Source organism: Malaclemys terrapin, chromosome 17 (genome assembly GCF_027887155.1).
Source record: "Malaclemys terrapin pileata isolate rMalTer1 chromosome 17, rMalTer1.hap1, whole genome shotgun sequence".
Lineage (NCBI taxonomy): Eukaryota > Metazoa > Chordata > Testudines > Emydidae > Malaclemys > Malaclemys terrapin.
The window spans coordinates 20040251-20162146 of record NC_071521.1 but is presented as its reverse complement, the minus strand read 5'-3'; the positions used below and the strand labels follow the sequence as shown (position 1 = coordinate 20162146).

Below are 121896 nucleotides of genomic sequence, written 5' to 3'. Positions count from 1 at the left end.
GTCCAGCTCCTAGACGGGGGGGACCCACCTGGCTCCGCGCGCTGCCCCCGCCCCGAGCACCGGGTTTAATCCCCACCCTTCTGGCCATGGAGGACTTGATGGAACTGTAAGTGGAGCCCAGCAGCACGGCTCAGTAGGCTGGAAGGGTCACTGTTGTGGCCAACGGGTTGTGGACACGCTAGGCATGTGCATCCACACAGGCTGTATTCGTCTGTCTGGGAGCTAGATGGACTGAGAGAATCCCAGAACTAGTGTGTGTCCAGCAGCTGGAATAAAGAATCCCCTTTATATTCATTATGGCCTGTCTTCTCTCTATTCCCAGCGACCCCCCTAAGGACCATGGGAGATGATTGTTGCAAACGCTGTCTGAACTCAAGATTCTAAGGCATTCACCAACCCAAACTGACAAGTCTGTGTTTTACCTTTGGCACCTGGTGGTCCTGCCTTTCTGGGAATGCCCTGCATGCCTATTTTGCCCTAAAAATTAGCAAAACTGAGGTATGTAAGAAATCAGCAGGGCTGCTTTCCAGCAAAATTGTGAGCTGCACCGCCGGAGAGCATGGAAGAGCTGCCACCGAGGGTACAGAGCTGGTGTGGAAGCCCTGAACTCCCACTTATCTCCTGGGATCCACTGGCTCCTAGGGGATCCGTGGGGCTCAGTGATTGGAGAGAAATCTGCAGGATTAAAACCCTCTGGAGTTTTTGTCCCCTTTAGCCCCCTCCCATGGGTCCTCTCACAGGAGGAGGGGATTGGGAGCTAAGTACAGGCTTTAAAATTTGGCCCAGTGTTTATTTGTACATGCACAGAGGTATTATAGCAGAATACATCAATAGTTCCAACGAGAGAGAGACACACACACACAGATTCAGTCCCCCAATCTCACATTCCCCTTCAGTGAAAAAAATCTTTGTTCCCCCACTAAAGAGATCTGAATCTGTAGCATCCGTTCCGCTTTGGTCTCCTCCAGCACCTCCCTCTGGTAAACCAACAAGAGGCAAGGGCAGCTCCTGGCCAGGCTCTCCTGGGACTTCCTGTCACAGTGATTAGGATTCAGAGTGGTAGCCGTGTTAGTCTGTATCAGCAAAAAGAACAGGAGTACGTGTGGCACCTTAGAGACTAACACATTTATTTGGGCATAAGCTTTCATTGGCTAAAACCCACTTCATGAGATGCATGCAGTGGAAAATACAGTAGGAAGATTATATATATATATATATAGAGAGAGAGAGAGAGAGAGAGAGAGAGAGAGCTCATGAAAAAATGGGGGTTGCTGTACCAACTCTAACGAGACTAATCAATTAGAAACTCCCTGAAAAAGCACAGGAACCAATCTGCACATTCACACCCCTAGAACCTCAACCAGGGATATTCTATCTGCTACCCTAGATCCATAAACCCGGTAATCCTTGATGCCCCAGCATCTCAGGCATTGGCACCCTGATAGCAGGATTGTCTGGCTATGTAGACTCTCTCCTCAGGCCCTACACTACCAGCAGTCCTAGGTATCTTCAAGACACCACTGACTTCCTGAGGAAACTACAACCCATTGGTGATCTTCCAGAAAACACCATCCTAGCCACTATGGATGTAGAAACCCTCTACACCAACATTCAACACAAAGATGGACTACAAGCTGTCAGGAACAGTATCCCCGATTAATATCACGGCAAACCTGGTGCCTGAACTTTGTGACTTTGTCCTCACCCACAACTATTTCACATTTGGGGACAATGTGTACCTTCAAGTCAGTGGCACTGCTATGGGTACCCGCATGGCCCCACGGTATGCCAACATTTTTATGGCTGACTTAGAACAACGCTTCCTCAGCTCTCGTCCCCTAACGCCCCTACTCTGCTTGCGCTACGTTGATGACATCTTCATCATCTGGACCCATGGGAAGGAGGCCCTTGAGGAATTCCACCAGGATTTCAACAATTTCCACCCTACCATCAACCTCAGGCTGGACCAGTCCACACAAGAAATCCACTTCCTGGACACTACTGTGCTAATAAGCGATGGTCACATAAACACCACCCTATACCGGAAACCTACTGACCGCTATACTTACCTACATGCCTCCAGCTTTCATCCAGGACACATCACACGATCCATAGTCTACAGCAGGGGTCGGCAACCTACAGCATACGTGCCAAACACGGCATGCGAGCCAATTTTGAGTGGCACGCAGCTCCCTGCCACGGTCCCGGCCCCCAGCCCCCTGACCACTGCTCTCCTCTGCGGGGGCAGGAGGCAGAAGCTTGGTCCTGCAGCAGCCAAGCTTCCCCCATCCCCCACTTCTTCCCCCAGCGTGGTGCTTTCCTGCCCCTCCCCCTCTCCGTCCCTACCCCGATCAGCTGATGGCAGCATGCACACAGCTCCATAGAGGAGGCAGAGAGAGGTAGGGAAGGAGTCTGCGGGAAGGGGGTGGAACAGGGCATATCCCTTCCAGCCCCCTGCCTTGAGCTGCTCAGGGCAGGGGGCTGGGAGCACCCCCACAAGCCGGGCACCCCAGCCTTCTGCCCTGCACCCCCCCACCCTTCTCCCCTGAACCCCCAACCCCAACACACACCCAGCCTTCTACCCTGCACCCCCTCTGCCCTGAACCCCTCCACACCCCAACACACACCCAGCCTTCTGCCCTGCACCCCCACAGCCCCATCCGTCTGCCCTGAACCCCCCACACTCAGCGTTCTGCCCTGCACCCCCATACCCACAACCCTCTGCCCTGAACCCCCCAACCCCAACACACACCCAGCCTTCTGCCCTGCAGCCCCGCAGCCCCATCTCTCTGCCCTGAACCACCCCCACACCCAGCCCTCTGCCTTGAACCCTGCACACCCAACACACCCCCAGGCTTCTGCCCTGCACCCCCCCCCACACCCCAGCCCTCTGCCCTGAACTCCCCACACCCCAACACACACCCAGCCTTCTGCCCTGCACCCCCCAGCCTTCTGCCCTGATCTCTGAACCCCCCCCACACACCCCAGCCTTCTGCCCTGACCCCTGAAACACCCCCTGACCCCTGAAACACCCCCCCCCAGGTCTGGGGTCCTGGCCGCAGGCCCTGATCAGCCCGCTGCCGGCCTAGGTGAACAGAACCCCAGGCTGGCAGTGAGCTGAGCAGGCTGGCGGCATAAGATCAGCATTTTAATTTAATTTTAAATGACACTTCTTAAACATTTTGAAAACCTTGTTTACTTTACATACAATAGTTTAGTTATATAATATAGACTTATAGAAAGAGACCTTCTAAAAAAGTTAAAATGTATTACCGGCACCCGAAACCTTAAATTAGAGTGAATAAATGAAGACTCGGCACAGCACTTCTGAAAGGTTGCCGACCCCTGATCTACAGCGCAGCTCTAAGATACAACCGCATTTGCTCCAATCCCTCAGACAGAGACAAACACCTACAAGATCTCTATCAAGTGTTCTTAAAACTACAATACCCACCTGCTGAAGTGAAGAAACACATTGACCGAGCCAGAAGAGTACCCAGAAGTCACCTGCTACAGAACAGGCCCAACAAAGAAAGTAACAGAACGTAGGGTTACCATATCTATTAAATAAAAAAAAAGAGGACCCTCCACTAGCCATGGCCCCGCCCATTTCCCCACCCCACCCCCGCCCCTTCCCCGCCCTAACTCCGCCCCCTCCTCCCTCCCACTCCCAGCCACGTGAAAAGGGCTGCCCGAGCGCTACCGGCTTCACAGTTTGCCGGGCAGCCCCCAGACCCTGCGCCCCCGGCCGGTGCTTGCCCAGCGCAGCTGGAGCCCGGGAGGGGAAGCGCCCAGCCGGGGGCGCAGGGTCTGGAGGCTGCCCGGCAAACCGTGAAGCCGGTAGCACTTGGGCTTCAGGCAGCCCCCTTGCCTCCGGGCCCTGCGCCCCTGGCCGGGCACTTCCCCTCCCGGGCTCCGGCGGCGCAGGGTCCGGAGGCATGGGGGCTGCCCGAAGCCGGTAGCACTCGGGCAGCCCGGCTCTATTTAAGAGGCAGGAAGGAGCCATCAGGAAAAAAGGGAAGGGCAGGGGGAAGGAATGGAGACAGAGCTGAGCTGTCCAGTAACGCTGGGTGCCCAGACGTATGTGGAATCTCACAGCTGGGTTAGGGATTTCGCTGCCAGCTGACTCTCTTACCCAGCGAGGGTCTGATGAGCTGTTAACACATGAATATTGTTGTTCCCTCCCAGAACTCAGAGAGCCAGCTGCCAAAACCTTTCTAGGAATTCCAGTCATGCAAAAAAACCCACCCACTCATCCGCCTCTCTGGAATTGGAAACCTGCAGTGCAGAGACAGGTCACATTTTTGTTTTAGCTTTGTAGCAAGGCAGTTAACTGAATATTATGGGATGGAGCCATGCTCCACTCCTGCCCCTTTAGTTAGTGGGAGTTTCCCTGTATTGTTACTTAGCTGAACAAAGCACCACATTCCCAGCCTGCTGTGCTGTAAGTAGTGTTGTGTTCTTGTGCATGGAATGGTCCCTTTCCACAATGGTTTAGATGGAAAAACTCCTCCCGGGGTAAGTTTTCAGTGTGAGACCTCTGAGGAGGGGAGAAGAAAAACCCTGGAGGTTTTTATCCCTGCACTTTCAGGGGGCGGGGGGGAGGAGGAGAAATCAGGCAACATCCACAAGCCACCAGCAAGGGAAAGATCTGTCAGCGGTGCCTCGGCCTCCTGGGAAGAACAAGATTGGGGAAGAACCTACAACGGGGGTAGGCAACCTATGGCACGCGTGCCGAAGGCGGCATGTGAGCTGATTTTCAGTGGCACTCACACTGCCCGGGTCCTGGCCACCGGTCCGGGGGCTCTGTGTTTTAATTTAATTTTAAATGAAGCTTCTTAAACATTTTATAAACCTTATTTACGTTACATACAACAATAGTTTCATTACATATTATAGACATCTAGAAAGAGACCTTCTAAAACGTTAAAATGTATGACTGGCACGCAAAACCTTATGTTAGAGTGAATAAATGAAGACTCGGCACACCACTTCTGAAAGGTTGCCGACCCCTGACCTACAACATGTCACTAGAAGCAGGCAGGCCTGCAGAATGCCAGATACCCTGAGTCGATACTGAATGTCACAGATACCCACCCACGTTCCTAATGTCCGCAGCAGTGAACTCCATCTCAGTTCCATTTAAACGGAGAGTCTCATCTATAAACTGGCTGTAAAAGTAGCAATGTGGCGTTCCCACAACCATTGTCTCAGGGACTCCAGATTACAGCGGGGCAGGAAATGATTTTCTGATCCCATGAATATTTGAGAGTTTTGGACATTTTTCCCTTTTGCATCAGGATGAAACTGAAGCCACGAATGCTTTTTACAGCTGGATGGGGAGGGATAGCTCAGTGGTTTGAGCATTGGCCTTCTAAATCCAAGGTTGTGAGTTCAATCCTTGAGGGGGCCATTTAGGGATCTGGAGCAAAATAATCTGTCAGGGACAATACTTGGTCCTGCTGTGAAGGCAGGCGACTGGACTCAATGACCTTTCCAGGTCCCTTCCAGTTCTATGAAGCTGAAGCCACAAACGCTTTCAGTTTTGACAAATTGGCGTTTTCTGATGAAAACCTGCTTGTCGAAAAATTCCCAACCAGCTCTGCTCCAGCTCAGATTGCAAGTAAAATCAGGAGCTGCCAGCCCTGCCCCCTCAGTCTGGGATGTGAGGGGTTCTTTGCTGCTCACCCATCATCAGCAATAATAAAGATTTTGAAGGCTCAATTCTCCCTTCGTTTGGAGAGGAGCAACAGGGCAGAATGTGGCACTGGAGTTGGACCTTGCTTAGAAGTTTTGCTGATGATGCATGAGAAAAGAGCAGTTTGCATTTCCCTCTCCCATAGCCACCTTGACTCTGAACTGCTCACAGTGCTCGCAATGGGTAATGATGATTATTTTGGTCAATAAACCCATCAGATCTGACTGCGAATGCACAAAGGGAGGACGTGGGCTGGAAAAGAAGAGCTGATTTTGAGAGTCACTCTTCAGAGCGCAACCTACGTAAGAACTAGCTTCAAGCTATGGAGTTGCTTGTATTTTACTTTCCTGCCGGAGCTGTAAGTTCTGTATATAAATGTTTTATCTCAGTGCCTGGCTGGAAAGCATTCAAACCCGATGCTCATTTAGCACTGGTGCGGCTCATATCGAGACTGCAGAAACGGCACTAATGTGGGCCCATATTTGGAGTCTGTGGCTCCATGAAAAGCTCCCATGCAAATTATTGCTGCCAAGGGCAAGAATCATGAGTGAGCCATGGGTTGGAGGGGAGTGTGTGTGTATGCTAAACGGGGCAGAGCATGCCCTGCCACCCCAAGCCCTGTCCCAGAAGGCCCTTCCTGTAGGGTTGCCAACTTTCTATTGGCACAAACCCAAACAGCCGCTGTCTAGCACCGCCCCCCACTTACTACATTACCCCTCCTTTGGTGGCTCGCTCTCCCTCACCCTCACTCACTTCACTGGGCTGGGGTTTGGGGTGCAGGAGAGGGTGAGGGCTCTAAATGGGGGTGTGAGCTCCAGGGTGGGGCCAGAAATGAGGGGTTTAGGGTGTGGGAGGGGGCTCTGGGCTGGGGTAGGGAGTTGGGGTGTGGGAGGGGGCGAGGGCTCCAGCTGGGGGTGCAGGCTCTGGGGCGGGGCTGGGGATGAGGGGTTTGGGGTGCAGGAGGGGGTTCCGGGTTTGGGGGGGCTCAGGGCTGGGGCAGGGAGTTGGAACTCAGGGTTGGGGTACGGGCTTACCTCAGGCGGGGTTATGGTGCAGCGGGGCTAAGGCGGCTACTTTCTACCTGTCCTGGGGCACCGCGCTGCGCCCTGGAAGCAGCCAGCAGGTCCGGCTCCTACGTGGCAGGCCGGGGGGGCAGTTGGCTCCACAGCGCGTGCTGCTCTCGCCCGCAGGCCAATGGGAGTGCAGAGCTGGTGCTCAGGGCGGGGGCAGCGCGTGGAGTCTCATGGGCCCCCCACCTAGGAGCCGGACCTGCTTCCGGGGCACAGCGCGGTGCCCCAGGACAGGTAGGGACTCGCCTGCCTCAGCTCCACAGCACCGCCAACCGGACTTTTTACAGCCCAGTCGGCGGTGCTGACCAGAGCCGCCAGGGCCCCTTTCTGACTGGTCACCCTGCCTCCCTGCCCCACTGAACACAAGCCAAATGAAAATTGACCTGTGTATTTTCTGTAGCGTATGTTGTATCAGTAAAAGTCCTAGCAGTGTGAGAACTCGATACCACCATCAGATGCTAAGGGTCAAATGCTGCTCATAGTTACACTGCTGTAAACGTGGGCTAATTCCACTGACTTCCACAGAGTAATTCCAGCTTTACACCAGTGTAAATGCCAGCAGAGATTGCCTCTGTACCTCCTCTGAGCAACAGGGAGAGACTGCGTGCGATGGTGTGAATTTAATTTGGACAAATTAGAAGGGCTCTATGGTCTAGATTTGTGTCTTGAAGGAACTCTAAGGGCATGTTTGTCGGGCTGTGTTTGCCTGAAGAATTGTTACTTTGCATTTCTTTCATTGTAATTGGAGCTGATAAACAAAAGAAACTAGATTAAACAAGACAAGACACTGCCCCTTTGCCAGCGGCCTGGGGCCCATCCGCTCTGTGCATGTACCAGCTGCAGCTGATGAGGGTGCAGATACTCTCTATCTAGCTGGGCTGTCATTAAGGATTAGTGGGCTCAGAAGGAGCAGGTGTAACAAGGAGACCTGGGGAAACCTGCAAAGCCAGAGAGGCCGAGGAGAGAGGCTGAAAAGGTATCCAGTCTACAAGAGATGGTGAGCTCTTTTTCTGGTTCAGGAAGACTAACCTGGCCAGATTCAGAGACTTTGATTGGGAGACCTGAACTAGGATCCTCATGAACAGTTTGTAGTAATTGCTCCTTCCCCGAAATCTTATTAAAGGAGCCATGCTTACTTTGATGGGTTTGTTTTGGCTTCTACTGACTTAGATCCTTTATAGGGAATATTTTAATGCCCCAATTGGGGCAAAGTAAGGTGGGGCTGACCTGCAGAGCTGGTGTGCACATACCCTTTTATAACATGCTAGGAGAGAGATATTTAGGCCACCCCCCCAACTTGAATGTATAAAGCCAGGCGCCCTAAAGTGTATTTGGACTGCAAAAGAGAAATGGACAGGATTTCGCAAGTGCTCAGTGCACACAATGCCCTTTCATTGCAGCAGGAGTTGTAGGCGCTCAGGACCTCTGAAAATCAGGTTGCACGGCCTTAACATGTGCAGCTAGAAAAAGAACCAAGTCAGGAAAAAACTTCCCCTAGGATTCCTAGCTCCCCACATGGGAACTGTAGAGCAGAGGAGTTAAATTGACCTTAAATGGGTTAGAAATAGAGTTCTCTGTTTACTTTTTACACTATAATTAGGCTGGGCAGAATTCAATTTTTATTTTCTTATAATTTTGACATGTATTTATTTGGTGTTTGTTTTAAGCATTGTTTTTATCAATTTAAATGTTCAGTTGTAGGAGATTTTGGGGAGGGTTAGACAATAATTATTTAATGACCAGGGATGTTGAGATTCAAAAAGTTAAAGCTTTATAAAGGCTAAAACACAAACTGTCAAAACATACACAGTAAATATCCTTAAAGCAAACTGGTAAGTTCTCAAGCAGCACTTTTCCTGTCTGTACATTTTGATGCTGATTGACCGGAATATTGGTCAGTTTGTGTGTGTACATTGAAATTGATATTTGCGGATATTTACTGATAAAAATCTAATCCGGTTCCAACCCTAATTATAACTGTTAGGTCAGATTCATTCCCAAATAATGAAATGTCTGTTGTCAAAATGTTACGTCTGCTATTATTCCAGATGTTGCAGCATTTGTTACTCCATACCAGTCCTGTACTGAATTCGTAGTGGCATATGTACACGTCACAGTCATCTGCTGAAGCACAAGCTGGAGGCACCAGACACAGAACACAAGACTGCTGTCTGCACAAGTACTTGAGATAAGGGAAAATGGGCTTACTCGTTAGCAGTGGAAAAGCTTTTATCTTCTGTAGGCCTTGAGCCACTAGGGGGCAGCGGTACACGTGCACATTAGCCAGTTTCTTGCAGCACAGTTAGATTAATTCTGTCTCTTAAAACTGAAATTATTACAGAAATAGAGCACTCAATATTGCGGGCAAGCAAATTCCGCGCAGGTTTATTGTGTATACTACGTAGTAATGATTCAAAAAGGAAACAAATTCCAGCTTATGCAAAATGGGCTGTTGGGTCTCCGTGCAGTTCCTAGTGGACGGGTATATTGCAAAACAACCACCAGAATTGGCACTCTTCAGGCCAGTCTTAACAGCCAGGGAAAGGACTGATGCATGTAGCTTTGTAACTGTGATGCTTTGGATTCTGAGCGCTTCAGGGGCAGCTGCCATTTTGTGAGGCGGACATGATGCAGCATGTTACAGAGGAGATGCATACACTGTGCTCTCTGAGGGAGACTTAACTTTTGTTCTTTCTTGTTTGGTTGTCCCCTACCCCCCAATCTTTAAAATCAAAAACACGTGGATGGAAAGTGTATGGTTGCTCTTTGTACGTGTGAAAAATGTAACAAGACTCCTCTGATCCCTCCAGGGAGCTCTTTCCAGCACTGGTCTGGGACATATTGGCTAAGCAATGTATGGAAGCTTGCATTGCTGCTGCCTGTGCTGGACCTATGCTGTGGATAAGTACTTGGCTTCAGTTCCCCATGTTTCCTTTATTCCCTAAAGAAAGAGCACAGGTTCATATCCTTGTTTCACTAGATGATCACACCCCGATCAGATTGCCCAGTTCAGTTATTGGTTTTAATTATGCACCGTTAGAAGAAAATACTCCAATTCCTCATCAAAACTCCATTATAAATATACTGTCAGTCACGCCAAAGCATGAACCTGGCACAGAAGATAGAGTATGTAATTGATCTGGGCGATGTATTTGTTACGAATTTAATAAATTATTTGGTGTCTAAATCTGTTGCCTAGCAATCCTAATTTCTACACATGGATTTGTTCTTTGTAAGGGATTCAGTGAGTAGTTTGAAACAATTGTCAGGTGACAGATCATTCAATTTTATTATTTGTTATTTATGCTGTGACGGCTGGTCACGTCAAGTCACATGATATTGTTTCTGATCTTTAATTGGATGAATGAAATGTGAAGAACAGTCGAATGATGATCTGGGTTTTTAAAATATTTTACCAGCTGTAGTATGTAATACGGATCTGCCCTTTAACTTGTATAATAATAGTGTATTGAAGTAGTGCCTAGGAGACGGACATGGACAGGACCCCAATGTGCTAGGTGCTGTACAAACACAGAACAAGAAGATGATCCCTGCCCCAAATAGAGATCTACAGGAGCTATACAGTCTAACCTATGGAATAACTGAAGATCCCTGTTCTGTACATTGGAAATGTGCATCAAGAAGTCAGAATTTACAGAAATTTCATCTAGCTGTCAGGGAATCTTTAAAAACCACTCGCTGTATCATGATTGTTCTCAGCTACTGCTCTCATCGTCTCTCCATTGCAGCGAATGGCACCACAAAAGCAGGCGCAGAGTCTGCAGTGAGAAGTATTAGCAGAGGTCTCTCACCTTTTGGTGCAGGGGCCCATTATCACCTTTTTCTCCCGATTGGAAGAAAATGGGAAAGATGCAGCTGGACTGGAGTAACCTACTGGCCCATTAGGAGAATGGAGGCTCTTCTGAGCTACACATTGTATATATGTGCTGTGCAGAAGTATCACGGAGGCAATGTACAAGCAAATGGATAATGGAAAGAAGAGATAGCGAAGACGCCTGTTTATAATAATAAAATAATAATATTATAAATAATGGAGATATCCCATCTCCTAGAACTGGAAGGGACCTTGAAAGGTCATCGAGTCCAGCCCCCTGCCTTCACTAGCAGGACCAAGTACTGATTTTGCCCCAGATCCCTAAGTGGCCACCTCAAGGACTGAGCTCACAACCCTGGGTTTAGCAGGCCAATGCTCAAACCACTGAGCTATCCCTCCCCCCTCTTATATATACCGAACCCTCTTATATAAAAAAATCCCCATTCATCTAAATTGAGCTGGATCCACCAATGTACATCACGTGCAGTGGTGCAAGTAGATTTTAACTGTTACCGGTACGGTACTGACCCCGCCAGCCCTGCCCTGCCCCCTCACAAAAAATGTTCCATGACTAGAATCCTGCGGGGATGCAAATTTATATTCGAGGATAGAAACCGCAGGGCTCTCCCAGGAACCGCAGCGGCGAAAGGAGCAGAAGGGGGGCTGCTGCTCCCAGGAGCCAGCGCCCTGTGCTGCCAGCTCCTCCGTACCACGCCCAGCCCGTCCACACGGCTGCATCTCCTGTCTGGGGTCTGGACAGCCCTACTGGAGGACAGGGCTGGGGGCAGGGCTGGGGGTGGAGGAGCTGCTGGCACAGGGTGCTGGCTCCTGGGAGTGGCAGCCCCACATTCTGCAGTTCGCCGCTGCGGTTCCTGGGAGAGCCCTGCAGTTCAGCAGATACCGATTTCCATCCGCATCCCCCCGTCTGTCGGAAGAAAGGAATGAATAATGAAAGTATTTTGTAAAGAGCTTTGGATCGGGAATGTTTCCAAGAAACATGTAAACTTGTGCATCTGTCTCTTTGGAACTTATTTTCCAGTTAAACGAGTCTCTTCCATTTAAGCATCAGGTGGATATTTAAAATGATCGTCAATGTTCCATGTAGCCACCAGATGGGCCCAGTTCAGCAGGGATGGGGGGGAATGTTTTAGAAATGGAGAGGAGACCAATGTGCAGAGAAATCCATGCTCACAGCAGGGTAATACTGAGCTTTAAAGGACCAAGATACATGGAAACCGTGTGCCACAAAGTGTGAAGAGGAAAGAGGAAAGAGGAAAGGGAGGCCACGAGATTGAAGGAGTGAGACAATTCTCAAAAGCAGGTAGGAGAATAGAGCCTGCTCCGTAGCCTGTTGAAGACAATGGGAGCCTTGCTATTGACTTCAGCGTGCTCTGGGACAGGCCGGTAATTCTAGATACCATCCATGGCTCTGGGGAGTGCAGGCCGCAGACGAGGCTCCACCACCCTGTCAAGGAAAGCGGGATGCCTTTCTTCTGCAGCAGCTCAGCTCTGCAGTCCCTTTAAGATCAGTGAGCCGGTCTGACAGAGCCACCAGCCTGGAACAGTGAGGATGGTACTCCATAGGGCTGTGCTAATGGGTGGCTCCTGGCCCCTGACCCTCTTGACTTCAATGGGACTTAGGCACATGTTTAAACACAAGCACTTGATTAAGTGCTTTGCTGAATCAGGGGCTAAGCAGGGGTTTGTTACACAGTGGGTCTGAGAGTCCTGCTCCAAAATGTATTTAAAACATGGGGATTAGTCAGATCCAGCTAGCAAGTTTGTCTCTCGCTCACCTGGGCAGGTGTCCTCAGCCTCTCAAACTGCTGCTGCTAGACAGAGGGTTTGCTGGGCAGCTCTCCCCAGGGCTGGGGCTTGTCTCCACAATGGCAGCTCTGCTCGTCTTCTACTCCTTGTTGCTGTGTTAGCATCTCAGCCCTGTGAGTGGGGTTTTCTTTTTTCTTAAACTATATTTCAAAAATGCAATACACTTTGCTTCTGGACTGCCATCAGGCTCCATTCACTGGCTCCTACTACCCAGCTGTTTCTCCTTCGCACTGTTGGATGGAAAGTTTCCCGTCTTTAAAAGTGTGTAAACATCAGATTGTGTCACCTCTAAGATTCTTGCATAACTGTCAATGGAGTAGGAGCCCGTATCTTCCTGAGTTCTCTTTAAGGGTTGGCTTCAGGGACTTTTTTCTTTTAGATCCTGATCAAACTCTGACTGAGGTAAATGGAAAGACTCCCATTAACACTGATGGGAGTTAAGGTTTCATTCAGATGTGTCTGTGTGAAGGATCATTAACAGAACTGCAGTAATAAGGCATGGAAAGCAGGACACCAAATAACTGACCCCTGAAGAGAGATACTGAGGGATTCTGGGGCACACAAAGGGAGCTCTATACATGAGGTAACTAAACCAGGAAGGCCTTGTCCTTCAGCCAAATGAGGTGACACCTCAGACTTTAAGATTTCAGACCATGAACCTTGCCTACACCACACCGTTGTAAGTCCCACTTGCCATGGGGACAACATAGATGAACTAATCTCCTTCAGAAGCCCCAGCATTTTTGCAGTAAATTTCCCCCCTTCCACAGGTATTTTTGTGGAAGTGCAAGTATATGAGGGGAAGAAGGAAAAATAGCTTCTCTTGGAACTTTGCGGGGTGGGATTCAGACTGCAGAATGGAGTTGGCCAAGTATGAATTTGGCCAGGGTGCCAGGGATAAATATTCTGTGCTTTAGGAAGGCGCCAGGGAGTCATTTACTCAACACGAGCTACCAGGGCCTCTGGTTTTTGTCTTATCCAAAAGATGGGCCCTTTGGAAGTACAGTGATTCTTCAAACAATACTCAGGCTTTGGTTCATTTCTAGACATGTGGTCAGTACAGATGCAGAAAAATAGTTCTCTCATGCTTGTGCTGTGAGGAAAAAACCCCTAACGTGTAGACAAACTCACCCATGTTTATTGTACCTGGAGTATGATGAGGGCATCAAAAACACAGGACAAAAATACAGTCTTGAGTATATTGTATTTACTTGTTCTTCCCTCCCACCAGTGTAATGTCTAGAGCGGGTTGAGAAATTATTTTGTCCACTCAAAAATGTTGAATTTTCCTTGAAAATTGTCATATTTTCATCAAAAACACAAAAACTGAAATTGAACAAAGGAAAAACTTTGGTTTTGGGATTTGACAAAAAAAGACAATTCTGAAGAAACGGAAATATTTCCACCAAAATTTCCATTTAACCGAAAAGTCAGATTCTGTTAAAAAACAAACAAACAAACAAACAAAAACCTAACATTTCCAACCAGCACTAGTAATTGTTTTGATATTGACAGTTACTCCTGACTTACACCAGTGTGAGGTGAAAATCCAGACCTATATCTCAGGCAGGCCCTCACTCAAACACACCTGCTGCAGAGGTGTCAGGGGTTGGCTGTGTGCTCTGTGCTGGCAGCGGCAGTACCACGTAATGGCGATACTCCGGAGAGTCATGCCTCATAGCGAGAGTCCACGGGTCAATTTACCTTGTAGTTACAGGGGTTCAGGGGAGTGTCACCCACTGGTGAGAGTCCAGAGGTCGCCTCGCATAGCAGCTATGATTTAAGATGCTGCTGCCCACCGGCAAGAGTCCAAGGGCCACTTTGCCTAACAGCTATAGTTCAAGATAGTGTCGCCTACTGGCAAGAGTGCAGGGGTTGGTAGGGGAAACCTGGCCCAACCTATCCACCAGGCTCTGATCAACCCTCACACAGGGCTCAGGGCCCGATACCCCTAAGTGTGCTCCCTGGGTCACTTCTTACCCTTGTTCCAGTCCCTCTGCCATTGTCATGAGTCAGACTTGGGGTCCTCACCTTGTTCCCCTCTGATCCGTCTCTGAAGTCTCTTCCACTAGCCACAGCAAGTTATCACCTTCTGCTCCCGCAGTCATCAGGCTTCCAGCGACTTGTCTGTGAGGCTCGGTCCTGGCAGAGTGGAGCCCTGGTGGCTTCCCAGAAGGAGTCTGCTGTACTCTGCTGCTTTCCTCCACCATCAGCCCAGACTGAGTTGAATTGCTGTCTTTTAAATGCTCTCTCCACGGGGAGCATGCCCAGCAGTGGTGAGGGGGCGTGGCCTCTTGGGCCCAGATCAGTTCTTTAACCCTCGCTTCACCACTGCAGGGTTGGTACATCTCATCACAAAAGTTAAAAGCATGAGGGAAAATAGGATGTTTTACACTCAAACACCTTTATCAGCTCATCCAGTCTGACAAGGGAACCTCTTCTCACATTTTCCTCAAGAGTCCTGGACAATGAGGACATTTTCCAGTTATTATCCCTTTGCTTTTCCCCGCCTCTCTAGCTTTACTGATGAATTGGTGATTGGTTGATTAATATTGATCTCTTAGACCCCAGTGGTCCGTAAGGGTTTGGTGTCCTGATGGCTACAGCATCAGGAAAATTATTCTCAATGTCATTAGAATGAAACCCTAGAAGCACACAAGAAACAATTGCAATTTAATCACGTCCCTTTATTAACAAATCCACTTAGCAGGTAAATAATCCCACAAACACTGAAATACAATAGCAGAGAGAGAGAGAGGGCTAAACACTTCGAACTATGGCTGGCATCACTTGCATCTCCTGCTGGGGGACCATGGAGTTTGTTATTATCTTTCTCATCATCATCACTTGTGGGTGTCATCCTGGCATCTTTCCGGGCATGTTTCCTCCACAGCACACAGGCCAGGCAACACTTTCTTATCCTGAGTTATGCTCAAGCCTACTAAGGCTCATACATACACATAAGAATGGCCATACTGGGTCAGAGCAAAGGTCCATCTAGCTCAGTATCCTGTCTACCGACAGTGGCCAATGCCAGGTGCCCCAGAAGGAATGAACAGAACAGGAAATCATCAAGTGATCCATCCCCTGTCTGGCAAACAGAGGCTAGGGACACCATTCCTTCCCATCCTGGCTAATAGCCTCCATGAGCTTATCTAGTTCTTTTTTGAACCCTGTTATAGTCTTGGCCTTCACAACATCCTCTGGCAAGGAGTTCCACAGGTTGACTGTGCGTTGTGTGAAGAAATACTTCCTTTTGTTTTTTTTTTAAACCTGCTGCCTATTAATTTCATTTGGTGACCCCTAGTTTTTGTATTATGGGAAGGAGTAAATAACACTTCCTTATTTATTTTCTCCACACCAGTCATGATTTTATAGACCTCAATCATATGCCCCCTTAGTTGTCTCTTTTCCAAGTCGAAAAGTCCCAGTCTTCTTAACCTCTCCTCATATGGAAGCCGTTCCATACCCCAATCATATTTATTGCCCTTTTTGGAACCCTTTCCAAGTCCAATATATCTTTTTCGAGATGGGGTGACCACATCTGCACGCAGTATTCAAGATGTGGGTGTACCATGGATTTATATAGGGGCAATATGATATTTTCTGTCTTATTATCTATCCCTTTCTTAATGACAGGTTTCAGAGTAGCAGCCGTGTTAAGCCCTTTCTTAATGATTCCCAACATTCTGTTCTTTTTTTTTTGACTGCCGCTGCACATTGAATGGATGTTTTCAGAGAACTATCTACGATGACTCCAAGATCTCTTTCTTGAGTGGTAACAGCTAATTTAGACCCCATCATTTTATATGTATAGTTGGGATTATGTTTCCCAATGTGCATTACTTTGCATAAGGGTTCCAATCCCTTTTTCCTTATCCATAGTTTCACACCCCACTAATTTAGGGGTGCCCCATTTTTCATGGGCTATCCCCTTAGTTCCACCTATTCTCATTAACATCTGTGTCAATGAGTTAGCATAGAAACTTGAGGTTATTATAGAATCCCCATAAAATGTTACTACTGGCATATAGTGGTATTAATTAGCACATTGCGGCATATTTTCCAGTCTATTGCTTCATAGTTTCCAGAACATCAGCACTTAACACATCTTTTACAGTAATCATACCAGGGCCGGCTCCAGGCACCAGCCGACCAACCACATGCTTGGGGCGGCACCTTAAAAGGGGCGGCCAATGTTGGGGTGGCGGGGGGCGCTCACGGTGTTTTTGTTTTTTTTTTTTTTTGTTCGGTGGGGCGGTGCTCAAGGGTATTTTTTTTTGTTTCGGCCGGGTAGCGCAGGGGGTGTTTTGGTGGCGGGGCGCTAGGGGCGGGGGCTTGGGTGGCCCAGCCTGGCCCGGCACTGCGGGGGTTTGGGCGGCCTAGCGTGGCGCTCGAGGGGGGGCGGGGGTTTGGCTTCCCCGGCCTGACGCGGAGCTGGGGGGTGGGGAGGTTGACGGCGTGGCGCTTGTGGGGGGGGGTGTTACGGCGGGGTGGCGCTCTTCTTCTTTTTTGCCTGGGGCGGCAAAAAAGTTAGAGCCGGCCCTGAATCTTACCCTACTGGTACAGGGTTAACTTTTGGTCAGGTAGTCATGCCAACCTGTTTCAGACCTAAGACATTGTGTGGCTAAGCTGTAGGCCCTGTGTTACCACATTCATTCTTATATTTAGGGTACAGGGATGAAATATATTTCATATCTTTTATTCTTGGCTACACCTCCTTGACTTGTTAACAATGCTCCTGGGCTGACTCAGATTCCTAGAAGCATCATCCTCACTGGCAAAGTGAAAAGTGTAAATTAGGTTTGGCAAAGAAAGTTGAAAATTAGACTTTATTCAGTTTTAAAACCTCCCAGAATCCTTTGGAGTTCTGGTTCCCCTGATTTTGACCAAGCCCTTTTCCAGGTTTATACAGCTCTCCTTGCCTCATGTAAGTAGTGTTTGCCCCTTATCTGCCTCTCCTCCCATTCCTCCTTCACATCACAGGACACCACTGCAGACATGCTACTGTACAGCTTGTGGGCAAGTGTTTCCTTGAACGGATTCCCTGCTCTCGCGCTGATCCCAGGCATGCTCTCTAATTGTACTTGATCCCTGGAAGAGATGGTATTTGAGCAAGGCAGCCCAGTAGCTACCAGAACATCACAAGAGGAAAAGGGAAGCCTTAAACCATGAGGAATCCAAGAGGCATCCAGAAAAAGTGTTGCCTGAGGAGATCCCTGAGGAAGCTTGGTCAACCGCCATTGGGGGTAAGCAGGGGAGAATGACTCTTGGTGGGGAATGTTGTGGTCCTCAGAGACAGGGTAACCACCCATGGCTTGTTTTTCCTGTGGGGTGCTTTCCTGTTGACTTCACATCTCTTCGATAACATCTGACTTTGTATGTAAATAGGCATCCATTGTCTTAGCATACAATGCTCAATTTACATCCCAACAGAAAGACACATTACTGACCTTCTGTCTGGAAGAAAACCTGTTCTCCACCTCTGCTAGAGACTAATGCCTTGATACAGACTTTAAAAACATATTTTCAGTATATATACCTAACTCCTTATATAGTGTCTGCACATACCTTTCACAATGATATTAATGACCAGTGTGATCCTGGTTTTCCTTGAAGACCTCATATGACATTCTCTGGCCTACCAGAATGTACGTACCAGAATCAAGATATTTTTGTAATGCCCTTGCCAGTTGGCATTAGGGAGTTCTTGGGTCATACAAAATTGGGTTTCCCATACAGAATGGATCATTAAAGGCTCTCTTGGGCTTGTTACCTGAGCATGCTAACTGCCTGATGAACAACAGTGTGAAGGTAATGCCAAATACATTGGAAGGGCTGGACTTTCCAGGGAAATTAGTGAAAGGGCAAATGGGGATAGTCAAGTCAAAGGTCACGATGACCAAAGAGAAGATGCACTTAAAGAGGCTGAGGGGATTTCTGGTTGAATCAATGTCTCCTCATTTACTGGCCTGAGGCTGTGAGGGGCTAGAATCTGAGAATCTCAGGGGTCGCTGTTGACTGACTGAGGGACGGATTAACCAATTGTGTTACTCACTGTTGGAGTTCATAATGTTGTCCCCTGGCCTGCTCATCCTAAGAGCAGGAAGTAAAAATCTTGTCCCCACCTGTGTCTGGCCGCAATGTTCATAGGAGCAACAAGCCTCCCTGTATTGGATCTTTTTTGTTGTTGCCACCCAGTCCCTAAGCAAATTACCGCACTGAACTCATCCGGGGGCTGTTGAACTTCTGCACAATGACACTGAGAACAATTCTCTGCTGCTGGAGGATTAGAAAGGTGGATAGTTAAGGAACTTTAACCATAGCGATGTGATATGTAACTGATCAGTGCAGAGAGATGGGAGGTGGGAAATGATCTAAATGGAAATACATATCTCATGAACATAACTTGGAGAATGAGGCTTCCACTGCAAGTGTGAAGGCTGCAATCCAGGCCAACACACCCGGGACTGAAACAGGGACCTCCAGAGCTAACAACATGAGCTGCTATAGCTTGAACTAATGAGCCAAGGCTCCCCAGCCGCTGTTGTAACAGACTCCTATCCTCTGTGGGTTGGGCATGGAGAGGGACCTGTATCACACACTCACCAGTAGGTTACACAAGTACACATTGTAAAGTGGTTTTCAGTGAATATTCACTCACAATCCCTTTCTGAATGTTCCTGAGAGTAAACTCATTCATCATGATATTCGGGGAAAGCTAATAAATGAATTCCTTTCTAAATGCAATAAATATCTGTGAACATTTTTTTTTCTCATTTCTTAATATTCTTATTTTTGAAGAGTTTCCACTTTTTAACAGAAGGTGGCGCTGAGCTCACTTCGCTTACCCAGGCACAGCATGGACTGTGTCAATGATTCTCAAATGTGTCAGAGTTTAACAAAAGAAAGAACAAAGCCCATAACACAGAGTGGACAAAAGATACAATCTCGGTTACGTTTCCATATCACCGCTTCCTCCTGTATGTTAACGTCTACTCAGAACCTTACATAATCTTCCATAAACAATGCCCGTCAGCATAATATTTGTAGTTTTTTCCCCATTATTAAAGTAGGGCTGTTAAGCGATTAAAAATTAATCACACAATTTAAAAAAATCACGATTAATCGCGTGATTAATTGCCCTGCTAATAATAGAATACCATTTATTTAAATATTTTTGGATGTTTCTACATTTTCAAATATATTGATTTCAATTACAACACAGAACACTGTGTACAGTGCTCACTTTAGTTTTGATTACAAATATTTGTGCTGTAAAAAAAACAAAAAAGAGTATTTTTCAGTTCACCTCATACAAGTACTGTAGTGCAATCTCTTAATCATGAAAGTTGAACTTACAAATATAGAATTATGTACAAAAAATAACTGTATTCAAAAATAAAACAAAGTAAAATTTTAGAGCCTACAAGTCCACTCAGTCCTACTTCTTGGTCAGCCAATCACTCAGACAAACAAGTTTGTTTATATTTGGAGGAGATAATGCTGCCCACTTCTTGTTTACACTGTCACCTGAAAGCGAGAACAGGCATTTGCATGGCATTGTTGTAGCCGGCGTCACAAGATATTTACGTGCCAGATGCGCTAAAGATTCATATGTCCCTTCATGCTTCAAGCATCATTCCAGAGGACTTGCGTCCATGCTGATGAGGGGTTCTGCTCAATAACAATCCAAAGCAGTGGACTGATGCATGTTCACTTTCATCATCTGAGTCAGATGTCACCAGCAGAAGGTTTTTTTTCTTTTTTGATGGTTCAAGTTCTGTAGTTTCCACATCAGAATGTTGCTCTTTTAAGACTTCTGAAAAAATGCTCCACGCCTCGTCCCTTTCAGATTTTGGAAGGCACTTCAGATTCTTAAACCTTGGGTTGAGGGTTGCAGCTATCTTTAGAAATCTCACATTGGTACCTTCTTTGCGTTTTGTCAATTCTGCAGTGAAAGTGTTCTTAAAATGAACATGTGCTGGGTCTTCATGCAAGACTGCTGTAACATGAAATATATGCAGAATGCGGGTAAAACAGAGCAGGAGAAATACAATTCTCCCCCAAGGAGCTCAGTCAAAATTTAATTAATGCATTCTTTTTTTAATCAGCGTCATCAGCATGGAAGTATGTCCTCTGGAATTTTGGCTGAAGCATAAAGGGGCATATGAATGTTTAGCAGATCTGGCACGTAAATACCTTGCAATGCCAGCTACAAAAGTACCATGCAAATGCCTGTTCTCAGTTTCTAGTGACATTGTAAATAAGAAGCGGGCAGCATTATCTCCCATAAATGTAAACAAACTTATTTGTCTTAGCAGTTGACTGAACAAGAAGTAGGACTGAGTGGACTTGTAGGCTCTAAAGTTTTACATTGTTTTGTTTTTGAGTGCAGTTATGTAACAAACAAAATCTACATTTTGCAAGTTGCACTGTCACGATAAAGAGATTGCACCACAGTACTTGTACGAGGTGAATTGAAAAATACTATTTCTTTTGTTTATCCTTTTTACAGTGCAAATATTTGTAACAAAAATTATAATATAAAGTGAGCACTGTACACTTTGTATTCTGTGTTGTAACTGGAATCGATATATTTGAAAATGTAGAAAAATATCGAAAATATTTAATACATTTCAATTGGTATTCTATTGTTTAACAGTGCGATTAAGACTGCGATTAATTTTTTAAATCACAATTAATGTTTTTGAGTTAATTGTGTGAGTTAACTGCGATTAAGCAACAGCCCTATATTAAAGTCGATAAAGTGCAGCTACTTTCCTGAGAGTTTCTTCTGCTCTCCAGATCTTCAGCACAGAGTGCAACTGCTCCGAGGCAGACTGTTGTGGCTAGCGGCTGGATCACAGAGCTACAAACCAACGTCTATCCCTGACTCTTTTTGATTCAATACATATAAATTTGGACAAATCATCTAAACTATCAATACATCAATTCCCCCTTCTGTAAAACAGGAATAATGATACTTGCCTGCCTTTGTCAAGCCCTTTGAGATCGTCTGATGAAAAGAACCCAGTATTTATTTTCATTTGTTTTATGTTATTAATATAATAATCCCCCCAAATGACTGAGAGGGCCATGGTGAATAAGCCAGTAAGAAAACTAGTGCAATGCAAAAGATGTAATCATGCCACACAAAATGCACTTCACATGGCTGGTTAAACATACTTTATTAATTTATTGTGACATATGGAGTTTTCTTTTAACCAGTGAGGATTATGCTTCATAGTATAGCATAACACTACTGCAGAGATAAAGGGATTTTAGTAATCTAATACTTCACTGGCCCCACTGAAATCAATGGCAAAACCTCCATTGACTTCATTGGTGCCCGGATTTCACTCCTGGTATTCAATCTTTGCTGGGAAGTGGGGAGAGCTTAATATCCTTGATGTAAATGCAAATTAGCAAGGGGCAAATATATTGCTTTCTCCAGGCTCATGATCTTAAAAAAAAAACAGGTTAACATTTTTAGATCTTCTGCAATTAACTGCAGACGCATCATCATGCTATGACCTCTGACGCAATAATGTATTGAGTCACCAAGTGCCAAATCTTAAAACCTTTACTCAGCTCTGACTATGGCAAAACTTTCACTGAAGTCAGAGGGATTTTCCTTTAATTTAGCAGGAATGAAAAAAGGGACGTCAGGATGTGGCGCAATAATTGTGACAAATGATCAGTGGCCGCTCGCAGCTGGGCCGCTGCCCTGCCTTTGGGCCACGCTCTCTCTCATCTGTGCCGGCAGTGCTGGCTCTGCATTGGTTCTAACAGAAGTAGAATGGAATGGGCTGGGCTGTAAGGTACCAGCAGTCACATTTGAACAGAGAGCTCCTGACAACTCAATGTGACCAGGAAAAGGAAAGGGTTGGTATTAAACATCAGTGTGTTTGCTTGGGTGCTTCCAGCTATGGGCCTCATCTGATGTCAATGGAAAGACTCCCATTGACTTCACTGGGCTTCAGATCAGGCTCTAAGGCCCAGATCCTTTAGGCACCCAACTTCCATGGAAATTAATGGGCTTTCAGCATCTAACTACCTGTGAGGGTCCATTCCCATATGTTGCTGGAGAGCGACCTTGCGCTGCACTTTCCTTGTGCTAAACCGGCCTGAACTTCATCTCTGAGACTTTGTAGGAGTAGTAAGCCCCTTTGCCTGTTGCCCAGATGACACTATCTGCGTAGCTCTCATGGGGCCCCAGCAGGTACAGCCCGTTCAGATTGGAACCGTGACACTTGTGGTACCACCAGCCTCCCTTATACAGCAGAGCACAGTTCCCCGAATGCATATCATTGTCATTGTCTTTGGTTGTAAATGTCATATTTCTATGGCCAGACAAGGAATCACCTGTTAAAACACCGGAAGCAAGAACATGATTGTGTGTACAAAGCACTGTCAGGTTCCGATAGATGTCCTGCTCGCCTGAATGTGACTATTAAGTAACAGGGATTCTCTATTCCACACTTTGACTCGACAAAAAAAAAAAAAAAAAAAAAAAAATTAATGGAGATATCCCATCTCCTAGAACTGGAAGGGACCTTGAAAGGTCATTGAGTCCAGCCCCCTGCCTTCACTAGCAGGACCAAGTACTGATTTTGCCCCAGATCCCCAAGTGGCCCCCTCAAGGATTGAACTCACAACCCTGGGTTTAGCAGGCCAATGCTCAAACCATTGAGCTATCCCTCCCCCCCATGGAACTATGGTTCCTTTTGTTTAATACATAATGTGCCTCTAATAGCTCCTTTTCCCTTCCCAAACAATATTTAAAAATAGGAGGCTAGCTGTGGGAAAAGACCTCCGACCCAGCAGGGCCTCACTTTATTAAGTTCCCCCAAACCAAACATCCTCTTTCTAGACTCTGGAGGACCAAGAATTCTGAGTTCAACTCCAGTTAACATTCTGATTCCACTGTGCACAAGTGTGGTGAAAACATCATGCCGATGGCCTGCGTTGGAATGTCACATGGACTTTCTTCCCGCCTCCCCTTTCAGGTAGTCTCTGAGTTGGTAGAACTGCCAGAGATACTCTGCTTTTGATGGTTGTTCATGATACCTCCTTTGTACACAAGGTGCAGGATGGGCCCCAAACTTACCTGCAGTGCCTGTAAGAAATTTTCCTAGGTTCAGTCTGTATTTGTCAGATTGTCCTGAAATGCTGAAGGTCTCATAGTGGGCAAAGGATTTATTGTTTTCCACATCACTGAGATCGACACGAAGTTCACAAGTTTCTAGAGGCAAAACGGAAACAAAAATGTCAATCGCTTTCCATTAACGTTCTGCCTGATCTTTGTAAGGAGGGGTTGAGACATGGAATACAAGCAGATGAATCACTTTATGTATCCTGTCTCCAAGGAGATGGTTTGGCAAAGAACGAAAACCAGAAAAGAATCCATCGTGATTTTGTTACCAAAGGATGTTAACAGGTGGATATTGTCATTCCCCAGCCAGAATTCCGTCAGCTGGTTCCCAAAACCCTTCTTGTATGAATCCCAGTCACGGAAAAAATCCACCGAACCATCTGCGCGTCTCTGGAAAACCTGCAAGGAAATGAGAGGGTGCGAGGTGGAAGACTGCACCGTGGTTTCTATCCATCATAAAACAGCTGCCTGACATACCATTACTTCATACCTGCTCATGCAGCCACTACACTTCGCATTCATGTAATGCTTTCCAATGTATCTCCCTGCAATAGATCCTGCTCTACAAACATGGGCACCACTACCTTCATCTGTAGAGAAGGAGGAGGAGGAGGCTCAGAGATGCAATGTGACCTGGCCAAGTTCAAAGAGTGACTCTGGCTCCCATCAGCTCATTTAACTGGGCAAATCCATTTCTATCTATTTCTTTTAACTGCACGTTAGATGGATGGAGCTAACTCTTCAGGCTAGGAAGTGTTGCAAACCCCCTCTTAGCTGGTAACCTCTCTGCTCCATGGCCCATCTCTCTTTCACTCCGTGGCTTGAAGAACATAAAAACCCTTCAGTAGTTGGGATGTGACAGAGTTACGGCTTTGCAGTCTTTTGCCATCACATAAGGGTCTTTCACACCTTGGCCAGGCTGTCCGGTGCTGACAATGCCGTGTAGGCAATGTGCTTAACCTCTGGGGATGTCTGCATGGCTCCAGCCAAGACTCGAGCTAGCCATCTGAGCTCAGACCTTGGGGGTCCAAGCTGCCACCTGAGCCGCTATGTCTCACTGCTAGTTGTAGTGTGGTGGGAGGCTCGTTCCCAGCTACTGTGTAGACATACCCTGGGAGTGCCCACATCTCTTGGGCTGATGTAAGGAGTGACCAGCTCCAAAGGAAGCCAGGTCAGCAGATAAAGGAAGCCCGTTGTAGCCCTCCCAGCCACTAGAGGGAGACATGGTCACATGTACTAGGCAGGTTATTACACCTAAAGTCACCTGTAGAGTCTTCCAGGCTAGACAAGACCTAAATAGCAAATGTGAGTAAACCAAAACCTAACAAATAAGGAAACTTCCAGGTTTCCACAAACCCAGTTTCTCCTCTTTGAACTGATGGGCTGGCCTGGATATGAAACCTGTGATGACATATTTGGGGCATAATTGGATGAATTATTTCAGCTCTGTCTCAACATTTCCTCAATTTAGGACAGATTTACAGCTGCCAGCAAGTGGCAATCCTCGCACCTCTGATTAAAATCAAACGTGTTCTCTATACCACCCTCCTCCCCGCCACACTCCCTCTCACTTACAATCCATCCTCCACCATCTGTATCCATGTCACAGAAGACAGTGATGGAATCAACAGCAACTCCTGGGTAGATGGCGTACCAGCCGCTCAGCGTTCTCCCTTTGGCTAACAGCTCCTTGCAGTTTCTGGGTCCTAGACAAAATGGAAAATTAACTATGCATTGATTGAAAGCGCGGGACTGGATCTGATCGGGCAAGGGATGGGTGAAGAGTCAATGCGATCTTGGGGCCTTCAGAACTAAAAGCAGGCCCTGCTACGCTTTGAGCTAAATGGTCAAGGCCCCGACACCAGACCCCTACTCCTATCCTGTGTGGCTCGGGCACAGAAGGGGACCTGTGACACGCACTCGCCAGGGGGTTAACTCAGCAGAGTTTGTGCTTTTTTAGACAGCTGATTTGTTTCATCTCTTTTCACTAGGGAGAGGCTGTGCCTGGCCCTGGCAGGTGAGTAAGGGCAGGGGAAGCACCTGGACCGTCATGCCCTACTCCTAAGCGCCGTCCCTGCCCCCCTGCTCCCAGAGCAAAAGGGCTGCTCAAAGCTAATGCCAACAGTGTCCACAAAGGGCGTGGAGAAGAGTGGGGTTACTCTGCCACCCATCAGTGGGAACAGGCTGGCACTCCCACACAGGCTGGAGGAGCGTCCAGGAGGCACCTTTCACAAGGGCATCAGGGACTGCTCCGGCCACCTTAAATAATATCATGATTTAGTGGGTCTTTCCGAACTATGACTCATTCTGTGCCTTGAGTCACTGTCGTACTGGGGCAGGGGAGGCGGTGTGGGAGCAGTTGTTCCTACACTGAAGAGGGAGAAGGAAATGTTTTGGTAATAGGTTGTTTTGTTTTGAAATGGCGGCTATTTGAGAGGTTAACCATCCTCCTGAAGGAGATGGATCGGAGACAGACTGCAGCTCACAGGTGCCTGATAACAGAATGTATCCCGTGGCTAACACATCTGCTACGGTCAGTTAAATCATTCTTCTGCCATATGGAAGAGTGCCGAGGTTCTTACCTGTTGTTTCTGGTTCTCCGGGCTCTCCTTTCTCTCCTAAAATGGAGCACAGGGTCAAACCCTTGTATTAGTTGGAGATCACACTCTAACCTCAGCACTCATGGGGTGTCAGCCTGTCTTGTTGCAGGAAAATACCCTAATGCCCTTCCAACATCTCCAGAGCTGCATGAATTTGGCATTGATGGTACAATACAGAATATGAGGGCAGAAGAGGGGCATTACATTTAGAAGCATGTGAAGTACATAGACATTTTTTTAAAAAAGTTAATATTTGGGGGGTTTATTCTCCGTTTGTACAAATTAATTCACTTGGGAAAACAAGATGAAAGTAGCTTGGTGCAGAATTGCTCCTGGCTGACTGTCCAGGGACTTCAGGCAGCCAGATGCAATGGGTAACATTTTCAAAAGCACATAAGTAACTTAGGAGCCTACGGCCCATTAAAAAGCACAGCTGTCCGGAGTATGAGAATTCCATTTCGCAGCAACTTTGGAGGTTTTGAATTTTGGTTTCGTTCCACGTTAGCATGGAAAAAAAAAAAACCTTTTGAAGGTTTTTTGTGAAAATGAAATTGTGTTGAGATGTCCATGTTCTGATCGAAACCTGAGCTTTTCTATTCGAGAAGGTTTTGGGGTACAAGGCTCTCTGGTTACTTCTGACAAGAGAGACTCTCTCACACTTTACAGCCTGGTTGTTAAGACACTGGGATGTGGGAGAAGGAAGTTCAAGTCTCTTTTCTTCTTGAGTCAGGATGATCTGGGTTGAAAAACTCTGCTCTTAATCAGCCAGAGAAGAGACTTGATCCTGGCTCCCCTACATCAGGGCTTAAATTCAGCTGGAGCTGTCCAGAGCTCTGCTCTGGTAAGTATGTCTGAGCCCCTGTGCACTTTACAGAGCTTCAGTCCCGAGCCCCAGTGCCCCACCCCCGTGGGGCTAAGCCCCGAGACCCCCCTCTCCTCAGCTGAAGCCCGCAGCCCTGCCACTGCTCAGGGCAGAAGCCAAGACCATAACAGGGTTCAACAAAGAGCTAGATAAGTTCATGGAGGATAGGTCCATCAATGGCTATTAGCCAGGATGGGCAGGAATGGTGTCCCTAGCCTCTGTTTGCCAGAAGCTGGGAATGAGCGACAGGGGATGGATCACTTGATAATTACCTGTTCTGTTCATTCCCTCTGGGGCACCTGGCATTGGCCACTGTCGGTAAGCAGGACACTGGGCTAGATGGACCTTTGGTCTGACCCAGTAGGGCCATCCTTATGTTCTTATGTAGAAGCCCTGAGCTCCCCGCACCAGCCCAGTGGCTGAACTCCCCCCCCCCACCCCCCCCGGGGCCTGGAGTTTTTATAGCATGTTGGGAGATGGTGCGTGGGGGGCTCCGGGAAATAATCTATGAGAATATGAGCTCTGTCCCACATCACGGGCCAGTGCGATGATCACCAGCCTATGAGAGTCTTGCTCTCTAGAGAGCCCTGGCCCGTTTCTAAAATGTCATTTTGGTGAAAATATTCCAAGCGGTTCTATTCCTTAGGCGCTTTTGAAAATTGTACCTGATGTTCCTTCAAAACCCAGAGCAAGTTCTAGATGCAGACCGGAATAAGGGCAGCTACCTGAACCAAAGCAGTGGGTGGCTGCGAAGAAAGAGGAGGGTAAAATGGTATTTGTACCAAGCCTCAATCACAGTCCCCCTCATGTACAGGATTGGATTAGCTGAGCATGAATTCCTGTAAGTGCTAAGAAATATTTGTAAGTACACACAGGCCTTTGTGAACCAGCGGGCACTACAGAACTCTTGCACCTTACGTGCCTGGCACTGTGGGTATGTCTACACTGCTGTGATTTGCAGCTCGTGTAGACGTACTTGTGCTAGATTTTAGCTTGCTGACAATAGCCGTGAGGATGCAGTGGTACAAGATTCAGGATAGGCTGCACGAGTTTGCACGACCCCTTTGCTTAGCCCCCATAGACATAGAATATCAGGGTTGGAAGGGAACCTCAGGAGATCATCTAGTCCGACCCCCTGCTCAAAGCAAGACCAATCCCCAGACAGATTTTTGCCCCATATCCCTAAGTAGTCCCCTCAAGGATTGAACTCACATCCCTGGGTTTAGCAGGCCAATGCTCAAACCACTGAGCTCTCCCTCCTCCCATGTGTTCACTTTGGTTGTTAGCAAGCTAGCTAGATTAAAGCTGATGTGGGTACAGCTACATGAACTGCAAATCACACCCCCGGCTGCAGTGTAGCCATCCCCTGTATGTCATTAAAGTACAGAAGGGCCACAGCTTTGCAGTGAAAAGAATTATTTGAGATGATCAATCACCTTTCAGTCCAAGGAGGCCAATCATCATCTTTTTTCTCTTGGTTAAACAGCGGAAAGATTTATCTGAAGTGCAACAATGTCAGTGAGGGACTCAGAACTGAACTTCTACTGGGGTAAAAGTTTTCACAGATGTAACCTGAAGATAAGCATGTTCAGAAGCTGTTACTGTGATGTAATCAAAGTGACTAGCTCTTTCTTGCTTTACCTTTCTCCCCTGCTGGTCCCATCTTTCCAGGGATCCCTGGAGCTCCCCGTTCTCCTACAAACACAAGAGAGTAAATATTTGACAGCGCCAGCCCTGAATAATTCAAACATACCAACTAGAAGTGAACTGAATCCCCACATCTGCCATTTCTGATTTGACTCATGAGGCTGCAACTTAGAGTCCAGAGAGAGGATCCTGCCATTATCAGTGGCCAGTTGGGGTATCCATCCCAGAGAATGTATCAGACCCTGCTTCCACTAAGCCTTGTCATAGCTGCTATCTGAGTTGCACCCAGCTCTTAGTTTTAACAAATCTCTCTATATCAGCGTTTCTCAAACTGGGGTCCGTGAGGGTACTCCAGGGGGTCCGTGGGCCCTGCTGATCAACTCCTCCCCCTCCCTCAACTTCTCCCCCTCCCTCCCAGTGCCTTCTGCATGCCGGGGAACAGCTCTTCAGTGGTGTGCAGGAGGTGCTGGGAGGAAGGGGGAGGAGCGGGGATGGGATGCGCTCGGGGCAGGGGGCAGAAAGAGGCGTGGAAGAGGAGGGGCCGGGCTGGAGTGGGGGCGGGAAGAGATGGTGCGGGCGTGGGGCCTTGGGGGAAGGGGTGGAGCGGGGGGCTTGGGGGTCCGTGAAAATTTTAAAATCAAAATGGGGGTCCTCGGGTTGCTCAAGTTTGAGAACTGCTGCTCTATAGGGTCAAATAGTTTATTGGCATCTGTGAGTCCTGGCAGATCGATCTGTAACCACAGGTGAGGGAGGAGGTCAGTGTGTTACAGCAGCAGATAGCGGCACTGGGCCCTTTGGCTCCTGCTCTATCAGCTCACACGCTTAACTCTGGAGATCCCTGGTGTGCTGGCCAAGGTGGTGGCCATCAAAGATACACAGCTGGCCTCCCTTCCACAGCAGCCCGCAGGCTACCATTGTTCTGGCCAGAGGAAAAAGAAATTGACAATGTTTCAGAGCCAGCTTCTTAGCTCTGGCCCCTCAATGTGGAGTTAGAGACTTGCATAGTGACCAGCCTGCTTGAGGCACCTTTTCCTGTTGGGGACTCATAAGGATCTCCAAGGGCTGAACTATTATCACATCAGTCATTCATTTTTCTGCCATCCAAAGCAGAGTCTCCCTCCGCCCCTGGGCACATACCTCTCATTCCTGCAGGTCCAGGGTCACCTTTGGGCCCCATGGCACCAGGAATCCCAGGGCAGCCTTGGAGAACAGCGAGCTTCTCTGAACCACTGAGACCCACTATTTTCACGTCTGGAGAAATAAATGACATGTGAGAAGGTCCATAGGATTGAACCATTCTGCAGATCCCTGAGAGAAATAAATCCTGCAAATGAGAATCTCCACAAGCTAGCGTCCTTTTCCTTTTCCTTTTCTAATACAAAAACCACAGCCTCAATTTGAGGAATTAAGAGGCTATTTAAAATGTTCATGGATTTGCATGTATTAAATTAACCACCAGAAGAGACCGGACAGCAGACACTGGAGAACCTCAACAAAGATTTTCAAGTGACACTAAAACTGGTGGAAAGAGAACAGAAGGACTTGTGGCACCTTAGAGACTAACGAATTTATTAGAGCATAAGCTTTCATGGACTACAGCCCACTTCTTCGGATGCATAAAACTGGTGGATTACAAGAATCTGGGTGAAAACTAATCACACTGCCATGTGACCTGGATAGATGAGAGCAGTGGGGCTGCAAGCAACAAGAGAAGACTCAAGGCTTGTAAATGTGAAGTCAGTGGGAGTTTTCTCATTGGCTTCATTGGGAACAGGATTGTACCCCTACAGCTGGGGAGAGGAAATCAAGAAAGCTACACAGGATGTAACCAAGCAGCCTCACCAACTGTGTTAAACACAAGCCGCAGTCATTGCTTTCACCTTGTCTTATTAATACGATCCCAGGGACTTTTTCCTACAACCATGTACTGCTGCAAGAAAGGGAGGTAACCAGGGTTCAGGAGGCTGGGAAGAAAGTATCTTTGAGCAGCTCTTAAGAAGGGTGAAATAAGGGAACATTTGAGAAATGCCAAAGTATTGTGTGAATTTCCATAAACTTTAGAGACTTTCTGACTTTCACATTAATTCCAAAGATCTGAATAATATCTCCCTAGGAGCAAACCAAAAGTAGCTATGGGTAGAGGTATCTATTCTATTCTAATTTACTTCTTATATCAGACTTATTCTGTTCTCTTCCTTACATCAGATCTGTTCTATTCTCACTTGATATCATGTGCATCATATTCTGTTCCTTTTATTAGGCCTATTCTATTCTATCCATCATATTCTATTCCTTGTATCATCTCCATCTCTGTAGTATCTGAGCTCACTGGACAGAATCAGTAGAGAATGGAATACGGCAAGATTTTCATTTCATCAGATTATTCTTTAACTGGAGAATGTTGCTGTTCGAGGACTGCCGAAGAATAAAATCAGGGCTGATGTAATAAAAAGCATCTCATCTCGTGAATGCCATTCTTCTCCAGTCTAGTAGCGGTGGGTTTCACAGCCCCTCTGCTCTGTCTCATACTATGCCATGGAACAGCCCAACAGCAATGGAAAGGCATTAGTTATACAGTGCAAATGTGAGCCGTCTTGTTTCTTGATTAAAAGTGATTTAATTAAGGAAGAAAATTAGAAGGGCTAATATTAAACTTCATATTCTGACTGATGAGGAATTCTGTGCATTCTAAATTCTGCATCTTAAAATGGGAACCAGTCAGATCCATGTTGTTAAAAGGTAACAGGTTTGTCTGTGACTCACCTGGGCAGGTGTCTTGAGCCTCAGAAACCACAGCTGCTAGACAGAGTAAGGCGAGGAGGGTTTGCTGGACAGCTCTCCCCATGGCTGGTGCTGGTCTCTGCAACGGCAGCTCCATTCGTCTCCTCATCTTCATGCTGTGTTAGCATCTCAACCCTGGGAGCCTTTCATATCATATGAAAATACAAGAAATAAACTCCACCTCGGAACTCTAATCTCCCTTACACCCCAGTTCCCACGTTCCAGCTGGAAAATGGCTTCCCTTTGGCTTGTTGTGCAGACACTTTCCCAACTTCAAGAATCTGATAAGAAAGTTTCCTGTCACATTGTACCTCCTGTGTGACTCAGTCAATATTTTGGTGCCAGTGGTCTGCTTCCCATTAATTTTACTTGCTTTCCTGTAAGTATTGGTGTCAGCAATTCTTCATTTAACTCCTTTACACCAAAGAGTTGAGATTATTTTCCAGCTAGAGCTTCATTCCACGGATGTCAGGGTGGAAGATCAATCTGGCCAAGAAGGATATGTAATTATTTTTCTTGACAGCCTAAGCATTGCAAAATCTCTGAGAGGATGTTTACACCCGCTCCAAGACAGTGGCGCTGTTAGATCATTAGATCCCAAGAAAGGATTTCACAGGGTTGAACACATCTGTTCATATCCTGGTTTTTACTTGCTACCTAGTGCTTTACACAGTGAAGAACTGCAGGTTTGATATTGTTGTAGTCTTCAGAGTGATCTCAGTTCTAACTACTTGTTTGTTGTTAAATTGTTCATAGAATCATAGAATCATAGAATATCAGGGTTGGAAGGGACATCAGGAGGTCATCTAGTCCAACCCCCTGCTCAAAGCAGGACCAATTCCCAACTAAATCATCCCAGCCAGGGCTTTGTCAAGCCTGACCTTAAAAACCTCTAAGGAAGGAGATTCCACCACCTCCCTAAGTAACCCATTCCAGTGCTTCACCACTCTCCTAGTGAAAACGTTTTACCTAAACCTCCCCCCACTGCAACTTGAGACCATTGCTCCTTGTTCTGTCATCAGGTACCACTGAGAACAGTCTAGATCCATCCTCTTTGTAACCCCCCTTCAGGTAGTTGAAAGCAGCTTTCAAATCCCCCCTCATTCTTCTCTTCTGCAGACTAAATAAGCCCAGTTCCCTCAGCCTCTCCTCGTAAATCAGGTGCTCCAGCCCCCTAATCATTTTTGTTGCCCTCTGCTGGACTCTTTCCAATTTTTCCACATCCTTCTTGTAGTGTGGGGCCCAAAACTGGACACAGTACTCCAGATGAGGCCTCACCAATGTCGAATAAAGGGGAACGATCACGTTTCTCGATCTGCTGGCAATGCCCCTACTTATACAGCCCAAAATGACGTTAGCCTTCTTGGCAACAAGGGCACACTATTGACTCATATCCAGCTTCTCGTCCACTGTGACCCCTAGGTCCTTTTCTGCAGAACTGCTACCTAGCCATTCGGTCCCTAGCCTGTAACAGTGCATGAGATTCTTCCGTCCTAAGTGCAGGACTCTGCACTTGTCCTTGTTGAACCTCATCAGGTTTCTTTTGGCCCAATCCTCTAATTTGTCTAGGTCCCTCTGTATCCTATCCCTACCCTCCAGCGTATCTACCACTCCTCCCAGTTTAGTGTCATCTGCAAACTTGCTAAGAGTGCAGTCCACGCCATCCTCCAGATCATTAATGAAGATATTGAACAAAACCGGCCCCAGGACCGACCCTTGGGGCACTCCGCTTGAAACCGGCTGCCAACTAGACACGGAGCCGTTGATCACTACCTGTTGAGCCTGACGATCTAGCCAGCTTTCTATCCACCTTATAGTCCATTCATCCAGCCCATACTTCTTTAACTTGGTGGCAAGAATACAGTGGGAGACCGTATCAAAAGCTTTGCTAAAGTCAAGGAATAATACATCCACTGCTTTCCCCTCATCCACAGAGTCAGTTATCTCCTCATAGAAGGCAATTAGGTTAGTCAGGCATGACTTGCCCTTGGTGAATCCATGCTGACTGTTCCTGATCACTTTCCTTTCCTCTAAGTGCTTCAGAATTGATTCTTTCAGGACCTGCTCCATGATTTTTCCAGGGACTGAGGTGAGGCTGACTGGCCTGTAGTTCCCCGGATCCTCCTTCTTCCCTTTTTTAAAGATGGGCACTACATTAGCCTTTTTCCAGTCATCCGGGACCTCCCCCGATCACCACGCGTTTTCAAAGATAATGGCCAATGGCTCTGCAATCACATCCGCCAACTCCTTTAGCACCCTCGGATGCAGCGCATCCGGCCCCATGGACTTGTGCTCGTCCAGTTTTTCTAAATATTCCCGAACCACTTCTTTCTCCACAGAGGACTGGTCACCTTCTCCCCATACTGTGCTGCCCAGTGCAGCAGTCTGGGAGCTGACCTTGTTCGTGAAGACAGAGGCAAAAAAATCATTGAGTACATTAGCTTTTTCCACATCCTCTGTTACTAGGTTGCCTCCCTCATTCAGTAAGGGGCCCACATTTTTCTTGACTTTCTTCTTGTTGCTAACATATCTGAAGAAACCCTTGTTACTCTTAACATCTCTTGCTAGCTGCAACTCCAAGTGTGATTTGGCCTTCGTGATTTCACTCCTGCATGCCTGAGCAATATTTTTATACTCCTCCCTGGTCATTTGTCCAATCTTCCACTTCTTGTAAGCTTTTTTTTTGTGTTTAAGGTCAGCAAGGATTTCACTGTTTAGCCAAGCTGGTCACCTGCCATATTTACTGTTCTTTCTTCACATCGGGATGTTTTTTTCCTGCAACCCCAATAAGGATTCTTTAAAATACAGCCAGCTCTCCTGGACTCCTTTCCCCCTCATGTTATTCTCCCAGGGGATCCTGCCCATCAGTTCCCTGAGGGAGTGAAAGTCTGCTTTTCTGAAGTCCAGGGTCTGTATTCTGCTGCTCTCCTTTCCTCCTTGTGTCAGGATCCTGAACTCGACCATCTCATGGTCACTGCCTCCCAGGTTCCCATCCACTTTTGCTTCCCCTACTAATTCTTCCTGGTTTGTGAGCAGCAGGTCTAGAAGAGCTCTGCCCCTGGTTGGTTCCTCCAGCACTTGCACCAGGAAATTGTCCCCTACACTTTCCAAAAACTTCCTGGATTGTTTGTGCACCACTGTATTGCTCTCCCAGCAGATATCGGGATGATTAAAGTCTCCCATGAGAACCAGGGCCTGCGATCTAGTAACTTCTGCTAGTTGCCGGAAGAAAGCCTTGTCCACCTCATCCCCCTGGTCTGGTGGTCTATAGCAGACTCCCACCACAACATCACCCTTGTTGCTCACATTTCTAAACTTAATCCAGAGACTCTCAGGTTTTTCTGCAGTTTCATACTGGAGCTCTGAGCAGTCATACTCCTCTCTTACATACAACGCAACTCCCCCACCTTTTCTGCCCTGTCTCCTTCCTGAACAGTTTATATCCATCCATGACAGTGCTCCAGTCATGTGAGTTATCCCACCAAGTCTCTGTTATTCCAATCGCATCATAGTTCCTTGACTGTGCCAGGACTTCCAGTTCTCCCTGCTTGTTTCCCAGGCTTCTTGCATTTGTGCATAGGCACTTAAGATAACTCGCTGATTGTCCTGCTTTCTCAGTCTGAGACAGGAGTCCTCCCCTCTTGCCCTCTCCTGCTCGTGCTTCCTCCCGGTATCCCATTTCCCCACTTACCTCAGGGCTTTGGTCTCCTTCCCCGGGGAACCTCGTTTAAATGATACTGCCTCTAGAGCAGAGGAGGCTTTTGATTCCATGACATCAGAAGTCTATTCTATTCTATTCTAATACCCAGTAGTGCATTATGTGACATGACTGACATCTGTCACCTGTGGTTTGTTCTCTTGTATCCCTTCCCCGGGGGAGACTGCGTGCAGTGGAGTGTTTTGGCAGTGTGTGGGGTGTTTATTAATGTACATGTTATTTCATATTTATATTAGAACAGGCAGGTTGAAGAAATGTACCTTGTATTTGAAGTGGAGGCTGATGACGTTCATGATGATTTTTAGTCGTGGGGGCGGGGGGAGGGAATTGACACAGTCTCGGACTGCCCCCAGAGAAGGTTTTGTCTTCCACACAGAGGAGCTTTGCTGCTATCAGTCTGAGAGGCATGTAATGTATACACCTCAGAGTGTGTGTGTGTGTGTGTGTGTGTGTGTGAACTCTGCATGTTTAAACTCAAGTAGCTTCCTCTTAATTGGTGTATGGGGGGGACAAAGTTGAACTGAATCTCAAATAATGCCCACCTGTTGTTGCTGGTGACCCAGCATTTCCTTTATCTCCTAAAGAAAGAAGTTTCAGATCTTGTGTTATCTGGATGTCGCATCCTGATCTGAGTGTGCAACCCAGCATTGGTACTAATCCTAGGCTAGGGCCCATGAATACTGATGTTCCCTTTCACTGCTCTATTAAAAACATCTAAGCAACATTTCCAGGGTGGTGAATTTGCCTCGGAGGCACAGGCTGTAAGGCCAGCTTGCCTTTTAACCCAAGAGCTGTATTAAAATGCCTGTTACGTGCAGCATGTTGGGAATACGTGTCAGAAAAGCAAGATTTCAGAAGTTCCTTCCTCGGACCATGTGAAATGACAGGTACTATTATTACAGCCCAAACCCCGAAGAATCTCTTGGTGCATCGCAGCGAAACGGAGCCGATGCCTCCAACTCCAGGATACAGCCCTGGGATGCTGCGTGACCCATTGGATGGATCCAAATGAGATGATAAGAAGAGATGGGGAAGAGGGAATAACTAAAGCAGCAGATGACTCACACAGGACACACAGCAGTTCCCCCACACCACTGCATCATCATCAGGAAGCGATTGCAGGGGAACAGACAGCACACAAGCCGCCGGGTATGGCGGTATTTGGAAAGCAGCCACCAATCCCATGATACTGAGTTCAGAGGCTCCTGCACGTTGCAAGTGAGGTATCAATGAATAGAACATTTGGTGCAATCTTTTGAAAATTCTAATGAGCCATTCTCAGCCTCACGGATGCGACTTGGGGTTTGTGACCGCTTGTCTTCTCTCTGTCCCTCTAGCCTGGAGCAGATGGCAAGGGCAGGTCACTTCTTCTAGGATGTGCATTTGCATGTGGGGGCCAGCACGTGGAGCATCTCTTCCACTCCTTGCTGATTTGCCTGGTCCCGCCTTTGTTGCTCTGCTTGGGCCTCCCTTGTGGTTCCTCTGGGAACAATCTCAGGTAATACAACCACGATGTAATCATTGCCTTGCCATGCCTATCCTGTGCCGCCAGTGCCATGCTCCCTGTCTCTCTGGCCTCAGCTCAGCAAAGCACCGGAGAACGGGCTTAGCTTGAACCAGGTGCTTACTGATGTCAGTGGAACATAAACATGCTTAAAGTTAAGCAAGTGCTTAACTGTTTTGCTGAATCAAGGCCTCTCTCAATGTGAGTAACATCAGAAAAGCAGGTGCACCCTCCCCCGAAAGCGCTAACCCGTATGTCCAGGGAGGCCAGTAGCACCTTTTCTCCTGGTGAAAAAGGGAACTATTGAGCTGAGATGCAGTGGCAGAGCTCTGAACCCGCTCACCTGTGCAGGAACAGGAGGGGCCTGTATAAAGTCCGGTAGCTGGCTACGGATGCAGGACTGTTGCTGGGAAAGGCTGCAGTCGCTCCCTGAGTGGAGGGAGTTGGGATGCTGGCAAACCCGCCTGATATGGAGGAAGAAGCCCAGGGAAACAGCAGCAAGGGGTAGGATTGTATTGGACCGTGGCTGCTTGTTATAGGGTCTCTGGGCTGGAACCCAGGTGTAGAGGGCAGGCTGGGTTCCCCTACCAGCTGCTGGGAAGTGGTACAGGGTGTTGGAGGTGCCAGGCAGCCAGTGGGTCTGGAAAGATGGTGAATTCCCCAGAAGGGGAGGACATCAGTGACCTGGCTGGAGGGCCAAGTCACGAAGAGGAGACTGCAGTCCCTGGAGCGAGAGGGGCCGCAGGGCAAGACAGCACGGGAGAAGACATCACTGGAGCAGAAGCACGAGGTCTGGTATAACTAATACTCAGAGGACAGCCAGCAGGAGGTGCCTTGAGCAGTGAGTGGCCCCTGTGCCATAAGGGTAAAAAACAAACAAACCACAAGAATGTTGTGATTATTCCAAACCCAAGTCTGACAAGTCCAAAAAATTCAGAGTTAAGGTTTCATAGATTCCAAGGCCAGAAAGGCCCATTGTTATTGTCTATTCTGACTTCCTGTATAGCACTGGCCAGAGAACTGCCCCAAACTAATTCCTAGAGCAGAGCTTTCAGAAAACCATCCAGTGTTGGCTTAAAAATGGTCAGTGATGGAAAATCCACCACAACCCTTGGGAAATTGCCCCAATGCTCATTGTCAAATATGTAGGCTTAACTTCCAGTCTGAATTTGTCCAGCTTCAACCTCCAGTCATTGGATCGTGTTATACCTTTCTCTGGTAGATTGAAGAGCCCCTTATTAAATATTTGTTCCCCATGTAGGTACTTAGACTGTGACCAAGTCAACCCACAACCTTCTCTTTAAGCTAAATATATCGAGTTCTTTGAGTCTATCACTATAAGACAGGTTTTCTACTCCATTCATCATTCTCGTAGCTCTTCTCTGAACCCTCTCCAACTTATTAACGTCCTTCATGAATTGAGGGCACCAGAACTGGACACAGGATTCCAGCAGCAGTCACACCAGTGCCAAATACAGAGGTATAATAACCTCTCTACTGCAACTCAAGATTCCCGTATTTAGACATCCCAGGATTGCATTAGCTTTTTTGGCCCCGGCTTCACACTGAGAACTCATGTTTAGCTGATTATCAACCATGAGCCCCAAATCTTTTTCAGAGTCACTGCTTCCCAGGATAGAGTCCTCCATCCTATAAGTATGGCCTACATTGTTTGTCAGATTAACCGAGTGCAAAGCTGAGATTATCCCAAGGGCCTCACTTAGAGGTGGTTAAGAATTTTCAGTCAAAGCCATTTTTCTGAAGAAAACTGGGTTTTCAACAAAATAATATTCTTTTTTGCAAAAAAGTGTCTGCTTTCAGTGGAAAATCTTGAATTTTCATTAAAAAAAAGAAGGAGCTCCCCGGTGGTGCCCCTGTCATGAGGCGCTGCCTCCCCTCACCAAGATAGGAGATTGTGGTGCCTCATGAGAAATGTAGTCTGATCAGTGAGTCCAGCCAATAGAGGACAGTGGGAGTATGAAACAGCTGAACCACAACTCCCAGGAGGCACCACGGTGGCATTTCAGAATTGAACTATATCATTTTTTGGGCAGAAATATTTCAGTTTTTGAGTTTTTTTGGTGAATACTCAAAATTTTCTGTGGAAGAAACGCCATGTTCCAACCAGCTTTCGTGTCCATAGCAAACAGCACTGTGTAGATATTTGCATATGCTAATGACATAATTGTCCTTGCCTTTGAAACCCAGTCTCACTGCATCTTTTCCATCACTAACTCGTATGAGTGCACATTTTAGGTCCAGCGTCCCACATAGTGTCCGGACCCTGGGTGTGGCTAACAGCAGCAAATAAGAGGAGACAGTTGTCAAGAGAATCTGAGACACTGTGTATTTGTTATTTAATACAGAAACAAACTTTAAAGAACCACCCCATCGGCTCTTCATCATCCAACTGGTCTTGACCTGATAAACTCTCAATTCTGTGTTTGCTCGGTAGGGTCTAGCCAGAAGGGCCATACTGTTAAAGTGACTCATCTGTCACTCACCTGGGCAGGTGTCCTCACAGAGCCCTGCCACCAAGCAGAGTAAACCTATGAGGCTTTGCTGTGCTGCTCTCCCCATGGCTGGTGCTGGTCTCCGCAGTGTCAGCTCAATCCATCTCTGCTTTAGCAGTTCAACCCTCTCTTAGCCTTTTATATGCAATAGGAATAGCTGCCACCTTCGAACCCTCAACTCCCATCATCTGTAATTCCCACTTTCCAGTCATTTCCCCTTGGAAGATTGTGTGGAAACCTTTTATTTATTAACGAGGCGGAGGCTGTTTGTTTCCCGGGCCTGCTTTGTCGTCTGTTACCTAGTTGATTGCAAAACTGCTGGGGATGTTTGGTCTTATTTCCAACTGGAGAGCTTACCTGCATGCTCACAGGGCTTCCATGCACGTTGTACGGGTGCAAGTGGGGAGGAGGGTGTGTGTTGGCTCTCTACACAGGATGAATTTCCCCCTAAATCCTGTCTAGATAGGGGAAAAGGTTGTTTGTTTTCCGACCTCTCCATCAATTATCAGAACTAGATGGCTCCATGAACAGTCTGACAACGCCCAGAAGCCTCAGTCCTGGCTGACAATAGAGCTGGAAGGGCAAGAAAAAGAGGAGATGGGATCATCTCATTCCAAACTCAGACTGTCTCTAGCCCATCACCAAACAGTTTAGCGACACACTGCGAAGGAAATGATACTGGACTGGAAACGGGGTGGTTCTGTTTGAGTGACAGCTGCAGCCTGGCATGAGAAATGCATGTGCCTGCACATTCTGATGAGACACTAAGTGCTAAATATTCCTCGTTTGCCCAGCTTTTGGGGAGAATACACGCTTGGGCCTGCTGCTTGGGCTCTGGGTGGGCTGGGGATAAGGTGTGTGTGGTGGGAGGGTCTTCATTCTCTGGACACCTTGAATACGCAGGCATGGAGAATGACAGATGATACCAGGCCATTTAGAATCCAGGCTGCTGGCTCATCCATAGTTTGGAACCTGTGGGTAATGGCCTAAGCCCCACACCTAGGGCCAGATTTTGAAAGGTATTCAGGTGCCTAAGGATGTAGACAGGCATCGAGTGGGATTTTCTAAAGAACCTAATGAGGTTAGGCACCTAGGCACCTGGTGGGATTTTCAAACGTTTCTGCAGCTTCAGACACCTGAATATCTTTAAAAATCTGGCCCTTAGGTGTTTTTCAACCTTTAGCTGTTTTATTATTTGTATGGTAGTAGCACCAAGGAACTTCAGTCATGGACAGGGCCCGTTGTGCTAGGCACTGGACAGACCCAGACCAAAAAGATGGCCCCGGTCCCTACAATCTACATATTTTAAAGCCTGCTTCCCCTTTCTAATGGGTCTTTTCATCCCCTTCTGTTTCCTTGCTTATTTTACCTTCTCGCTAATTAGTTCCAAACAGGGTCAGGGTGGAGATTAAATCAGCTTTAGGATACCAGCCCTGGCAGGCTCAGGAAACCCCTGCTAACGCCTTTGGCAGGGTGCGGCAGAGCCTGGGGGGGAGAGCGTGCTGTTTCCTTTAGCGAGCAAAGCGAAGGCCCAGACACCAGCAGCATCACAGAGCTGTGGGCTTCTTTTTCTTTAGCAAAAAGAACAAGAGTACTTGTGGCACCTTAGAGACTAACAAATTTATTAGAGCATAAGCTTTCGTGGGCTACAGCCCACTTCTTCGGATGCATATAGAGTGGAATAAATATTGAGGAGATATATATACACATACAGAGAGCATAAACAGGTGGGAGTTGTCTTACCAACTCTGAGAGGCCAATTAAGTAAGAGAAAAAAAAACTTTTGAAGTGATAATCAAGCTAGCCCAGTACAGACAGTTTGATAAGAAGTGTGAGAATACTTACAAGGGGAGATAGATTCAATGTTTGTAATGGCTCAGCCATTCCCAGTCCTTATTCAATCCTGAGTTGATTGTGTCAATTTTCCTTTAGCGTGTTGCAAACAGTCGATTCAGTTCCTGATTGGTAAAAGGTGCACAATTCTCAGATGTCCTTATTCATGTTATGGGAATGTCCCAATTTCATCCATTTTCGGAGCAGCATCTATAATCACAGGATATGAACCACCCAACCTTTCACTCCCACTTCGATACGTATCACCGCTACTATACGGTACAATTTATTTATGTGTTGTGTTTTCGATGGGCAAACATATTATTAACTTTTGGAAACACCGTTACATGAAACCGGATGGAGAACATGCATTCTGTACAAGCACAAGGGAAACTCATACCAAATAAGGGCCCAGTCATGCCAATGCTTATCAAGCATAGTACCTACTAGTGGGTGCAGTCACACTGAAGTCAGCGGGACTATATATGTTCGTATGCAGTCTGCATGGTACTAACTGTGTGCAACAGTGATCCCAAGAGAGAAATGGGAGGGTTTTTATTTAATTTGGCCATTTTAATTTGACATCGCTATCTAGCCAAACTCCGGTTGAAAACGCCTATATGGATAGTTCATCTATTCAAGTCCCTGCAGCAGCTGAACCTAAATCTTGCAGCAAAGTCTCTGGATTCTGCAGTGCTCTGTTGCAGCAGACTAGAAATTTGGTGGCCGTTTCATTTAAATGAAGAATGGAGGCTTTTATGATTTTGGTATGAAAATGAACACCATTATCAATACAGCTGCCCTGGTGTCAGTTTTGACTTTCCCCGCCGCCTGCAAAATCAGTTTGTTGGTTTTCAACCAGCTCTGCCATTTAGATTACCCGGTTTCACATGCATTTAGCCTCTGATGTGTTTACTTGTCCACTCCTTTTAACACTCCAAACTTTCCTTAATTGGAGGGCATCTCAGAACACCCCTTCTTTGATCAGCTCACTCCCTGCCCCAGGCAACCCCAATGTGCACAGCTCAGGATTCCCCAGGCAACCCAAATGAAAAAAAGATTTGCCCGCTAATAAAAAGGAAAAAAGAGAATGTAAATATGGAAATTCACTGACACTCAAACAGGCCCAGAGTTACCTGGGAACCCCGCTCCGTTCACTCATCCAACTCAAACCATCATGACTCACCAACAACACCCACTTCTGCCTCCTTTCCTGGTTCCCATCACCTTGCATCCCAAACGATCCCTTCCCACAGCATCTCCTCATTGTCTCGTCACCCCACCGCATCCCAAGAGCAGCACGAGTGGGAAAGAGCTCCACATGCCCAAAAAGGAGGAGATACCCGTGTCTTGGATGGGATGTGGCCTGTAGCTGTCGGCCCATGGTTTTCACATGGGCCGGGCTCTTAGCCTGTGTGGATTCTCTGGTGTGTAATAAGGTTTGAGCTCCGGCTGAAGCTCCGCCCACAGTGAGCACAGGTGTAGGGCCTCTCGCCCGCGTGAGTCCGCTGATGCTGGAGGAGATTGGACCTTGCACCGAAGCTCCTCCCGCACTGGGCGCACTCGTGCTGCCGCTCCCCCGTGTGGATCTTCTGGTGCTCACTCAGCTCTGAGCCGCGGCTGAAGCTTTTCCCGCACTGGGTGCACTGGCGGGGCGCGTCCGCCGCGTGGAGTCTCTGGTGCCTGATGAGGGCGGAGCTCATGGAGAAGCTCCTCCCACACTGGGCGCACTGGTAGGGCCGCTCGCCCGTGTGGATGGTCCAGTGCTGCATGAGGTGGGAACTCAGGCTGAAGCTCTTCCCGCATGCGCAGCGGTAGGGCCGCTCGCCCGTGTGCGTCCGCTGGTGCTGCACCAGGTGGGAGCTGACGCTGAAGCTCCGCCCGCATTCAGCGCACACGTAAGGCCGCTCACCCGTGTGGATCCGCTGGTGCCGGACCAGGTGGGAGCTGACCCGGAAGCTCTTTCCGCACTCGGCGCAGTCATAGGGCCGCTCGCCAGTGTGGATCCGCTGGTGCCGCAGGAAGGTGGAGCTCTGGGTGAAGCGTTTCCCGCACTCGGGGCAGGCATAGGGCCGCTCCCCTGTGTGGGTTCTCTGATGGATGATCAGAGACGAGCTCTTGTTGAAGCTCTTCCCACAGTCCGTGCACGTATTTGGTCTCTCCTGGTGGGTGAGGCCATCGCCCACCTGAGCAGATTTACCCTGGCTCTGTGCCGGCGGGTTCCTCCGCCGCTTTTCTGATCCGCACCGAGTCTCCCGGGCTCCTCCCCACTCGGGGCTCTGGGATCTTGTGGGTAAAGTCACGGGAGGCTCCACCACCTCAGGCGCTTCATGCAGGGGCTTCTGCTCCTCATTCTTTCTCGGCATCCCATCACCTGCTGGAATGAAAAGGGAATCCAGCCATGATTTGCTCCCTGTGCTGGGGAGAAAGAGACCCTCAGGAGTAGAAAGGGCAGTGGGGCTTCTCATGAATATTAAAAATCACCAGAACTAAACTCCACAAGAACCCTTCGCCGGGAGGGGGACTTATGCTGCCTCAAAGTCCCACCTGAGCCAGAGATAAAGGATGGGCGAGGGGGAAGGACCCCTGTTTCGTATCAGTTTGGACAGGTGGGAAGCCCTGAATGTCTAGGATCTAGTTACTACAGTGAAGGAGGCGGGATGACAGAATGGCGAGGTCTTGCAACAGCTTGGGTGGAATTCCACAATTCTTCTCCATTCACTGAGCTTTGGGCTTGGTGCAAGCTGCTTACTCCTCACCTGTGTGGGCACCGTTCACCATCGCCTCACGGCCTTGCATATCGGGGACCCGCAGTTCTTCTTGTTCTGTCTGGGATCACAGCAGGTCTCGGAACGGGCCGTCCTGCTCAGGGGAAAGGAAGTGGGTGAGGTCAGGGTTTGTCACACGTTTCAAGAGAGTTTGTTACAAAAATGGTGCATGGTTTTTAAATGATCCTTCCTTTCTGACGGTGAGTATATCTCATCTTAACAGAGGGGAAAATGTTCTTGGAGGCCGGTGGTGTAGCTAGGAGTGGAAAAGTGAGTGGCCAGGTGTGACGTTATTGACATAAACTGGGACCATATAGATCATTGTTGCAACCAAGGTCCTGTAGTGGCACCCAAATCTTGTATAAAGGGGGTCAAATGGGGTGTCTAGGACAAGGTTATGGTTTACTGGTTATGATTATGCTGTCTATATGTATGTATCAGTTTTGTGGTCGAAGTTATGAATATTGGCTCTATACTGTCTGTATGGCAAACTTATGCTGTGCTTCTGGGTGACATCCCAGACAAACTGAGATTAGCTCTGCCTAGCCTGCTTGATGGCCCATTAAGGACCATCAGCTATACAATGGACCCATTGAGAGAAGGCAGATACGCCTTGTACCTCAGCAAAGTATGCAGGGACTGGCCCATGTGACTCCAGACTCCATTTTGCTGTAATTTTCCACAGTAAGAACAAAGAGGTGTTCTTACACCTGGAAAAGACTATATAAGGCTGATGCCTGATCTCCATCTTGTCTTCAATCCTGCTTCTTACCTCTGGAGGGACTTTGCTACAAACTGAAGCTCTGAACAAAGGACTGAATGACCCATCCCAGCGGGGGATGTATTCCAGAGACTTGATTTGAACCTGCAGTATATTCCATCACTGCTGCAAGTCTGAACCAAGAACTTTGCCATTACTGTATGTAATTGATTCCATTTAACCAATTCTAACTCTCATCTCTATCTTTTTCCTTTTATGAATAAACCTTTAGATTTTAGATTCTAAAGGATTGGCAGTAGCGTGGTTTGTGGGTAAGGTCTGACTTGTATATTGACCTGGGTCTGGGGCTTGGTCCTTTGGGATCAGGAGAACCTTTTTCTTTTACTGGGGTATTGGTTTTTATAACCATTTGTCCCCATAACGTGTGGCACTGGTGGTAATACTGGGAAATTGGAGTGTCTAAGGAGATTGCTTGTGAGACTTGCGGTTAGCCAGTGGGATGAGACTGAAGTCTTAGTCTGGCTGGTTTGGTTTGCCTTAGAGGTGGAAAAACCCCAGCCTTGGGCTGTAATTGCCCTATTTTAGCAATTTGTCCTGAGTTGGCGCTCTCAGTTGGGTTCCGCCAGAACCGCATTGTCACACCAGGCAATGACCGACTCGCGCTAGCTCAGCTCGAGGAGACGTTGTGGCATGGGCTAGCTGCCCGAGTCTAAGCCACCCGACCTCTTGGGGCTGAGTTAGGGAAGAAGCAAGAGAAACTAAACTGGCTGAAGGAAGCGTCTACCCCGGATGCACGCACCGCTCCGGGAGTGAAATGTGGGTGAGATGCAGCTTGTCTCCCTTGAGGCCGAGGAACTGCCCTGACACCTGCACAGGGAGCAGGAGTCAGCGCCGGGAGGGCTCTGCTTCCTGGGGGCGGCTCTCTATCAGTGCGGGGGGGGAAGCGACCAAGCTGCCAGCTCTGTGGGGAAGGGTTCTGGGGCATGGGTAGGGCAAGTCCCTGTGGGGGAGTGGGAGGAAGCCATTCCCATTGGGGTGTCAGGCCCCACTCTCCAGTGTGTATGTCACTGTCCAGTCTCTGTCCTGGCCCGGTGTGGAGGGGCTTCGCCTGGCCGAGCTGGGCAGGAGCGTGGGGTTCCTCAGAAAATGACAAGCCAGAGGTGCTAGAGTGCAGTTCAGGTCCCGGAGCGATGCTCCAGCGGCGCTCCAGCGGCGCTCCAGCCCTGCTCAGATTTGGGTAGGCCTGGGTGCTTAGTGGGTGGGCCATAGACTGTAAGGGGGTGGTGGGAGCTCAGAGCCAGCCAACCATATTCCAAGGTACAGCTCTTTTAGGGAGATCCTGTGGTACGCTCAGGGCAAGGGGTGGCTGAGGATTCAAGCACACCCCTGGACGGAGGTTTGTGGAGACCCTGCACCCAGGCTGGAAGGAATGGCTTGAGGCTGGAAGGGCCAGAAGAACTGTAAGTTCCTAAGAGCAGCAATATTATTTCAGAATTCTTGGCTACATCTCCCTTAACTGGCGAACCAAGTGGGGGACACTGAGCGAGCTGACTGCAGTGCTACACAGTGAGGTGGTATGCTCTGCAACCAGACTGTTTGGGAACCTCGCCTCTCTGCTGGCAGATGCATTGTGCTCCCCTGCAGGAAATTTGGAGACCTCCCACTGAAGGGGACCTGATGACTTAGGCAAAAATCAAGTATGAAGCCTGTTGCTTGTTCATGAGTGCTGGAACTGGGGAGTGCTGCAGCACCTCCTGGCTTGGAGTGGTTTTCATTATACACAGTATTTACAGTTTGGTTCAATGGCTCTCAGCGCCCCCACTAGACAAATTGTTCCAGCACCGCGGTGCTCATCTCCACACCTGCAGAGAGACCATGGACAGGCCCGGTGTGGAGAGGAGACAGGAATTCTATACACCTGAGTGACTGCACACACACTACAGTTCTGTCCTCACGGAAAGCTCTGAGGACAGGGAAATTACCCTCCTATTTTATTTATCAAGTTCTGGCAATGTCCTCAGCCTGATGCAAAACACAGAGGTGAAGCTAAAGAGCTTACTAAGAGGCAGACACAAAGAACGCGAAACTGGGACTTGCCAGACCGAGTCAGACCAAAGGTGCAGCCGGTCAGACATCCTCCCCGGACAGTGGCTAACCCAGATGCTTCAGGAAAAAAAAAAAAAACAATCAGGGGGGAAATTCTTGAAGTCACGGGGGCAGGATTTCATCCTGTCTGTAGAAATATTAAATACTGGCCTTTCATGAACAAAGCGCCGTACAACAACAGAATAAAACGAGCCACTCTGGTGACATTGTTCCCTCGGGCAGCACATTCCCTCAGCATTGCGTTTACTCTGAAGAGGAAGGGAACTGGCTTTGATTTTTGTTTCCCCCTCTGGATAAAAGGAAAGCAAACTGGCCCAATGCTGACGCAGTTGCTAAATCTGGGAGCTCATATCTTGGCCCTTATTTCTCCTTCTGCCCCTTTCAGTCTCTTCTCTCCTTTCCCAGTGCCACTCGCCCTCCAGCTGGGAGGTTGATCGCTGTTACATTTCCAGTGTGATGTGATCACTCTGCCCAGACAGTAACAGCCGGTGTGGGTCTGTGTAGTGAGCGGCTCTGGGGCTCAGGCACACAGGGAGCAGCAGTGGGGTAGGGGGAAGGAAAAGCCATTTACAGATACTTTCCTGCCTTCTCTCTCAATTACCTGCAGTTCCTGGCTCAGAAGCTGACTGTAGAATCTGTTTGCTTCCCAAAGACAGTAGTTACAGCCTGGGACAGGGCCCATGGTTGGTTTGCAGTGGCACTTTAGAGCATGTCTCTCAGCAGCCCAAGGCCCCTTGGAGATGGGAGATTAGCAGCTCCTTGCTCTGGGCTCTTGGACAGAAGGGAGCTGGGTAGGGACCTTCTCACCCGGGAAGCTCATCCTTAAAATCCCGAGGACAGGCAATCCAGAGGCAGAAAGAGAAGCAGCCTCCTGGCTTTTCCCAACAGCCATCACCCTCTAGTGGCAACAGCTAGGGGAACACTTGTGAATTTTGCACGGTTCACAGGTGGCGAGGAGGCTCTGTGAGCACACACTGAGCGTATGCCAGGGGTCATCAGTTATTTGTGGGCAAGGTCCAAATTTCTTGGTCAAGGTATAGTCAAGAGCCAGACTCCGGAGAAAATAATACAAAAATAATAACTAATGATAATAAGTAAATTAAAAGATTTCGAAAGCGGCTGGCAGGTAGGGTTGCCAACTTTGTAATCGCACAAAACTAAACACCCTTGCCCTGCCCCGCCCCTTCCCCAAGGCCACGCCCCCACTCGCTTCACCCCCCCTCCCCTCCGTTGCTCATTCTTCCCCACCCTTACTCACTTTCACCGGGCTGAGGCAGAGGTTGGGGTGCGGGAGGGGGGTGAGAGCTCTGGTGGGGGGTGCAGGCCCTGGGATGGGGCCGGGGATGAGGGGTTTGGGGTGCGGGAGGGGGCTCCGGGCTGGGGCAGAGGATTGGGACACGAGAGTGGGTGCAGGCTCCGGTAGGGAGTTAGGGTACGGGAGGTGGCTCAGGGCTGGGGCAGAGGATGAGGGGTTTGGGGTGCGGGAGGGGGTGCAGGCTCTGGCTGGGGATATGGGCTCTAGGGTAGGGCCAAGGATGAGGAGTTTGGGGTGCAGGAGGGGTCTCAGAGCTGGGGCAGAGGGTTGGAGTGCAGAAGGGGGTGCAGGCTCCAGGAGGGAGTTTGTGTGCGGGAGGGAGCTCAGGACTGGGGCAGGGGGTTGGGGTGTAAGAGGGGGTTCGGGATGCGGGCTGGCTCCTAGGCGGCGCTGACTTCAGGCAGGTCCTGGGAAGCAGCAGCATGTCTGGCTCCTAGGTGGGTGATGTTACCTCAGGCGGCTCCCAGTCGGCGGCACAGCAGGGCTAAGGCAGGCTCCTTGCCTGCCTTGGCTCTGCGCAGCTCCCAGAAGTGGCCGGCATGTCTGGCTTCTAGGCAGAGGAGCCAGGGGGCTCTGTGTGATGCCCGCGCCCACAGGTGCCGTCCCCGCAGCTCCCATTGGCTGCGGTTCCTGGCCAATGGGAGCTGCGAAGCCAGCTCTTGGGGCGGGGGCAGCACGCGGAGGCCCCTGGCCACCCCTCCGCCTAGGAGCCACAGGATATGCTGCCGCTTCCAGGAACCGTGTGGAGCCGGGGAGGCAGAGAGCCTGCCTTAGCCCCGCTGTGCCACCAACCAGACTTTTAACAGCCCGGTCAGCAGCGTGACCGGAGCCGCCGGGACCCTTTTTGATCAGGTGTTCTGGTGGAAAATTGGACACCGGGCAGCCCTACTGGCAGTCCGGATTTGGCCCGCGGTCCGCCTATTGATTCCCCCAGCCTATGCCATGCTCATAGCGACTGAAGCATGCGTCTCTGTCCGGAGGGCAGAGCGGACAATCCAGGGGAAATTCCTCCTAACTCCCAATAGTTAGAGGTTGGCTTATGTCAGGGGTGGCCAAACTTACTGACCCTCTGCGCTGCATACGATAATCTTCAGACGTTCGAGAGGCAGGTGTGTCTGCCAGGGTTCAGGGCTTCTCCCTGCTGCAGGGTGGTGGGGCTAGGGACTTCTGCCCTGCGGGGCGGGGGGTCTCAGGGCACCTGCTGAAGGAGAAGCCCTGAGCTCCCTCCCCACTCCAGTCTGGTAAGCGGAAAATGGGGGTGTGGAGGGCTCCGGGAGCCACACTTTAACTGTAAAAAAACCTGAGATTTTGCCACCTCTTGTACCCTGAAGCATGAGGGTTTGTATCATTTCCAAGACTCCTGGCTTTAGGGGTGATTATTTTGTTATTACATCACACGATATTCTTGTTACACATAGAACAATCCTTCTTTAAATTCCACGGAGCTATCTATTTTACACCCCTGCTAACATAGTATCTGAGTACCTCACAACCTTTAAAGTGTTTATACTCTTTGAGGTAGGGGAGTGCTACTATTCCCATTTTACACGTGGGGAGCTGAGGCACAGGGAGGTTATGACCTTCCGCAGGTCACACAAGAACTGGGAATTGAATCCAGTTCTTCCAAGTCCTAGGCTAGTGCCTTAGCCATTGGCCATCCTTCCTTCTCTGTTTTTTTTAAAGCTTCTGTAACATGTTGTGGCAATGAGTTCCACAGGTTAATTGTTCATTCTCTATAAAACTATTTCCTTTTGTCAATTTTGAACTGACCACCTGTCAATTTCCTTGAATGTCCCCATGTTCTTGTATTATGAGAAAGGATGAATAGAAGCTCCCAGTGTACCGTCTCTAGAACATTCGCTAATTTGTATATAGTGTTTTCTCTTAGTTTCTCATGTCCTTGTTTAGAAGATGGGGCTCAGCTCCCATTGTTGGGCACTAGCCGTTGTTTGTTTCTCTTCCAGGGGGGGGGGACTCTTCCTCTTGCTGCTGGGTCAGGGTGTTGTTGCTCTTGAAATTCGGGATGGGGAGATGTTTGGGGACTTTACAATCTAGTTTAAATTTTAAAAATCGCATTACAAACTTTTTAAATCCAGCTTGTTACCCTGTTTCCTTCCCCCCCACCCCCCTTTCTCCAGCTCCAGGAGAGAGACTGGCTTATTTGCCCCTTATTCAGTCCCACTCAGTAGAAATCATTTGCTTCTCCAGTGGAAATTTGTGGCCGGCTACAAGAAAACAATTCCTAATGATGAGGGGACTTTGGCCATGTGAAATAGTCTCCTCCTCAAGAAAAAGGGCATCACTAGCGCTTCCATCACTAGGGACATTGAAAATCTACGTAAAATTAGATAAAGTCCTGGAAAATCGGCTACAGACTAGGGGTAGGCAACCTATGGCACGCGTGCCGCCTTCGGCACGTGAGCTGATTTTCAGTGGCACTCACACTGCCCGGGTCCTGGCCACTGGTCCGGGGGGCTCTACATTTTAATTTAATTTTAAATGAAGCTTCTTAAACATTTTAAAAACCTTATTTACTTTACATACAACCATAGCTTAGTTATATATTATAGACTTATAGAAAGAGACCTTCTAAAAACGTTAAAATGTATTACTGTCACGCAAAACCTTAAATTAGTGTGAATAAATGAAGACTCGGCACACCACCTCTGAAAGGTTGCCAACCCCTGCTATAGACAATTCTACACAGACTCCCAGGAGATGGGAGTGAGGGCCTGAGAGATTCAAAGAGGGGAACTGCTGCGGGATATACTGGGATCGGGGGAGGCTGAGAGAAGCTTGGCAGAATTCTTTTTTTTTTACAATTTTAATGGATAATATTGATTTTTATTTTTAAGCACTGTCTTTGATTTTTATCCAGCTACACTTTCGCCATTGTAAGGAAATTAGACATGGCGGGGACCAGACAAGAATCATTTAATGACAGCAGACACTGACATTCATAAAGTTAAAGCTTTGTAACCACTGGGAAACACAAACTGTCAACATCACGTGTCAAGATACACGAAGTAAATATCTTGAAACCAAACTCAAATAAGCCCTCAAGCGGCATTTTTCTTACTTTGCCTATCTCTACATTTTGATTATAGATGGAAATACTTTTGCGTCCGTTCGCGTGTGTCCAGTGAAATCGACGTTTATTGATGCTTGCGGTGTTGTAGCAAAAACTGAAGCCTTCTAAGCCTAGTTATAGAGAACAGAGATTTTGTGGGAGACAGAGAGAGGGTCAGGTCAGAACAAAGCGACCCCTTTTAAATCCATCAGGAAGAGCTCAACCAGAGACACACACACACACACACACACTCTGACAGAAGTGAGGGCATTTGGGTGGGAGATCCACCCTGTTCCAGGGGGATCCTAAACTAAAAGGGACGCTGGGCTGATGGGAACCTGGTCCGGGTGCGCCTGCCCAGCCCTGGAGGACAGAGCTATGCCTGTCACATGCTGTTCTTTCCCCTCTGATTTTCTATTAGTTAAACAATGAGGAAGGATCCTGGACTGCTCTGTGGGGGAGGCTGTGTCCAGGTTTCTGTGGGGATGACCGCTAGAGGGTGACGGTTATTGTGGCAGGAGAAGCTGTGCCTCTCTCTCCTCTTGCTAGTTCCTGTGCTTTGGATACCAGGGGTTGAGCTTCCTGAGCTGTTCTGCTGCCTGACCCCAGGGAGAGATCTCACAGCAAGGCCCTGTTCCTAGCCAAGGTGGGGCCTGTCTCTGGCTCTGACTAGCCCTAGGGAGACACAGGTAATTGAGAGAGAGAACTCAAGCACTGACTGGCGATGGGCAGCAAGGGGACTATGTAAAAATGGCTGTGCCTTCTCCCCATCTCAGCTCCTTGTGTGCCCCCGACACACACAGGATCTCAGTTCTGTTAGCACTCGCCAGAGCCGGTGCAGGTCCGAGAGACCAGCGCTTCCAGGAATGGAACAATAACCCAGGCTCCCAGCCAGAGGAGAAATGAGAAATGCTCCCTCCCCTTTCCCTAAGTCAGTTTTCTGCTTCTGTCTAGTAAACATGCTGATGGAACTGGTTTCACCAAAACAGCTTCTTTTCAGTCTGCCTTTGCAGGGCTGGTAAAGGGAGAGTTTAAAATATTTTGGTGTTCTTAGCCCAGTGCCAGATGCCAGTTCTGCACTATCAAGCATTTTACCAGCACCACACAGCCTGCAAATTTTGCATGCAGACAGAGACTGGAGAGAGGACCAGGCTTTAAAATGGTCGGGAGCCCGGCCTCATCTCTCCCCATTTGCCCTCAGTGCCCTGACAAGCTGAGGAATAAATAAGACCCACCTTGTGATCGTTTCAGGGGGACAGAAAAGAGAAATGGCTGCACCGGAGCCAGCTAAGGTAAGGCATTTTCATGGGGCTGGGGGGGCTTGTTATGCAGGGAGAGGACTAAATACACAGGAAGGTGGAGGAGGGGAGAGAGTGCAGCCTGCCAGGATGTGTTCGAAACAGGGGCTGACTTGTAGGATCAAGGAGATGACTGGGGAAGGGAGAAATCCCCGAGCTACAGCATATGGATCAAATCCCAGCACTTTCCTCTCTGTGCTGGGCAAGGGCTGCTGGGAATTGTTTCTGGCAGGATGGGTGAATAATAGCGCATCATTGAGAAGTTTCTGATTGAATCTCCCAGTCTTGCCAAGACCCAGACGTGAAGCCACAGATCCCAAGATGGGGGCAAATTAATGGAAAAGTGCCCGGAGCTCAGGACCCAGCCACATTCTGCCTCTGGGCTTCCCAGCGTTGGCATTTCGGAGTTCAGTGATGTCTGAGGCGGGTATGGAGTGCGGGGTGGGCTTACACCTGGGGGAAAGCAGGCCTGCATTGAGGGGACCCGTGAGAACGTGGTGCCAGTTGAGTCTAACCGGAGCTCTAGGTGTGCTATTGCCTTGCCGTGCCACAGACTATAAGGTACGGGAGACTGGGGCACATGGCTTGGTCAGTGAGATTGTTCATGAACCAGCAGGTACTGAGTGGGCAACGTTTGTGATTTCAGGTCCCGGTGACATTTGAGGATGTGGCTGTGTATTTCTCTCGGGAGCAATGGGGCCTTTTGGACGATATGCAGAGGGCCCTCTACAGGGACGTCATGCAGGACAATTACCAGACTCTGGTCTCACTGCGTAAGGATTAAGCTCTTCTCGTTTATTTGAAGCTCTGTGGAGGAACTTGTGTTTGTGGCCTTGGTGTTTCCAAGCCCATGCTTGAGCGTCCACACTGCATTGTAACCTAGACTTACAATTGTGAAACCCAGATCTCACAGCCATACCAACGCATTCATACTGCACCACATAGACCTTCTGACTCGGGTCTGTGGCTTGGCCTGCGTTCAAAATAACAGGGCTTGGACCTGAGCCACAGCAGGACTTGAGCTCTGACCCGCCCCACTAGCAGGATCTAGGACTCAGGTACTTGCTGATGTGAGTCAGACTGATTTGTGTGTGGATGGAAGTGGGGCTTGGGCTGAAACCTGAGTCAGAGCTTGGGTTTAGTGTGCAATGTGGACATACCTTAGAAGTCTGGGGATCCAGCCAGGCCTGGAGTGGCAGGGGGAGACCCCAGACAATACCTTTCAAGTAGCCCATAAATGAGTGAGCACTTTGCAGGGGTGGGGAGGGATTGAACCCTTGTGGGTATTCCTCCCCACCCCCTTATATGCAAATGTTATCCACCTGGATTTAATTGTTACATTCTCACTGGCCTTTCTGTTACATAACTTGTTTAAAACATGACCCACTCTCTCCCCTTTGGGGTTTTCTAACAAAATGAAAAAGGTGTGATATTCAAAATGATGCATAATTAGGCAGGGAAATCATTAAGGCCAAGAATTAGGATGGGACATTTATATGCATAATAAGATAAAAACATAAAATTATTACTGATAAAATTTTCAGGGGCCACAAAGATTGGAGAAGTTGTAAATAATGAAGAGGACAGGTCATTGATATAGAGCAATCTGGATCCCTTGATAAACTGGGTGCAAACAAAATATTTATTTTAATGAGGCCAAATGTAAAATTATACATCCAGGGACAAAGAATTTAGGTCCCACTTACAGGATGAGGAGACTCTGTACTGGGTAGGAGTGACGCTGAGAAAGACTTGGGGATTGTGGTGGATAACCAGCAGAACGAGAGTTCTTGGTGCAATCCTAATGCAGTCCTAGGGTGTATAAATGGGAATATCAAGTAAGCACAGGGAGGTTATATTACTTCCCTGTTTGGCACTGGTGTGATCATTACTGGAATACTGTGTCTAGTTGTGGCATCCATAATTCAAGAAGGATGTTGATAAATTGGAGAAGAGCCAGGAGAATGATTCAATGATTGTAAAACTTACCTTATGATTAAGGAAGTCGCATGGCCTGTGTTATCCAGGAGGTCAGATGAGATGATCACAGTGGTCTTGTCTGGCCTTATACAACCCTCATGCTTCAGGGTTTAAGCTAATCTGTAGAGATGAGGGTGAGACCTAACATGGGGAGCAGATTATTCCACATTTGCTTAATGCAAAATTGCTTGTTCCGTCCTCTGGACTGGCCTGGGCACTGGACTACATGGACCTTGAGTCTGATCAGTCTGGCAATTCCTATGTTCTGCTCTTCTTTGTATTTCACTACATCGCGTCTCCCTATTTCTTTTTCTCTCTGGATCCCCCTTTCCCGCCCTTTGCGGTTCTCTTTGCCTTCTCTTCCACTGTTCTCCCCTTGCGTCTCCTCCTTCCTCCCACAATCCTTCTTTTAAATCATCTCCACACCTTCCCTCCGCCTCCCCTCGGTCCAGTGTCTCCCACAGCTCTCCAGTCACAGCCACACACCCATAATCTAACCCTCACACGCCACAGTCACTCTCTGTCCCCCGACAAGCATATACAGCACCAGTCGCACGCAGTCAGAGAGACACGCCCACCAGTCACTGGCTTCTCTGTCCAACTCACCTTCACCGGACACCCCCACCCCCAGTAACACAGTTGCAAAAGCCTCTTGAGGTGACGCTGGGTTTGCTCCGGGTCACAACCCTCCCCGCCCTGCAGAGCAGCTGGAGTACGCAGCGCAGGGAAGTCAGAGTCCCTTCTTGAAGACGGGGGTGGCTGGGCAGGATGCATGAACAGCAGCAGATGTGATGGCTGCCACCTTGGCCAACACGCCAAGCTGCGGGAGAGTCTGCCACCTCCCCGTCTCCTCCCATAGGGAAGGCTGTTCAGAGACAGAACACTGTCCGGGGCTTTCAGTGAGGAGAGCACGGTGCGATTCCCCTGTACAGAGGCTCACCGTGTCCCCTCGCCTCCTGGGGCTGGTTCCAGGCGCTGAGAGGCCCCGCTCTCACTGCAGTAGAGATAGCAGCGAGTACCAGGCTTATTAATTTCTCTTTGCCTAAGTTATGTGCAGGTCCCTGAATCAGCGATAAGGGGCACAACACATCTCCCAGACACTGTGTGGCTTTCCCAAGGGCCTCGGGGAACATCCCCCATCTATTCAGGTGAAACGGCTCCTCCCAGCAGAAAGAGTTTAAATCAGGGTTTAAATCAGGGGCCATTCTTCGTAACAAACAGTCGAGGAATATTTGGCAAACGTTGATTTCCTTTCTCCCTGAGCAGGATCTTCCATTCCCAAACCTGACGTGATTTCCCAGCTGGAACGAGGGGAAGAGCCCTGGGTCCCAGACCTCCAGAGCTCCCAGGAAAGGGAGGTCCCAAGAGGTGCCCGAACAGGTGAGAAATAGGCTAAACCACCTCAGGAGCTGTCAGTGGAATGAAGATCTGGGAATCCAACAGCACTTCCATATCTTCTCATCTCCCTCTTATCTCTTCCACTATCGTATATGCTGTGGGTGATGCCCACATGGCTGATGTCAGTCAGGGGCTGTCTACCCATCCTAACTCTCATCTGGCAGGGGTCTGTCCCCTCAACCATCCTTTCAGTGTAAATTCAGGGGGTGTGGCATCAGAATTGTTCCCTTTCCCTCTGTCTTCGGGGGACAGTTCAGGGATTCGATTCCTGATTTTCAGTCTCATTGCAACAAACCCTGCTTGTCACTAGACATTGCCAATTGGAGTAGCTTTTTAATAGATGAATTTAAAAAAAACAACAACCCTTTTTCTGATCTAGCCTTCTAGCAGTATGTCCTAAAATTGGAATATAGAGTTTCTTGCTCCCCTGGTTATATCTTGAAGGATTTTTGGATGGGCCTGCGAGCAAAACAGCCAAAGATTCCCAGGCCCCCTCGCTCCTCTCTGTGCACACCCCTGCCTGCTGCTGGCGGCCTGTTCGGTGTCATGTCTGCTACTGCTGTTACCGGTAAACAATCTCTGGCAGAGATGTCAGACTCTCCCCTTCTCATCTCTTTCTGTTCTGATTGACGACTGGGATTGCAGTAGCACCCAAGAGCCCCGGGCATGGGCCAAGACCCCCTGGTGCTCGGTGCTCTGCAAACACAACAAAAAGAGCTGACAACAGACAAGAGGCAACAGATGGATACAGACAGATGAGGGGAGCCCAAGGAAACAGTCAGACGATGGGGTTACTTGTAGGAACAAAAGGGACCCATGGCTTTTGCAAGTTCAGTTCCCTTTTCACAGGTTTCCTTCCTGCCCCCTCACCCCTTGCAGGAAATCACAGGCGCTAGTTTCCTCCTTTTCCCAGGGCTGCTCAACCCCCATTCAGCCCCTCCCCCGAGCGTGCCCCACTCCTTCCCCTCTCCCCCCAGCGCCACCTGCACGCTGTGGAACAGCTGAGTGCGGCAGGCAGGAGCCGCTGGGAGGGAGGGGGAGTAGATGATCAGCGAGTGGGGCTGTTGGTGGGTGGGAGGCGCTGGGGGGAGGGGAACTGGCTGCCGGTGGGTGCTAAGCACCTACGAATTTTTTTCTGTGGGTGCTCCAGGGCTGGAGCACCCATGGAATCGGCATCTATCAGGAAATGACTCATGTCTGGATTCTCTTCTTATTCCAGCAGGGGACGACGTCATCGCCCAGAGGAATCCCGCAGGCGATAGGCCGACCATATGCAATGAGTGCGGGAAGAGCTTCAGAGGGAGCTCAAACCTCGTTCAGCATCAGAGGATCCACACGGGGGAGAGACCTTACAAATGCGCAGCCTGTGCGAAGAGCTTCCGCCAGCGCTCGCACCTCCTCCAGCACTGGAAGATCCACACGGGGGAGAGACCCTTTGAATGCCCCGACTGCGGGAAGAGCTTCAGTGTGAGCTCCGCCCTCATTAGGCACCAGAAAACTCACACGGGCGAGAGACCCTACGCATGCACCGAGTGCGGGAAGAGCTTCAGCGTGAGCTCCGCCCTTACTAGGCACCAGCGCATCCACACAGGCGAGCGGCCCTACGTGTGCGCCGAGTGCGGGAAGAACTTCAGTGTGAGCTCCCACCTCGTGCAGCACCAGCGCATCCACACGGGGGAGCGGCCCTACGTGTGCGCTGAGTGTGGCCGGAGCTTCAGCCAGAGCTCCCACCTCCTCCAGCATCAGAGGGTCCACACAGGCGAGCGGCCCTACGAATGCACCGAGTGCGGGAAGAACTTCAGTCAGAGCTCGGACCTCATCAAACACCAGAGAACCCACTCGGGAGAGCGACCCTACGAATGCCCTTGCTGCTTTAAAAGCTTCACCTGGAACTCAGTGCTCATTAAACACCAGAGAGTGCACATGGGACTGAGACCCTATGAGTGTGGCCAGTGCGTGGAAAGCTTCAGCTCTCATCATCCCTCAGAGAAACCACACACGGCACAAACCCCACTGATGGAGCATCGGGACACCAGCCAGTGTAATGCATTTGCTCCTATGAGCAAGTCACTTCAACTCTCTGTGCTGCGTCTTCCACCTCTGCCTAAAGGAAAATGGGAATAATGGGATCCTCTGGTCTTTGTTTATAGGAGAGGGCTCTGCTCACCCATCACCAGCTGGGACTTTTCCTGGAATTATAGGGTTTGGGAGGTTTCTTTTCCTTTTACTATAGAGTGGGTTGAGTGATGTTTCTGGAAATCCAGGTTTAGGAGATTTTCCAGTGAGTTTGGTTCCAGTTTCAGTGAAGTCTTTATTTGTTGCTGCGGGTCCTTGGAATTTGGGTTTGAAATGTTAAAAATTCTCAATAAAAGTTTGCATTAAGATACTATTGTCTTGCAATTTTTATTAGTACTCAGAGTGCAAGAGGCTAATTTCTCCAGATGGAATTATTCCCACTTTTCGGTATGCAGCCCATTTACTAATAGTGTCTGTGAATGTCCAGGAGACAGGTACATGAGATCCCAACGTGGTGACTCAGAGAAATGTAAACTCTTCCAGCAGCAGATCCACTCTTGCTCCCTGGTACTAATTGGAACTTTTGTCTCTCCTCTCCGGATTATATTTAACTTCTTTAGACCCCATTTCAACAAAGCACTTCAAATGCTTATGTCCCCTTGACATCAGTGAGACTTTAGCAAGTGTTTAAAGTTAGTAAGTGGTGTGTTGAGTAGAGATGAACATAAGCATGTCTTTTAGAGTTTTGCTAAATCAGAGTTTAATTCCCTAACTTCCAGGACTGTCAGTTCGACAGTGGGACTGTTTATTCAGGGTGGGTTTTCAAAAGCACCAGAAGGAGTTATTGGATTTCAGTGGGAGCAGGGCACATAAATCACATCTTAATAAGGGTAGTTAGTCGGCGCAAGGTGGCAGCGAGGTTTGGGAGAGTGTTTCCGCAGATGTGCACAGGCTGAAATTGTGGACAAACAACATCACTTGTCCCATAACCTCAGCCGTACAGAACGCAATGCCATCCACAGCCTCAGAAACAACTCTGACATTATCATCAAAGGGGCTGACAAAGGAGGTGCTGTAGTCATAATGAACAGGTCGGATTATGAACAGGAGGCTGCCAGGCAACTCTCCAAGACCACATTCTACAGGCCACTATCTTCTGATCCCACTGAGGAATACCAAAAGAAACTACACTATCTGCTTAAGAAATTCCCAGCTACAGTACGGGAACAAATCTACATGGACACACCCCCAGAACCCCGACCAGGGGTATTCTATCTGCTACCCAAGATCCATAAACCCGGAAACCCTGGACGCCCCATCATCTCAGGCATTGGCACTCTTACAGCAGGATTATCTGGCTATTTGGACTCTCTCCTCAGACCCTACACTACCAGCACTCCCAGCTATCTTCGAGACACCACTGACTTCCTGAGGAAACTACAATGCATTGGTGTTCTTCCTGGAAACACCATCCTGGCCACCATGGATGTAGAAGCACTTTATACCAATATTCCACATGAGGATGGACTACAAGCTGTCAGGAACAGTATCCCTGATGAGGCCACAGCAAGCCTAGTGGCTGAGCTTTGTGACTTTGTCCTCACCCACAACCACTTCAGATTTGGGGACAACTTATACCTTCAAGTCAGTGGCACTGCTATGGGTACCCGCATGGCCCCACAGTATGCCAACATTTTTATGGCTGACTTAGAACAACGCTTCCTCAGCTCTCGTCCCCTAGTGCCCCTCCTCTACATTGCGCTACATTGATGACATCTTCATCATATGGACCCACGGAAAGGAGGCCCTTGAAGAATTCCACCTGGACTTCAACAATTTCCACCCCGCCATCAACCTCAGCCTGGACCAGTCCACACAAGAGATCCACTTCCTAGACACTACAGTACAAATAAGTGATGGTCACATAAACACCACCCTATACCGGAAACCTACTGACCACTATATGTACCTACATGCCTCCAGCTTCCATCCTGGACACATCACACGATCCATTGTCTACAGCCAAGCCCTAAGATACAACCGAATTTGCTCCAACCCCTCAGACAGAGACAAACACCTACAAGATCTTTATCAAGCATTCGTAAAACTACAATACCCACCTGGGGAAGTGAGGAAACAGATTGACAGAGCAAGACGGGTACCCAGAAATCACCTACTACAGGACAGGCCCAACAAGGACAATAACAGAACACCACTGGCCATCACATACAGCCCCCAGCTAAAACCTCTCCAGCGCATTATCCACGATCTACAACCTATCCTGGAAAATGATCCCTCACTCTCACAGACCTTGGGAGGCAGGCCAGTCCTTGCTTACAGACAACCCCCCAACCTGAAGCAAATACTCACCAGCAACTACACACCACACCACAGAAACACCAACCCAGGAACCTATCCCTGTAGCAAACCTCGTTGCCTACTCTGTCCCCATATCTACTCTGGCAACAGCATCAGAGGACCCAACCACATCAGCCACACCATCAAGGTCTCATTCACATGCACATCTACTAATGTTATATATGCCATCATGTGCCAGCAATGCCCCTCTGCCATGTACATTGGCCAAACCAGACAGTCCCTCCGCAAAAGAATAAATGGAAACAAATCGGACATCAGGAATGGTAACATACATAAGCCAGTAAGTGATCACTTCAATCTCCCTGGTCATTCTATTACAGATTTAAAAGTCACTATCATTGAACAAAAAAACTTCAGAAACAGACTTCAAAGAGAAACAGCAGAACTAAAATTCATTTGCAAATTCAGCACCATTAATCTGGGCTTGAATAGGGACTGGGAGTGGCTGGCTCATTACAGAAGCAGCTTTTCCTCTCCTGGAATTGACACCTCCTCATCTATTATTGGGAGTGGACTACATCCACCCTGATTGAATTGGCCCTGTCAACACTGGTTCTCCACTTGCGAAGTAACTCCCTGCTCTCCATGTGGCAGTATATAATGCCTGCATCTGTAACTTTCACTCTATGCATCTGAAGAAGTGAGGTTTTTACCCACGAAAGCTTATGCCCAAATAAATCTGTTAGTCTTTAAGGTGCCACCAGACTCCTTGTTGTTCTTCATGGAAGAGAGATGGATCGGAGCTACATTTTTAAACCACTGCACAAAGAATTACATTCTCTTACTTGTTAATACCGGTTGTTATGCTTGTAAATGTGGAGATCATTGTGACGAGTCACAGAATTCCTATTAATTAATTAAACAAACAAACAAATCAATTAAAAAAACAAAACTAAAACCAAATCAATGGCCCTAGAAAATAACCCTTGTCTATCCCAGTGGGATGCAATCTGGGGGATTGTGCTTGTGTGACTCCTCAGTAGGCAAAGTAACAGAGTTAGCCCATGTTTTGATGTCAATAAATAGACTAAGCCTTGGACGCTCTGCACTTCCTGGGACAGTGCGTCTGAGAATTGTTATGTTGTATCAATACAGTGTCTGTTGTTATAATGGGTGAACCTGAAGCTCTAGCCCAAAGCAGGTATTAATTTTGTATCCTATCTCACCTTCTCCAGAGCTCATAAAGTAACAATACATCGGTAAACTGGTGGAGATCAATGGATATGTTGATATACACCAGCTAAGAATCTGGCCCCAAACATTTAGGCCTGGTCTACACTAGGCGTTTATGTCGAAGTTATCGCCGTTACATCGAATTAACCCTGCACCCGTCCACACTGCAATGCTATTTAGTTCGACATAGAGGTCTCTTTAATTCGACTTCTGTACTCCTCCCCGATGAGGGGAGTAGCGCTAAATTCGACATGGCCATGTCGAATTAGGCTAGGTGTGGATGGAAATCGACGCTAATAGCTCCGGGAGCTATCCCACAGTGCACCACTCTGTTGACGCTCTGGACAGCAGTACGAGCTCGGATGCTCTGACCAGCCACACAGGAAAAGCCCCAGGAAAATTTGAATTTGAATTCCTTTTCCTGTCTGGCCAGTTTGAATCTCATTTCCTGTCTGGACATCGTGGCGATCACAGCAGCACTGGCAAGGATGCAGAGCTCTCCAGCAGTGATGGCCGTGCAGTCTGTGAATAGAAAGAGGGCCCCAGCATGGACTGATCGGGAAGTCTTGGATCTCATCGCTGTGTGGGGCGATGAGTCTGTGCTTTCCGAGCTGTGATCCAAAAGACGGAATGCAAAGATCTACGAGAAGATCTCTAAAGACATGTCAGAGAGAGGATACAGCCGGGATGCAACGCAGTGCCGCGTGAAAATCAAGGAGCTGAGACAAGGCTACCAGAAGACCAAAGAGGCAAACGGACGCTCCGGATCCCATCCCCAGACATCCCGTTTCTACGAGGCACTGCATTCCATCCTCGGTGCGGCCGCCACCACTACCCCACCACTGACCGTGGACTCTGAGGATGGGATAGTGTCCACGGCCGGTTCCTCGGACATGTTAGGGGACGGGGAAGATGAGGAAGGAGATGAGGAGGGCGAGGCAGTCGGCAGCGCTCACAATGCTGATTTCCCCGACAGCCAGGATCTCTTCATCACCCTTACAGAGATCCCCTACCAAGCGTCCCCAGCCGTTACCCCGGACACAGAATCTGGGGAAGGATCATCCAGTAAGTGTTGTAAACATCTAAACATTTATTTTTAACAGAACAGGAATATTAACAATTAAAAGCTATCAAAGCAAAAGATATAAGCATTTAACCCCTCAGGGGTTCAGGTGGGATTTTCCAATACAGTGTACGGGGCTCAGTTTCTAGTTTAACTGCGCATTTTCCCTAACAGATTAAACATAGTTGTTGCAGATGAGGAGAAATATATTTTGCTTCTGCATCAGGACGTTGTACATCTTTCTTTGCTTTGGACTTTTTTCTTCTTTTATGAAAGGAGCAGAATATGATGAGAACCTCCCTGTATCACCACTAAGAAAGCCTCAAAGAATCAGCATGTATTTGAATGACTTGTAATTGACAAAGTATTTGTTGTTTTCCAAATATCTGTGATTGATGTGCAGTTCATTATTTCCTGATGGAAATGAAAAATTCAGCATGTCCCAGTAACTATTTGCCCAATCTTTGTTTTTCTTTCTGGTGGATTTGAACACCTGAGTATGGGCAATCTTTCAGCTACTCTGTATGGACTCCTTTAGCAGTCCAATTTCCATCCCTAAAATTTCACCTGCCCATTAGCAAATGCCGCAGAAGCACTGTTCCCCAGCTAGAAAGAGAGAATCTAGGGTCTGATTTTTCAAGGTTTTGAGTACCTCTAGACACCACTGACTTCAAGGGAAGTTGAGGTGCCTAAGATCTCTGAAAAATCTTTTAACCTCAAGTAGTGTCATTCCTTACAAAGTAAGGTACCATTCAGTGTGAGTATAGGTGGAACAAATGGACATTAAAGGAGTTTGCAGACATTGTCACCTATCATTCCACTTGCTGAGTCCAGAGTCTCCTGTATCTCTTAAAGGAAGAACAAGGGTAAGTATTACTTGAACATCCTACTCTGATCTGAGTGTTTACCTCAGCAAATCCTGCCCCTTCCTTCAAGGATAGAGAGAGAACCTTTTGCAGTGAAACCTATTCTAAGGCTTATTGTTTGGCAGTGTAGACATACCCTAACTTCCTTGCTGGTTTAGGTTTTCAAAGCAGAGTAGAGTCCTGATCCAGCCCCCATAGAAGCCATAGGAAATCTAGCCTCACAACTTATATCCAACCCAATAGCTGTTGTGTGGCTAAAGACCCTAGTTGCTTTTGAAAAATCCAACCTTCTACACCTCTTTCCAGAGCTTTCCCCACCCTGCCAAATGAGTTATTTTCCTTCCTTCCTACAGGAACAAACTGCCACAGGGTGGCTGGCCCTTGTAACTGAAGTAGGTCCAGTGCCCCTTAAAACTTTTATATTACCACTGGCCTCATTTCACATTTAAAGCAATGTCAGTCCCTGCTGCCAGCAATCCGGCAAGTGGGGACTCTGCCCCTGTCCCACCCCCTCGCGGCTGTCCCCGGGAACAATCCCTTTCGGCTGCCCCTCTCCCGCCTCCACCACGTGGCTGCAAACCAGCGGTTACAGTTCTGTAAAGGAACGGTCAAGCAGTCCCGACACTAACATTCCCCTACCTAATTCAAAGCAGGTCACCATGGGCGACATCACCCTGATGAGGATCTCTGAGAGCGAGAGAGAGAGAATGCCCCGGGAAAGCCTCCAAAGACCAGGGCCGTATGCCGCCCTGCTGTGCAGAGCAATGATTCCCGAGTACTTGATAGTCTTGTGGCGCGGCAACGTGTCGTACTTCGGAGGACCCAATAAGGCCGCTCTCCCCAGGAACCTCATGCAACGGCTTTCCAATTACCTCCAGGAGAGCTTCATCGAGATGTCCCAGGAGGATTACTGCTCTATCCCCGCACATATAGACCGCATTTTACTGTAGCTGCAGAAGCGAGTGGCCATAGCCCTCTGGAAGCTTGCAACGCCATCTCGTGGGGTTTTGGAAGGGTTAGCAAGGGCCTGGTTATAGCTGGGAACATTCAGCCTGGTATGAAACTGCTCCCACCAAGCCAATGTTGGCTTACTGACTCGGCCTCATTTCACTGGCTGTGTAGGGTTACCATATTTCAGCAAGCAAAAAAGAGGATGGGAGGAGCCCCGCCCTAGCCCTGCCCCTGCCCCTCCCACTTCCTGCCCCCCCAGAACCCCCAACCCTCCCCCCGTTCCTTGTCCCCTGACTGCCCTCTCCTGGGACCCCTGCCCCTAACTGCCCCCCAGGACTCCACTCCCTATCTAAGCCTCCCTGCCTCTTGTCCCCTGACTGCCCCAACCCTTATCCACACCCCCACCCCCAGACAGACCCCTGGGACTCCCACGCCCCATCCAACCACTCCCCACCCCCTGACAGCCCCCCCCAGAACTCCCGACCCATCTAAACCCCTCTGCTCCCTGTCCCCTGACTGCTCCGATCCCTCTCCCCACTCCTGCCCCCTGACAGCTCCCCCCCAGAACTCCCAGCCCCCCACCCCCCCGCTCCTTGTCCCCTGACTGCCCCCTCCTGGGACCCCTGCTCCTAACTGCCCTCCAGAACCCCACCCCCTACCTAAGACTCCCTGTTCCTTGTCCCCTAACTGCCCCCTCCTAAGACCCCCCCCAACTGCTCCCCAGGACCCTACCCCCTACCTGTACCCTGACTGCCCAAAACCTTCTCCACCCCCCCAAAAGCTCCCCCCCGAACTCCCGACCCCCCCCGTTTCTTGACTGCCCCCTCCAGAACCTCCCTGCCCCTTCTCCTGCCCCCTGGCCCCCTTACCCTGCTGCTCAGAACAGGGTGTTGGGCTCTGTGCGAGCCGGACACGTGGCTGCACTCCCCAGCACAACAAAACCCAGTCCCTGGCCCTGCACAGTGCTGCCGGAGCCAGGCTGCAGGGGAGAGCTGCCGGCTCAGAATGCAGGGAGGGAAGGAGGGGGGGGGGGCGCAGCTCCTCTACAGCTGCTCCGGAGTCCAGCCCGTGACTTTCCTGCAGCCCTCCCAGCTGCTCGCTCGCTCTGCTCTGCCGGGGGAGGGGGGAAATCCCGGACATTTTGAGTTATTTACAAATTCCCCCCGACGCTATTTTTAGCACAAAAAGGAGGACATGTCCGGGTAAATCCGGACGAATAGTAACCCTAGTAGATTTGAAGGTGCCAGTCCTGCTGATGAACCACATACCTGTCCATATGATGGAATATAGTTTGTCAATTGCTTTTAAAACCAGCTAGGAAGTTACACATACAAAACTATGTTAAAAGAAGATCAAAGTGGTCAAGATGGCCTGCTTAGCTACACAGGCCTGATTCATTCCCAGAGCAGGCTCAGCGTGTGCATTGAATGAGACCGGGTTCTGTGGGGGGAAAAAAAGTATGTGATCATGTCATTAAAAATTGTATTGTAGCGTGTATGCACATGCACAACAGACCAAAGTAAGGTTGCATAGGCAGCCTTAATTCTAGCATTGCCTAACTTCTGAGTGCTTGCTTTTGGAACCTTAATGTCCTTTTAATGTAGGTTTGTGTTTAAACCTACATCCGGTTAACTTGTGCTGGTAGGTTTACGGATGCAAGTTAAGTCAATATAACTAGTTTTAAATAAATATATTTTGTCCACACAGGCATTTGCACTGGATTAACTAAATCCGTTTTTCAAACTGATGCAACTTCTGTGTTTAGAGAAGGCCTTACAACAGAAGAGGGCGACCAGAGGAGAGTCCATGCATGCCCCTATAGAGAAAGTGAAGCAGGAATTGCCCTGTTCTGTGCATTCCCTCTGAAGCATCTGACAAGGGCGGGAAACAGGCTACAGGGCTAGATGGACCATTGGTCTGACCCATTATGGCCGTTCTTAGGAACCAAGTCAGACTGCCTTGAAGTCGAGTTCAGGAGATTGTTGGGCACAGTGGGTGTCGTTCAGCAAGCGGAAATCCAGCCAGAGTGAAACCGTAGAGAGGGGGAGAAAGGACAAGAAGGAAGTTACGGGGTATAAGACATGGTTTTGAGGAACAAATCACCAAAAAGAGGGCTACTGGCCCTGATGGATGGTCTCCCCTGGGCTGTGGGCTAGGGTCATGCTGCTGACCCCTGGGCCCATGATAGACTAATATTGAATCCTGCTGTCCTGCTCAGAGGCACAACAGGCTTGTGCTGACATGTCTAGTCATCCACTCAGGCCACACCCAGGGAGCCACTTGTTCTGCCACAGTCAGGGCTGGTTCTAGGGGCAGGAACTTCCATAGGATGCCATACCACTGTGTCGCTTGGCTTTTTGTATAGACTAAAACACAGTAACACACGTCTCTCATCACCTTACAGAAGATGCAGATAGGACCATCTGCCTGTGCAGTAAATAAAGTAGAGGGAGTACCCATATAACAACCAACATACCTCTCCAGCATGGAGGTGGAGCCACTGCCTCAGTTTCCCCAGGCTGGTAGGGTGATTTGGCCCTGCAGTCAAATCAGTGAGCATTCTCATCTTGCAGGGGCAGGACAGTCCATACAAAACATCCCTCCCCAAGGTCAATAGCCTTTCTCCCAGGATCTGCCCTACTCTTTCCCCTTGAAACGGGGGAGTTTCCTCCCACCATCTCTGGAAGCCATAGTCTGGGACACCTGACCAGAGACAGGTGGATACACTGGACCTCCAGCCCACAGAAGTATTCTACGATCCCTAGTCTTTTCTGTCATCATTTCCCAGGGTCCAGCGAAGTCCTGCCTCTTCACAGCCTGTTCAGCAGTGCTGCCTGGGCTGGGTACTCCTCTAGCTCTGTTTGGCAGAATCCCCCCCACCGAAGCTAGCCTCCCTTTCCTACAGGGGAAACCCCAAAAAAAGCCTTGCTTCTCTGTCACCTCTTTTGTCTGAGACCTGGGCTACACCTAAAACTTGGATCAACCAAGCTATGTCATTCAAGGGCGTGAAAAATTCACACCCCCTGAGCTATGTAGTTAAGCCAGCATAGACACCATTAGGACGATGAAAGAATTCTTCTGTCGGTCTAGCGACTGCCTCTCGCTGAGGTGGATTTACTACAGTGAAGGAAAAACCACCTCTGTCACTATCCTGCGTTTACACTACGGCTGTGCCACTGTAGCACTTGTAGTGTAGAGATACACTGAGGGAGGATTGCTATTTATATAGCCTGGCATTCCTTCCCAGCATGCCTTGCAGCAGCCTACAATTCCCAGAACCCCCCTGGTAACAACATCTCTTTAAAGGGCCAGAACTTGGAAGAGAGATGTGCTAACTGCGAGGCCCGCTGTTAAAGGGGGAGCGCACTCTGTGATCTAGGGCGCAGAGCGGTTACCGGGAATAAAGGAGAACAGGCTGAGCTCTGCAGCTGGGTGGGAAGGTGGGGATGATGATGGTGGGGAGACGGAGTGAAGGTCTTTGAAGAACTCGGCCCCTCTGTCGCCTGGGAGGCGGGCAGGGGATGTGGCAGGACTTGGGATTAGCTGAGCGCAGGAGGACTCAAGTGGAGAGGGGTTTGGTAGGAGTCAAGAGACAGGCAGCTGCAGAGGCCAGTTTCAAACCCAAACCATCACCCATTCCGGGGGCTGGGGGGAGGGCAATCGTCTGCTCATGCTGTCACTTTCCCCCTTAGGCTGGGGCAGCCTTGGTACTTATCAGTCAAGCAGATTCTCCAGTTTCATTTCCAAGGCTCCTTTGGAGTAGGGCTACCATATGTCCGGATTTCCCCGGACATGTTCGGCTTTTCGGTCTATAAATAGCTGTCCAGGAGGGATTTTAAAAAATCTAAAAATGTCCGGGATTTCCACCCAGTCGGCTATTTATAGACAGAAAACCGGCGGCCAAGGGCCGCTGGGTACCCAAAGCCCCTTCCCGGATCCCCCAATCCCCTGCAGCCTTAACATGCTGTCTGGCCCCGCAGCTGTCTTCCCCCTCCTCCCCTCCCCTGAACGCTCCGCCCCCTGCTCCTCCCCCTCCCTTGCTTCCCGCTAATCAGATCTTCGCGGGAAGTCTGAAAAGAAGCAGGGGCAGGTGGGAGGCAGCAGCAGGTAAGCTGGGGCAGGGGTGCGCGAGGAGGAGAGCTCCGGGGAGGCGCGGCCCAGGCCGAGGGGCGCCCGGTGGCCCCAGCGGCTCTGGCCCAGCTCGGGCCCCAGCGGCTCTGGCCCCGGTTCCAGCCCCAGTGCGGCGACCCCGGTTCCGGCCGAGCGCGCCAGCCCGGCACCGGCCGAGCACCCTAGGCCAGGCCTGTCTCGGGCCCCAGCAGCACTGGCCCTGGTTCCGGCCAAGCACGCCGGCCCAGCCCCGGCCGAGCACCTCCGGCCCGGCCCCAAGCCGCGCAACCCTGGCCGGAGCTCCAGCCGAAGTGTAGCCCGATTCCTGGGCTCTTTAAAACCGGCCCTAATCAGGGGACAGGGAGGGGGGGTTGGATGGGTCGGGAGTTGGGGGGGGGTGCTGTCAGGGGGGCAGGGGTGTGGAGAGGGGTTGGGACAGTCAGGGACAGGGAGCAGGGGGGATTAGATGGGTCTGGGGTTCTGGGGGGGCTGTCAGGGGGGCAGGGGTGTTGAGAGGGGTCGAGGCAGGCAGGGAGCAGAGGGGGTTGGATGGGTCGGGTAGTTCTGGGGGTCCTGTCAGGGTGCGGGGAGCAGTTGGATAGGGCGTGGGAGTCCCGGGGGTCTGTCTGGGGGCGGGGGTGTGAATATGGGGTGGGGGTGTGGATAAGGGTTGGGGCAGTCAGGGGAGAGGTAGGGTCGTAGGGGGTTCCCAGGAGGGGGCAGTCAGGGTACAGGTGGGGGGGTCTCAGGAGGGGGCAGTCAGGGGACAAGAAGCAGGGCGGCTTAGATAGGGGGTGGGGTTCTAGGGGGCAGTTAGTGGCAGGGGTCCCAGGAGGGGGCAGTCAGGGGACAAGGAGCGGGTGGGGGTTGGCGGTTCTGAGGGGGGCAATCAGGGGGTGGGAAGTGGGAGGGAGTGGATGGGGCGGGGCAGGGGCGGGGCTAGAGCGGGGCTCCTCCCCCCCCCCCCCCCCCCGTGTCCTCTTTTTTGCTTGTGGAAATATGGTAACCCTACTTTGGAGAGCAAGAGGAGGCAGCTCTTGCCCAGACACTGTCCATTGTCAATGGCGCCCCCTACTGTTACCATTGCAACGTGACGCTGGTTGTTTCCCTGCAAAGTTACTGCTGGCTTGCTGGAGGTTGGACTGCCAAAAGGAGATGCTGTAACTGACTGAAATGAAAGCCTGAGCCAGAGCCCACTGAAGTGAATGGAGAGATTCCCACGGACTTCAGCAGGCTCTGGTGAAAGGTGATGGCTGCCATAGAGCTCTTTATGTATAACAACCCCCAGCTCTCATATAGCGCTCTTCTTCAGTAGATCTCGAAGCACTTTACAAAGGAGATAAGTATCATTGCCCCCATTTTACAGATGGGGAAACTGAGGCACGGGGAGGGGAGGTCTCAGGTCACCTGAGCTCATCTGCTAGGCTTCACTGCCTCAAATGCTTTAAGCCATTTTATTTAAAGGGGAAATAAACAAAGGCTGTTCTGCACTTTCTACTCGCCTGTAACCCAATATTATAAAGGAACATACCACCAGACTGGATCAAACCAAAGCTCCTTCTGGTACTAGATGCTGTCTCCAGCTGTGTCCAAAATCAACCCCTTCAGAGGAAAGAACCCTGCAATAGGCACTTACCTTAGCCCCCCAGACAAAGTCCTGCTGGGAGCTGCGTTCTGATACTGTTCTTTAATAACAACAATTTTCTGGGTAGTCGTTATTTTATTGTACAACAAGGGGGTTTGGTTGGCATTGTTTTCTTTCCGATATCTAGGCTCTTGATCGCTCTTTGTATGTTTTGTATTTTGCAATACAAGAGTCTTTGCATTAATACCCAGTTTGGTTGAATGTATTCTGAAATTATTAGCAATTTATTTTGAAAGATTCAAGCAATCAAGCCTTATTATCCTGGCAGCTCATAGAAAGTCAATTTCAAGCCTGCATACTCTGGTATTTTCACGAGAGTGGAATAATCTGGGCCAGTTGTTCTCAAACTGTGGTCGGGAGGACCCCAAAGTGAGTTGCAAGCCCATTTTAATGGTGTGGCCAGGGCCAGCATTAGACTCGCCGGGACCCAGGACTGCAGCCGAAGCCTGAGTGCTCTGCCCCCCGCCCAGGGTCATGTAGTAATTTTTGTTGTCAGAAGGGGGTCATGGTGCAATGAAGTTTGAGAACCGCTGATGGGCTGTTGTCTCTCTTGCACTAAAGTCTGCTTGGTCCAAACTAGGAGAATGCTGGGGCCCAGACACAGCTGTCTGATTTTGTGGATCAATCTATGCAAGCTCCGGTTCTGGTCAAGCTGTAATTTAGGCCTTGCCTATACTTAGAGTTACACTGGTTTAACTAGGGTTACCATACGTCCGGATTTTCCCGGACATGTCCGGCTTTTGGGGGCTCAAATCCCCGTCCGGGGGGAAATCCCCCAAAGCCGGGCATGTCCGGGAAAATCGGGAGGCTCGGCCGGGGCCTCTTTGTGCGGGGCCGGGGGCATGGTGCCCGGCCGGGAGCCGGGCCGGGGGCCAGGCCGGGCCAGGGTCGCAGTGCCGGGCCGGTCCGGGCCCACGGGGCCGGGCCCGCGGGGCTGGGAGCCGGGAGCCGGGCCCGCGGGGCTGGGAGCCGGGAGCCGGGCCCGGGTCGGGGAGCCGGGAGCCGGGCCGGGGTCGGGGAGCCGGGCCGCGGGGCTGGGAGCCGGGCCGGGGTCGGGGAGCCGGGCCCGCGGGGCTGGGAGCCGGGCCGGGGTCGGGGAGCCGGGAGCCGGGAGCCGGGCCGCGGGGCTGGGAGCCGGGAGCCGGGGTCGGGGAGCCGGGAGCCGGGTCGGGGAGCCGGGAGCCGGGAGCCGGGAGCCGGGTCGGGGAGCCGGGAGCCGGGTCGGGGAGCCGGGCCGCGGGGCTGGGAGCTGGGAGCCGGGCCGGGGTCGGGGAGCCGGGAGCCGGGCCGCGGGGCTGGGAGCCGGGCCGGGGTCGGGGAGCCGGGAGCCGGGCCGGGGCTGGGAGCCGGGCCGGGGTCGGGGAGCCGGGAGCCGGGGGGTGCGCCGGGGGTGGTCGGCCAGGGCCCGAGCCGACCCAGGCTGGAGCCGCCGGGGGCCAGCCTGGGCCGCGCCGCGCCTCCTTCTCCCTCCCCCGCCCCTTACCTTACCTTACCTTACCTTACCTTACCTGCTTCAGGCTTCAAGCAGGGGAGGGGGCGGAGACTTTGGGAGGGGGCGGAGTTGGGGCGGGGGCGTGGGCGGGGCTGGGGGCGGGGCCGGCCCCCCCGGGAGTGTCCTCCATTAGGAGGCACAAAATATGGTAACCCTAGGTTTAACAAGACGCTGATCCTGAGCCTCCCATAAGGCTTTATGGAAATATGACATAACTGGAATAGGGTTTGTGCAGCCTGTGCCATGTAACATATCTCTGTAAAGGTTATGGTCTACTAGATCTATTCATCCTATTTGTACACATATATCAGTTTGTACTTGAGGTTAAGAATATTGGCTGTATACTTGCTTGACTTCTAAGTAAGCTTTGTGAAGCATTTGGTCAGCTTCTTTAGGAAGGAATTCGCAAGGTTAAGAACCTGATCAGGAAGCACTTGGGGAACAATGCATCTTGGAATGCTCCAATCCACATAAGAAGTCTTCCTGGAGACATACAAGATATCATGTGGACAATGGCTTCGGCCTGTAAAGACTGTGAGTCATGCATGGACATGTGACTTGCCCAGGTGACTTCAGAACTCCATCTTGGAGCTGGACTTTGCATAGGAGTGAGGAGAGGGGTCTCCACCCACAAGAGCAAGTCTATTTAAACCCGTGGGAGACCCCTCCATTTTGTCTTCAGCTGGATAAAGAGGGAGCCTCCCCACCTCCCAGGATACTTGGAAGAAACTGGAACAAAGGGGTGTGAGTGATTGCTGGACCCAGGCTAAAAGGAAATTAGTCTGTAAAAGGGAGCATTCTAGAACTGGTGAGGATCTTATCTGTATTCAGTGTTTGATTAGACATAGATTTGTGCATTTTATTTTATTTTGCTTGGTGACTTACTGTTACTACTTGGAATCACTACTGTCTATTACTACTTGGAACCACTTAAATCCTACTTTCTGTATTTACTAAAATCACTTTTTACTTATTAATTAACTCAGAGTATGTATTAATACCTGGGGGAGCTAACAACTGTGCATATCTCTCTATCAGTGTTATAGAGGGCGAACAATTGATGAGTTTACCCTGCATAAGCTTTATACAGGGTAAAACGGATTTATTTGGGTTTAGACCCCATTGGGAGTTGGGCATCTGAGTGCTAAAGACAAGCACACTTCTGTGAGCTGCTTTCAGGTAAACCTGCAGCTTTGGGGCAAGTAATTCAGACCCTGGGTCTTTGTTGGAGCAGACGGGAGTGTCTGGCTCAGCAACACAGGGTGCTGGAGCCCTGAGCTGGCAGGGAAAACAGGAGCAGAGGTAGTCTTGGAACATCAGGTGGCAGCTCCCGGAGGGTTTCTGTGATCCAACCCGTCACAGATCCCTCCCATGACCCCGGTGGGGAAGGACAAGCTCTAAAGCCCCGGCCAGGCCAGAACTAGTCTGGGCTGGGGCATCCCATGGCTGGGCAGTCACACATTGGCTGGCTTGTGACTCACCTGCCCATTGTGACACGCCCCCTGCTGGCTGGCACAGCCTCATCCCCTCCGTGCCAGGCTTGGCTCTGGCAGAGCGACAGCTGGCACGTGCCGCTGGGAAAGCTGATCCGGCCGTTTCAGCTCCGCCACTGGTAGCAGAAAGTGGGTGGCCCATATACACGCTGGCTTCTGCCCACTCCTGACTCCAGGTAGGAGAATCTTCTATTGCCCGCCTCTGCTTTTCCATTGTGTCGCCAGCCGCAATGAGCCTTCCCCGGGCTCCTGGCTGGGCGGCGCACGTCTACCAAGTGCCCCTTTATCCTCCCACCTAGAGACTTAAGAAATGCATAGGAGAAACTGAGGCACCCCTACGTATTCAGAGGAAACATTAAGAACAGTCCCACTTTGTCACAGTGAGGGAGTTGGAGAGTCTGTGGGAAGCCCCCTCTCTTGTGAAATCAACCACCCCCACACGATGCGGGCTGCTCCAGATCGGGGGAAGGGGCCAGCTGTGAATTTGGAGCCAGATCCTGGCTTGGATCTGAATCCACCGGCGCTGCGGAGCATTCAGCTGTGGGGAGCTAGCTCCCGCCCGTGCCAGATCACAAAGTGCCACTTCAGCCAGCCGCCTGCCAGGCTCCGGCAGCGCCCTGTGTGGAGCTGCAGCTGGGCCCTCCAGAGCCGAGCTGCTGCTCCTCCTCTCTGCTGGCCAGCTGGCCGCAGCTCCTCAGCACCTGCCCGCTCAGCCCCACCTGAGAGCTCCTGCCCCCCCAATCTCCTCCCTGGCGCTGCACCTCGCCCCCTGCACTGACATGTCAATACCCAGCGGGGCCGGGAGCCAAGCGTCCCGGGAGCCATCTGTAAGGTGCTGATTCCCTCCTGTGCTGGGCTCCAGCCAATCCACAAGCCAGGAACTGGCCTTGTGTCTCCCAGAGCAGGTAGATCAGTCTCACAGCAGCATCTCAGTCTGCTCCACATCACTCCAGGGCCAGGAACTCGCTCCTGCCTGACATAGGCAACAGGCCGAGCCTGCTCCAGCCCAGTTCCTAGTCCTACTCCAGCCGTGGTCTCGCTCCAGCCTTGCTCCACCCATGCCCTGCCCCGCCCCCTGAGTCCAGCTCCAACCACTAGGCCTGACCACCTCCATCACCTTTGCTGACACCATCACTTCCATAGGAACTGGCACTGAGGTTGCCGTGGGAACAGGCATTCTCAGGTTGCCAGTAGCCATTGTTCTATTTACCAGGACAGTCCGATGCCAGGACAGTGCCCCTGAGCGCTGGAGAGGACTAGGGCTGCATTAGGACACCTGAAGTGCAGCTGCTGGAGAGTCAGCAGAACCGCCCGGAGACAGCCACGCTTGCCTCCCAGCCCGGGAAGCCCAGAGCGTAGACGTCTCTCAGAGCATCTCTGCCAGCAGGAGACATTGGGTGAGGAATAGAGCCTTCCCGCCTTCGGGCAGGAGCCATTCAGGTGGCCCATATAGACCCAGCTTGGGGGGAATCGGGCTGTGTGTGTACAATGTCTAGCACCGCGGGGCTCTGATCCGGGACTGAGCCCTCTGGGCACTGCCGAAATACAAAGGAGAACAGCAGGGCTGGAGGATTTACAGGCTCCGTGTGAGGAGGGCTGGTTGGGTTGAGCCAGCAGTGAGTCCCCAGTAACACAGAGCTGCGCTAGTGATGGAAGATCTATTTTGTCTTCCCTACTTAGCACAGTTCAAAACTGAGCACTGACCAGCTGCAAGGATCCCGGCTGGCCCTGGTATGGTTGTAGCAGCAGACTCAATGTTCGGGAAAAGCGAGATATGTGCAATAGGCAATGTAGTTCCATCTGGGCACCAGCCAGCTCCTGTGCCCCAGAGAGCTCTCACAGCTCACACTGAACCAGGGACAAAGGGGGCAGGAGGTTGGAAGAGAAGGTGCCAGCCTGGGACCCAGGAGACCCATGGTCATTTCCCAGCTCTGCCACAGATGCTCTGCGTGGCCTCGGGCAAATCCCTTATTCCTTCTGTGCTGCAGTTCCCTGTCTGTTGAGTGGAGGTAGCAGCCAGGCTGTGCCCTGCAGGGGGCGGTTAGAATAAATGCAATCGAGGTTGGGCAGTGCTCTGATGCCACGGGGATGAGGGCCAGGATGGTCCCTAAGACAGACCAAAAGCAAGGGGGAGCTACACAGCTGGTGGTGAGAGGGGTTTGGCCTTTGACAGTCTGCTCTGGGTGCCTGGGCTGTCAGACCCCAGCCAGCCACTGGCATTGCCAGACCTCCCTGATCTCTGGTGCTGCTGCTCTCCCTGCTTCTAGGAGTCACTGCCTCCCCCTGGGCCGATACTCCAGCAGAATTGTCTCCTGGGGCTGCCATGGCATTGAGTGGCTAGCAAGGCCTGAGACTCAGTTGGGTGTGGGGGGGTGCTATGAAAGCAGTTTCTGTGTTGTTGCCGCGGTGGGACGGGAAGCAGAGAAGGGGCCATTTTACATCCTACGGCCAAGGCACTCAGCAGCTTGGGCAGGCGCAAAGAGTCGCCCGCGTGGGCTGGGAGCTGGGGGAGGGGAGTGTCCGGGAACCCCCGTTCTGCGCTGTCACAAGGAGGAGGAACCGGGATGGAACTGATTCTCCCATTCGAGGATCCGGAGGACCCCCCCCGGCTCCAGCTGTATGGACGCCGGGAGGGGCTCTGGCCTTGGGTTCTGCAGGAGCTGGGACTAGATGAGCCCAGCGGTCCCTTCCGGCCTAAAATCTGTGACCGTGGGGAGCGGAAGGTCCCTCCCATGACCCCGGTGGGGAAGGACAGGCTCTAAAGCCCCGGCGAGGCCAGAACTAGTCTGGGCTGGGGCATCCCAGGGCTGAGCAGTCACACATTGACTGGCTTGTGACTCGCCTGCCCATTGTGACATGCCCCCTGCTGGCTGGCACAGCCTCATCCCCTCACTGCCAGGCTTGGCTCTGGCAGAGCGAGAGCTGGCACGTGCCGCTGGGAAAGCTGAGCACCCCGCTGGCCTCGCCCACCTGCGAACTGCCACGGCCCCAATATTCCTGGGGGAAGGGATCAGGGTCATTTCATTGGGCAGGAAGAATCCTGAGTGGTTGGATCCAGCCTGTCTGCTGTGCAGCTTGTGAACCAGGAGAAGGAGAGGTGGGAGTGACCCAGAGGAGGCCGTTTGGCCTGTGGGATGGGCTGCTGGCCTGGGAGTTCAGAGACCTGGGTTCTAATCCTGGGTGACTTTGAGCACATCCCTTCCCTTGTTTCCCTGCTGGCTGCCTTGGCTAGTTAGAGTCTGAGCCCTCCAGCCCAGCGATTGTCTGCAGCACCTGGTGCAACAGGGCCCTGAGCTCAGCTGGCATCTGTAGGTGCTGGTGGGACAGAACTCACTGGGCTGGCCCTGATGCTGAACGGGGCAATCGCCTCTCGTCACTCACCAGCAATGCCTTGTCCTGGCTCCTTGTAGGATGGCTGAGGAGGGCCCCCCCCAAGAGACAAAACCTCCCCCAAGGAAGAGTTGGCGGAAGAGGCTATGGCAGCGGGAGCTGTGTGTGCTTCAGCCCTTCCGTGCCGGTGAGTGGGCGCCTTCTGGGTGGGCGGAGGGGGCTGCAAAATGGCTGGGCCATGGCCCTGCATGGGGGTGGGGCTTGGACCCTGTGGGGGTTGGGGGCAAGACTAGGGTGTCACTGGGGGGAGAAGACTCCATAGACCTGGTACTGCTCTGGGTTGCCACGAGATGGAGAGACAGGAAAACCCAGGCAGGGGGGAATGGCCCCTCCTGCTGGCAGCAGCTGCAGCCACTAAAGCTGATCGGGGCAGAGCGGCAGAAGCATCAGGTGGAGACTGACTGACTCGCCCCCCCGCTCGGTCCTGCTGCAGGGTCGGAGGATGTTTCCCACCCGTCGAAGGGGATGCTTGGTGCACGGTGGGTTGTTAAAGCCGAGGATTGCAGGGCGCCGGCCAGAGCATAAGATGCTCCCTGATGTTGCAGCCCCATCTGCTGGCTCCTTTGTCGCATGTCGCAGCACAGGGCATTTCGGGGGAGTGTTGACGATGGGAGCCCAGTGCCTGCCCAGGTTACACCCAGTGGCTCTGGCTGGCTGTTGGTGGCAGGAGAGGCAGTCAGAACAAGCAGAACGAGCAGGCCCTGGGTCCCCATATCCCATGCAGACTGGGCAGCTGTTCCCTCTCCTGACGCAAGGACCAGACCGATTCACTCCCAGTCCCTCTGCCCCCTCCAGCAATGGCCCGGAGAGTGGGGACACCCCTCATGGCCTGACATCGTCCCTCCTTCCAGGTGTGGCGCTCCCCAAATCCCCAGACTGAGCCTGCATGCTGGGCGGGGAAGTGGGGTGGCCGCTGGGAACCAGGGCTCCGACTGGGTCTTTGCTGGGCTGGGCAGCAAAGAGGTGGGGAAGCCAGGGATCGCTGTGCCAGACCCTGCCGTGCATCGGGGCTGCTCCCCTGCTGGGGTGGGAGTGGGGACAAGGGTTTTCTCTAAGATCTCTGTCACCCAGACTGCAGCTTGGCAGACCCAGGTATTACCACTGCTCTGTCTTTGATCAGATTCACCATGCCCATGTAGCACCTCCTGCTTTAAGGGGCCAGACTGGAAGGAGAAAGAGGCCCTGGACTGCATAGACGCCTTTCTGAAGGGCAATGAACAGGTACCAAGAGACCTCCTCTGACCTGTCAGCTAGTGCCCTGTCCACATGCACATCTGCCCTTCTCCAGATGATGCATGGCTTCTAAGGCCAGATGGAACCACTGTGACCTCCTGTATAACACAGGCCAGGGACCTGCCCCCAAATAATTCCTGTTTGAACTACAGCATTTTAAAAAGTCCCGTCTTGAGTTACAAAATCAGTGATGATTTTATGTTTTCTTCCAGGTCATTGATAAAAATGTTAAATCGCGTAGGGCCAAGACCCGATCCCTGCGGGGACCACACTGGAAACACACCAGTGCAATGCTGATTCCCAGTTTACAATTACATTTTGAGACCTGTCAGCCAGTTTGTAACCAATTCATGTGTGCCACGTTACTTTTGTATCCTTCTAGGATTCCGATCAAACTGGAGTGCGGCGCCAACTCAAGCGCCCTACAGAAGTCTACATACATTATGCCAATGCTATTTCCTTTCTCTACCAACCTTGTAATCTCATCGAAAAACAGATCCCAATTATCTTGGCGGGAAATATTTTCCATACACCCATGTTGATTTGCATTAATTAAATTATCTTCTTTAATTCTTTATTACTTTAATCTTGTACAAGCCGTTCCATTATCTTGCCTGGGATCGATGTCAGGCTGATAGGCCTGAAATTACCCAGGCCATCCCGTTTACCCTCTTTAACAATTGGCCCAACTGACTCTCCCTCTGGAGCGTATATGGAGCCTGGGCACTTAACTCAGGGCTGTGAGTCCACTGGGCAGCAGGGCACGTGAAGCTAGGCATGGCAACGCTGAGCCGAAGTCCCTTCTGTGGTTCTAGCCAAGGTCACACAGGCTAGGAATTGAACCCAGCATCCCAAGCCTTAGCCCCCAGCCACCTCTCCTCTCTAGGTGCCTTGGGGGAGCGTGGGAAGGATGAAGGCCTTGCAGTGACATCTGTCTCCTGTTCTTGGCTGCAGGCCACCAGAGCCCTGTCCAAGATCTTCAAGGAGCAGGCCTGCAGGCAGAAGGTGAAGGAGCTCTTTCCTCAGCTCTCCATCGCCCTGCTATTCCAGATCACATACACGGTGGAGCCGTCCATGCATAACCAGAGGGCGCATAACCAGGAGGACACGCCCGCAGCCCTCAGCCCCGTCCGGTACCGCCAGCCCGACACCCTGCCTCGGTTCTGAACCGTCGCCCGCAGGCACGCGGCAGGGCCTGGCCTGGTCTCGGCTCGCTCAGTAACTAGAGGCTCGCTCTGCAAGCAGGTGTGTGGTGAATGCCGTGCAAGCCTTGCTCCAATGTGCTGGCTACAGGGCCCAGGTCACGTTCATCCAGAAGCAGGTGGCTGGGGCATGCTCATGAACGCCGACATGCACCACAAAGGCGTCTTGCTGCTTGGCCGGTGAGTGTCTTGTCCCTGGGGCTGCTGCCCAGAACTGACCGCAGCAGCTCCCGTCCCTGGGCCCAGGACACGGCCACATCGCCTTCCCCGCTGGGTGAGACGCGGCTCCCAATCGCCTGCGTGGAGCAGGCCACAGCCTCTGTGCTGTTGGCCGAGGGGTCAGTCGGCTACTTCTCCACCCTGCGCTGCCTGGCGTAAACCGCTCCCTGCCTGGCTCTGGCAGGTGTGGCTGGGCAAAGACAGCCTCCGTCATGACTGTCTGCAGCGTTGGTGTAGCCCTGTCAGGCCCAGCACATGAGACAGACAAGGTGGGGGAGGGAATGTCTTTGGCTGGCCCAGCATCTGTGCGTGAGAGAGAGAAGCTAACACAGAAAGCTCCAACACTTGTCTTAGACCAATCTAAGATATTCCCTAACCCGCCTTCTGTCTCCCATCACCCAATATCTGGGCACATGAGAAAGGCCACCGAGCCCACCAACGCCCTTCTTTGTCTGCAGTTCTCTTGCAGCCTGTCACGGAGTCACCGGGCAATGCTCTGGAACTGTTCCCCACAAAGCCAGTCAGGACTTTGGGGAGCCTCCTCTCCCTCGGAGCAGACTGTCTTCAGGGCAAGAAGCTCACACGGCTTCACCATCCTGTGTCTGACCTTGGAGCATTCAGCATATGCCCCTCCGTGTGCGTCCCACAGCGAGTCCCCCCAGGTGGGGTCCTGAGGAAGCCAGAGGATCTTGCACACACCCCCACTTCGCAGTCAGACGTGACTCTTAGCCAGCCAGTAAAACAGAGGTTTATTAGATGACAGGAACCCAGTCTAAAACAGAGCTTGTAGGTACAGCAAACGGGACCCCTCAGCCGGCTCCATTCTGGGGCCCAGCGAGGCAGACAACTCCGTCTGCACTCACTTCCCGTCCCCAGCCAGCTCCCAACTGAAACCCCCCTCCAGCCCCTCCTTTCTGGCCTTTGTCTCTTTCCTGGGCCAGGAGGTCACCTGATCTCTTTGTTCCCCTTTAGCTATCCTCTTGCAAGGGGGGAAGGGCCCTGGCCATTTGTTGCTAGGAGACAGATTGTCAGCCATTTATGCACACTGGAGACTTAAGAAATGCATAGGGGAAACTGAGGCACCCACACGGTATTCAGAGGAAACATTAAGAACGGTCCCACTTCGTCACACAGCCCAGCGCTGCGTGCTCGGAGCTGGCCTCGTGGAAGGGCTCCCTGTAGAGTGATGAAGGGTCTGGGTCTCTAGCAGTTAGGACGCTGGGCATTTTAAGCCAGCAGGAACTAGTCCGTGCCAGCTGCACGTGACTAGTCACCTGGGATCCCCGGTCCTGTGGCACTGGTCTGGTTAGATTTGTAAATGGAGAACCAGTCCTTGCCCACCTTGATGATGTGGTGTTTGTGTTTCCCATGCCAGGGCCATGGTTTCGGTCAGTTTCCAGGAGCTTTGCTGAATTTTCCACGAGCTGATGGCCATCCTCAACTGCAGGGATGATAGGCGGTACATCCCGGCCATGGCGTTCTTCATTCAGGTGAGCCTCACCAGTGGGTGAGGATCATGAGAACAGCCCTAGCCCAGCAGTGACTGTGGCATGGGGCTGACCTATGGCCACGGGCGTCAGGTTTGTAGAAATTTTGGTGGTGACCAGCAGAGCCCGCCCCTCCAAACTCTGCTCCCCCAAACCCTGCCCCCCACCTGCCTAAGTCTCTGGGAGGGAGTTTGGGCGGGGGGAGGCGGTCTGGGGTATAGGCACTGGTCTGGGGTAGGGGATTGGGGTGCAGGAGGGGTGAGAGATTGGGCCCTGGGAGGGAGTTTGGGTGGGGGAAGGGGCCTGCGGTGCAGGCTCTGGGATGGAGTTTGGGTGCTGGGTGCAGGCTCCAGGCTGGGGCAGAGGGTGGGGGTGCAGGAATCCCACAGCTGGCCTGGGAGCTCCATAAGGAAACGGCTCCGTTTGTAGGTTCTGCAGCTACCACCTTTTTCTCTCCCTTTCGTTCTCATGGCAGCGCAGCGTCAAAGGAGGGCCTAGTTCTCCCCAGGCCTTTCATAACCACAAACTAGCCCCCGCCGGCACGTTCACCAGACTGATGTCCAGTCCCCCACTGGATGGTGAGATCCAGCAAGCGGGCAGGAGAAAGGAGCCCATCCATTACTGCCTTCTAGGGGTAACCCTGGGGTGAGCCCTTTAAACCAAACCCCTCTCGGGCCCGGGGGGAACAGAACAGGCTCTTTATGGGGGGATGTTAAATCTAAATAGCGTTAATGAACACAACGCCCATCACCAGGGAAAGGCAAATAGGCCTCAACAACTGGAGGGAAGACCAGCGAGGTGCCAATTCAACATCTGCCTATGCCCACTGCAGTGCAGCTCTGATGCTCCCAGACTGCTCCCATAAGTTTTGTGCAGAGCCTGCCCGGCTGCTCTGAGCTGACACCGGGGGCAGGAGCAGCTGGCTAGTAAGATTAACATGGGATGGAGTCTAGCAAACAAGCCAGGCTACCTGTGTAATGGCATGTTACCCTGTATGATACTGTTCGACCACTAGGTGACGCTCTGTAAAGTACCTTATTTAAATGAACCTCAGCTGTATCCAGCAGAGCATTAACGGGTCTTATGATGAACCCCTCTGCAGTGCTCAACTTGTGCCAGGGCTTGCTGCATCAGTGATGATTCTAAAAACCGAAGGAAAACAGCAACACAGGTTGCAGACGGAAGGAACAGCAACAAAGTTTGCAGGACCTCATCAACATGCCCCACTCTGATTCCCCAGAGAACGTCACCTTTCATAAGCCTTCACAATGGACAGACTGGAAACAATGTTTTGCACGATTTTGCATTGCAAACAAGCTGCACAAAGGAACTGGGGATATACAGGTATTGACTTTAATTTAGGCTATGGAGAAGCACGCAGAGCATATCTTTCCCTCCTTTGACTTTACTGAAGACCATCACAAAGACAACTATGCAAGGGTTGTGGTTAGGATTGATGCACACTTTATAACCGAGGGAAATGTGGTTTAGTAAAGAGCATGTTTTCAGCAAAGAATTCAAGAACCAGGGGAAAACGTTGAAAGTTTTATAAGACCTCTGCATCCCCTGGCTGAAAACTGTGATTTGGGGAATGTAAAACATGAAAATTTCAGAAACAGGCTGGTTATTGGGTTAAAAGATAAAAACCTTTCATAGAGACAAGCCAGGTGAGGTCTAAACGATATTCCCTCACCTACCTCTAATATCCTGGGACTGTCACAGCTACAACAACACTGCAAAAAACCTTTCACAGCAGCTACCGCCGAAGAGAGATTTAACTCTACCCACAGCTATACAGCTAGCAAGAGTCAGAATTAGTCAAACAACAGGCAAAAGCAAATTGAAAAACCTGCAACTAGCTTAAAAGCTACAAACAGACACTTAAGTGTTAAAAGTCTTTCTCATAAAATCCCTGAGGTAAGGAGAGAGAATTCCCAGGCTAAGAGGGACAAATGCCAGTCTACATGCACAAGGTGTGGAAAAGTCATATCCCAAGGGATGATACATGTCCAGCCAGAGGCGCATGCTGTAATAAATGCCTGAAATATGGACATTTTGCAGCTGTTCGTTGCACTGAAGCAGTCAGGGAGTTGACTCATATTGAAGACAATCAAGACCCATTGATTCTGGGATCTATCACTTGTGATGACATGGCGCCCACCTGGAGAGTGACATTGAATATTCAAAGACAGACTATCGACTTTAAAATTGACTCGAGAGCTGATGTCACACAGCCCTGACCCTCCCTGAAGGGATTTTGAACTGCATGGGCCAGTTCATCACCGAACCAATTTACAAAGACAAAAGCTTTGCGTTCAGTGTGTATGGAATCAAAGACCAACAACCTTCTCAGCTGCAGTGTAGCAGCCATGATGGGCCTAGTGAGAAAGATGGAAGAACTTGAGGATCTGATGCTATTGGGCTTTTGAAAGGTGATCTAGTCCAAATCAACTTAAGAGGCAATGCTGAACCAGTGAACAACCACCTCTACAAGAGAGAGAACTGGGAAAGACTAGCTGCAGATTTTTGTGAATTCAGAGGACATCATTGCCAGGTCATTGTGGACTATTTTTCCAGCTATATGGAAATAATGTACTTGAAAGACATAACATGTTGCAGTGTTATTGAGAAATTGAAGTGTATGTTTGCTCATTTCTGTATCCAGAACAACTAGTGATGGACAATGTCCCACAATTCACTGCAGCAGAATTTAAGTCAGTCTGAATGAAATGTGATTTTGCTCATATCACTGGCAGCCCACCTTACTCACAAGCGAATGGAGAGGCTGAGAGAGCTGCGCAGACAGCCAAAAACATCTGACAGCAGGAAGATCCATTCCTTGCGCCTCTGAATTACAGATCAACACCAACAGCAGCTCCTGCATCTAGTCCAGCACAACTCCTCATGGAAAGACAACTCAGAACTACTGTTCCAAGAACCTACTACAAAGTGGCCAGACAGGAAGAGCGCAGCCAAAGCAGATAAACAGGCTAAAAGAACTTATGAACACTTTTACAACAGACATCACGCAGAGAACTGCCTGGTCTAGAACCTGGTGCCCAGAGGCAACATGTAACTGCTGATTGGGGGGTCACCGTTTAAAGGTTCAGCCACTCCCAGAACAGCTCAAGTCACCCCGTCCCCAGGCTGCCCCCTCAGCCTCACCTCCCAGAAAGCAGTGGCCCCTCCCTACAGCATCCAGCTATTGCTCCTGGTTCTCCCTGCTTGGCACAGCTCGCCCAGCCTCCCTGGTCACTGGACTGGTTCAGCTCTGCCAGCAGCCATGCAGGTAGGGGGCCCAGCAGCACCATGTGACCAAGCGAGGCCGGCTCCGAGTTAACAAGAAACCCATGCACAGGAGTGGGGCAACCCTCACCCAACCCCGAGCCCCTGGAGGCTGGGTGGCTTCCAGTCATGGCTTCCAAGGCCCCCTATCTGGGAGCTCCTGCACATTTACCACCCCTTGGCCCTGGTTAAATCCACCCCAGGCCCCTGTGCGTGGCTCGAACAAACACCAGTGTAGGAATTTGCCCCCCACGCCTGGTCCCCTTGGCCTGGCTAGAGGGCCGCTGTGGGTCAACAGCAGTGTGAGCTGGGCCCGCAAAGCGGGAGGACAAACTACACCCCCCCCTCGCTCTTTGAATCTTTCCTCATCACTCCCTCTCCTCCGCCCCTGTCCTGGTGCTGCTCTGCCCTGAGCGTTCCCCCTTGGCTGACACAGGTGTGTGCTGATGTCAGTGTGCCCAGAGCTGGCTTTGAGAGCCCAGGGGCAGTCTCACCCCACCTTACTGCTCTCCCTGGCCAAGAAGTTACCAGGCCAGCCCCTCAACTGGTGGAAATCTGCATCTCTATTGCCTTCAATGGCGCTATGCCCATGAGACTCTGGCCCCAGCTGTGGCTGTATGGCTGAGGGTGAGTTACCAATACCCCCTGCAGGGCAGACATCTCTGGCACAGTGAGCGCTCGCCCCGCTGGGTGAGAATGACTGTCACAGCGTCTCCTCCCCACGTCGTCTCTTGCAGGTGTCCAGCAGACTCCGGGTGCTCTCCATCACCCTCTTTAAACACCTGCTGGAGCTTGTAAGGGGCTCAACAGGAGGAGGATGAAGGAGCATGTGCTCCAGAGCCTGGTCCCGCTGCTCCTCCTCGTGCATGATCAGCGTCCCAACGTGTCCCAGGTGAGGCCACGAGCTGGAGCCTGCAGCGGATACCGTTACACAGTGACCAGTAATTTGTTTTGAGGGGGCAACATGTGACACCCCCCCTTTAAAGGGTCTCGCTGACAGAGGGCAGGTGCTCAGTGCTGTGACAGTCAGGCGCTCAAAATCACTTGAACGTTGAGTGCAGTAGCGCCATGACCATGGCGCCCCACCCAACTGCTGAGTCTTCCCTGCATCCTCTGAGCCCAACACTCCCCCCTGCACCCAGGCTGAGAGATTGGGTGCGGGCGGGGTCGCCTCACCACTCCTACAGCCACTGGCCTCCGCACGTTCCCTGGCTGTGCTGGTGGGAAGAGCACAACCCTGGCCATGGCCCCTACCAGGAGCAGGGCTACCCAGTCTCCAGATGGTGCGCAAGACCTTGGCCAAGCGGCCCGGACAGCTCCACCGTGTATGTGGGAAGCGTTCAGGATGCACGGCCTCCCCGGCCTCCGGGTAACGAGGCTAGTGGCTTCCAGCTCCCGTAACCGTGGCCGGCTCACCCTGGCCCCACTTGTTTTGCTGAGGGTGTTGGGACACCCTCAGCAGTGCTGCAGAATTCCTGAAGTGGCACCAGCTCGGTGGCTTCATCCAGCGCAAGGAAACCTGGCAAAGCTATGACTGTCTGGTGAGGGAGCCCTCAGGTCATTCACTGCACAGCCCTCGCTGGCAGGAGTGGGGGAATCGGTGGATAGGGCACCCCCCATTGCCCGGCTCTGTGCCCACACTGAGCCCCAGCCCCGGGACCACTCCTGGCCCTGGGTGTAGTCCCTCTGCGTGATCACCCCGGCACAGGAAGGAGGGGTGAAAACCGTATGTGCGCTCCACACACCTGGAACCCGGCCTGCGGGACAGAAAGGCCTTTAATAACCTTGTGCTCCCTTGTTCTGGTCCTAGGAGACGCGCTACAAGGGAAGAGCCAACAACTTTCTGTGCCAGACCAAGGCCTTTCTGGAGAAAGGCCCACAGGCTCCCATTAAAGAAGCGGCCATCAGTTTCATAGGTAACCACAGAGCAGGGGTCCCTTTAGCAGGGGGGCTGGATCCGGTCCCGGGCTCTCCACAGTCCCTGCCAGCAGCGAGAAGTAACCCTTGGGCTCCTGATTGTCTAATGAAGGATCAAGGGTGTCGGAAGTCCGCCGGAGCAAGCTCACCCCAAACTGCCCTGATCGGCTGATGGGCCCCTCTAACCCCACTGCTCCCCATTCCCCCCCCATACCCCACCATGGGCTCTTGGTAGTGGACCCTCAAGGTGCTGTGCTCTCCTTTGGCAACCCCGTAACCATCCCTGGGGACTCGCCCTTTCCCCTGGGGACTCGGGAGCGCGTCCTGGCCAGCGAGGGGTTGCTTGGAGGGTGACATTTGACACCCTCGCTGGGGATGCGGGGATGTGACGAGCTGTCTGTATGTGTAGGGCTCACTGCCCGGCAGCTGGACCAGAGGAGCCAGGACAAGCTGGATGCCATCTGCAACGGTGAGTGGTACCTGCTTTGAGCACTGAGCGCTAGGGGGATGAACGGCCCAGGGCCGTGGGCTGGGTTCAATCACCGACACCAGTAACATGATCTCGGGCGAGAGCCACAAAGGGATGCAAAATGTAGATCCCCAAACCCCTGATCAGCTGCCCGCTCACCCTGTCGTGTCTGCTGGTTGGCATGTGCCCAGGCACTTAGCCCTGACCTCAGAGCTGCGGCCTGGCAGATGATTGCCCCACCCCAAACACAGCCGAGGTGGGGTGCTGCCTCCCCCCTTGCACTCACTAGCCCAGAGTTTGGAGCAGTCACCTCCATGTGGGGTGCCTGGGGTCAAGCCACTGCTCCAAATGAGGCCGAGGTGACGTCCGGTCACCTACCTCCTTGCTGCGTGCCCGGACCCATGGGCAGTGCAGGACAGAGCAGCATCTCCACATTTGTTGGCGAATGGGGGTGTGGGGGGGAGTGATATAGCTCAGGCTTCTCACTCCCAGAGCAGGTTCACAGCTGGGCCTCCCGACCAGCGCTAGAGAATAATAGAATCATAGAATATCAGGGTTGGAAGGGACCTCAAGAGGTCATCTAGTCCAACCCCCTGCTCAAAGCAGGACCAATTCCCAACTAAATCATCCCAGCCAGGGCTTTGTCAAGCCAGGCCTTAAAAATCTCCAAGGAAGGAGACTCCACCATCTCCCTAGGTAACGCATTCCAGTGCTTCACCACCCTCCTAGTGAAATAGTGTTTCCTAATATCCAACCTGGACCTCCCCCACTGCAACTTGAGACCATTGCTCCTTGTTCTGTCATCTGCCACCACTGAGAACAGCAGAGCTCCATCCTCTTTGGAACCCCCCTTCAGGTAGTTGAAGACTGCTATCAAATCCCCCATTATTCTTCTCTTCTGGAGACTAAATAAGCCCAGTTCCCTCAGCCTCTCCTCATAAGTCATGTACTCCAGACCCCTAATCATTTTTGTTGCCCTCCGCTGAACTCTTTCCAATTTTTCCACATCCTTCTTGTAGTGTGGGGCCCAAAACTGGACACAGTATTCTAGATGAGGCCTCACCAATGTCGAATAAAGGGGAACGATCACGTTCCTCGATCTGCTGGCAATGCCCCTACTTATACAGCCCAAAATGCCTTCTTGGCAACAAGAGCACACTGTTGACTCATATCCACTGTTGACTCATATCCACGGGCGGGGGAGGGATAGCTCAGTGGTTTGAGCATTGGCCTGCTAAACCCAGGGTTGTGAGTTCAATCCTTGAGGGGGCCACTTGGGGATCTGGGGCAAAATCAGTACTTGGTCCTGCTAGTGAAGGCAGGGGGCTGGACTCGATGACCTTTCAAGGTCCCTTCCAGTTCTAGGAGATGGGATATCTCCATTATTATTATTATTATTATTATCCAGTTTCTCGTTCACTGTGACCCCTAGGTTCTTTTCTGCAGAACTGCTACCTAGCCATTCGGTCCCTAGTCTGTAGCAGTGCATGGGATTCTTCCATCCTAAGTGCAGGACTCTGTACTTGTCCTTGTTGAACCTCATCAGGTTTTTTTTGGCCCAATCCTCTAATTTGTCTAGGTCCCTCTGTATCCTATCCCTACCCTCTAGTGTACCTACCACGACTCCTAGTTTAGTGTCATCTGCAAACTTGCTGAGAGTGCAGTCCACACCATCCTCCAGATCATTAATGAAGATATTAAACAAAACCGGCCCCAGGACCGACCCTTGGGGCACTCCGCTGGAAACCGGCTGCCAACTAGACATGGAGCCATTGATTACTACCCGATGAGCCTGACGATCTAGCCAGCTTTCTATCCACCGTACAGTCCATTCATCCAGCCCGTACTTCTTTAACTTGGCGGCAAGAATACTGTGGGAGACCGTATCAAAAGCTTTGCTAAAGTTAAGGAATAACACATCCACTACTTTCCCCTCATCCACAGAGTCAGTTATTTCCTCATAGAAGGCAATTAGGTTAGTCAGGCACGACTTCCCCTTGGTGAATCCATGCTGACTGTTCCTGATCACTTTCCTCTCCTCTAAGTGTTTCAGAATTGATTCCTTGAGGACCTGCTCCATGATTTTTCCAGGGACTGAGGTGAGGCTGACTGGCCTGTAGTTCCCCGGATCCTCCTTCTTCCCTTTTTTAAAGATGGGCACTACATTAGCCTTTTTCCAGTCATCCGGGACCTCCCCCGATCACCATGAGTTTTCAAAAATAATGGCTAATGGCTCTGCAATCTCAGTCGCCAACTCCTTTAGCACCCTCAGATGCAGCGCATCCGGCCCCATGGACTTGTGCACGTCCAGTTTTTCTAAATAGTCCCGAACCACTTCTTTCTCCACAGAGGGCTGGTCACCTTCTCCCCATATTGTGCTGCCCAGTGCAGCAGTCTGGGAGCTGACCTTGTTCGTGAAGACAGAGGCAAAAAAAGCATTGAGTACATTCGCTTTTTCCACATCCTCGGTCACTAGGTTGCCTCCCTCATTCAGTAAGGGGCCCACACTTTCCTTGACTTTCTTCTTGTTGCTAACATACCTGAAGAAATCCTTCTTGTTACTCTTAACATCTCTTGCTAGCTGCAACTCCAAGTGTGATTTGGCCTTCCTGATTCCACTCCTGCATGCCTGAGCAATATTTTTATACTCCTCCCTGGTCATTTGTCCAATCTTCCACTTCTTGTAAGCTTCTTTTTTTGCGTCTAAGATCAGCAAGGATTTCACTGTTTAGCCAAGCTGGTCGCCTGCCATATTTACTATTCTTTCTACACATCGGGATGGTTTGTTCCTGCGACCACAATCAGGTTTCTTTAAAATACAGCCAGCGCTCCTGGACCCCTTTGCCCTTCATGTTATTCTCCCAGGGGATCCTGCCCATCTGTTCCCTGAGGGAGTCAGTCTGCTTTTCTGAAGTCCAGGGTCCGTATTCTGCTGCTCTTCTTTCTTCCTTGTGTCAGGATCCTGAACTCGACCATCTCATGGTCACTGCCTCCCAGATTCCCATCCACTTTTGCTTCCCTACTAATTCTTCCCTGTTTGTGAGCAGCAGGTCAAGAAAAGCTCTGCCCCTAGTTGGTTCCTCCAGCACTTGCACCAGGAAATTTTCCCTTACACTTTCCAAAAACTTCCTGGATTGTCTGTGCACCGCTGTATTGCTCTCGCAGCAGATATCAGGGTGATTAAAGTCTCCCATGAGAACCAGGGCCTGCGATCTAGCAACTTCTGCTAGTTGCCAGAAGAAAGCCTCGTCCACCTCATCCCCCTGGTCTGGTGGTCTATAGCAGACTCCGATCACGACATCCCCCTTGTTGCTCACACTTCTCAACTTTATCCAGAGACTCTCAGGTTTTTCTGCAGTTTCATACCGGAGCTCTGAGCAGTCATACTCCTCTCTTACATACAAGAATGGCTGAGCTCCCTCCTCGGCATTTCCTGGAGGGCAGCAGGGTACCTAAAGTTCGGCATAGCCTAACAATGTCCAAGCCCCCTTTGTGACTCTCCCCCTCTCTGGACCTAAGTGCCCATCTGTGCATTGGGGGGAAGGTGGAGGGTAAATACAGGCAGGGATGAGGTGCTCAGATACTGCAGCGACGGGGCAGTCCTAGAAATAGTGAGTGAATGGGGTTCATTGGGACTTCTTGCCTGTGTCTGGAGGCTCCCCCATTTGTGGAGGGCAGCAGGGATGTTTAGTGAGGGTTGCTGGTTGTTCCTGCTAGTCCCCTGCCTCCCGCCTCCCAGCCTGCTTGTCACAGGCCGAGAGGTACAGCGCTGGCTTGGTCTGCTGGGGCTCTCCAGAGCGCTGTGGCTCTGACCTCCATTTCCTTCCTTTCAATCTTAGACCTCAAAGGCTTGCAGCAGGACAGCAACTCCTCGGTCCAAAGCCTGGCTTCTCAGACCATCCTCATCCTGGAGGAGTTCAAGAACCACCCTCCAGCCCGCTGCAGCCTACGGACAGTCTTTCATAGGATAACAAGAATGTGCACTAAGGAGAGCCTGGTCATTGAAGCTGCCCAGCTGCCCTAGCTCTGGGAAAAGCCAGCCTCCCTTCCCTGGGAGCTTCGTGCCAGACCATGGCTTCTTCCCCATTGGCCGCCTGCCCTGCGCAGCCATGTGAGTAGTTAACTGCTCGATAGCTTTCATCACCATGTACTTTTTGACAGGTATCCACCGATTCCCCCGCTCCTGCCAGCGAGGGCTGTGCAGTGAATGACCTGAGGGAGCCATGAACCCCTTACAGCCTCTCTTTCTACTCATTCATACTTTTTCTCTAAATATGTCAAAACACAGTCACACAACTTTCCCCTGGCCAAACACAGAAAAATAATACAAAATAAATTTCAAAATGGCCGACGGCGCCAAAAACATACACGACCGGAAACGGGGACGGAGGGCGGGACGTAAATGCTACACGGTGCAGGGAATTTCCCTCAGGGGAAACTTAGCTCAGTGTTAATGGTTCTAGCCTGCAGTCAGGCCAAGTAATGGTAGAGAGTCTGTTTGCCCGGGGCCCTCAATCAGGGCAGGGCAGCAATTGAGTAGGGGCTCTGGCCTACAGTCGGGCAGGTAGAGCACCAGAAGGTCCATTTGCCTGGCCCTTGATCAGGGCGGGGCAGCAAGCAAGTAGGGGGGCTCTGGCCTACAGTCCGGCAAAGCTGTCGCAGTCTAGGGGAGGTTAGCTCTCTGGTGGGAGAGTCAGCACAACCATCTGTCGTCTGGATTCAGGTGGGTGCCAGACCAATGCAGGCCTCCTGACAACCAGGTGGGGAGGCTACCACTCCTGACGTTGGGTTGGTGGGGGTAGAGGAACCCAGGCCCTCCCGCTCCACTGCGTTCCAGCCCAGGGCCCTAACTGCGGTGGAGTTGTCCGCCACTGGGTCAGCGGCAAAAGTCCAACCACAACATGCTGGCCGGCTTGTAGTCAATGACACAGCTGAATCCGATTTGGCTTCCCTGGGCTCCTTCCTACACTCGATTCCATGTGTACATGGGTTCCAGGGTTGTTGTTTGCTTCGCTGGGGTAGATGGCTAGTGGCAGCCCCACCAGCTCTTCGGAGACCCCGGCGTCTTGCAGCTCTGTCAGCGCCTCTGGGTCTCTGTCAGGATAGCGGTCTCCGTTAGGTCTGAGGTCACGCAGCGCTGAAGAGACGTCCTGCTCCTCTGGCAGCTCTCTCCCGATTGAGCTGGAGGACCAGCCTTTTATAGTTCCGCTTCCTGTTCCGCCCTTCTGTTTCCGGTGGGGTGGCCGCAGAAGTCCCGGTTCTGCCCAACAGGGGGCGTTCATGGCTCTCTCCCTGTCTGTCAGGGCGGGAGACCACGCCCCCTCGCTACAGAGGCCTTAAAGGAAAGGAGTTTTAAAAAAAGAAAGATTGGTTAGGCTTAGAGGAAAAAAGGAAAGAAAGGTTATTTTAAATAGAAGAAAGAGGGGAAACTAGAGAAAGCAACAAGAGAGAGGAGTTTGTTTTATAGAATAGTAAGAATGTGGTAAAAGGTTATTTTTGTTGGGACTAAAAAATAATAAGAGTAAAAAAATTGAAATAAATTTTAAAAAGTGAAGGCTAATTAAATAAAAGAGGGAAATATAAAGGAAGGTTGAGAAGGTTGAGTGAAAGAAATCACATGGCAGAAAAATTAGCAAGAGATCCTGTGTCAGTGACACAGGGCTGTATAAAGTACAGAAAACAGCAAGAGATAGAGAGATCCTTTTTTGTTAGTAAGCAGAAAACAGAGCTGTGCAAAAGAGAGAAAATTCCTTACCATTTCCCGCTGTTGTTTGGCCATCGTGAACCGAGCAGCACAGCTTCCGCGCAAACTCTGCTCTCCCATTCTTGCATCACTAGCAAATGTCTCCATGTTGTTGGTGCTGCGCCCCAGTGGAAGCTACAGAAGGCAACCATTTCTCGCCTTTTATCGGCCATCTTGAACCGAACAGCTCTCCTACGTTTTGCGCCATTTTTCCAGGATTACCCGTGCAGGCGCCATAGCACGGCAAGCATGGAGCCCGCTCAGATCTCCGGTGCAGTCTTGACCATTGTAAATACCTCGCACGTTATCCAGCAGTATGTGCAGTATCTGCAAAAACGGGCGAGGAAGCAACGACAGCGCGATTACTATACTGATGAGGACATGGACACCTACGTTCCTAGAAGCACGGCATGTGGTAATTGGGAGATCATGGTGGCGTTGGGCCAGGTTCATGCCATGAAACGCTGATTGTGGGCCCGGGAAACAAGCACAGACTGGTGGGACCGCATAGTGTTGCAGGTCTGGGATGATTCCCAGTGGCTGCGAAACTTTCGTATGCATAGGGCCAGTTTCATGGAACTTTGTGACTTGCTGTCCCCTGCCCTGAAGTGGAAAGACACCAAAATGAGAGCAGCCCTCACAGTTGAGAAGCGAGTGGCCATAGTACTGTGGAAGCTTGCAACGCCCGACTGCTACCGGTCAGTCAGGAATCAGTTTGGAGTGGGCAAATCTACTGTGGGGGCTACTGTGCTGCAAGTAGCCAACACAATCATTGACCAGCTGCTATCAAGGGTAGTGACTTTGGAAAATGTGCAGACCATTGTGGATGGCTTTAATGCTCTCGGTTTCTCTAACGGCGGCAGGGTGATAGACAGAACGCATATCCCTATCTTGGCCGCGGCACACCAGGGCGGCCAGTACGTAAACCGTAAGGGGTACTTTTCCATGGTGCTGCAAGCACTGGTGGATCGCAAGGGACATTTCACAAATATCAACATGGGATGGCCGAGAAAAGTGCATGACGCTTGCATCTTCAGGAACTCTGGTCTGTTTGAACAGCTGCAGGAAGGGACTTACTTCCCAGACCAGAAAATTACTGTTGGGGATGTTGAAATGCCTATAGTTATCCTCGGGGACCCAGCCTACCCCTTATTGCCATGGCTCATGAAGCCGTACACAGGCACCCTGGACAGTAGTAAGGAGCAGTTCAACTATAGGCTGAGCAAGTGCAGGTTGGTGGTAGAATGTGCTTTTGGACATTTGAAAGCGCGCTGGCGCAGTTTACTGACTCAGTTAGATCTCAGCACAACCAATATTCCAGTTGTAATTGCTGCTTGTTGTGTGCTCCACAATATCTGTGAGAGTAAGGGGGAGACGTTTATGGCAGGTTGAGGCAACTGGTCTGGCGGCCAATTTCGCACAGCCAGACAACAGGGCAATCTGAGAAGCTTTGAAAGACAGTTTCATGACTGGCCAGGGTACGGTGTGACAGTTGTGTTTGTTTATCTTGAAGTTACCCACCCCCTATATATATATGAAAGGAAATAAAGTCACAATTGTTTAAAAACCATTGTTTATTATTTGTTGCACAACACATTGAGAGAAATAAAAAGGTAGATGGGGGGGTGGGTTGGGTTATGGGGGTGGAGGAGGAGGGAAGGACAAGTCCAGAAACCAAATCAAAAGTTCGCATATGCCAGCTTTCTGCTACTTGGGCGATCCTCTGGGGTTGAGTGTGTGGGTCCCCATAGCCTCCCCCCTCGTGTTCTTGGGCGTCTGGGTGAGGAGGCTATGGAACTTGGGGAGGATGGACGGTGGTTAAACAGGGGCTGCAGCGGCAGTCTGTGGTCTTGCTGCCTTTCCTGCATTAGATTCACCATACAGTGCAGCATGGCAGTTTGCTCCCCCATGAGCTTGACCACAGCGTCCTGCCTGCTCTCATCGCATGCTTCCCTCCTCTCTTCGTGTTCCTGTAATGTTTTATGGGACTCCGCAATTGTTTGCCACCACGCATTCAGCTGGGCCCTATCAATGCTGGAGGACTGCATGAGCTCGGCGAACATGTTGTCCTGAGTTCCTTTTTTCCACCTTCTAATCTGGACCAGCCTCTTGGATGGAGTAGATAGGGGCCACGTTGAACCATCTGCACCTGTGGGAGGAGAAAAAGGGAGGGTAGTATTTTAAAAGATACATTTCAGAGAACAAAGGACACACTGTTTCTCAGTGAAACGGGCAATTCATAGTACACAGCACATCATACATGTCCGGGCAACAGAATTTAGCTTGCAGCCAGACACGGTAAGCCCTAGGGGCACGTGGGGTTCTGCTTCTTCCGCATTCATTTCAATGCTTTCAAACTGCCGGGCCCCCTTTCCCATAGCAAGCAATGCCTGGTGGGTTTGCAATATAAAAGGAGGGCCTGCGGGCTCTCTGGGATGATCGCTTCACACAACCCCCCGCCCCCCTCCCGCACCCACCGCGTGACTCCGACGAGGCTCTGAGCAGGGATGAGCCCTTTAAACTAAATGCGAACAGCCCAGCATGGCTGTGTTTCCCCCCAGCCCCCTACCGCGTGGCTCCGATCAGGCTCACTCACCAGAAGTACCTTCTCCAGGGTCATGGTCTGAGAGCCCGCCTTGGGAGTTGGGGGGTGGGCTATTGGCTCCTGCATTAAGAATAGTTCCTGGCTAGGGGTGAAAACGGATTCCCCACTTGCCGCCTGTGCACTGTCCTCCTGCTCCTCTTCGTCCTCCAATAACTCATCCTCCTCGCTCCGTTCAACTCCCCCCTTGGAGGTATACATGGAGAGTGGTGGGGTAGTGGTGTCGTCACCCCCCCATAATTGCATGCAGCTCACAGTAGAAGCGGCATGTATGGGGCTGTGATCCAGAGCACCCATTCGCTTCCCTGGCTTATTGGTATGCTTGCCCGAGCGCCTTGATTTTTGTACGACACTGCTCTGTGTCCCTGAAGTAGCCTCTTTCCGTCATGGCTCTGGAGACTTTAGCGTACGTATTTGCATTCCTTTTTTCGGAACGTAGTTCTACCATAACAGAGTCATCTCCCCAACATGCGATGAGATGCAGTACCTCCCGTTCGGACCATGCTGGATTTCATCTGCGAATCTGGGATTGCATGATCTCCTGTGATGGTGGACTCTGCATGGTCGCCTGTGATGGTGGACTGTGCTGCTGGTCACCTGTGCTGCTGGTGACCAAACAGGAAATGAAATTCAAAAGTTCCCGGGGTTTTTCCTGCCCACCGGGCTAGTGCATCGGAGTTGAGAGTGTTGTCCAGAGCGGTCACAAGGGAGCATTCTGGGATAGCTCCCCGAGGCCAATAACGTCGAATTGTGTCCACAATACCTTTAACCTGGGATTGCGATCTCGATTGAAGCACTACTCCACTTGCCAAGGTGAAGTACAGAAATCGGATTAAAGAGCCCTTTAATTCGAAGAAAACGGTTTGATCGTGTGTGGACGGAATGATTTTTTTTTTAATTAACTCAGCTAATTCTGAAATAAACGACTAGTGTAGACCAGACCTGAGAGAGGGAGAGTATAGAAAACAGCAAGAGATCCTTTTGGCTTAGTGAGAGAAGGAAAGTATAGAAAGCTGAAGGGAGGGCGGGGGGGTGGGAGTGGGGAACAGAACTTACCCTTGCGGCTGCCCCCGGGAAAAGAGAGAGCTCCCAAGGCTCACAGCCCACAGCATGGTTATCTCCGCCTCTCGGGCGGACCAATGAGAAAATGTTCTACAGCTGTGTCATAGAATGCATTTTCCTGAACCAATCCTATCAATCCAAGATTTTTAAACAATAGCCCTCTCCCTCCCCTCCCCTCACTACGCACCCCCTTTAACTGCCTTATTCTTATCTAAAAAAACAGGCCCCAAGCATCTTTTCTGATAGATAGATAGATAGATAGATAGGGTGTATGGATATAGTTAGATAGAGGGGGTGTATGGGGATAGATAGATAGATAGATAGAGGGGGTGTATGGGGATAGAGAGAGATAGAGGGGATGTATGGGGATAGATAGATGGGGGAGTGTATGGAGATAGATGGGGGTGTATGGAGATAGATAGATAGAGGGGGTGTATGGGGGTAGATAGAGAGAGGGGTTGTGTATGGGGATAGATAGATGTGGTGTATGGGGATGGATAGATAGATAGAGGGGGTATATGGAGATAGATAGATGTGGGGGTGTATGGGGGTAGATAGAGAGAGGGGTTGTGTATAGGGATAGATAGATGTGGTGTATGTGAAGAGAGAAAGAGGGAGAGAGAGAACCCCATTGGCTTTAAGCCCTTTTACATTTTATGGGACTTTTCTGTAATCTCAGCTCCTTGAACTTTTTCATGGTCCAAAGCAAACAACAACCCTGGAACCCATGTACACACAGAATGGTCTTGTAGGAAGGAGCCCAGGGAAGCCAAATCAGATTCAGCTGTGTCATTGACTACAAGCCGGCCAGTGTGTTGCAGCCGGATTTTCCCCGCTGACCCAGTGGCAGGCCACTCCGCTTCTATTAGGGCCCTGGGATGGGACGTAGGTGAGTGGGAGGGCCTGGGTTCCCCTACCCCCGGCAACCCAACATCAGGAGTGGTAGCCTCCCCACCTGGTTGTCAGGAGGCCTGCACTGGTCTGGCTCCCACCTGAATCCGGACGCCAGACGGTTGTGCCGACTCTCCCACCAGAGAGGTATCCTCCCTCAGACTGCCACAGCTCTGCTGGACTGTAGGCCAGAGCCCCTCTACTTGCTTGCCGCCCCACCCTGATCAGTGGCCAGGCAAATGGACCTTCTGTTGCTCTGCCTGTCTGCCTGTAGGCCACAGCCCCTTCTCGATTGCCGCCCCGCCCTGATTGATGGCCCTGGGCAAAACCTCAGGCTGCAGGCCTAGATAAAGGCCTACTGTAGCAGGGTGGCTACCCCGCTCCCGCCTGAGGGGTTTAAAACAGCCCTGTCAGAGGGCTGGGGCAAAGGGAAAAGCTACTGGGCTGATTGGGGAAGTAGCCACAGCTGGGCCATGCCCCAATCAGGCCCCAGCTGGCCTGTATAAGAGGCTGGGAGCCAGGAGCTCAAGAGTCTCTCTCTGAGTGCAGAGAGAGAAGGGCCTGGCTGCAGGGAGCTAGACAGGGTACAGAGTGGAGCAGGGCTGGGGAAAGGCTGAGGAGCTGGGGAGCTCCAGCCTGGATAGCCCCAGGCTGTGGCCTGATAATAGGCCAAGGAGTACTGGGGGTTGCAGAGGGCAGCCCAGGGCGAGGCCAAGGCAGCAGGTCCGAACCCAACCTTGCCGATGATGAGTGGCCTATACTGCAGTCTGCCCCAGAGAGTGGGGCCTAGCTGGTGACTGGCAGTGGCCTTATCCTGAGGTGAGGTGGGGTTAGTGGGTGGGGGTTCCCCTGGGAGGGGAGACCTAGCGTGTGTGGGTACTGCCAGGGGGCAGCACCCAGAGCAAGGGGCACCGGGGTCCTGGGAGGGACACGGGAGCCTGAGTGCGGATCACTGGCCTGCAGAGGGCGCTCCAGAGGCTGGAGAGCTAATTCCCTGGACGACCAGCAGGAGGCGCCGCAGGGGTGAGTCCGGATACTCTTACACCTACAAAAGGTACTCGGGCTGCGGAGGGGCAGCCCAGAGATAAGCAGAGACAGCTGGTCCAACCCCCCTTGCCGATGATGCGTGGTTTATATATTGCAGTCCGCCCCAGTGAGCGGGGGCTAGACAGTGACTGGCAGTAGCCACTGAGGCAAGGTGTGATTAGAGGGTTGGGGGTTCCCCTGGGCCCCTAGACACCCAGATAGTGGGTTACTGCCGGGGGCAGGACCCTGATGTAGAGGGGCACCGGGGTCTGGGAGGTACACCGGGACCAGCGGCAGGCGAGACACTGGCCTGTAGAGGGCACTTAGAGGCCGGAAGAGATCATCCGTCACCGGTGAATCGTTGCCTTGCGACACAGACTCTCTATCTTTGCTCGGTCTGGCTGCAGGCCTGAACTATTAACACTGAGCTAATTTTCCCCTGAACCAAGGTATCCCAGAAGTATCATAGTGAGGGGCGTTGTCTCCCGCCCAGATGGACGGGGAGGGAGCTGCAAACCCCTTACAGCCTCTCTTTCTAGTCTTTCATACTTTTTCTCTAAATATGTCAAAACAGAAGCATGCAACCTTCCCCCTGTCAAACACAGAAAAATGGGGACGGCGCTGTCAATGGGGACGGGGTGTGGAAACCTGTCAAAAACGCGCAAGTCTCGACATAATATCATCTCATATTACATCATATCAAGTCCTGTGGCGATGGGCGAGCGACGAAGCAGCAGGTGTGGATACACTGGGAGCTGTGGCCGCGGACCTGCACATGGGCGGCTCAGGCATAATGGTCGTTCCTCACTGACCGAAGCAGCAGTGGAGCTCGGCATCTTCTTGAGCGACTGAGCAGCCCTATTCGGGATTGCACTGCTCACCTCCATAGAATGAGGAGGGGGCTAGAAAAGGGGCCCTAAACATTGCCTGCTTCACCTTACCCTGGCCAGCATACCGCGGCTGGCGGGGATCCCACAAAAGCGGTCGAACAAAAACAAAACTTAGAGTGACCCCGATCACTATTGGCACATGGAATGTGCACACGTTACTGGACAACATCACGGCAGACAGACCGGAGAGAAGAACAGCACTTGTCGCTAGAGAGCTCGCACGCTACAACATTGACATTGCAGCCCTTAGCGAAACTCGCCTTGCTAATGAAGGACAGCTGTCCGAGTCAGGCGGTGGGTATACATTCTTCTGGAGTGGCCGCAGCAGTGATGAGCGTCGCGAATCTGGAGTTGGCTTCGCTATCAAGAATCATCTTGTTTGGAAACTTGCCAGTTCCCCCAAGGGTATGAATGACCGGCTCATGACAATGCAGCTTCCGCTTCAAAAAGGAAAACAAGCTATTTTGATCAGCGCATATGTTCCTACAATGACCAACCCAGAGGATGTGAAGGATAAATTCTACGAAGAATCAGATACTCTGCTATCGTCAGTGCACCGCACAGACAAGCTGATTCTGCTTGGCGATTTTAACACAAGAGTCGGATGTGATGCCGCAGCCTGGGAAGGAGTCATCGGGAAAAATGGAGTGGGAAAGTGTAACAGCAATGGCCTGTTACTGCTGAAAACTTGTGCAGCACATGACCTTCTGATCAGCAATACGGTCTTCCGCCTTCCTACCCGTAACAGGACTTCGTGGATGTATCCCCGTTCCAAGCACTGGCATTTGATCGATTATGTCATCATCAGGAGAAGGGACAGACAAGATGTCAGGGTTACAAAAACTATGTGTGGCGCTGACTGTTGGACGGATCATAGGCTCATAGTATCCAAAATGAAGCTCCGTATCCTGCTGAAGAGACGACCACAAGGGTGTAAGGCTCTCAAAAGGATCAACGTGTCGTAGCTGAAGAACAGCCGCATCACTGAAAATCTAGCGGAAGACCTAGAGAATGAGCTTGCTGATCTTCGTATTGAGGATGACGCTGAGAAAGACTGGGAGCGATTCCGCAACACTGTCCATACAGCTGCATCGAAGATATTGGAGCCCTCCACATGCAGGCAGCAAGACTGGTTTGACGAAAATGATGCAGAAATTCAGTCCTTACTTGCTGAGAAGCACTGCCTGCATCATGCATATCAACACGATCCATCCTCAGTGGCAAAGAAGACCGCCTTTATCAACGCTCGCAGAACAGTACAGAACCAACTGCGCAAAATGCGGGACTTGTGGCTGAGCGTCAAAGCAGATGAAATACAGGCATATGCGGACAGGAATGACTATAAGCAGTTTTATGAAGCCCTCAACACACTCTATAGTCCACCGTCTTCTGGGAGCTTTCCCCTCCTGAACTCTGATGGTACTGTGCTCCTTACAGAGAAGACGCAGATTCTCCAGAGATGGGCTGAACACTTTGAAGCAATTCTCAATCGCCCCTCAGTCATCAGTGATGAGGCCATTGACAAGATGCCCCAGGTTGCAGTCAATGGATGCTTCACCAGAAGAGGACGAAGTGAAGAAAGCTATCAATCAGCTGTCAAGTGGCAAAGCCCCAGGGTCAGATGCCATACCAGCAGAGGTATACAAAGTTGGTGGACCCGTGCTGCTGCGGAAACTCACTGAGCTGTTTCAGCCCTTCTGGAAGCAGGGAACCATTCCACAAGAATTTAGAGACGCATCCATCTTGCACCTCTCTAAGAGGAAGGGCAATCGCCAGGTATGCGACAATCTCTGTGGAATCTCACTGCTTTCTACAGCGGGGAAAGTTCTTGCACGGGTTCTGTTGAACCGATTGATCACTCACCTGGAGAAGGGCTTACTGCCAGAATCACAGTGTGGCTTCCACAAGGGACGTGGGACTATTGACATGATCTTCGCTGTGCGTCAGCTACAGGAGAAATGTCAAGAGCAGAATCGTGAACTCTACACAACTTTTGTGGACCTCACAAAAGCATTTGACTCTGTCAGTCGCCAGGGCCTGTGGAGGATCATGTTGAAATTTGGCTGTCCAGACAGATTTATACGAATGGTACGTCAATTTCATCACGGTATGATGGCTCGTGTCCTGGATGACGGTGAAACATCTGAGGCCTTCCCAGTCACCAACGGCGTCAAGCAAGGGTGTGTTTTAGCGCCCACTTTGTTCAGCATGATATTCTCTGCCACTCTGACTGATGCCTTTCAACACTGCTCTGAAGGAGTAGGCATGAAGTATAGAACTGACGGGAAACTATTCAATCCTGAGGCGACTGCATGCCATCACCAAGGTGAAGGAAACTGTACTTCGAGACTTTCTCTTTGCCGATGATTGTGCTCTGAATGCTAGTACAGAGCCAGAAATGCAAGCCAGTATGGACAAGTTTTCAACTGCATGCAACAACTTCGGTCTCACCATTAACATCAAGAAGACTGAGGTAATGCACCAGCCAGCTCCCCACGCTCCGTACTCAGAACCGTCCATCACTGCAAATGGACAGAGACTTCAGACAGTGGACCACTTCATGTACCTGAGCAGTACCCTTTCCCGAGCAGTGTCAATCGATGATGAAGGAAACTGCATAATTGCTAAAGCCAGCTCTGCATTTGGCCGATTGCGCTCCAGCGTTTGGGAACGTTGAGGGATCAGCCTACCAACGAAGCTGAAGGTCTACCGAGCAGTGGTGCTTCCAACTCTCCTGTATGCCTGCGAGCCGTGGACTGTCTATCGGAGTCATGCACGAAGGCTCAATCACTTCCACATTTCCTGTCTGCGAAAGCTTCTAAAAATCCAATGGCAGGACAAAGTGCCCGATACTGATGTCCTTACTAGAGCCAGTCTGCCGTCAGTTCACACATTGCTGATGAGAGCCCAGACCAGTTGGGCCGGACATGTCGTGAGAATGTCAGACGAACGCATTCCTAAACAGCTCTTCTACGGAGAACTCACTCAGAGAAAGCACTCCCATGGAGGACAAAAGAAGTGGTTCAAGCACACGCTGAAGACCTCTTTGAAGTCCTTGGAGATCAACACCGCCACATGGGAAACCTTCACACTGAACCGTCCAGCAAGGCGCAGCCTCATTCACACAGGCAGTAATACCTCTGAGGCGAGGCGTATTGCTGAGGCTGAAAAAAAGCGTGAGCTGCGCAAGTCCAGAGCTGCTTGTACATCATCGACAGTGCCATGACCTGTCTGCCCGACGTGTGACAGGACGTTCCACGCCCGAATCGGACTGATCAGTCATCTTCGGACGTACAGAGCCCGGTCATCGAAAGAATGAGTTGTTGAGGTCTTCATCGATAACGATGGACGAACATCACTCACATGCAATCCCCCACCCTGTACATAGCAATCCTCTGTTTCATTGTGATGTTTTTTGATGTACTTTAATGCTTTTATTCATTATATTGATTAAATAATTGTAATTACAGTAATACATCGAGGTATAAAAGATCTACACATCTTGTCCTGTACACAGAACACAGACCGCTCCAATGGATCCCGCAACCCATACAGCGAGAAAGCCGTAGCAAGCGTTAACATCTCCAAAATCATATCAGGGCAGGAAAATGCACCTGCTGTTTGCAACACTTGTACAGTATAGACACAGGGTGAGGGCCAGACCAAGTGACCACGATTAGTCCTGCTCCATCTCTACTGTCTGGGTTTCCATCTACAGCTGTTCACACTGGAAATGCAGGACGGGGTAAGGTTAGCCCATCACCAAAAGAACCTTAATGTAAAGCAGGGCTCCTGCCAGTGCCTGGTGGGGATCATGCAGACAGACTACACCCCAGGCTGGGCATTGTCCCAGGGTAAAGCAGGGCTGTAGTGGAAGGTGGAGGAGCCCCTGGACGAATGGGGTGAAGCATGGGACAATTCAGCTAAGAGTTGCAGGTTTGGGCACCAGAAGAATCGCCGGGTGGAACTTTGGGGTATGGCAGGGAGGAGTGGAACAAGCCCCGCTCTGGGTCAGTCCCAGTGCCATTGGCCCCCTGCCTTTGAAGAGGCCACCGATGAAGGCCATTTGTCCTACTCCCCTGGGTCCCGCAACCCAGCTCTCCCCGGAGAGAAACTTTGCCTTGGAATCTTAAAGCAAGTGACTTTGTTGTTAGGGCTCAAGGGGGTGGTGGGATGGGAGACGCTGTCAGCTCAGCGAAAAATCTGACCCTTGTGCTCTTTGGGGGATCGTACCTGAAATGGGGGTCAGCGGGAGGTGGAAGGGCTGAGTGTAAAGGACCAGGAAGGAAACAGGGTCCTGGGAGAGAGTCAGTGCTGGGCCACCCCTTTGCTCATAGACTCCACCTTCGAAGTAGTGCGGCCCCAGGTCTGTAACCCTTACGCTGGGGCGCACTGCCAAGCAAAGTCTCCTGCTGCAAGCGCATGGCCTGCCCAACATAAGGGCTGCAGAACAGGGCCCTCAGCAGGGGGGTTACTACTGTGTCCTGAGGAGCATGAGGGATGGGACCGCTCGGAACCACAGGCTTCCCCCAAGGCTTTGGGGGCTAAAGGAGTCGGCTTCTGAAGTGGACACTGTGCCCTGTCACCAGTGATTAGTGGGAACGGGGCTAGCACTCTGGCACTACGGTGCTAACAGCTAATCGGGGGTCTGAAAGGGGTGAGCCGTGGGGTGCTAGACGTAATCAGCCCTGCCCCTGCAGCGCACATGGTAGCAGATGGGGCAGAGTGAGTCCCAACTCCAGGAGGATACCACAGCCAGTGCTGCGAACGGAGCTGCACGGCCCGTACGGCTGGGAAAGGACCAGGGTGGTCGTGGGGGAGAAAAGAGCCTGGCAGAGACAAAGTCGCGCGAATTACGCAGGAACAGGGCTGCAGCAACTGAGCTCAATTGTCTCCAGTGTCCGTTAGGGCGGATTTCCCTGCGCCCAGCCACACAGGAGATCTCTGCATGAGCAGGGGCTGCACAGACAGCAGGTAAGGGAGCAGGGCCCCTGAGTGCCACGCTAGGGGTACATGCAGTGCCCACAGCCCTTCCAGGGAGGCAGCTCAGACTTGTAACTTACATCAGCATCTCCCCACTGGTTAGTTTCACCATCGTTCTGCAGGAGGCGCCATTGGTGCAAAAGCCCTGAAGGCTACCTGCACTGAACTGTCCCTCCCAATGAAGGCCAGGGCCTGGAGCCGCTCCCTGAATTCAACCCCCTTCTTGTGCAGTGGGTAGGCGAAGGCAGCCAATGGCCTGTCAAGTCTTGGATGGTTTCAGGGCCAGAAAGGGGGATGGAGAGAGAGGAGGTCGGGGAGAGGTTACATCCACCTTGGGCTCCTCTCTGCATTTCTCCCCGAGTTACTAAGCTACAGCCTTCCCCCGGCACTGGTGCCAATGCTGAAGAGACTCTTGGGAGTGAATTGGTCTCCTGTGCCCTCGCTGTCCTGCCCTGGTACCTGCTTCCCACAATAGGCAGACACAGTTAAACTCTCCCAGTGTCACAGTTACTGTCACTCACTGCCCCTGCATGGAGGCATTTGGTCCCTGTCTTCCCACCTTACATGGTAACCTCACCCAAAAGAACCTCTTGATTTGTGCTGTCCTTTCGCCTGTGTTGCCCCCTGAAAGCACAATCACATGCAATCACTAGGAGGCAGATTTTGAAGACAAGAAACCAGTATGACTCCACATTTCTTCTAAGAGGCTAGAAATGCCGGGAAAATGCCGGCCGGGCACTTCCCCTCCCGCGGCGGCTCTGCTCCTCCCCTGACTCTTCGGCTCTGGGGAGGGGAAGTGCCCGGGCGGGGGCACAGGGTCCGGAGGCATAGGGGCTGCCCAAATCCCAAGCGCTACTGGCTTCACGGTTTGCCGGGCAGCCTCCAGACCCTGTGCCCCCGGCTGGGCGCTTCCCCTCCCGGGCTCCGGTGGCGCAGGGTCCAACGCATGGGGGCTGCCCAAAGCCGGTAGCGCTCGGGCAGCCCGGCTCTTAAACAGAGCCGAAGAGTCAGGGGAGGAGCAGAGCCGCCATTTTCCCGGACATGTTCGGCTTTTTGGCAGTTCCCCCCGGATGGGGCTTTGAGTGCCGAAAAGCCGGACATGTCCGGGAAAAAGAGGACGTATGGTAACCCTAATCCAAACCCAGTTTGGGTGGAAAAACTGGAGTTTCTACTAAGTGAACAGTTTGATGGGAAGTGTGTGCTCTCCATGGAAAACCCAGGCTGTGGTTCCACTGGGGAGGGGGCAGGCAGAATCAAAAAAGAAGCTATTTGGTTTTTTCAGCAAAAAGCCAGGTTTTCCTGCAGGGAATTTCCCCTGATCCCTCATTTTCTGACCAGCCCTATTTAATGCAAGTCATTTAGCACATACCAGGTACCTTTTGAGAACAGAGTCAGATCCTAGGCTCTATGGGCTGCTTTGCCCTCCCCAGGAGACGGAATCCTGAAGCAGACCTCCACAGTTCTAAGGCAGTATTCGGTCCAGATGCACTGGGGTTTTGGCTGGGAGAGACACAACACCCCATAGAAGAACCCCCACCCTCCCAAGTAGGGAGACAAGCCACACATCCCGTTCATATCAAGCCTCTGTAACAGCATGCCCAGAGGGCAGAGGGAGGAGTATCTTGGCACTACCTTTGCCAAGCTCTGAGCAGCTGCAGGCTCCAGGCTATTCACAGGAAGGTGGATCCCACAAGCCAGACCTTGCAGCCACCAGGAATGGGAGAGAGGAGCCAAGACACCCCCTCCCCGAAGCTCTGCGTGCGGGGGAAGAGGTGTCCACGTGTCAGACATCTAGTAGCCAAAGACACACAGGATGGTGCCGGGGACAGCACCTAGTAGCAACCTCAACACCTTCCCTCTCCCTGGTATCCCAGTGCTGGGTTTCTCATCAAGGTGTTGGCTCACTGGCCCTTGACCCTCATGTTTTGAGCTGACCTCCAGCAAATAGATTTACACCAGCTAGTAAGTGTCTGGTGTACCTTGCCCAGGAGGGCCGTCCCTAGGGGGGTGAGGGGCCTGGGGTGGAAGTGACGGCTTCGTCTCTTCCGGGACCAATCACGCTGGCCAATCGCACCGGCCCACAGGGGCCCCCAAAGTGTGGGGTCCAGAGCGGTTGCTCCAATTCGCCCTACCCAAGGGACGGCTCTGTTGCCCGGTTCTAGTTAACACCCCCTCCTACAATCTCTGCTCTTAATTTGTGCAAACACCACCTATCTGGATTTCTTGTTTTAACACCGGCCGAAGCTCATTTATTTGGGCCACATCCTCAGCTGGTATAAATTGGTGCAACTCAATTTCGGGGAAGCGACTGGTACACTGATTTGGGAGGAGGGATAGCTCAGTGGTTTGAGCATTGGTCGCCTAGAGTTCAATCCTTGAGGTGGCCACTTAGGGATCTGGGGCAAAAATCAATACTTAGTCCTGCCTAGTGAAGGCAGGGGGCTGGACTCAATGACCTTTTGAGGTCCCTTCCAGCTCTATGAGATAGGTATATCTCCATATATGATATTATTATTTACACCAACTGCGGTTTAAAGTCCTCGAAGTTTACAGGAGTGCAACCTTTACCCAGACTGAAATGAGAAGTTAGAGCAGGACAGTTAGGAGACAGGACTCTTGGGTTCCATGCCAAGCCCTGCCACTGATCTTAGGCAAGTCCCCTCTGCTCAGAGCTTCCGTTCCCCTCCCCACAACCATCTGCAAAATGGAAATACAAATTCTTACCTACCTCCGAGTGGATTATAACTAGTGATAGCAAAATGCTTTGAGAGCCCCAAATGAAGGGCACTAGGGAAGTTCTCTTTGCTGCTTCAGGGAAACACACAATTTTGAACTCCAGGAACTATAGGTTGGCTTTCCCCATTAGATATAAACACACACACACACACAACCTCCCTTCCGGGGTACAGAGCGCACATGCATTTCCGCTTCCCTCATGACAGGAAATTCACTGAGTAGCATGATGTCAGCCTGCTTTTCTTGTTTAAATGTTCAGAGATTCCTAGGTTCCTAGGCCAGAAGGGACCATTGTGATCATCTCATCTGACCTCCTGGATAACATAGGCTGGAGAACTGCCCCACAGTAATTCCTAGAGCTGATCTTTTAGAAAAACATCCAGCCTTGATTAAAAAATTGTCTGTGATGGAGAATCCATCACAACTCTGGGTAACGTGTTCCAAGACTCTCACCGTTAAAAATGTACACCTTGTGTCCGGTCTTATTTTTCCCCAGGCCTCACACATTTTCCCCAAAATATTTCAGAAAATGCGGCTGTAGGATTCCCCACAGTCACAGAGATCAGAACTTGGGCCCATGCCTTTATCCACCAGAGTGGGCGCTGCTCATGCTCAAAGACGCAAAGGGTCTAAGCACTGGCAAGAGGTGGTGTGAAGACCAAGCTCATTTCCAGACTTTGATCACAGGTGGAACGAGTTGGGGAGGTCTCAGTAAACATTCACTGTGGACTCTGCATCAAAACCCCATCACATGATATGGCCCAGGTCTGGAAGAACAGGTGATTTGGGGGAAGAGCGTGGGGGGGGGTCAGCATTGTGGGGCACAGACAGGGCTGCAGGAAGATGTAGGACTACTGCCATTGCAGGTCAGGCTTGAGGGCCACTGGCAGAGCTAAAAGGGATGCAAGACTGAAACAGCAGGAGGTGCTCGAACTGAGGAGCATTCATCGCGCTATATGCGTGCAGATGAAGCCTGCACCGGACAAGACCCCACCATGTGCAGCTCCAGCCAGCAGCACGAACCCTTCCAAGGGTACTACGTTCACCAAGAAGTATAGTATGATGGCTACTCCATCCTCATCCAAGCGTCTCTCAGTGTCACAGCACTACCACTCTGTTCAGAGGGTTCCTGCCATCATGCATGCCATGGGTGCAATGAAGGCAGCCTGGAAGCTCAGAGAGGTAGATTGCAACCGTCAAACCTAAACACAGCCCAGGGCGTTGCCTGGCACTTGCTGTGGCATGGGCCAGCCCCTCTCCTGCTATGGAAATCAGTGCACAGGACTAACATGCTGCCCCACCAGGTGTGGGGGAGTCTTTGCACACGCCGGCTGGTGATGGGATTCCATTGTAACAAGCTGATGTTATGGCTGAGATACATGCAGCTTTACATTACATGACTGAACAACTCCTCTTAACAGTGGCAAGATCCTACCTGCCAGAGCCAGGAACAGGGAGATCTGGGGAGGAGACTGGGGATGTACAACTTCACAGCTCTGAAATACAATTGGCTAGCAGAGCTTCTGAGGCAGCTCTGTGTAGCTGGGACAGGGCTGATATTTGATAGCACAGGTTACAATCCAAAGGGACCTTCAAAAACCTGGACCTGAAACAAAGCCCTGGCCCAGTCAGCCTTCGGATTTGCAACCTGAACCCAGAGGAGACACTCTTAGCTGGTCCCCAGCTCTGAACCTCGATTCCAAACACCCCAGCTGTGGTTGGTGGGAAGTGTCTACAGCCCCAGCTCATCCCAGGGCTGGTTCCGCAGCAGCAGAGCCCTGCACTGGGATGACTCCCCCTAAAGGTTTTGGGGAGTGGGGAGGCAGAAGGGAGCAACCCTGAAACCCTGCTCTGAATTCGGCACCTCCGAGCCAGCTTTATTTGCAGTGGCTCCGAATTCAGTGCCAGGGGTGCGGCTGGCTCTGTAGCTGGGAGCAGTTCACAGTTGCCCTGCTTTGGAGAACAGCCCCGTTTGATGACTGGGGACCAAGAGAGCACAGGGACTCTGAGCTAAACCAGACCCGCTGCCAGACGCATCCCTGGGCACCAGCTTCCCAGTGCGCACAGCCCCCGCGTAATGACAGAGCCAGGGCCAGGGCTCCCCCCGCCGCCATCTGTCCCCCTCCCCCAACTGCCCAGAGCAAGAGGAAACCGGCCAGATCCTTTCTGACTCAGGCACTTGGCTTTCATACTAATATGGTCCGAGTGCGGCTCCTTTGACGCGCGCTCCGGGGCCGGGGTGGGGCCGGGGGGGAAAGCCCCGGGGCAGAGCGGGTCTGGGTCTCGCGGGACAGGGAGCCCCAGTCACGATGCGCTGCGTGGGCCTGGGGGAGCCCACGCATGACCCTGCAGCAGGAGCACATAGAGGATCAGGCCGTCCTGGGGCAGAGTTCGGGTCCCGGCCGTGGGAGCAGCTGCCCCGAAGGCACGTACCTGCTGCTGGGCTGGACTCTCCTTGGTGCTGCGCTCCCCGGCTGGGCTCCGCTGGGGGCTGGGTTTTGTTGTCCCCGGGAGAAGGCGTGTCCCGAGGCACACACACACGCCCCCGCAGGCCCGGGAAGCCGGGCTCTTTGCACTCCGCCCTGAGGGGCCGATGTCACGGCTCCAGAAGAAAGAGGCCCCGCTGCCCACCCAAGCTCCCGGCGAGGGGCAGGGAAGCGGCCCCCAGGGACCCGCCCGTGCAGGAGCCCGGCACAGGCTGGGAAAGGCGCCCGCGAAGGGGCGCGGGCCAGGGTGCCACCTCCCCCAGGGAATGGGGGAGCAGCCTGGCCAGGGCTCCCTGGTGCCCGGCTCCCCTGCACTCCGGAGCGCCCAGCCGGTTAGCGGGAACAGCAGCAGGTGCCTTGTCCGGGCCAGGGCTGTGCTAGCTCAGGTGGCAGGAGCTCTACAAAATGTGTTCAGTGATACCCCAGAAACCGGACCCGCAGCCCCCCGCTATTCCAGGCGGGGCTCCCCTCCCAGCTCTGCTGATACCCCGCAATCCTGCCCTCGGCCCCTGCTATTCCAGGCAGGGCTCCCCTCCCAGCTCTGCTGATACCCCGCGATCCTGACCTCGGCTCCCGCTATTCCAGGCAGGGCTCCCCTCCCAGCTCTGCTGATACCCCTCAATCCTGCCCTCAGCCCCCCGCTATTCCAGCCTGGGGCTCCCCTCCCAGCTCTGCTGATACCCCGCGATCCGGACCCTCAGCGCCCTGCTCTTCCAGACTGGGGCTCCCCTGGCAGCTCTGCTAAGACCCCTCAATCCTACTCCAGTGCAGGGCTCCCCCCCAGCTCTGCTGAGACCCCTCAAATCCAACCTGCAGCCCCCCTTGTTATTCCAGCTCTGCAAATGTTCCTCATCTTTAACCCATAGCACCTCCTGCTGTTAGTCTTGGGCCTCTGCATATCCGTCAGCATTCACAAAGAACCACTAGGAGCTCAACTGAGACCAGCAAACTCATTTCATTGGTAACCTACAACAGATTTGGGCTAGCAGTGTTGGGATACTCAGTAGGTGTGGGCAAGCTAGTTTGGATAAACGATTCACCTGGCCAACTATCCAGCTCAGAGTGAACCATTTTGTAGGTCCATAATATGTTCCCTTAACTGCCCTCCCAGATTAGCCCCGTGCCCCAACAGCCACTGTGCCTTACCCACAGTGACAAGGTGTGATAGAGCCCCCAGTTTAGTAGCCATCAGCTGAAGATTCATGGTTACATTAGATAGGGGGAAAGGCAGGAATATTAATAAATTAAGATCCACCAGTCAGGTTGCTGTTTATTCTCATGGAGCAGAGAGGGAAGTGGAAGTAGAGAAGTAAGGGGATTTTCCCAAGTCACACAGCAAATCAGTGACCAAGCCAAGATTAGGACTCGGGACATGCTGATTCCAAGTATTGTGCTGACTCCTCTAGGTCATGGTGTCATGTAATCGACCAAGCCCTTGCAGAGGACAATAAACTTTGGTCACTGCGGACCTGGGCCAGATTCTGATCGAGACACAGAGCTCCTCACCTTATCTTATCAGCTCTCCAATCCCCTCTTGCATGCTGGATAAAAGAAAAGCCCCCTCACACTTCAAAGGAGCCCTCACTGGAGCTGGGCAAATGCCTGATGTTTTGGTTTGCTAGAGAGACCAGGTGGGGGAGGTAATATCTTCTATTGGACCAACTTCTGTGGAGAAGAAACATGAGCTTTCTTTGGTTTGTTGGCAGTTCCAAAAAATTGGGGAAGAAGAAGAAAAAAAATGGTTCAACCCAAACCAAAACTTTTCAGAATTTTTGGCAAATTGGAAAAGTCAGAAAAAATTTGTTTCAGACCTTTAAAGCAAAGGAAATGAAGGGCTAGATTCACAACACAGAAGCCGCACGTTCCCTCCACCCACAATGGTTCAGGCACTACCAGGGCCGGATTAAGACTTTTAGAGGCCCTAAGCACTGAACAGATTATGGTGCCCCGCAATATGTAATTCAAAATAAAAACAATACTATACCGTAAATGACACAAAACTTACATGTATGCTGAAATTAAAATAGCTTCTTTCTAGATTTTCTGATTGCAAAATTCTGGATAAGTTCATTGAAGCTGATTCGACAAAACATGTCCACTTCCATACACAATAGAGAAAGTGAATCAAGTCTGTCCTGACACATTGCTGTTCTCTGAGGGTTTTTTATTCTTTTCAGTTGAGAAAAAGAGCATTCTGCGGAGCAGTTAGTAATCATCAATGTTAGAAAAATAGGTAGTGCGATCTCTCCATTTGGAAATACACATTGTATTCTGTCTTTCAATATTGTGTCATGGAGATCAATGTGACTGAATTTCATTTTTCCTGTTTCATTAAACTTTGCGCGCATATAACAGTGGAACTGCCGTACTTCTCCACAGCGATTCATGTTCAAGTCAACAGGGTATGAGTCAACTAGCTTTTGGGAACCTTGTGAATATTGTTTGTCAGATAAGTCCATATCGTTTAGAAAAGAAAATCTACTTGATACTTCTTTGTACACTTCACCTCTCCTCTTCATATGAGCTTTAAGTGTATCAATTATAGCGTAGTAAGTAGATACACGAAATTTGACTCTAGGATTCAATGCTGTTTCTGTTGCACTGCTATCATTTGCTTGTTTTTTCCTGATTCGCTTGTGGGACTGGGCTTCTTTGTAATTAGTATCAGGCAAGATATCTTTTGATATGTCTTCAAATCTTTCAAAATCATTCCTCAAAGTGTGTAAGTGGTCTGCTAATGATTGACAGAGGTCTGTACAAATCCAATTCTTTTTCTTGGAGAGCTTGACTTGTGTGGTAAAAGTGTTGTAAAATTTCATTCCACATGGTCAACATGAATACAAACTTTAGTTCTTGCATCTTGTTTGCAATGTTTTCTGCCTCTCAAATAGAAGATAAACACCTACTACTGCTTTCAGATACTCCCTTACCTCAAGTGGGAGAGGTCTGTGCAGTAGATTTAGGGTTACCATATTTCAACAATCAAAAAAGAGGACGGGAGGAGCCCCGCCCCTGTCCTGTCCTGCCCTAGCCCCGCCCCTGTCCCTTCCACTCTCTCCCACTTCCTGCCCCCTCAGAACCCCCAACCCTCCCCCCCCATGCCTTGTCCCCTGACTGCCCCCTCCTGGGACCCCTGCCCCTAACTGCCCCCCAGGACTCCACCCCCTACCTAAGCCTCCCTGTGCCTTGTCCCCTAACTGCCCCCTCCTGAGACCCCCCCCACCTGTACTCTGCCCAAAAAACCTTACACCCTCCAACCCCCAGACAGCCCCCCCCGAATGCCTGACCCATCCAACCCTCCCCCTGCTCCCTGTCTCTTGACTACCCCTCCCCAGAACCTCCCTGCCGCTTCTCTGGCCCCCTTACTGTGCTGCAGAGCAGCGCGCTCGGCAGCGGGGGAGAGGAGCAGGGTCAGAGCTCCAGACGGCCGGAGGCCAAGGCGACAGCCAGCGATCTGTGAATGCAGGGCGGGGGGGAGGGAGGGAGAGGAGGGGAGTGGTGTCAAGTTGCAGGAGAGAGGAGGGGGGAAGTGGAGGAGGGGCTTTGGCTGCCGGAGCCCGTGCGAGTGGCACCATCCGGCCGGCTGCCCTGTAAGCCCCGCACGCTCTGCATGGGGCTGGGGGGGGGGGGGGAGGAAAGTCCGGACATTGACAAATTCCCCCCGGACGCTATTTTTAACTGAAAAAAGCCGGACATGTCCGGGGGAATCCGGACAAACGGTAACCCTATCAAAGCTATATATTTTGATATTCTCTACCGTGTCTCTTCTACATGCTAAGGCTCACTGAGTTGTGGGCACAGCAAATGATCACATTTAATATCAAGAGGATGTGGGTGTGACAAAGTGGGACTGTTCTTACAGTTTCCTCTGAATACAGTGTGGGTGCCTCAAGTTTCTGACCGACACTCTGTCTCCTGGCAACTAATGGCCGGGGCCCTTCCCCCCTGCAAGGGGATGCTAAAGGTGTGGGAGAACAAAGAGGTCAGGTGACCACCTGGCCCAGGAAAGAAACTCAGCAGAGAAGGAGGGGCTGGAGGAGGTTTCAGTTTGGAGCTGGCTGGGGACAGGGAGTGAGGGCAGATGGGGGTGTCTGGCTTATGGGACCCCAGAATGGACCCGGTGGAGGGGTCTGGTTCTCTGGACCTACAAGCTCTGATTCAGACTGTGTACCTGTCATCTAATAAACCTCTGTTTTACTGGCTGGCTGAGAGTCATATCTGACTGCGAAGTGGGGGTGCAGAACCCTCTGGCTTCCCCAGGACCCAGCCTGGGCGGACTCGCTGTGGGAAGCACACTGAGGGGCATACGCTGAATGCTCCAAGGGCAGACCCAGGAGGTGAAGCCGTGTGAGCAGGGCCGGCTCCAGGCACCAGCCCACCAACCTCGTGCTTGGGGCGGCACCTGGAGGGGGGCGGCGCTCCGGCTCTGGCCGCCGGGGAGAGCAGAGCCCCGGCCGGGCTCGCCGCCCTCCCCCGCCCCCGGCGCTCTGGCCGCCGGGGAGAGCGGAGCCCCGGCCGGGCTCGCCGCCCTCCCCCGCCCCCGGCGCTCTGGCCGCCGGGGAGAGCGGAGCCCCGGCTGGGCTCGCCGCCCTCCCCCGCCCCCGGCGCTCTGGCCGCCGGGGAGAGCGGAGCCCCGGCCGGACTCGCCGCCCTCCTCCCGGGGCTCCGGCCGCCAACAGAGCCGTGGCGGGCTCGCCGCCCTCCCCTGCCGCGCTGGGGAGGGGTGGTGGGAGGCTTTTTTGCTTGGGGCGGCAAAAAAGCCAGAGCCAGCCCTGCGTGTGAGCTTCTTGTCCTGAAGACAGTCTACTCCATGGGAGAGGAGGCTCCCCAAAGTCCTGTCTGGCTTTGTGGGGAGCAGTTCCAGAGCATCACCCCGGGACTACGTGACAGTGGGGTAGGCAGGAAGATATCCAGGGACAAGCAGTGGGCCCATCATATAGGTACTTGCCACTCTCAGATCTCGGCACTTTCCACACACACAAAAAAAGATATGAGCTACAGGTGAGCTGATCCCAGTCGCATGCCTGGAGATGAATGTTCCCTACAGCACAGTCAGTCATCTTACTCATCTATGCAGGTGTACATTTCATCTCTGACAGCTGGTAAGAATCTATGTACCCTTTGCCTGTCTTCCAGCATCTGCATTGCTCTCCTTGGCTTTCAGGCAGTACTTCCCGTTCAGGCTTGAAATGACAAGAATTGTACCACCAGGCTCCCTTAGAGACCCAATTGTGTGACTGTTTAGCATTGTTGCGGTCTATGGTTGGAAGCTGTGTGTTCTTTAAGTTACTAAAGGAATCACCTGGATTAAAACAACATTAATGCCTTGCTACAAATAGTTACAAGTTGAATTGCCCCAAAGGCCTGACCTTTCAGTTAGATTGTGTACAGTAAGAAAGGGTTCTTCAGTAGCAGAGAAAGGCGTAACAAGAACAAATGGCTGGAAATTTAGGCCAGACAAATTCAAATTAGAAATAAGGCACACATTTTTACAGTGAGGGTGATTAACCAATGGAAGAAACTACCAAGTGAGGTGGTGATTCTCTCTCTTGCTTGAAGTCTTCAAATCGAGACTGGGGTTTGTCTACACGGCTCTGTAGTGAGGACTACACGGGTGTGATTTGTAGTGCACACCGAAGTGTTGCTCTATAACTGCATCATGTAGATGCTGCTCGCTCACACTCAAAGGTATCTAGTTCATGTTAACAGATCCTGTTTCTGATAGGATTGTTATTGTGTACTAGGCACTTTTAGCTCATGCTAGCAGGTCTAAGTGATTAAACCACACTTCAGTGCGCACTGCAAATCACACCCATGTGGCCCTCACTATGGGGCTGTGGAGACGACCTCTGGATTACTCGCACGGCCTTGCCTTTCAATCCAAAGGAGCCAGCATCAGCTCTTCTTCCTGATAAGAAGAAAAGATGACCAGAATTAGCAGAGATGCAGAAATATCAATGAGGGAAGGGAAAAGCTCAACTGAGATCAGGATAAATATTTCAGGCTAAATCTTCATGCCAGGACCCAGCCGGAGTAGCCGGGCAGGAGATCCAGGGAACCAGCAGATCTGCTTCCCAAAGGGTATTTCAGGCCTCCACTCAGGCTGTGGCTCCGCCCCAAGGCCTTGCCTCGCTTCCCTGAAGCTGGGGTGGGCTCAGCTGCACCCTGGAGCTCGGGGTCAGGCTGGCCATGTTGTGGGGGGCAAGACCTTGGGCAGAAGGGGCATGGCCAGGGGCTGGCCTCCCCAAATGGGGGAGGGGGGTAGTTCACCCGCTGTCCATGTTTCAGACTATTGGCTGATGTGGCCCTTAGCTGCAGGGTGGAAGGCCAGTGAATCGAAGCAGCAGCAAATGAACTGTCTGCACTCTGAGGCTGTCGCTGCCCCACGACCTACCTCTCTGCACCTCTCCGAATCTTATCTCCTCGCTGAGGGCTACTGCGGTGGTTCTGCTGCCAAGCAGCCCTCCATGGCCACCAGGGAGAGGTTCTGCCTCACTGAGGACAAAACACTTTACAGAAATGTGCCCTGAAGGGTGCATCCAAATATTTACAAATCTCTCCTGGTATTTCAAGCACATACTGCACAAACACCGTTATTATCTGTTCTTTGTTACTTTACCTTTTTGCTCTGCTGGCCCCACCTTGCCTGGGATCTTCTGAGCAACTTTCTCCTGAAAGGCAGATGAAGACTTGAATATTTTATGATGCTTGTGATGTATTGAAATAATTGTGACCTATCACTTTCCAGGGTTTTCCTGGTCCTGACATGCTCTGTAGGGAAGTGTGCAATCTAGGCCAAGCAGCAGTCCGCATGCAGATAGACCACCGAGAGCAAGGTGGGGTGCATTGTGCCTCTGTTTTAGGGAGCAGCCTGCTTTGTCTTTCTCTGTTTTGGGGTTCTTGTGGTGTTTTGAATTATTTGAAGTAATGTAGTGATGTTGCAAGAGTCTTATGTTTTTATCCAAGTTCTCTGTGTGTAAGCTGTGGAAAATAACAAAGCTGACAACTTTACATGCACCAACTGAAAATGAAGCACGCTCCCACATCTGCTGTCCCCTGGCCTCACTCTGGTCTCCTTTATCCAGTGTAACTCCACTGTAAAAACCTGTGCAAATGAGCCCCTTTAGCTGGGAGTCCTACAGACTAACTGCTATGAGAGTCTTTAGCAGACTGACATTTTGTAGCATTAGCATGTACTGAATAAAGGCACATGAGGAGAAGAGCAGGGATGTAAGTCTAAGACTGAAAAACAGTAGACTTGGGGAAGAGCCCCTTTTAAAAGAGCAGGTTGGAAAAATGGTAAATAACTTGTTAAAATAGGGAATGTTCTTCTCAAAAGGCACAGCTGTTAGCACATTTGTGCAACTGCCTTCCTGTTTTGTCTAGTCTTCTGCATGATAACTTGTAGGCAGGAATCTTCAAACTCCATAGGTTGCTCTGAAAAACCTAGCCAGAGTGTCCTGGTATCTGATACGCAAGTAGCCCGCCTCTAAGCAGCACCCCCTCATGCTTCTATTGTTCTGTGGCATGATAAAGGAAAGGAAACAGACAGTGTTTCAGAGCAGGGTCATTGTGCAGTTTGTGGCCTTCGCTGCAGGGCGAGAGAGGCTTGTGCTGTGATCAGGATGTTTTTTAGCATTCCCTGCACATCTTATTTCCAGGGTCCTTGTGATATTCTCTGGATAACTTGTGTTAAATGGAGTTCCATGACAGGAGAACTTGACATCAGCATTCTGGGATCCGGCCTGGCGTCTGGGTGGAATTCAAACAGTGTGTGGGTGTGTATATGTGTATATATTAACCCATAAAGTCCTGAGAGGTCTGGAACCTGGTTCCCTGAGAGACTGTTCCTCCACTGTCATAGCCGAGATCCGCCTCCTCCCCAGGAGAAGGTAGGAGTGTTGAGCAGGTTATCAGAATCCCTCAATTAGGGGATTCATCCCCTGCCTTAGATTTGCTAAGCTCTCAGGTATGCTGCAAACCCCTTTTCCGCAGGCTACTTGGGAGGGAATGGGCTGTGGAACGGAGGGGTTGTCATTTACTTCAATTATCCTCCTCGGAGTGTTTGCCAGGATGAGTCTGATTTGGAGCAGGGACTTGAGCGCACATCCCAGCTGATGCCTTAATCAGCAGGCTATTGGCTATTCTGGGGTAGGCCTCTCTCCTACTCTCCTGTTGGAGCTGTCCCACTTTGTATAAATAATTACATATTAATTGGAGCAGGGACTTGAACCTGTCTCTCTCCTATCCTACCCTACCCATTGCTCTGTAGAGTCATTCTTGCTCTTTGGCCCAATAAATATTTATTTTTATACAAAGTGGACCAGCTCCAACAGGCGAAATTGACACCCACTGCAGTGAAGCCGGGTGATTAGGATGCTCACTTGGGATGTAGGAGACCTGCACTCAAGTCTCTCCTCCAAATCAGGCAGGGAAGGGATTTGAACTTAGATCTCCTACACCCTGACTACTAGGCAAAGGGATGGATGGGAGCACCGATACCCCAGTATTCTGTGTGGGTGAGGTGTACTCTGACCATGCCTAGCCTATATGATTGGGCCCCAAGGGTCAGCTGTGTGTGTGTGTGGGGGGGGGGGGGGGGGGGGGGGGCGGCTACTAGTGTGAGAAGCTGGAGAATTCCCTTGTTAGCTCTGGGGAGGCATCAATATTTAGGTGGCTTTGTGTGCAATTACTGGTGGCAACTTAAGCACCTTGAGGGTAGGCAGCTGCTGAATGGTGGTTTTGAGAATGTCAGTGGCACTAGGGTGACCAGATGTCCTGTTTTTTTATAGGGACAGTCCTGTTTTTTGGGACTCTTTCTTATATAGGTGCCTGTTACCCCCCCTTCCCCCCACCCCCTGTCCCATTTTTTTCACAGTTGCTATCTGGTCACCCTAAGCGGCACCCACATGGTGGATTCAGGTGCCTTAAAAGGCAGTTAGGAGCCTAAGTACCTTTGTGGATCTAGCCCCAACTGCTGGAATTGTCTAATTCTCACTCCGTGCCTGGGGAGGTACCTCCTCTCATTTCTACAGCTCCAGGTTCTCCTTTGGGACCTGCAGCACCGGGTATCCTACGGCATCCATGGAGACTGGAGAATTTATCAGTTCACTGAGACCCACGATCCTCACCCCCCCAGGGAAAAGAGATGGTACAGGAAGGGTTGCAGGAGCTGAAATAACCTCAGAAACAAGCTTCCCTTTGTCCTGTTCATTGGCTATAAATGTAGTAACTGTCAAGCTCAGATCTAGGAGTGAAGTCTGTAATATACAAACAACACAATTATAAAAATGAAGGCAATAAAAAGAACAATGACAATGGTTTTAGGATCAGAAATGTTTTGCTAATTCCCTCGGGGCAGGGGGACTCAGTAAATTAGGACGTACACAGTTTTTTGGCTGCTTACAAATGCTACAGAAGTTGACTGGAGGGGGAGGAATTAGATGAATCTTCACAACTAAAGGAACATTATTGTCATGTACCATTGTGCTAGGCAGTGTACACACTCACTAAACGGGCAGTCACTGCCCCAAGTGTTTATAATCTAAATAGAAAAGAGAGAAGAAAAGCATTAATATCCTCACATTAGACTGGGAACTGTAGTGGGGCAGCTGCCCCACTCTGGCATGGAAGGGGTTAAAGCAAGCCAGAGAGGCTGTGCATAGCCCCAGCCAATCACAGAAGGGTTTATTGGGAGCCAATCAAGTGGAGGCTTGAAAGCAGCCAATCAGGGCCAGGCTGGGCCCTATAAGAAGGCTGCAGGACAGAGAGGAAGGCAATCTCTCCCTAGAGGGCGAAGGGAGAAGAACTGGCTCTGAGAGAGTGAAGCACCTAAGACAGAGCAGGGCTGGGCAGGGCCAGTTGAGGCTGGGGGAGCTCTAGGCTGACATCTGCCAGACTGGGACTCTGACACAGTGGGGCAGAGAAGATCCTGGGGCAACAGGGAAGTGGCCCAGGGAAGCAGGCAGTAGAGGAGAGTTGGAGGAGGGCAGTCAGTGGCTGCCGCTAGAGGGTCCCTGGGTTGGGGCCCAGAGTAGCAGGCAGGCCTGGGTCCCCCCACTTGCCAGTGATGAATGGCTAAGCCAGACTGCAATTTGCCCTTGAAGGAAGGGGCTAGATGAGGACTGCAGTGAGCCACTGAGTGAGTGATAGAACCAGAAGCTGCCAGTCCCCCAGAAGCAGGAGAGAGCCAGTGGAGTGGGCATAGCTGGAGGGCAGTGTCCAGAAGCAGATGCCACAGTCTGGGAGTGACATGGGTCCCACTGTGAGGATGGTAGACACCGAGAGAGTAACAGTGGGTGAGACACCACTAGTGAAGGCACACTGCTGAAAGAGCTAATTCCCAAACCAACCAGCAGGAGGCGCTGCCATGTCTGGCACCATTACAGGAACTAAGACCGAGATTAAGGTCACACAGGAAGTCTGTGGAAGGGGTGAGATTTAAACCCACATCTTCAGAAGGCTAGTTTAGTGCCTTAACTGGAAGAGCATCCTTCCTTCTAGGTGAATTACTTGGTTACCAGATATACTAGTTCACTAACTTGGGATTTTACAATAAGATGCTTAGCTAAATAAATGGGAAAAAAAAATCTAAATGTCCCTGAACTGTGGGAAATTGATCTATTGAGGTAAAGGGATACAATCCAGGGAACAGTTTGTATGAAATGAAAATGGTCAAACTGGTAAATTTTCATTCTGAAGCACCTCTACTCATAAATGGACTTATTTTGCTGTAAAATGGCCCAATTTCACATGAAAAATTCATAGACCCAAATGAAGTTTTTATGAAAATTGGCCTGTTTTTCTGCTTTCATCTCTCATTGTAATAGAGAGACACACAGCAGGAAGCACTGGGCTGAGACTTGAACCAGAGGCTATGAACAAAGGCAGGCCACGTATTAAAGAAAAATACATCAACTTGGCAATGTTGTTGCTAGTGTACTAGGCACTAGCTATTAAACATATTCTAGTGAATACAGATACATTTCAATGTAGTACAAAATAAGATGGTTTGACAAAATAATGAGTAGGGATGTTTTGATCAAGATATTCGGAACAAGGAGAGGTAATAAACAAATAGGATGACTCACATAAGGTGACACGTAAGTTGTTTATCTTTGCTGTAAACAAGTAGAACTAGACTTACTATATCTGGGCTGAGACTGGTACCTGAAGGATCTGCTCTTGAAAATTTTAGGAGGGTGTCAAATATCCTTTCAGGAGGAGCGAGAGCCAGATGTCTCAATCTCCCCTGGAAGAAGAGTTTTCAAAGGACTCTGCTCCAAAGACATTAGCTATTGAGAGTCAAACCCAAAACTAAGGTGGTTTCCATGTTAGTTTAAATATCATGAATAGCAGGCAGCCGAACTGACCACCAAAAGGTTGCAGTCCAGTCCGAAGGTTGTAGCTACATGGAAAACTTCTTGCATTCATCCCTGTGGTTTGACACCAGAGACATGATAATGATTATGTATAAAGGACCCAGAAATGCACCAGGCCCTTTATGGAACAAATGAAAACTAAACAGTATATAGTTCCTTCCTGACAGATTAACAAGCTCATTTGGGGTATTGCAGTCTAATTAGATACAGTTAAGTGAAGACTACTTCCTCATGTGCTGTCATCAGGGCCAGTGCAAGGATATTTTGTGCCCTAGGCGAAACTTCCACCTTGCGCACCCCCCCCCCCCCGCCCCGTAACATCGGTTCATTGAGGGGCAAATCCCAACAAGGCTTTATAGACCCCAGGGCCAGCCGTGCCCAGGGGCTGCTCCCCAGACCAGGTTTTCCCCCCTCCCTGACCCCTGAACTCCCCTGAAGTGTGCACAGCCCCCCCCCCCACAAGCCCTCCCCACCCCATCCTGGCAGCCCCCACCCCGAGTCCACTCACTGGCTTTGCCGGGCTTGGGTCATTGCATCAGGGAGGAGCTGCTTTCTGGGGGCTCCTGCAGCAGATGCATGTGGGTAGAGGCCCCCGTGCACCCCCTTGGCTACCCCCTTGCCACGCTCGGGCTCTGCGGTTCCTGGGAGTGGGAGCCGACGCCGCCCTTCCCCCTCCCGGAGCAGTCTCAGAGCCCCGCGCCCCGGCAGCGGCTCACATACCCGGGAGCTGCAGAGCCTGAGGGGGGAGCAGGGGGGTGCATGGGGGGGCCTCTGCTCGCATGCATCTGCTGCAGTCTGCAGGGGCCCCCTGGGGGGGCGCCAGGCCGCAGCCTGGGCGGGAGGGGCAGGGGGCGTGGCTCACAGTGGTGGAGAGTCACAGTTCCCCACAGAGACCCTTGTACCCTCTCCCTCATACAGAATGGACATGCAGAACGTACCTAATTAAAAGCACTAAACTTGGGGGAAAAAATGTCAGTCAGTGTTTTGATATGCCCTGAAGTTTGTCAGACATTTATTTGCAAACCCTTTGTAGTAAGGGTGAGTCAGCTGTCTTGCTGAATACAACTTTAAATACTATGGAATACATGATGCAGCTCTTCTGTTTTACATTTTCTTAATCAGTATTTCTAAGCTGATCTTATATTTTAAATGTACTCTTAAACCTGCATAAAGTAATCATTCCAGATTAAACATTTTATTAAAGCGAATGTTTAAAATTAAATATACACAAGTGAAGAGGGAAGGTACTGTACATCTGGGGTCAGGCTTGGGTTATGAGGGATTACAGGTGTCGGTTGCAAGGGGGAAGAGAGACATGCATATCACATAACCGGCATAGACCCAGATTGGGGTGCAAGAGTTTTTCAAATGTCAGTGTATAAGTGGCTTGGGTACGCCACCCATGGAATGTATAAGGAGTCCAAGTCAGTATCGGTGCAGCGAATGAGTACATGGGTCGGGTGCGTCCCTTGGTTCGTCAGGGAAGGAAGTGGGTTATTTCCCTGGTCGGCGGTCTCAGTTACTCAGTGTGGTATTGGTGGTGTCCTGTGATGTGTTCCATATAAATGTCTCTGGACCACCTGATGATGTCAGACACCATGAGCTGTCTCATGAGCCGGGCATAGTGTCAACCAACTCCGCACGCTCTCAGAACCGGCTCGTTGTGGGGGGTCCCGCAAGCCGAGAGCTCCCACGATCAAGGTGTGTATCTGGACCTCGTAGCCCTGGGCTCTCAGGGTCTCGGCCAGCGGGGTGTACTTCAACTATATTTAACTCACTGAAACAGACATTATTTTAAATTAATCAGTCACAGAGGTTTAGTGTGTTCACAACAATGTTCATTGCTTTTAGAAAAAGGGAACACAAATTTACTCTGTGTGATCTCCATAACAATACACATGTTTATGAAACTTCACCAACTTTAAAAAATGTTTCCAAAGCGTTTAGGCATAACAAAGGATTTTATATCTTACTAAGGTACAGATTTTGCTTAAAACTAGTTCA

At 50.9% G+C, this 121896-nt stretch overlaps 3 protein-coding genes across 8 annotated transcripts; 1 reads left to right on the top strand and 2 right to left on the bottom strand.

The window, feature by feature from the left end:
• Nucleotides 1–21604: 21604 nt before the first annotated feature.
• Nucleotides 21605–31683, bottom strand: LOC128825448 (ficolin-1-like). Its single transcript, XM_054007969.1, has 8 exons — nt 31461–31683; nt 29835–29948; nt 28692–28745; nt 26171–26206; nt 25164–25294; nt 23858–23987; nt 23544–23678; nt 21605–22798 (listed from the first exon to the last, which is right to left on the bottom strand). The coding sequence occupies exons 1-8, from the start codon at nt 31591–31593 to the stop codon at nt 22551–22553; spliced, it is 981 nt and encodes a 326-aa protein (XP_053863944.1). The 5' UTR covers nt 31594–31683; the 3' UTR covers nt 21605–22550.
• A 9135-nt stretch (nt 31684–40818) lies between these two features.
• Nucleotides 40819–47422, bottom strand: LOC128825204 (zinc finger protein 436-like). Of its 3 annotated transcripts, none has more exons than XM_054007420.1 (3): nt 47243–47422; nt 43806–43908; nt 40819–43464 (listed from the first exon to the last, which is right to left on the bottom strand). In XM_054007420.1, exon 3 carries the CDS (start codon nt 43410–43412, stop codon nt 42453–42455), a length of 960 nt encoding a protein of 319 aa, XP_053863395.1. In that variant the 5' UTR covers nt 43413–43464; nt 43806–43908; nt 47243–47422; the 3' UTR covers nt 40819–42452. The 3 variants fall into 3 exon arrangements, with proteins under 3 accessions (XP_053863395.1, XP_053863392.1, XP_053863393.1); XM_054007417.1 differs by having other exon boundaries at nt 40819–43423; XM_054007418.1 differs by having other exon boundaries at nt 40819–43420.
• A 4184-nt stretch (nt 47423–51606) lies between these two features.
• Nucleotides 51607–58088, top strand: LOC128825230 (zinc finger protein 501-like). 4 transcript variants are annotated; one of them, XM_054007475.1, is made up of 5 exons: nt 51607–51715; nt 52278–52318; nt 52971–53097; nt 55571–55684; nt 56922–58088. In XM_054007475.1, the coding sequence occupies exons 2-5, from the start codon at nt 52295–52297 to the stop codon at nt 57824–57826; spliced, it is 1170 nt and encodes a 389-aa protein (XP_053863450.1). In that variant the 5' UTR covers nt 51607–51715; nt 52278–52294; the 3' UTR covers nt 57827–58088. The 4 variants fall into 4 exon arrangements, with proteins under 4 accessions (XP_053863450.1, XP_053863453.1, XP_053863451.1 ...); XM_054007478.1 differs by having other exon boundaries at nt 52228–52318; XM_054007474.1 differs by having other exon boundaries at nt 51657–51672; nt 52228–52318.
• The last annotated feature ends 63808 nt before the right edge of the window (nt 58089–121896 follow it).

Bases quoted from the DNA above. Each gene is read 5' to 3' on its own strand.
- LOC128825448 (XM_054007969.1), bottom strand. From the start codon at position 31,593: ATGAAGATGAGGAGACGAATGGAGCTGCCGTTGCAGAGACCAGCACCA. The intron at 29,949-31,460 runs GTGAGTCACAGA...TTATTTCTCCAG, and splicing joins GGCTCAAGACACCTGCCCAG to ACGTGAAAATAGTGGGTCTC. The intron at 22,799-23,543 runs GTAAGTTTGGGG...GTGTTTTAACAG, and splicing joins ATTTCTTACAGGCACTGCAG to GTGATTCCTTGTCTGGCCAT.
- LOC128825204 (XM_054007417.1), bottom strand. From the start codon at position 43,845: ATGCAAGGCCGTGAGGCGATGGTGAACGGTGCCCACACAG. The intron at 43,424-43,805 runs GTGAGGAGTAAG...TTTTCATTCCAG, and splicing joins GGTGAACGGTGCCCACACAG to CAGGTGATGGGATGCCGAGA.
- LOC128825230 (XM_054007475.1), top strand. From the start codon at position 52,295: ATGGCTGCACCGGAGCCAGCTAAG. The intron at 52,319-52,970 runs GTAAGGCATTTT...TTGTGATTTCAG, and splicing joins CTGCACCGGAGCCAGCTAAG to GTCCCGGTGACATTTGAGGA. The intron at 55,685-56,921 runs GTGAGAAATAGG...TTCTTATTCCAG, and splicing joins CCCAAGAGGTGCCCGAACAG to CAGGGGACGACGTCATCGCC.